This window comes from Phragmites australis, chromosome 13 (genome assembly GCF_958298935.1).
Source record: "Phragmites australis chromosome 13, lpPhrAust1.1, whole genome shotgun sequence".
NCBI classification, from domain to species: domain Eukaryota; kingdom Viridiplantae; phylum Streptophyta; class Magnoliopsida; order Poales; family Poaceae; genus Phragmites; species Phragmites australis.
This window is the reverse complement of record NC_084933.1, coordinates 20,882,551-21,023,374: the sequence shown is the minus strand read 5'-3', so window position 1 is coordinate 21,023,374 and position 140,824 is coordinate 20,882,551. Positions and strand designations below refer to the sequence as shown.

General features: G+C 43.1%; 12 protein-coding genes, 1 long non-coding RNA gene, 1 other non-coding gene and 3 pseudogenes across 21 annotated transcripts; 8 read left to right on the top strand and 9 right to left on the bottom strand.

Annotated features, from left to right (window-relative positions):
* Positions 1-910: 910 nt before the first annotated feature.
* Positions 911-4,258, top strand: LOC133889720 (uncharacterized). The gene is made up of 4 exons (XM_062330178.1): positions 911-1,044; positions 1,879-2,161; positions 2,651-2,893; positions 3,611-4,258. The coding sequence occupies exons 2-4, from the start codon at positions 1,919-1,921 to the stop codon at positions 3,884-3,886; spliced, it is 762 nt and encodes a 253-aa protein (XP_062186162.1). The 5' UTR covers positions 911-1,044; positions 1,879-1,918; the 3' UTR covers positions 3,887-4,258.
* A 3,039-nt stretch (positions 4,259-7,297) lies between these two features.
* LOC133888877 (transcription factor bHLH153-like) lies at positions 7,298-13,421 on the top strand. The gene is made up of 6 exons (XM_062329258.1): positions 7,298-7,524; positions 12,139-12,332; positions 12,412-12,477; positions 12,583-12,648; positions 12,738-12,791; positions 12,961-13,421. The coding sequence occupies exons 2-6, from the start codon at positions 12,174-12,176 to the stop codon at positions 13,084-13,086; spliced, it is 471 nt and encodes a 156-aa protein (XP_062185242.1). The 5' UTR covers positions 7,298-7,524; positions 12,139-12,173; the 3' UTR covers positions 13,087-13,421.
* Positions 13,422-17,407: 3,986 nt separating this feature from the next.
* LOC133888496 (B-box zinc finger protein 24-like) lies at positions 17,408-18,581 on the top strand. Its single transcript, XM_062328769.1, has 2 exons — positions 17,408-18,069; positions 18,200-18,581. Exons 1-2 carry the CDS (start codon positions 17,542-17,544, stop codon positions 18,428-18,430), a joined length of 759 nt encoding a protein of 252 aa, XP_062184753.1. The 5' UTR covers positions 17,408-17,541; the 3' UTR covers positions 18,431-18,581.
* An 863-nt stretch (positions 18,582-19,444) lies between these two features.
* Positions 19,445-25,622, bottom strand: LOC133889524 (uncharacterized CRM domain-containing protein At3g25440, chloroplastic-like; annotated as a pseudogene).
* A 1,434-nt stretch (positions 25,623-27,056) lies between these two features.
* On the bottom strand, positions 27,057-28,531 carry LOC133887710 (probable calcium-binding protein CML22). Its single transcript, XM_062327679.1, has one exon. The coding sequence runs from the start codon at positions 28,031-28,033 to the stop codon at positions 27,290-27,292; it is 744 nt and encodes a 247-aa protein (XP_062183663.1). The 5' UTR covers positions 28,034-28,531; the 3' UTR covers positions 27,057-27,289.
* Positions 28,532-32,422: 3,891 nt separating this feature from the next.
* On the bottom strand, positions 32,423-36,927 carry LOC133889130 (uncharacterized). Its single transcript, XM_062329594.1, has 8 exons — positions 36,521-36,927; positions 34,819-34,983; positions 34,596-34,658; positions 34,389-34,455; positions 34,197-34,297; positions 33,853-33,897; positions 33,232-33,693; positions 32,423-32,920 (listed from the first exon to the last, which is right to left on the bottom strand). The coding sequence occupies exons 2-8, from the start codon at positions 34,948-34,950 to the stop codon at positions 32,750-32,752; spliced, it is 1,041 nt and encodes a 346-aa protein (XP_062185578.1). The 5' UTR covers positions 34,951-34,983; positions 36,521-36,927; the 3' UTR covers positions 32,423-32,749.
* Positions 36,928-43,326: 6,399 nt separating this feature from the next.
* On the bottom strand, positions 43,327-57,843 carry LOC133889523 (DNA-directed RNA polymerase III subunit 1-like; annotated as a pseudogene).
* A 5,461-nt stretch (positions 57,844-63,304) lies between these two features.
* LOC133889522 (uncharacterized) lies at positions 63,305-64,318 on the bottom strand. Its single transcript, XM_062330014.1, has one exon. The coding sequence runs from the start codon at positions 64,316-64,318 to the stop codon at positions 63,305-63,307; it is 1,014 nt and encodes a 337-aa protein (XP_062185998.1).
* Positions 64,319-65,128: 810 nt separating this feature from the next.
* Positions 65,129-74,740, bottom strand: LOC133887820 (probable E3 ubiquitin-protein ligase ARI8). The gene is made up of 15 exons (XM_062327805.1): positions 74,314-74,740; positions 72,038-72,162; positions 70,387-70,486; positions 69,607-69,697; positions 68,665-68,837; positions 68,306-68,410; positions 68,146-68,234; positions 67,437-67,544; positions 67,266-67,356; positions 67,070-67,159; positions 66,657-66,704; positions 66,384-66,455; positions 66,194-66,293; positions 65,989-66,115; positions 65,129-65,774 (listed from the first exon to the last, which is right to left on the bottom strand). Exons 1-15 carry the CDS (start codon positions 74,476-74,478, stop codon positions 65,492-65,494), a joined length of 1,767 nt encoding a protein of 588 aa, XP_062183789.1. The 5' UTR covers positions 74,479-74,740; the 3' UTR covers positions 65,129-65,491.
* A 7,180-nt stretch (positions 74,741-81,920) lies between these two features.
* On the top strand, positions 81,921-86,067 carry LOC133888194 (inositol transporter 1-like). The gene is made up of 6 exons (XM_062328344.1): positions 81,921-82,442; positions 82,958-83,028; positions 83,125-83,460; positions 84,554-84,661; positions 84,738-84,923; positions 85,100-86,067. Exons 1-6 carry the CDS (start codon positions 82,298-82,300, stop codon positions 85,769-85,771), a joined length of 1,518 nt encoding a protein of 505 aa, XP_062184328.1. The 5' UTR covers positions 81,921-82,297; the 3' UTR covers positions 85,772-86,067.
* Positions 86,068-92,316: 6,249 nt separating this feature from the next.
* Positions 92,317-96,400, top strand: LOC133889209 (protein NRT1/ PTR FAMILY 4.3-like). Of its 4 annotated transcripts, none has more exons than XM_062329694.1 (5): positions 92,393-93,112; positions 93,190-93,471; positions 94,805-95,245; positions 95,341-95,459; positions 95,575-96,400. In XM_062329694.1, exons 1-5 carry the CDS (start codon positions 93,080-93,082, stop codon positions 96,383-96,385), a joined length of 1,686 nt encoding a protein of 561 aa, XP_062185678.1. In that variant the 5' UTR covers positions 92,393-93,079; the 3' UTR covers positions 96,386-96,400. The 4 variants fall into 4 exon arrangements, with proteins under 4 accessions (XP_062185681.1, XP_062185678.1, XP_062185680.1 ...); XM_062329696.1 differs by having other exon boundaries at positions 92,398-93,112; positions 93,182-93,471; XM_062329695.1 differs by having other exon boundaries at positions 92,412-93,112; positions 93,254-93,471.
* Positions 96,401-107,098: 10,698 nt separating this feature from the next.
* Positions 107,099-109,909, top strand: LOC133889007 (uncharacterized). Its single transcript, XR_009903852.1, has 6 exons — positions 107,099-107,520; positions 107,634-107,674; positions 107,841-107,933; positions 108,018-108,072; positions 109,084-109,154; positions 109,689-109,909. It is a non-coding gene; the product is annotated as an uncharacterized LOC133889007 (long non-coding RNA).
* Positions 109,910-111,561: 1,652 nt separating this feature from the next.
* Positions 111,562-117,510, top strand: LOC133887861 (CMP-sialic acid transporter 4). 5 transcript variants are annotated; one of them, XM_062327849.1, is made up of 16 exons: positions 111,562-111,798; positions 112,145-112,417; positions 112,811-112,927; positions 113,100-113,156; positions 113,454-113,531; positions 113,987-114,031; positions 114,191-114,250; positions 114,535-114,657; positions 114,761-114,838; positions 115,019-115,088; positions 115,430-115,537; positions 115,664-115,797; positions 115,869-115,945; positions 116,119-116,167; positions 116,261-116,324; positions 117,365-117,510. In XM_062327849.1, the coding sequence occupies exons 2-15, from the start codon at positions 112,247-112,249 to the stop codon at positions 116,309-116,311; spliced, it is 1,218 nt and encodes a 405-aa protein (XP_062183833.1). In that variant the 5' UTR covers positions 111,562-111,798; positions 112,145-112,246; the 3' UTR covers positions 116,312-116,324; positions 117,365-117,510. The 5 variants fall into 5 exon arrangements, with proteins under 5 accessions (XP_062183833.1, XP_062183836.1, XP_062183835.1 ...); XM_062327852.1 differs by having other exon boundaries at positions 111,562-111,881; XM_062327851.1 differs by lacking the exon at positions 117,365-117,510 and adding an exon at positions 116,689-117,355.
* A 168-nt stretch (positions 117,511-117,678) lies between these two features.
* LOC133887862 (PTI1-like tyrosine-protein kinase 3) lies at positions 117,679-120,727 on the bottom strand. Its single transcript, XM_062327854.1, has 6 exons — positions 120,250-120,727; positions 119,523-119,885; positions 119,120-119,411; positions 118,892-119,024; positions 118,141-118,227; positions 117,679-118,029 (listed from the first exon to the last, which is right to left on the bottom strand). Exons 1-6 carry the CDS (start codon positions 120,362-120,364, stop codon positions 117,913-117,915), a joined length of 1,107 nt encoding a protein of 368 aa, XP_062183838.1. The 5' UTR covers positions 120,365-120,727; the 3' UTR covers positions 117,679-117,912.
* A 5,452-nt stretch (positions 120,728-126,179) lies between these two features.
* On the top strand, positions 126,180-129,899 carry LOC133889268 (uncharacterized; annotated as a pseudogene).
* A 138-nt stretch (positions 129,900-130,037) lies between these two features.
* LOC133889267 (uncharacterized) lies at positions 130,038-139,652 on the bottom strand. The gene is made up of 4 exons (XM_062329778.1): positions 139,190-139,652; positions 132,671-132,946; positions 131,977-132,114; positions 130,038-131,884 (listed from the first exon to the last, which is right to left on the bottom strand). The coding sequence occupies exons 1-4, from the start codon at positions 139,532-139,534 to the stop codon at positions 130,334-130,336; spliced, it is 2,310 nt and encodes a 769-aa protein (XP_062185762.1). The 5' UTR covers positions 139,535-139,652; the 3' UTR covers positions 130,038-130,333.
* LOC133889884 (U6atac minor spliceosomal RNA) lies at positions 132,214-132,337 on the bottom strand. The gene has a single exon (XR_009903964.1). It is a non-coding gene; the product is annotated as a U6atac minor spliceosomal RNA (small nuclear RNA).
* Positions 139,653-140,824: the final 1,172 nt, after the last annotated feature.

Genomic DNA, 140,824 nt, shown 5'->3' with positions numbered 1-140,824 from the left:
AGTCTGGATAGGCTTTTCGAAGCCCTAAAGGTGAATCGTTAGACCTTAGAGAAAGATCAACTAAAGGGAGCCCACCAACTATCCTCTATCGGCAAAGAAGTGATCTACATTTAATGTAACACAAGTGGAGGCCATCCTGACATCCTCCGCGTAAGTGGAGATCGTCCTGACATCTTGGCAGTGCGGCGCCACAATAGGCCACCGGCTACGCACCATGTTCCGACCACTTGCACCACTGTATTGCTGTAATAAAAAGAATATCTTTTGATTAGAAGTAAGCATATCCCACCTAGACCCATGTTATATGATTTGATCGGTTCTAGACCCATAAGATATGATGATATTTGTATCATCGTCTCTGCAGGGGTATACTTATACATTTCACACCCTGGTGATAATATAAATACACCCCCATGTCCATCAGGTCAAGGATAGATCTTTTTACCATCAACATATTTTATGTTCCTCCCTCTTCACTTCTTCTCTAAACTTAAGCCATTCCTACAAGTGAGCTATCACCGTACTTATTCGTGCAAGATATCTTCTTGTATCAATAAAATAGATATTTAAATTATTTTATTTTAATCCACAGACTTCACATCTTTATGAATAGAGGTTTTTGCAAATTTGCCACTAATTTTTTATTTTTTCAAGAATATCACTCGAATGACAGTTCTGGTGATATTTCTATAATTTTTTAGTAGTAAATTTATAATTACGGTTCAAATTAATGACAAATTTACAATTGTCGCTTAATGAAATAACGGGCGCGCGGTGGCCCGTCCTTGTTTGCTCGAGCTCTAAATGATGGCAGGGGGAACGGCGGAGGGGCGTCGCACGAGGGAGACCAACAGGGCAGAACGACCGGGCCGCGCGAGGAGGAAGAATGGATTTGAAGGCCCATAACTGCTGCCTGGCTGAGAGGGCCCCAGCGCAACCCAATCCAACAATCCTTCTCCCTCCGTCCCCGCCCTCTTTCCCTTCCGCCGCCGCCTCCGTTTTCGCGTCCCCAATCCCCGCCACCGCCGCCGTTGGCCTCTCGAGGTAACAACACAACTAACGTCTCTCTCTCTCTCTCTCTCTCTCTCTCTCTCTCTCGTGTAATCTTGTGTGATAGGTACTTCTCCGTTTTGTAATCTTGCGGAGGAGGCACCGTTGAGCCACTGAATCCCATCTGCGCCCCCCCCCCTCTCTCTCTTCCCGAATGCCGCGGAATCTCTTCATTAAGATTTGAGCGCAAAACCCTTAACGTTATATCAAGGTGATACAGATTAAGGTGATGCAAAACACAAGTGCACTGGATGCGGTCGACTGATTTGGAACTGATGATGGGCTTTAAAATGTGCCGAATCAGTATCATATTTTCCAGCACGTTTAATGCGACCTACTTTTTAGGATCAATAAGGGCAAGCGATGCCAAGAAAAGAAGGTAGGGGGCTAGAGGGTTGCATTCTTGTGCGTCGTCGTTAGCTGCTATATTTGCGTTACTCAACTTTCAAGATAAAAATCAGCTTGACTGGTTGGGATCCTCTAGAGTTCCCCTCCCGTGGAGTTACCAGATTAAACATGGTATACACCATTTAGTCTTCACTACGCTTGCAATTTAACTCTTCTAAATGAGAAAAAAGTTTTCAACTTTTATTCACAACATCATTGCACAACTAAATAGGTTGGATCATATGCTAGCATTGTGGGATCAGATCTTTCTTTTTCCTTGTGGCAAATTTGTGATCTCTGATGAATTATCTTGACAGTGACTACTGACTACATTCTTATACCATAATATAGAAAATATTCCATTCTGTTCTATATCATAAGCAACACTCCTATCTCAAGTTTCTACATGCTTTGTGCTTATATCGTATTTTAAATCTACAGATTTGGTTAGGCAATTCAGGGATTCAAGAAGTACGAAAACATGAGCTACTTCCAAGCTACAACACACAAGCCTCATAGTGCGCTCACTGCATACAGACCAGTAGCAGGTCTTGGGAGGACCTGCGAGTTACTTCGTGAACATCCCCTATGCTCACATTCTTCTAGATCTTTCAAGCAGCATGAGCAAGTGTATCCGAAGCTTGTTCTTATTGCTGCTTGCCATAAAAGGCTTGGCCCTTTATATGCCTCGAGCGGGATGGAGAACCCTGAACTTGTCAATGACGTAAGCAGTTTTGTTGCCTCTCCCTGGAATATATCCTTAAAGCTTTCCTGTTTTAGGCTATTACTATGCAATTACTGTTTCCTTTTCTTTATATGGTCCATACCTCCCGGCCTATTCTTGTTATGTTCCCACATGATGAACAGTGTTGTAATGCTTGTCGGTGCTAATCGCCTGTCTTTTTCGCTTTTGTTTTCTTTTGCTTTGATATCCAAATTCCAGGGAGAGTTGTTTGGAAACTTCACTTCTGTCTAATGTAGCAAGCTTTTTCCATGTTTGATCTGGTTTGGTACTCAGTTTGAGTATTTTGATAGATGCTGATGGAAAAGTTTGTCTTCATATGATAACCGATAGGGATTTAGCATAAATATAGCTTTGTAAGTCTATTTGGTTGAATTTCATGCACCAGTCAATTTTGTGATATGAGACAAACATATTAGCATATGCAAAAGAACTGTATAAATCATGTGTTAATTTCGCCTTCTTTTACAGCCCTTCTCAATGGAATCTTTGAACAAAGCTATGGCTGGAGCAAAAAGACAAAGGTCCATACAAGACTTGCTGACAGAGCAAATTGCTAAGATTCGAGGACAAGGATCTGGTGGAAATGGAGGAAATAAAAACCGTTATGGAGGTAGCGGTGGTGGTTCAGATGGCCCAGAGGACGAATCTTTCAAGGAATCGTTATATGAAATGATCCAGATTATTTTAGCAACTCTCGCCTTCATACTTGTGGTAATTTCATTGCTTCATATTTCCTTCCACAGTGCTTTTTTCTGAAAATGATGTATTTTATAGATGGAGATCTGTGTTGGGCCACCACTTTCCAAACTATTGTATGTTCATAGGGGATGGTACAAATGCACCACTTCTGAATCACGTCCAGTTAGGTTATTTCTTGTTTGAAAGATGTTGTGTGTTCGTAAGGGATGGTACAAATGCACCACCACACTATTGTATTTTCATTATCTTGAGTATCATTTTCGACCTTACATAATTAGTTAATTCCGAAGGGATAATGAGGATCATAGGAGCTTCGAATAGTGAAATTTCCTTTCTATCAGTTAAATGATCTGCACATACATTAAAGCTTTTGCAACCATCCGTATGGTTTCACTTTTGTCAAAGAATCATCTCATGTTTGTCTGGATTGATCAACATGGACCGACTTATAGGTAGATACTAATACCTTGGCAGTTGCTTAACAGGGATGCAGAATTGCATATTGCAAATTAACATTTGTAACAGGGAAAATATTGTCTTGGTATTTTGATTGCTCGAACTGTTTGATATTCATGGGAAACTATTCTCTGTCTGCCAAAACAAGACTTATGCATAAATTCCATTTCCGCCATAAGACATGAGTATATTGACGTGCTTGTCTTGGTTGTAAATATTAGGGACTCCTGCTTATGCTTTCTAAATCACTCTTATGCTTCCTTTGTTTTGCAGTATATCCATATAATAAGAGGGGAGGAGTTGTATCGCCTTGCCAGGGACTACACCAGATATCTCGTCACTGGTAAGAGAACAGCTCGACTGAAACGTGCCATGCTAAATTGGCGTGACTTTTCTGAGAGCATCACCAAGAAGGATGGCCCAGAAGACGACTTGTACAGGAGACCAATTGCTTCTGAATCTACGTGGTGGCAGCAACCCCAAAAGTTTGTTCATAATTTGGAGGAACTTTGCAGAGGCTATTTGCGCCCGCATGCTCAGGAATCTTAGTTCTGGCGTCAGACCGTTTTGTTGGCCTCTGTAGTTTCTCGTTTGTTGATGTATATGTGAGTGCTAGTTGCATGGATGGCTCAGTGAGATACATGGACGCAGTCTGCTGCCGTTGGTCTATGGTCTATGTTAGCGGCAGAACAGAAAGGAGGGGAGAGACTTCTTTGTTCGATTTTGTAGTAGCTCTTGAGACCTGCCTGCCCTTGTCGTCTGCCGGTCAATGAGATGCAGGTGGCAACTTTAATGCTGCATCTGATGGATCGTAACTGCACAGGTAAGCAGTGATGCAATGTACCAGAAGAAACTGTGATCGATGTAAGCATTGTGAATTTGTGATGCTATGTTATCTGACTCCCTTTGTCAGTTTACTGATTTTTCCGGTTGCAGTTTTCTTCACATAGATTGGTTGGCCTATCTGAGTTGCCTACAGTGGTTTGCAAAAACAACCTTTTTTTCTTTTTCCCCAGTGGAAACACCCGTTGCTTGCCATTGAAGAGCTAATTGCCGATTGCGTAGCTATCTTTCCAATGGAGTAATTTGCCGGTTGCAAAATTAAGTACAGCGATTCTGATCTGGTTCCACTCTTGATTTTTGCCGACGCTATGGATGGTTCGTTGGGCTAATAGCTGTATCAATTTGATTATACGCGCTTGTGCCTCCGTGATGTATGAGCCATTTTAGCGGTTTCTGATGTTGTGATCGGCAAGGAATCCATGATTAATCCACCAGCTCACGTCATTCCATGATAAATTCGAAGTGGAAGCGAACAAACTGTGGTAGCCTCTATATATTAGCCCAATCAAACTGGTCATAAACAACAGGGTCAGAGTAGGTTTCCTTCCTGAAGCCGCGATTTCCGGAGGAATGAAATGATACGGCCGAAAGCCAGGAGGAGCCTCAGGACGCCGCCGCGTCGACCAGACGGGGCAGATTAGCAAGCGAAGCACATGCGATCGCCGAAACGAGCCAAACAAACCACCCCCGCGCGTCTGCGTGCGTAGCCACGTAGGCTTTGCGACTTAAGCCAGACATGATCGGCCACCTGCACGAGCGGTGCCCTGAACTGCCGCGCGTAATCAACGAGAGAGACAGAGATCGAGGCCCCAGCGTGGCACGATTCGCGGCACAGACGCAGAAATCAGTAGGTCGATGTCGTGACTCTTTCCATTCTTCTTTTTGTCTCTGATGATTACGTCATGGCCAGATGCTTCGTTCAAGCAACCAAACGGCCGTTGGTCATTGATCTGTACAAACAAACACATTCGGCTGCTACTGCGATTTGTTTATCGCCGTTCTGGAAACCGGCCACATATATTCGGCTCAGATTGAGGACCCGTTCATGTAAGACCGCCGCCTCGCCTAGTGAAAAAGAAATCCGGCACGCTGTGGACTCGGCTCACCTGCCTTGTCGACCATATTCACTGGCACACGCATACAGACCGAACGCAAGCAACGTACGTCGCAGAGAGTTTACCACGATACGATACTGCCCATAAAAAAAACTATTCTGACTCTGACAGAGTAGCGCAAAAGGAGGAGAAGTAAAGGCGAGCGACGCTGCAGGTAAAGAGATCTGTTTCGCTAATCGCTTCAGCCCGCGGATGACGAAAAGGCGGTGGAAGCGCGTGGGACCCCGTCCGCTCCAGGGGCGCGGCCGCGAAATCGTCGCCTCGTGTGGACTTATGCATGGCGGGTCGCCGTCGCGGTGGAGCCGCCAGGGGCGCGGACCGGGACAGGCGGACGGCGACCGGCTCATTCGCTCCCAAGAAATTCTTGCCCTCGCGCATGCAGCACTGCAGCAGCAGCAGCAAGATGATGGAGATTGGACAAGTCACAGGCAGGCAGGCGGAGGAAGCTGTGGGGCGTCACGATTGGGGTCACTGTTGGATCATGTGAGGTGATCCGAAGGAAGCCGCCCAAGGAGATGAAACGGAATCTCTCGTGCTGAAAACAGTAGTACGACCGGCTGCTCACCCAGAGGCGTCCCGTCGTTCTCGTATCAGGATAAGCGTGCTCCAGACCTCCAGTACAGTGAACCGACCAGTTCTAGATGTTCGGATTAAAAACGGGAAAGGTTGACTCGCTGGTGAACTACTGATGGCCGCCTAACAAATGCTTCCGCCTTGATTAGCATACAAGCTTGGTCCTCACTCACCATTAACAGGTGCGTAGGTCTATGCCTAAGAACAGAAAAGGCTTGTTAACATAAAGCCAAAGACTCCCGGGGAAAGGCGCATCTGATTCTGCACGCGTTATATCCTGGCAAGTACATCAGATCGTAATCCACAGCGTTCGCGACATGTCTGCTTTTCCGTGTCATACTGAGTTAGAAGAGCAGAAAAGACTAGAGCCTGCAGAGGCAAACACGTACAAGAGAGAACATGCAAGCATGCACTACATTCCCCGAACCGGTCCAGACTCCAGGCGGTGTGCGGACACACAGACAAAAGCTACACGCAACACCTACGTACCTCAGGCCTATCCTTGGTATCCTTGTCCACGCTCGGCGTAGGCGCGCATCGCTGTGCTGTACACAGTACGCTGCACACGCCCGTGTTCCCGTCCCGGCGCGGAAAAGTCGTCTCCGTGCCCGCGCGCAGAGCAGAGACGCAACCCTTTTCACGCGGCGCGGCACAAATGCCACATGAAACGGTGCCAAACGCGAGGAGATCACGATCAGTGCCGACCGAGCTGAGATGATCTCCAACGGGTTCTTTTCACTAGTCATATTCTATTTAAGAAAAAAATTATTTTTTAATACTCTAATGATTTTCTTTCACGATTTCTTCTATAAAAAGATTTATATGTTTATTCATTTCACTAAATATTATCCTTTCTCGAATACATTCAAAAGTAAGCTATTGAAGATAATAAAAAAATAAGAACAGAAAAAAGAATAGAAAAATAAAAGAACGGAACGGACCCAAAGCGCGGCCGGAACCGATCTAATTAACCCGTTTGTCCCTGTCTCGCTTTCTCGCTTTGGGTTGAGCATATGGCGTCACCTCCTCTCTCTCTCCTCTGGAAATTAGCTGTCATTGAAACCGACCGAAAAAATAAAAGGGAAGCGAAAAAAGGCTTACGAAACGCAAGGCACTACTACTCCTCCTAGCCTCCTAGGCATGAAAAGCGGAGCGAACTGCTAGGCGCACATACATGTTCGGCGAGGTGTTGGCACAGAAGACATGTCATGACATGCACTCCCTAAGTCCCTATCCTTGCCATGCCAGCACCAGTTGGTGTCCGCAGCATCGCCTTTTCTGTCGTCCCGTATAGTTTTTAGGAGGTGCACCTAACGATTTCATAAGGAATCCATTTCCAGTCGTCACTGCAGATAGAGTAGAGAGCTCGTTTTTTCTCTTAGAAAAACAGAAAATCTATCTACGACACCACCCACCCACGTAGCAACTCTTCCTCTGCGTATAAATGCGAGCTAAGGCCCTCTCCCTCCCTGCTGATCCCCAAATGTCTCCGGTCCTCTGCTTCCATCCTTATAAAACCCTCCATAAGCCTCTTCTACGCGCACTGCTATCTCCGCCACTGGAGTCGTTTCCCGGCCGGCGACAGATAGTTCGTGCCATCTCGATCCTGTGCTCGCTCTCCTTCCGATCCGGACGCAACGATTGTCATCCATCCTGGTAAGACATGGCCTTTCCGTCTTGTTTCTTCAGTCTCCTCGATCCCCAAGTATGAGTTCCTGGAGGGATATGGTTCTGTATACTCCTAGCTAGATTCTTTAAGAGTACGATGTTAATCACTTCTGCATCATTGTTCGGTAAGCTAAGTAGTGCCTAGCTAGCTGCACCAATTGACCATGGCGACCTTCTCTTTGCTCAACCATGGTGCCATGCATCGACCGGCCTGCCATGTTCGCGTTCAGTTCCTTCTCTTGTGTACACACACTGACACACGGAGAAGGAAGAGAGAGAGAGAGAGAGAGAGAGAACATGGCGTATGTATGTCGCGGCGTAATGCACGTACGTGTCAGTAGGCGCGGCGCAGCGCGCGAGCGGGTCTCGGTTGGCGCGCGTCCTTTCTCGACAGCTGGCGCTCGGGTGGACGGATATCTGGCTACGTCGGCGACCTGATTAATTAGGCGTGACCAAGCGCGATTAGTCTTCAGAAAGGATTTAATTAGTTTGCCGAGATCGATATTAGCGCTGGTAATTACGTCGAGACGAGGGTAGAGTGTCCTAGTGAAGTGGTTTGGATGAAGGTGCTAGTAATGGAGGAGCGATGAGAGAAGGGAGCCTGGATTTGGTGCTAGCTTGGAATTGGAAACAACCTAGTGCTACTTGACAAACTCGTCAATCAATCATGCATGGTTTCTGCTACCAACATGCATCATCGAAGGGGACAAGCGTTTTTGTCCTCTTTGCTTTCCTGATCTCCGTTAGTTCTTCCACACCTATCCTTGTTTCTCAAATAGAGGAAAGCAAATACTAGTATGATCGGTGAGGCTCAGAATTTCTTTTCAGACAACAAGGAAGGTTCAAAAGAGAAGAGATCGATTTGGAGAAAACCAAAAGGATGACACTGGAGTTTTACAGGGTGAGACCCAGCTACTAGCAACACAGTACAGTCCAAACCTGTTTGCTCTGCTAATACGTAGTCATTGGGCCTGTTTGTCTGAAACTCGCAATCATCAGAAATTCAGAATCCCTGGAAGAAGATAGGCAGGCAGGCAGGCACAGCGACGTCGCTGCGAGGTAGCCTGAGCAACAGCTGGCACCTGCTTGTTGTCTTCCAGACCAACAGATGGGACCCCTCCTGACTGGAATATGTGACGACACCGTGTTTGTTGATCATCAGTCATCACAAACCACAATACGTAACAACATCGACTTGTAATTGTAATGAATGAAAGATATAATATAGATTCGTATAACTGTGCTGCAAATGGTGGCTTTCGTTTATGTCCAGATAAGATTACGATTTAGGAGAGCCATCTGGTCAGTGGTTGGATATATACTAGTTTTATATACTATATATGGGCCAAAATTCAAAATTAGACAACATATCTGAGCGTATTACTAAAATATATAATATGTAGTTGTATTTATTAATTTAGCATTTGTATTTGGTACACCGTGTACCAAAAAATCATTTTCGGCACACTGTGTGCTGAATACGAGCAATAGTGCCGTATTTGGCACACCATGTGCCGAAAAACACTTTTTTGGTACACGGTCATATCGCGTCTGCTTTTTGGTACACGGTCAAGTCGGTACTGAAAAAATGTTTTTCGGCACACAGTATGCCGAATACGGTACTGTTGCCCGTATTCGACACACCGTGTGCCGAATAGTTTATTTTCGGCATACAGTGTGCCAAATACAGGTAACAGTGCCGTATTCAGCACACCGTGTGCCAAAAATAGTTTTTTTGGTACACGGAGTACTGAAAATCCATTTTTGGTACACCATGCGTCGAATACGGATGCTAAATTAATAAATACGACTACATGTTGTTTATTTCGGTAAATACGCTCATATATATTTTCTAATTTTGGATTTTTATATATGCTATGGACTCTATAAACATGGAGTGATTATCCTTTGTTTATTTAGGGCTTCGCTTAGCCCTAGTATAGATCTACTACTCTTTAGTTAGTCCTATAGATTCTATAAGTTTTTGAGCTTTGTCGTGAGACGGAGCGGAGATCTACTACTCTTTAGTTAGTCCTATAGGTTCTAGAAGTTTTTGAGCTCTGTCGTGAGACGGAGCGGGGATGGAATTGCTTGTGGGCAGCAGGCTGCTGTCTGTGCGGGAGGAGGTGCTCAGCCTCCTCGTTAGCTTCCCTGCCGGTATCGGGTATGACTCTGACCATGTGCTCTCTTTCTTCATCCTCGTCGTGGCTATGGTCAGGACGAGCGACCCGGACCCGTGTGTCACAGCACAACGGGAAGTTCACGAAGGCGCAGAGCTGTTGTCTAAGCGGCATGAGGCGTTCGTCTCCGTCATTGATCTCAGCGTCAGTTGCATCGTTAGTGCCATCTCCGTTCTGGTTTCGGTCTTCGCCATTCTGGTTGTTAGGGGAAATACACCAGCCCACAGATATTGCTAAAAGGTCACCACCAGTAGCTTCTCTGAAGCCCTTGGGCTTCGGATCCAAAGCAGGAAGCTTGGCTTCCGGAGGCCATAGGCCCCTCTGGCTACTGTCCCTAAGACAGGAGAACAAGCCATCCTCCGGTGAAGCTTGGGGTCGTCTTGTCGCACTTGTTCGTGCAAGATATCTTCTTACGTCAACACTGGTGCCAGCTCTCTACGTCGCCCCGACGCAGGATCTCTCCTCGGGCCTACAGCTGGAAGTTCGTCTTTTGCTGTTGAATGCTATGTCCGGTATTGCTGCCTTCGTCGATGATGTTCCCTGGAGCAGCTGTGGAACATACGTTCGTGTTCAGCTCTATAATGCGTATGCATTTATGTATGGGTATGTGTATGGAAGCAGTATGTGTTCCGCGGAGGGATTATGTGCCATCCCTTTGGCGGATTGTAGCTCCGGGCCGCATGCTTCTTTGCAGGTGGTCGCGGAAGTTCTGATTTCCCTGTGTTTGAGCGGCGATGCAACGACCAATTCGTGTTCAGTAGCTTAGATGTACTTCGGCCATGTTTTGGGGTACTAGATGTTGCGACAATTTCCAATATTTGTAGTTGGTCTATAGTCTCAGCACGAGTGGTTCGCTTCATTGTCTTAGCTCGTTTAGAGCGGCGGAGATCTTTAGAGCTGAAGAAATATTTCCTGGGATTTGGAGATGTAGTGTTACTTCAAATTAATATAAACCTTTTCTCTTCGGTAAAAAAACTATTGAGTTAAGAGGTTGCAATAATATTGCACTAGTATTTTAGATTTTCTTTTTACCACACCGTGCACTGCGTGCAATATACAAAGCACAGCACACAAGTATATCTGAAACCAATGGCTCCTGATGTCCTGCGAGTGCTTGGAACTCTGAACTCTCACGTTTCTAATGTTGATAAGCATTATCTTAGAATATTTGCTTTGACCAATCTGTTATGTAATTGTTTTTGCTCAACTGGGAACACAAGGTCTCGTGAGCCTTGACCTTTGGGCTAGGGTATCAATTTTTCAACTCTGCAGTATAAATCATTGCAGCGCCCTCTGAGACCTTGTCTTCTCAGTGTGATTATTACTTGCAACCAATTATACTATGTTGCCAAGTAGAACCTTCGGATAAGGCCCAAATGGCAGCATTGGAAACAAATAAAATCGTCAATTAACAACCGTACAGTGGAGTATTTAAAATTTTAAACTAATGAAAGTTAGCAGATCAATAGTACAATAATAGAGTACCCGCCAGAATCCTGTAATGCGATTGCTCCCTGCACTCGAGTCCAAAGGTTACAGGCTTTGGAGGAAACTAGAAGCAGCAGCCATTTCTTGCGCTGTTGGAACTTTAGATTATTTTTCTAGAACAAACTTTTCTGTAGAAAAATGGTTCAGACAGTAATTTAATGATACCTTTGACCTTGTCTTGTCATGTCGATCTATCATTGTTATCTGTGAAGTACTTCATCCGTTTTTTAATCCTTATCATCTTTTACTATTTTATTTTTTTTAAATATGTATCACTTCATATTTTTTAAGATATAGTTTTTAACTTTATTCTTACGAATAAGTATCTCTTATCATTCATTTAATAGATTCGAATATTTAGTTAGTTTTTAAAGATATTTTTGTTATTTTTTATTTAAAATTAGTACTATTTTAATATGCATATTTGATCAAAAGTAATAACAAGTATTAAAAAACTGAGTAGTTGGGTACTACTTCTTCTGATAAAAAATAGTAGATTTGTAGCCATATATAGCATTTGAAACAAGTAGTTGTATTTCTTTTTAAAGAATTAAATTTTCTTTATTTTAACTAATATTTAATTAGATTATAAAAATGTCTAATATATAAAAATAATACAATTAGATTCATAATTTAAAATAATTTCACATGTATAGATTTGTAGTGATAAATAGTATATTTTGTGAAAAAATCTGAATTAAAATCTAACTTCGAATATTGAATTAAAATAAATATGTTTACTATTTCTAAACTGAGCGAGTAGCTCGTAAAAAAACTAGGTTTCTTTCCTCGAGGTCAGGCCTTTGAATAGAATGGATGGTGAGTTTCCATGAAACCGACATCCGAACTAACAACTACAGCTGTAAAAGTCAGCTTTTACTCGACTAGGAGCAAGCAAAGCTCATCCTGCCTAAACTTTCCTCCTGAAATTCAGCAGGAAACACAGGGCAAGGCGATAGCGAGCAGAAGATGATGATGACTGAACTGGCCAATCATAGCAAAAGGAGCCACACCGACAGCTACTTCAGTGGAAAAGCCGTCACCACCAGCGGCTCAGAGGAGTTTGGAAGCATGACCTCCAAGAAGCCGAGGAATACAAGTCCAAGAACCGCTCCCGTATCCCCAAAGGTGATGCTGTTAGGATTGCATATCCCTTGCCTGTTGACAGTATGTTTTTCTGAAGTGTTTTTTGGTTGCAACTGAACAGGAGAAGAAGGACAAGATTGGCGAGAGAGTAGCAGCGCTTCAGCAGTTGGTGTCGCCATTCGGAAAGGTATTCAGTTCTGCAATTTTTCTCTGCATTTCTGCCTTACTTTACATCTTTCCAATGGCAACTCCGTCTTACAAGCCCTGCAATCGTCTTCGCTTCTTTTGGCAGACGGATACAGCTTCTGTTCTGGAGGAGGCCTCAGGGTACATCAAGTTCCTGCACCAGCAGCTCGAGGTCTTATTTTCCGTCATTCCACATGGCAGTATGATCTTCAGTTCTCTTGCCCTTCACTTCTGCTCATGGCAATGCACTAACGTTTGCAGGTCCTGAGCTCCCCTTACATGCGTGCTCCTCTGGTGGCCGGCCCTGTGCCTGAGGTGAGCTCACGCCATCACCCGCTTTCACTGGAATCTGAAAACAACTTGAAGGATATGCTAAGCAACTTTGGTCACATGGAAAACCAATTCTGCTACAAGCACACCATTTCTCCGTGCATGGGAAGTGTCATATGATGATAACTCGTCTCCCTCTTGCTATACAATTCAGGATCCCGACCACTACAGCCTGCGGAACCGTGGCCTGTGCCTGGTGCCGGTGGACCTTACGCTGCAGCTGACCCAGAGCAACGGGGCCGACCTGTGGGCGCCGGCGAACACGACCAGGCGCAGGTGAAGAAGAAATCCGCCTCACCAGGAGCCAAGAATCGGAGGCTGGTCTGGTCCGTCTGAACGAATTACTGCATGTGCGGGGTGTAGAACTCCTAGTGCCTGAGCCTGACCCAATTCAATCTCCTAACAGTAACCTAAGCAAGCGTCCCGTTCAGCTTGTATTATAGCAACTTGTCTGTCTAATCTCTCGTTATCGTCGGGCATATATGTATATGACTGCACATGGCGAGACACTGCGTCTGTGATATGTAACTATGTGTTTAGCAGCCTGTTGCTGTCAGCACCTAAAGCAGCACACTGCAGCAATTTAATGCTAGTTCATTAAGATGCTCAGTTTTATACTGTCTCTAATTACAAATGTATATCGTTTTAACATTTTCAACTATTCTCTAAATATAAATTATTTTTAAACTTTTATGTACTTTTTTATCTTTTATTGTATTTTACCATTGTTTGATAAATACTATTATTCTCATAAATAAATGAGTTATTTTTTCTAATACATAATAAATAAAAGGTAATAAGATTATTTGATCTACTTTCTTAATCCTTATGCATAAATTAAAACAATATATATTTGCAATTGGAGGGGTACTACACTAGATTAGCAGTGGCTGTGGGCAATTACCGATTTCGATTTACCATGCGTCTCTGTGCGTTAATTCCACTTGTGGTGCTCCTTTCAGTTGTACTGAAACTGAAACTGCACTGCACCTTCGGACAATGGAGCGACTTATCAGCGTCTCGTTTGGCAGCCCCGAAGCTGCCCGATGGCTGAGATCGAGGCGAGCGAAGAATTCCGAACACACCGAAAGAAATTTTGGAGATAGAATGATATTGTATTCCTCTGTCGCTCCATGTTTGAAGTGTTGGTTTCTGAATTTTGATCAAATAGCTATGAGAGCGTGGTGCCGAGATCCAAAACAGAAACGCTCATTCTAGCCTTTCTTTAAATAAAAGGGTTAATCCTCATTCTATGCTACTTCAATGAAGATTAAATTATTTTTTAAGTAAATTTTACAAAAACACAACTATTTACACATAACTATCACAAAACTACAACTTCTGTATCATGTTTCATAAAACTATAACTAATTACCAACAGTAACACAAAATTACAACTATTTGCATCTAACTATCACAAAACTACGACTTCTAAAATGAGTTTCACAAAACTACAACTATTTTTTACACAAAACTATATATTTTTATTTTAAAAAATACAAATAGTTATAGTTTTATGTAAAAATATAGTTTTTTTCTTACTAGTGACACACGTATTTTTAGTTTTGTTAAACTCACCCTATAAATTATAGTTTTATAATAATTATATGTAAATAGTTATAGTTTTGTAAAATCTACTCATCATTTTTTAATCCATGTTCAAACGCAAGGATTTCACGGGCACCGGCATAATTCCCGCGAGCATCTCACAAAATTCCCTTGGTTCTGACGGGCCTTACTCGTCGAACATTCGGTTGTGAGCCAAGCCCATCTCGATTGGGCTCACCGGGACTGCCCAATACGACACTTGTTTCAGTTGTCACTAGTCGTTCACTACTAGTCCGAAGCACGCCTCGTTAGTTGCGATGTTTAATCAAACCAAAAGTTACGTGATGACCGAGCCTCAGCTCGGTCGGTAGCGCTCGTCGCGGTCGAGCGGCCGGACGCGAGTTCTATCGGCCATACCGCGGTGAATCCGTTCTCGAGCTTTATACACAGTCCATCACACTAGAGGAGCATCCCTGAGATCGTTACTTGCGTGCCTGACGCACACACGTGCATGATTATTACTTGCGTGGACGTGTACGCGTGTGCGTGAGATGTTAGTGGTATAATTTTAAAATAAAGTTAGGTTTGCATTCATTAAAAATAGTTGCGTTTAATTTCTGTCCCGCGGACTAACCTAGCCGGGGCCCTGCATGTTATGGCCTCCTCGCCCTGCATCCACGGGATGAAGCAATCACAGGCCACAATTTTTATCGACGACAGGGCCCCAGCAGCGACTGTTCCCAAGTCGGAGTCACGAATTAATACTCCGGACGAACCGTACCGCTAAACGTCTCTCTCTTTCTTTTTTTCTCCCCGTTCTCAAGGAGTAATGCTTTATGATGGGCGGCAAATATTCAGGCTATATTTCCAACAGGGAGGCTCAGAAGCTGCATGTTCTAACGTTTCACAACGTGGATTCGATTTTTTTTAATGACGTTTATCCACTGGTAGAAGAAGCAGCAGCAGAAATGGCGAATCTTTTGCATGGTTCCGGTCGAGTCCTGGTAAATACGGCGTCTCCGGATCCGGATGGACACTCTTTGAGCTGGGAAAACCTGAACGAACCTGACTACAGCACACCACAGGATCAAACTGACCACAGTACACCACAGGATCCCCATAAAATCAGTTCGGCAAAAGAACCGAGACGGCCACAGAAACAAGCCTGCTCAGCAATCAATCCTGCTCCGTGTCACGGTGTGAAACCCTGCTCCATGCATGACGGGTGCACAGGGACTCGCCGGTCTGTGAAATTAATCCGGTTTTAGGGCGCGTTTGTTTCAGTTTCGGACTGTGACTTTTAACTTTTACAATCCGAAGTTGAAACAGACAGACAGTTTTTTTTATAGTATTTTAAAATCTGCTGGTTGGATTGTGGGAATATAAGAAATTGGTTTTTCTCAGTTTTTGACAGGTTGTGAAAGTCTATTTTATTAAACTGTCTATTAATAGAATCTACAATCTAAAATCTTTTTACAATACAGCTTTTTACAATTTAGCTTTTTACAATTCAGCTTCTATAAACTGCTTTTCAGAATCTCCAGCTGAAACAAACAGTCCCTTAAACGTGAACCTGTCGTCCTGTCCATTCGCATTCTAAGTCCAATGGCAATCCCGTCGTGGTTGTGTGGTTCTCGAGCTGTAAAAAACTCGGTTCATGTGATATGTACGCGCAGGGCGATAGGAACATAGGAAGAACATGGCGTCCAAAATATCGAGCTGCCGAGGCATGGCTGGAATTGAAGCGATCTCCGGCTGGAATGCAGCCTCTCCAGCACTGTAATGTAGACACGTGTGTTGGCCGCGACAGGTGCTGCGAACGGAACGGAATGGAATGGCTATCCATCAGAAAATATCTGCGCTCCGTCGCCACGAGTCCACAAACATCGAAGAGCTGAGACAGACAGCCCAGGCCACTGCACCATGATTCGTTCGCAGCGTCCAGATCTTTTTTCATCCATAAGAATCTCCCCATCGAAGCCGTTTTCTAAACTCTTTGACATCAACCATCGACGGGAGAGATCGTCATTGGAAGTGTCTTTTTGGAAGAAATTCAACTGCGGTTCAGGACGGCAGTTTCCAGCATCAGGGGTCAGACCGACTGCAGTTTTACTTTGCTCATCTTCTCGTTCTGAAGTGTTCGGCTGCAAGTGTCTTTTTGGAAGAAATTCAACTGCGGTTCAGGACGACAGTTCACGTCGACGCAATCTCACGTCATGAGGAAGCATGTGGGTGTGGCACGAATTTCCCTGTCTTTATAGAGCTGTGTTACGCGGACACGGATCCTCTGCATTAATGACGATTAATGTAGAAGATTACTGTTTGCACAGTAATATAAGTCTGTTGCTACAGTTCTCTGCATTAATTAATCACTGTTTACTGCGGATTACTGTATCTGCAGTGTTTGGTTCTACTGTAGTACGAATATGTACTATAGCACCAAATACTGTATCGTTACTGTAGCAATTGATCCAATCCATCCATCTCCAAATCAAGGGCTGTGAAGTGCTCCTAATGCACGCTACTGTAGCTCTCTGCAGTTGCCACTGGCAACTGCAGAGGATCTGTGTCCGTGTTACGCTCATGTCGACGCAATCTCACGTCATGAGGAAGCTGTGGGTGTGGCACGAATTTCCCTGTCTTTATAGAGCTGTGTTACGTTCATGTCGACGCAATCTCACGTCATGAGGAAGCATGTGGGTGTGGCGCGAATTTTCCTGTCGCGTACACTGGCGGACGATGCACGTAGACAAAAGCCCCGTCCGAAAAGGAAGAAATCGGCTCGCTGCTCTCGTGCAACTTGCAAGTGGTTTCGTCGTCTTCAATTCCGCAGAGAAAATCGGGCGGGCGCCCCCATCCCCGCGGGTGGCCCCGCTCGGCGTCAGGACGGACGTCACCGGATCAAAATCCTGGCCCGCGCGGCAGCGCCAGACCGGAGGAGATACTCATACCCCTCGCGTGCAGGGGAAGCCGCCAAGAAACTGGAGAGCGCCTCTCGTCCACACGACCCAACCCGTCCGGTAGCCCACGCCCACCGTCGCGCGATTTATACCCGCCTGCTGTTCGCTCCCGTGTCCCGCTTCCTCGAATCCTCGTGCAGATCTTAGTCGGCTGGTCTGGTTGTCTGTCTCGAGCTGCAGCCAGCGTACGCGGGGCCTGAGCCTGAGCTGAGGAGTGAGCGCGCGGCATGAGGATCCAGTGCGACGCGTGCGAGGGCGCGGCGGCCACGGTGGTGTGCTGCGCGGACGAGGCGGCGCTGTGCCCGCGGTGCGACGTCGACATCCACGCCGCCAACAAGCTCGCTAGCAAGCACCAGCGCCTCCCGCTCGACGCCGCGCCCCCCGCCGCCCTCCCGCGCTGCGACGTCTGCCAGGAGAAGGCGGCCTTCATCTTCTGCGTGGAGGACAGGGCGCTCTTCTGCCGCGACTGCGACGAGCCCATCCACGTGCCCGGGACGCTCTCCGGCAACCACCAGCGCTACCTCGCCACCGGCATCCGCGTCGGATTCAGCTCCGTCTGCAGCGCCAACGGCAGCACCCACGCCGACAGCCTCCTGCCCAAGAGCAGCTCCAAGTCTGCGAGCGTCGGCGCCGGCGGGGCCACCAAGACACCGGCCCCGGCCGCTCAGGAGGCGCCGTTGTCTTCGTTCTTGCCGCCGTCGGGATGGGCCGTCGAGGACCTCCTGCAACTGTCCGACTACGAATCCAGCGACAAGGCAACCAACATACAAAACAAAAAACCTTTCTTGATGAACGAAGCCTAGAATTCAATCAATAGGTGTCCAAATCTTTTAGTTTTGATGTCTCGATCTCACAGTTTCCATCCGTTTGTGTTTGCTGTTGCAGAAGGAGTCGCCTCTCGGGTTCAAGGAGCTGGAGTGGTTCGCGGACATCGACCTGTTCCACGGCCATGCGCCGGCCAACACGGCGGCAGAGGTCCCTGAGCTCTTCGCCTCGTCGCAGCCAGCGACCAACGCTGGGTTCTACAAGACGAGCACCGCGCGCCAGAGCAAGAAGCCACGTTTGGAGGTGCCCGATGACGACGAGGACTACTTCATCGTTCCTGATCTTGGCTGAAATCTTGCATGGTTGTCCCGTGAAATCTTGCATGGCTGAAATCTTGGCTGAGATCATGTGATGTAGTAATTGTGCTTACCTTGAACAAATGTAATTATAAGGCAATTTGGTGCCAATACTTTCATCCTGAGAATGAGGTGGTTTTGATGTATGCGACGGATTTACTTGTGCATATGTTCTTTTCACATATCATTCTATATAATCCTTACCAGTGATGACAAAGTTTGCATACCTTCGAATGGACAAATACATTGATCAGTGCTGAATCCACATAAACTGGGAATAACCAATGGAGTGAAAAATGCGATGTAAGAGATCAGTCAGGAGACCCAAAATCTGCAGAGCGAGTAATCTGTGCTTTTACACTTCGTGGCAGTTTATTTTACAAACAACCACCTATAAAGTTGCTCATCGTTGGTGAAAGAGAAAACTGAAATAGTATTAGGTTAACAACAATACAGTTGGGAGATCAACCAGTACGCACGCACGGTCCAGCTCAACGAAAAGCAACATTAATGAGCTTCAACAAGCGAACCAAATTGAGCACTAGCAGTTCGGGCTGAAATTTCGCAGCCACCGTTCCATTCCAATCGTGAGAAACAGGCACTTCACTCTGCCGTGCTGTGCACAGTGAAACAACCAGGGTTACTGACATTTCTAAAGGAGTGCTTCCACAAAAATTAGCACAGACATAGGAGGGTTGCAGCTAACACCGGGTGCCGAGGGTTTCCCACATTTTGGTTAATGCCATGGCGTTTAACAAAAACATGTACTCGTACATGATAATCTGATCTTTGATATTCAAGCTATCAATTTTCCGAATCCAAATGAGCTCACCGAATTCCAGTTATATTATGACCACCATAAAACAACGCGAGCATAAACAAGCTCCCAGGATTTGCCAGTCTGTTCCCAGTAGATCATAAATCCTTTTCGAAGATGCCATTAAACTCTACAACATACTTTTCACAGTGCATATAAATATCAAGAATATTGCATTCAAATTCCAAATTGTCACATTTTCTTCAGCAATGAAGTAGCTCTCAGAAAGATTTTATCAATCTCGTCAAGCTCGGACACGTTCAGTTCTTTTGAAGGTGAATCAGTCTTATCAGAAAGCGAAGCGATCTTCCGTAGATGCTCCTCAAAATCATCTGGTTCATCATCATTATTTTCCGAGGGAAACTTATCCAGTCTATCCAGATACAAGGGGCGTTCCTTGTAGCATTCTTCCTGCTCCTGTGTTTCTGTCTCAAAAATGTCAGAGTTCCTCGGACTCTGAAATTTAACCTTTTGCTACTCTTAAGAAGTGGCAATTCTAGCTCTCACTCACATGTGAGATAACCTGAGTCACCGATAGTATGCTAGGGTGGCAAATCTGTTCTCACTCAACTCATAAGAGTTGCAAATTGTTAAATACATAGATTCTGAAGCCGAATCATCCTCAACCTCAGAACTTTCATACTCTAAACTCTCAGATCCCTCTTTACATTCTGACAGAAGATCAGATACACTTCTATTGTGAACTGAGCTATAAGATTCTTTTCTCGCAGACATATTGTTTGCACTATCTGAAATTAAAGCAACGTCTTTCCCTGCGCTCTGTTCTTTATGCTCTCCAGCTAACTTCATCTGCGCATGAAGATCTTCAAGCTCCTGCTCAAGCCTTGGAATGTACCGCCTAAGAGCTCTGAGACGTTCCCTGTATTTGGATTTATCGAGTGCCTGATAGAAAATTTCAAAATATTACCAATGATGAATGAAACAATGAGGCAATTACGGTAACAAAAGGACAAAATCTTGTCTTCTCAACATTTATCTACGTTGGAGTATTTTCTAATTTACACCTCGAACACCCTTGCCTCTACCTAAATATACTGGATATGTCTCCTATTCTTTCATAAAACTATGTTGAGTGATAACTTTTTGAAACAGATTCCACAAATTAGGAAAAGGTTTATCTAATCCCGGCCAGCCATTGCTCGAAAATCATCAAACTCTCTGGTTACTAGAGTGTTTTCTGATGTTTTTTTCCAAGTTTCATTTATATCCTATGCTATAGATATCGATATCTTTCTCCTTGTACTATGATGGAAGAAGTCAACATACCTTTTTTTCTAGATAGTGTAACTTTTCGAGACATGATTTCAGGTGGTGGCTGCGCATAGTTTTTCCCTCTGTACAAAACAATTGTGTTCCTTTGCATCTTGAATATCGAGCACAATCCCGCCACTTAGTCTGGCTAACTCTGTGGCAATTTCCTTGACCTCCTCTGGTGAATGTCTTCACAATTATCTGTAGAGCTTGGTGCTTTTTCCAGTGCAAGTGCATGTTCAAATATCACTCCCTGGTAAATTCCACGTCTTCCAATAGGCACATAATTTTTACATTTTTGGCCCATCTTGAGGACATAGAAGTGCTCTTCAGGTGTAAGCACCACGGGGTCATGTGTATGTTCTGATGGGTCTTGTGGTTCAATTTTTTTCAGTGCTGCAACAAGTCGCTCTTCCTTCTTTCGAGCCTTTATGGGCAATCCAAATAGAAATAAAGAGGAACAAGAAAATATTATTTGTCTGTTTAAATTTAGGAGCGAATATTACACACCAGTGTGCAGAAAAATTAGGAAAACTACTATAATCACAATGTGAGTTTTAGAAGAGTGAACGGTAAGTTATGTTGAGGAAAACATGAAATTTTAATGTTTTGGGTCTTTTTTTTCCTAGGTGGACTGGCTGGCCCAGGCTCATGTGGTGGTGTTTTGTGACCGGGGGCTTGGTTCAGCTAGGGTTCATCACGGGAAAATGGAAAGAGAGCAGAGGGAGAGAGACCGCGGTGGTTGTTGTGCGGCAGCGGCGGCGTAACCACATTCCCGATCCCTTCAGGGGTCGGTGGATGCTGGAGGGCGTCGTTGCACATATATGTAGGCCAGCTCTCCCTTCTCTCTGTGCAGATTTGAAAATCTTCTCCATGCACTCTTGGTTTTTCTCATTGTTCTCTTTTCGGTGTTGGGAATTGCCTTTTGTGCTGGAGCCGAGTGGAGCTTGATCTTTAATTGGTGGTTCTGAGCTGCAAGAGATCGGGTGACGAGGCCCTTGTGTTGGTACTTGTCGATGTTGTGTGTGCTGAGGCCCTTGTGTTGAACACATATCCGAGAACCCTTGGTCGAAACTCAACTCGGAGGGACCAGATGAAACACCAGAACCCTGAACATTCGGGTCAACCTGGAATCTCCGGATAAAACATTTAGACCTTAACCAAGCATCCTTGCTCGAAGCAAAGTCTTGGAGTCTCTGGCAATCCAGAACATCTGGATCAACTCGAAGCATCCAGGTTGGCTTAAAAACCAAAATCGAGCACTCCTGCCGGAACTAAACTCGAAGACTCCGGCAACCCAGAGTATCCGGATTAGCCCGAAACATTCAGGTACAGACAAAAACTTAGAACTTTCCGTTATTCGTGGGATGATTTGTGTCTCTCATCTTTGATCTAAATGGATAATTTGAGCATTGAGACATCTTCAAGTCATTTTAAACGCATCCCTCTTATAGCACAGCACACATTTACTCAAATTCAAAGATAAAACAAATTTAAATCTATTGAGTAAATATATGCCACTTATGTTTTCTTTTTGAGGGACGCCAACGTCTTTCAGCATCTTCAATAAGACTAGTACATGTTTATATTCTCATTAAACTCATTAGTCTCTTAATTATTTATCATTAATTATTCAAAACTCACTTAGAGGACCTATATACACTTTCATACCCGACTGGGAGCTACTATATCGAGTGCGTCGAGGGCCCCATCGGGAGCCTTCACACAGGCACATCACATTAGGTGCTTGAACACGAGCTCAAAGCAGCGGGACAACATGTCGAACGCTCCAGGGTGGAATGGCCAGAGCGGAAAGGCAAGAGGCGGGGGAGAAAGGAAATTATAATAATATGGGACTGTTTATTTTAGATTGTATAATTTAATTTTTATATCGTGAGAATCAAATTCTAAATGATTAGAATCATAATAAAAAAATGAATAGGCTCTAAGCAAAGCTGATCTTAGGTTAGCTGCTACGACTTCGTGTTGACAATTAGACTGGCAAAGATCTCCGGTTGAGATCGATCCAAGACTCAGGGGGACGTACGGATTGGAACTTGACCTTGAACGGGTAAACCACGAAATTGAAATCCAATCAAGATCGTACCCCAGAAATATTCACTCCAAAGTTGAGTCAATCTAAAAATCCTTGTAAATCTACCTCACGCTGAGGGAACTCGTACCATTGACCACCGCTCAGAGTGACAGAGTCACAACCCAATCAAACAGTAACCCAGCGGCCTGGAAGAAAGACTCGTTTGCCTGACCCGCTGGTAGTCCAAGCCAAGGTTTCATTTACCGACCGGAGCTCGGTTACCGACCTCCGGTGGTAACCGAAAATGCGCGATAACCGCGGTTACCGGTCAAAAATTAAAAAAAATTCGGAGAAAATTCATTCGGCAAATTTTAAATTTTTGCGAAAAAATCATGTTTTTACCCTCTCGGTAACCGAGCGGTTTGGGTCGGTTACCGAGCGATTTTCTCGCATTTTTGATTCGGTCGGTTACCGAGCGGTTTGGGTCGGTAACCGCTCGGTTTTCTCGATTTATCGAGCGGTTTTATCAAATTTCAGCGCAGTTCAACAAAAAACCTAAAAAAGGGTTCAATCTTGTAAAATCAATAACTAATTCATCCGAGCTTCAAATCAAGTGAAACAAATTTTGTTGGCTTCCTTGTAACATGATCTACATGATAAAAGTATTTATACTCATAAAAAAGTTCAAAATTTTCTGTGAGAAATTTTATTTGTTAAACCAAGGTAAATGCATAGTTTACTCTTTGCTAATCCAAAAATCATGAAACTAATTTTGTTAGTCTTCTTACATGATCCTATATCTTTTAAAAATATATGAACTCATGAATTAGTTATTGTAACATGCATGATTGTGTAAATGTGTTGCGACTAGATTAATTCATAACTGACCCATCACACCTTAAAAATTAGTGAAACCACTTTCATTAGCTTATTTATATTATGATTTACGTAGAAAAAATAATAGTAGATATGAAAAAATTAATTACAGTGATGTTTCTTAACATATTCACTTTATGCTTGTGAACTTTGTAAAAATCATAGAGAATTTAATAAAACTCTAAATAAAGTGAAATCAATTTTAAAGATTCTCTTAAAATACGTTTTATACAAGAAAAATATGTGTTTGCATGTTACACTTTTCCTTAACATGAGTTAATAATTGAGCCGCGCGCTTCAATTTTTTTCATTTTTTTCAAACTTTCTCCCTATAGAATATGATGCAAACGACATTATTTTTGAAAAATGTTTTCACAGAAGTTCTTAGAATTATGTCTAGTTTTTTTAAGAGTTTTTTTTTATTTTTTTTTTATTTTTTTATTTTTTTAAATTTTTTGAATTCAAATTTCGGTTACCGAGCGGTTTTTGAAATCGGACCGGACCGGGAAGGTCGGTAACCGCGATTTTTGAGCGGTTACCGACGGTTTTTTAACCCTGGTCCAAGCCGTTGACAAACAAGCGGAGGGTAGCTTGCCTGACCAGGGGACGCCGGGACGGACCCTGCAGTTCGCGCTAGCACGACGCCGAAAGGCTACGGATGGGTAGAAGCACTAATGGACATAATTTTTTTTCATGAAAAATAATATATATTATTTAAAACCAAAAAATATAACATCATCGTCACGAATTAGACGAGTAATAATATTCTCCTCCTGCCCTATCTAAGTTCCGAAGGCATCATGGATACAAAAGTGATTTGCTAACTCGTGAGTATATTCTAGCTTCGTTAACTTTTTCAATATTTAGTATTCTTTATCCGATGAACAACAGTTTTACCTCACTTATCGTATAGGTAAGGGTTGAACCATCTTCTTCTCGAGTTATGGCTAAATAAATAATAGTGATACAATCATTTTCAATATTATTAGAGTTGATGTATATTAGAACAATAACTCAATACCTTCTTTGCATGCCACTAATTTAGCCTCAGAGCATCTGAACAATGCAGTATTGGTCTGTATGCAATGACTATTCCTTTCCGTAACTGTCCGTAACTACGGATCCAACCGACCCACGCCAGCCTCTGGCACCGAACGGCAGTCCCGCCGCACGGGCGGGATCACATGGCAATGGCATGATGGCAAGCCCAAGCATCACGCGCGCGGTTTCTTTCGAGTGGCCGGTTTACGGTCCCCCATCCCATGCACCCCCACCCCAGTGGGTGAGGTGTCGGCCAGCGCCGCGCGCGTGCGGGGCCCGGCTGATCGTCAGTGGCGTGCGCGTCGCCGCTTTGATGGCGCTGGGTCCGGACGGCTGCCGCGGCGTGTTCGTGACCTGCAGCTGTGGCGTGGAGCGGTGGGTTCGGGGAGAATCCTGTGCCTAAGGGTTTGTTTGGATACTCTAAATCTCCGTCTTTAAGGGTTTGTTTAGATACTCTACTTTTTTAAGATCTCGGTCTATTTTTTGGCTGATGTAGCTAGTGGGTTTGTTCCTTTGTTAAACCTCGGTGACAATTTGGGTGTTAGACGGGCCAAAAATTTCACAGCCTATTCCACAACGAAACTCGTGGAACAAAAGGGAAATAAAAAAAAAACATCACTTGACTCATGACAGAAGAACCCCATCGTTGTCGCCTCTTGCTCTGCTCTCGCGACACCTTGTTGCCGCCCCCATCGCTTGCTCCGATCTCTCGAGTCGCTACGCAGTCGCCGTCATCTTCGCCTCGACGCGTGGCCTCATCGCAAGTATCTCCTCCACAACCATGCGCATCTCTGCTCTGATTCAGTTGTGGCTGCGCATCTTTGCTCCGCTCGTATCCGATTCAGTTGTGGTTGCGCATCTCTGCTCCGTGCGGTCTCAACAAGATTGGCTTCGGAACTCGAGCGGCAAAAATCGAGGCCAAGGCAGTGGAGGTGGAGATCGACACCTAGCAGCAGAGTCAATGAACCTCCAATGCTTGCTCCCCTTTCGACGATGGACCTGCGCTGACTCCAGATCAACCTTCTCGCCTCGAACCTTTGCCAGATTGGACTGCTCCTCGCCCAGATTGATACCCCCACACCCAAATCGAGCTCTTCTCTGCTGGTTCCAAGCACGCCTTTTGTCTCCAATCTGAATTGGCCTCATTGCGTAAGACGACTGGAATCTAGACTTTTCTAGCCAATCCTACTCAACTGCAACTAATTCAAGTGATTCCTTGTGGTCTAGATAAGAGACAGGTGAAATTGCTAGTGCAACGCATCTTTCTTCTCTAAATTTTCTAGCTTGTTTATGTTTTCTGTATTTGTTTTTTATTTCTTGAATGGCAGGGTTTTTCACCCCTCGTTTTTTTCCAAAGACACACAGGTAATTTCTATAGGGTGCGATTTGTCCAAAAAGTCTATCTCGGCTTTTATTTCCATAGGGAATTATACCCTTAACACCCAAACAAGCCCTCTATATAACTCCGCATGTTCTAAGTATAGCTTATCTAGTATGTTCATTGTGTTTATCCGATTTTTTTTATATTCATTGATTTTTATATATCTTATAATTTTTTTCATATACCTAACATGAACTTTAACATAAATAAACAGTCCTAATAAGTAATATATCTGTATGTCCGTCAGTGTAATAGGTAAGAGGTGCCCTATCGGATAAGTCGCACGCTGTCAAATATAAACCGATAGTTGATATCCTTGAGACCACGGTTTCACCCTATCACCATGGTTTCACCTCTGGTCGAAGGAGAAGACCATACGACCAGCTTTTCGTCGCACGACAAGTACTCACATAACTAGACAAAATCGTATAAATGTTGTCCACTAAATTATTTTTTTCTTCCCTAGACAACTCTTTTCAACGAGCATAGTCGTAGACAGCGTAAAGTTAGAGTGACTCATCCTGTAATATTAAATGCTATAAGACGGCCTCACAGGCAAGCATGATAGCACTCAATGGACGTGACAGGACGTGCATGCATGCCCTCTGTAATGATGAGTTAGAAATAGTTGGTCTTATCAGAAGTAGAACTATTATAGAGTTTGACATAGTTTATTTGTATATACTTTATTTTCCCTGTTATATAAAGGGAAGGATCTGACTTGTAAAGGATGAAATTTTAAAACAAATTTATCTAATTCATAATAAAATATATATGTCGTATGACTAATATCTTACAGAAGATATAAACCTGAATAAATCATCATATTCTTATGTTCGTTCAATCTTAAAAAAACGCCGATAATATATCCTAAATTCATTAGGAGGGTTCATCCCCGAAAATGTCGAATTGGAATTTTCGTGTTCCGTCTTTTCTAGTCCAGATCCCTGTGAGCCCAATGTCATGCAGATGCTCAACGAACGAATTCTTGCTGTTTTTCTTTCAAGGGGAAACGGAGTTCATGTCACGCTGTTGATTCAGAACGAGCTCCTTCAGGACAAATCCGTTGCTCGTCGTGCCGTCCTGCATATCACGGGCTAACCAGAGCTCACGTTGCTGAAACAAAAGATTGATTGGGCAGGTCAACCCATGGCTAACAATGCCGCCAATCATGCAGTCTGCAGATGCTTCCCGTGATAGAAAAAAAAAACAGGAAAAACAGGGAAAACCTTTTTCCCTTGAGCAATATTTGCGAGCAACAACCAATACAATAGTCAATTAGCAAGCCCATCATTCTCTAGCGAACAAATAAAAAAAGAAGATAAAAAAAAGTTGAGAACTCCCCTCAAACCAATATCTACAAGTTCTAGCACGAATCAAGCATGCAGTGCACGGCACTTCGTATATCCGTACACACATCAGCTGGCGGCGATCAGCCGAGCGTGGCGAGCCCGCCGGCGCGCATCATCTGGAGGAACTCGCCGAAGTCGACCCTGCCGTCACCGTCGCGGTCGACGCGGCCGATCATGCGCCGGCACTCCTCCGCCGTGCGGCCCTGCTTCAGCCCCAGCGACGACAGCACCACGCCGAGCTCGTCCACCGTGATGTACCCGTCGCCGTTGGCGTCGAACACCCGGAACGCCTCCCTCATGTCCTCGTCCTCCTCGCCATCCTCCCCCTCCTCCTCCCCGCCGCGGCTGCCCTTGCCTTCAGCCTTGTCCCCGGCCATGATGGCGCGGTAGAGCTCCCCGAACTCCTCCACGTCCACGCACCCGTCGCCGTTGGCGTCGATGAGCGCGATCATGGACGCGACCTCGTCGCCGGGCACGGGTATGCCCAGCTTGCCCAGCGAGTCCTCCAGCTCCTCCCGCGTGATGCGGCCGTCGCCGTCGTGGTCGAACAGCTCGAACACGCGCGCCAGCTCCGCCGCGTCGGCCTTGCTCCCGCTCCCCGCTTGCTGCTGTCCCGACGACGACACCTCCTTGGGAGACGGCGGCGCGGGCTGCGGCGACGAGGCTGCGTTGGTGCTGGACATGGCACTACTCTCGCGGCCACTCGGGAGGATGGAGGAGAGGTTGGTGGGGAGGTAGGAGAGGAGGCCGCGCGGCAGGAGGGGGAGCTTGACGAGAGGGGCGGACGGTGGCATGGCGGACACTGTGTGGGCTTGGCAACTCATTTGCTGGCGGGGATGGCTTGGTGGTGGTGCTGTGCTACAACTACAAGCAAAGCTTTGCCATGGTTCTATTTATACCACACCTTCTTCTTTAACTCGTTTTTTTTTACAAAAGAGAATAACTGTATTTGTATGTCAGAAGAGGTGGTGAAAGTGGATCTCTTCTTGTTCCCACATCTAGAGTTGACTTTGGGATAAAGTATGAGTTTGTTTTATATGATATGGATGATGTATTCCAACAGAAAATATGTGCAGACGGACATGTTTGACTGAATTTCGGCCGGGATGGAGAGTATTGCAACCATTTCTGGAGGAAGAAGAGCAAATGTGTAATGTAAATTTGTGGGAAACAAAGAGAAAGAGGGTTTTCTTTTGACCTATTTGCGCGCTTTTTGTTTGACTTACAATGGATGTACTTTGCCGGAATTATGTTTTGCAACGAATGCACGGTCAATGTCAAAGTATATACTTTTGGAGAAAAGGTATGTGGTATGCCTGTTGCGCGCTCAAGTTTTATGACTTTCTATAAACAGAAAAAAAATCTTAACGACACCATGTTTACTGTGTATTGGTTTAAACAGTACTACCTCTCTGTGATTTGATCCTTAAAAACATTTGTTTTTTGAGAGGCGCATGAGAAATATTTTCTGTGATTCTGCCCTCAGAGGCTCAGACTTGTTGCCACGTTGAAACTCATTGGACGAAAGTATTAAAATGAAGAAATTCACAGCTATTTTGACTCTACCCCATTTTTCAAAGCAAAATCTGGAAGAACAAGTGAAAATGATAAGATAAATCCATAAGATACCAATGAAAAGCACTGGCCTTTTATCATGCTACGTGCGAACGCGTTTGCAGGGAGATGGTCTGCACTCTTTAAATCCAAGTTAAGACAGATGGGAAAAACAAAATGGCAAAGATAACTACTGGTCAACTGAAAGCGCGTCGAGCATCGACTATCAAACTGTCACGGGACCGTCGGATGCGGATCTCGGTCGCCGGTCGCTGCCACCTCGCCCGCCGTCGGATCCGGCATCAACGGCGTTCGGCGCGACAGGTGCGCGCGCAACCGCACGTGCCGACAGGCCGATGTGTTCCATAATGCTGGTACGCAGAGCAGAGGCAGCTGAGCCTGAGATGGCGGGTGATAAGACTACGAGAGAGCTTCACTGGATTGCAGCTCATTGTGGCATGGCGTTGTGGGGGACCTGCAATTGAAAAGGGTGTGATACACTGGTACTCGACTGGAGGTGAGCTGGTGCGTGCGTGCATGGCTGCATGGATTTCGTAGACTAATCCCCGTGCTAAGAATCTCTTGGACACCTTGGATTAGCTCAATGTAGGAGATGCTGGTAGATGATTCCCTCTTTGAAGTAGTTGCATGTGCCGCATGGAGTACTGGTGTGAATTTCTCGAGGGCAGGCGAGAGTGCACATCTGACGTGACTGAAGAGATTGTTCAGGCACGGGGACAACAGCCTACCTAAGTCAATGTGGTGTCAAGAAGTTTGACAAAATTGCTCAGCATCACCAGCCTTTTGACACTGGGTGGCTACAAGAATCAGATCAGATCACCGGGAAGTACAGTCCCGAAGACGCCTGTCACACGCAGAATCCAAGCGGCCGTGATGGTTACATGGGAAACAAGTGGCGACAGTCAGGCACGACTCATCTGATTTCTTACCATATGTAGCAAAGATACATGGCCTTGTTTCTCCAGCAAAATCGAGCATTTCCTATGAACCTCATGAATGTAATTTTTCCTGTACATGATGGATCGTACCAAGCCGAATTATGTACAAGATAGTCTTCTACAAAAACAAGCAAAAAAAGAAGAGCAAAACTAGGAACTGTTGCATAGCAGTTCTGCCACCAACAGGAAAACTGTGCACCTCTGCAGGAGGAACTCTCCACGTATTCTAACCCAAAACTACAGAATTGCACCAACTACCCGCCATCTTGTATTCGAAGCAACCTTGCAAAGTATTGGTCCCCAAGAGGACAACCAAGATTACACCAGTCGATCAATCACCGCGCTATCTTGAATTGAAGCCACAGGGACCTTGGCCCTCGGCCACAGAAGGGCAGCCAAGAGCCCAAGACTGCAGAAAGCCATCGACCGTCTTGCTATTTTGCACAGAAGCCATCATGCGTGATTTTGGCGTGTGTTCACATGTTTGAACAGAAAACACTGCTTCCACCTGAAAGTCCAAGAGAGATACTAGTAACCACAAATTTGGCACATTCATAAAAGAATAAATTTCAAATATGATGGAAATTAATACATGATATAAAAAAGATTCTACAGAGATAAAGTAGATAAAAAAAATTGGCGTTTCTTGATCCTCTGCTAGAACAAACCTGAACACAAAATGTTTAAGGAGGGCTGCTAATCAGCTCCAGATTGTAGGATTTTTGAACTGTTAACATATTGCATCAGATAGGAACTGTACAAGTTTCTCTCTTTCAACTTCCTTCTCTCTTTTAGTATCAAGATGTAGAACCTGAGCCAAATATGGAAAAAAGGGAGAACTAATAAAAACCTTCTCTGTATTGAGAGTAAAGTATTGAAAATTCCTAGAAATCAGCAGATTTCCTTCATTTTAAATATCTGAACGATCATTTTTTTATGTATCTTGGAGAGTTTCGCTATTCACTAGATACTTTATGCCTACTATCTTTAGATACGAATAGAAGCAATAAACGTGAACTTGTGATACATTTTTCAGATGCCCCAAACAGAGTTCCTGTGACCATGTGATACAACCAATTCAGTGCTGTTGACATTGGTCACAAACTCAAAATACTTGAGAAGTCTTCTTAGCAAGAAAGTACGGTTGAGATATAGGCAGATTTGAAATGCTTTTAAAGTTCATACTCACAGCAGGAACATACATCACAAACGCAAATAAATGCATAGCACTTCTCCTAGCATGTTTTTGTGAGGATACTTTGCAGGTTCTAGACACCGCAAAAACATGATACAATAACATGACTTAAATGTATTTACCTTTACAAAAACGATGCCATACGCTTCCAGAAAATCCCAAAACAGCTGCTTAGTGGATGACCAGTTGACGTGACTGCTATTGAATGAATTTTCCCAGAACGCACTACAGTGTCAAACCCCTTAGAAAGCGAACTAGGAAATGCGATCACACAAAATGCAAATTCAAAATTACTACATCATCATCTGGAATAAATCATAACATCGATATGTCTAAACTGTAAGGTTTCCTCCTATTTGTGCTTCATGGGCACAAAGAACAATCAATTAACACCTGAATATGAACAAATACTGCACAGAAATATGTCTTCAATTACATTTTAAATAAATTTTGCTCATATTTCCTCAAAATGCTAGCATAACACTTAAAGAAGACATCGAAGTCAAAGTGCTAAAAGTTATCATCTAAGATAATTAAGTATAAGATTAAAGAGTGATTAGTATTAATAGACTTAGAGAGAGTTGTTACTAAATATTGCTATCTAGAGAAGAGATCAAGAAGTGATCCTACCGTGTACCAAGTGTTACGTCTGTAACTTGAAGTCTTGTTGACTTGTTGGCACCATGAGTCTCATACTTGCTGACTATCCGATTTGGTATAAAGCGGCGTCGAGAAGCTTGTATAGGGACATGAAGACCCTTGATTTTGTGGCTCAAGTTTCTAAGTGAAGACGATGATAAGTGATCAGAAGAAAGACTTATAGTGAGATCTTATTTTGGTGATTTGATGGCTCAACCTACTTGAGCCTTATGTAGCTTAAGGGTCATGATCGGGTGCCGTCTGGGAGTAATAGTTTACGTAGCTGCTTCAATATAAATTAATGGTTATATTTATACCATCAATATCATAGGATAAAAAATTCTTTATATCGAGTTTACTCTTTTTACCTTATTTATATTTCCTCATTTACATACTTACAATCTACTTTTCCTTATTTATTTTTCTAAGTAGTTTGTTATGATTGCTATAAGTTGCAAATCTTTTTTAATAGTACAATAGACACACTAAATGAATCTAAATCATATTTAAATAAAAAATTAATATAGATTTATCTTATAAATTTTTTAAAACCGATTAAATTTAAATATCCTAATTCATCCACTCTTATAAAATCACTGATTCCACAGTTCATATCAGAACAGATATTCACATCCCTACAGTTAGTATTAGAACATATTCTCACGTACCTACACTATCTCAACTCTGAATTTGCATGCTAATACTTGACGATGGAAGCACTTAGAAAGCTCAAATGGTGTGAACATAATTTCACACGATATATTGAGCATTGGACCAACAAAGCTAGATTGTCAACTCCACCAAAGTGTACATCATCCAAGGAAGATGCACAAGCGCATAAAAAATTGTGAACATATCTTTCCGTCAAAAAAATTTGTGAAACATATCCGATATCATGCTCTGACTAAATTGCCATCATCATATATTCTGTATACAAAAGGTGAATGCAACTGCTTTCTATACTTAACATCAGCACGACATACGGACATAGCAGATCTCAAGGATAAAATTTCCAACATTTTTGCCATTTGATACTCGTGCAAGCTCAGCCACACAATTCTCAAATCTCAGCTTACTACCAAAGAATTAATGGAACTACGCTTTGCGGTATGTACAGCACTGCCGGCAGAAACCAAAAAAATGAGTTTTGAGGCCAGGACTTATTTCCTCGTCCTCTCAGTTCCTGGATTTGCTCATTTGAAGAAGAACTTCCATATCTCCCTGTCAGAAATCTCAGTTAAAATGTGACCACCAAGGACACCTTCCTCTTCCATCAAAGCTCGAAGCTGCCTCGCACCACCATTGGAACCGACCAAGTTCTTCTTTGAAGCCACATACAGGACTCCATATGGAGGACGTAGGCACTGCAAGAGTAACGTGCACAGTTAGACACTGGACCAAAAGTAATAAATAATAGCAGTAAAATGACACTCTTACTGCAAAAAATAAAAAAGCTTCGTGCCACCACTTATGGAGTTCAAAAAAATATCAGCATTTATAAGTGTTTAATTACACTGTTCATTCAAATGAACCAAGGAGAACACTCCATCTACGGTCCAGATCAACGAAAGAACCTAAGAAGCTTAAACTTTTGTGTTCTATCACAATTTCAGCTAGATGCATGGGGAACAAATATGCAGATCCAATAAGGTGATAAGGAGTTTGAGGAACTGACCTTTGAGATAAGGGCATAGAGCTTCTTCAGAGAGTTCAATGCATAGGGAATGTCAGAAATCAAAATTACATCGTAGCCACCATCTGCTTGGTCGGTCTCACTAGCCCTCTCCCATGCACGGCTGCCAGAAAGCTTCCTGGATCGCCTGGGCAAGTAGTCATGACCAACTATACTGCTCCCGTCATGGCTACTACAGCCATCCATAAAATCATCCTCAGAAAAGCTGAGGTTTGTTGGCACTGTGGGTGGCTGCACAACTGAGAGAATCGTCGGGAGCTCATCCCACTCCCCAGCGTAGAAATGTACATTAGGATCCAAGAGCTGCCTAGATGGTGTAACAGGGCTCTCTGATGGCCTGTTCTGCCTGTCCCGAGCCTGCTCAAGATTTGCAAGAACATTGGGTATTGTTCTGCATCGTATGGTTTCTGCATTTATGTCCTGAAAATGAACTGTGGATGCACCCTGCAGGTAGCATTTAAGCAAGAAGTCAGACCATTGCTAGTCATGTGACAATGAAAGAAAATACATATAGTTCCCAGAATGAGGAGAAACATAAATCTATTTAAAATAAGCATTCTTTTTATTACACAATTATCATAAGCATTGGAAAGACAAACATACCTTCAAGCAGGCAAAAATCCCAGACAGACCAGATCCACATCCGAGCTGCATCAATTGTAAAAGAAAATTCACGAAGCGGTTATAGAATAGAAAAAAAATGGCCATGCTGAAGCCTGAAAGTATAAGACTGAGTTTTGACTTTTGAAAAAAATATAAGAAACTATACTACTGCAGGTGAGTTGACAACTAACTTAACAGCTTCTTTTGGTAGATAAAAATCAAGATCAAAATAACCAAAGAACCTAACACTATCAAAAGCAGGGCTTGACACGTAGCAAGTCTATAAAGGGCACCAACTAGATGAAAGTACTAGCTGAAGAGGCAAGTTATCTCGAAGGAGTTACCTCTAGAACCCGCTTGCCCCTGAAGCTCAACTGTCCATCACGGATCTCATTTTTAAGAATGTTGACAAGAGTAATGGAACTCTCCCAATATTTCAGAGTTCCTGAGGAGAAGTGGAAAAACAATATGTTTCTACATTTAGAATATAGTAATATAGGAAAGAAGTCTTGCAAGCTTATTTACTAGACAGTTACCATCATATTTTGATGATGCTACTTCAGAAGGTGAAAAGGCTATCATATCCGCTACAATGACCTTTCCCTGAAGAACAAGAAACATATTGAAGCATTGAAGATTATAATTAATAGCTTGATTCTTTGAGCAGTTACTAGCAGAATCAAACAAAATTTACTGCCAACCAGAAAACTAAGCAAACAGTGCAATTTGTATTCACATCTAACCTTGAAAATATCAAGACCTTGCACGTCGACCTTCTCTCCAGCATATTTGTAAGGGTGAGCACTCTGAAAAAAGTTCAAAACATACAAATTTTGTTTATCCATGGAAAAGAATTTAAGAAAATTACCGATCAACAGTTCAACACAAAATCTTCAAAAAGCAGAAAATATCTCCATTTGGAGTCCTATATATGAATGGCAACCAAAACAGATCAAATAGGTGTACCTTTGAGGGGATTATTTCAACAGCCGGTGATGGCAGATGCAGATCCCTCTCAGATACAATCGGCACACAACTAGTGGCCTTGCTGGGAAGCAAGCCAGGGAAACACTGAACTAGTAGTGATGGTGCCTTCATTGCGCTACCTGTTAATTTCTGCTATTCAGGAACCTGAAAGGAAAAAAATGATATTTTTTTTTTCCTGGAAACAAAATACTGACAGCTAACTGCAATAAAATGAAATCACATAAAGAATCACAATTCTGCAACATGCAAAAAAGATACTTCTGAGGAAGCTGGCATTCCATGACCCTTAATTTGATTTACATTTATCAAATCTGAAGAAGACTTTATCTACATTGTTTACTTCAGTAACTTTTCTGAATTTAAGCAATATAATTTCACTAACAATAAAAGGTACACAAGACAAAATTACAAGGAGTGACCAAGCAGGCAATCTCTAGAAGATGGCTGAGTTTTGATGAACGATTTACCATATTAAACCAACCCATTGTCTGACAAATAATGACTGTAAACCGATTCTACAATCTCACTATTAAAATCAAAGTAACGCATGATGCAAAATAGGGTTATACTCCTTACTCAAATTGACAGACAGTCGTGCCGTTACAACAATAATGGCAGACAAACAGGAAATTCTATGTTCTGTGCTAACTCATGGTCAGATCAGATATTCTCAAGGACTACTGTGATCGCTAATACTCAGAATAGGCACACCAACAAAAACCATGCTTCCCAATTCGACAACCAAATAGACTGCCTTTCTAAAGGAGTACCTTAAAACACAATGCTAGGTTGCTAGTGTTGGAAGCTAATGTTTAATTGAATAGCCATCTGGTGACCACTATGTAACCTCCGTATCTCCAAAAGTGGATCCAGACAAGTACCCAATTAATAAGCTAATATATCGCCTTTCCTACCAATAGAATCTGAATACCATGCATTCATAGGACTTTCCGCGTGAACCTGTCACCTTCTATAGACTCCAGTGAGGACCATGGCAGAAATTGCAGGTACAAAATCACTAAAACATCGACCAAAGCTACCTCTTTTCACCATTTCTTGTCCAAACCTTGAAATTCTAAACACTCAAATTAAAACCACCCAAAATTTAGGTTATCAATACAGCTAGCACAATTCTGATAGCTAAACCCCCCAATTGAAAAGCTGGATTCCACATGATACTGTAACAAATTTGCTTCTCCTCCGAGTCAACGTCAACTCTACAAATTACATCTCTCACGCCACCTGAACCATACAGATCAAACCTGCACAAAACGTTTTACCCACAGTACTACACAGCTACCTCCCAGCTAGAGCAAACGAAGATAGACATCAGAGACCATTAAGAAGGGGGCAAAAAGCTTCCTAAAACCCAAATCCGCACCCCCCTCCCCCCCCCCCCAAACAACTCGCCAAATTCTCAATTAATCCAGACAGCTTCGTTCAGAGATCAACCTCGTAAAACAAACAAAAATCAACCACGCACGAGAAGGAATCAAACCAAACGACCGAAACCTCGAACCATAACCTCCGAGAAAAATCCCTCCTTTTCCCCTCAAACCTTGAACCGTAACCTGACACCACCAGATTCTACTGCTCCCCGAGCTGTCCTAGCCTAATCTCCCCCAAATCGAAGCACCAAGAAAACGAGCCGCCCACCGACGAGAAGAACGGAGAGTTTTACCTCCTCGACCGGAGCCCGAGCAAAATCCCCCAAACAAAACGGCGCCTCCTTCTCCTCAGCAAAGCAGCGCCCCTCCTTCCTTCAGTTGTCCAGGAATCGCGACCAATCGGCCAACGCGCTCCAAATTCCCCAGCGAAGATCTCCCCGGTTTCCTCAAACGCTTCCAATTCCCGAGTCAGGAAGTCAAACCGCCACGCCTGGACTGGATCAGCTCGGGCTAGGGACGGTGGGCGAGGGGTATGTATATATACAGCGGGGGGAGGTGGGGAAGAAGCTTCGCAGCTTCTGCCATGGGTTGCCTGCTCGTGTACAGAAGTAAAAATTCTTTTTTTTGGGAGATGAGAAGTGAACGATTCTTCTCCTGTGACAAGTGTCGATTTTTTTTGCGCACCCCCGCCCCCCCCCCCCCCCTCTCGGCGTGTAATTGACTAATTGCGGAACTTCCCTCGTGGTGGAATATACCGCGCCGTGCGGGAGCCGTGTGAATCCCGAGGGTCGCTTCCAGAAATGCGCGGCTTTTGTTTTCTTGGCCTTCTTCGTTGTCTGCTTTGACTGGCAACTTCATGGCGAGCCGGCCGCGAGCTGCACGGGTCAACTGTTGGTTCACGTCGTGGCAGGTCCAGACAGCCAGGAGTCCAGGGCACAATCAAACCCGAGGATACAGTAGCCAACGCTGCATTTCAGCTGCAGCTGGCGTTTGTTATGGTATAGAAAAGTAGAGTTGAATTAACCTATCTTTTCGTACTCATATCCTCTGTTTTAATATATCAGAATTGCTAATTTTTTGTCGACGGAATTATGTTTTAATATATTTGTCTGTAGCTTCTACACCCACACGAGAAAAAAAAACTAGTGTAGGAAGTATGGCAGAAGCATAGCGAATAACTGCAATACTCTTTGAAACGATGGATCTCTACAAAGGAAAAAGAGAAATTGTGATATTGGTCTCTCTCTTTTTTTACTTTTGTTCCTTTACATGGTTTCCACAAAATACATTGAAAAGTACCTTCTATGGATATTGTAACCATGCGGAAGTATTATTTGACGTTAAATCTGCTACTTATCATTTCTCATGACAATTATAGAAACTTTTAAGTGGTCAAAGTGTTTTGGAATTTGGTGAACATTCTTCGATCTGTGAATCCGCGTTCCACGTTTATTTGTAGACGGGAGAAAAATTTTCACCTACTACTGCGGTTCGATCCGATCAGAAAGCTTCATGAGCTTGTTGTTGAAGCAACTTTCCGTGATTGGTGAATCATGTGAAACTTATTTAGACTTGTGAATCATGTGAGACGTATTTAGACTTACTGGTGCAATCACGTGACAGGGTTATATATGAGGCGGCATCGAGTAGACGAGTACACACACCTGTTCATCGTGTACCGAAGTTAGTTTCACGGACGAGGCGTGAAAGAAATCACCACTGCATCTGCGTGTGTCAGTCGCTGGACCAACTGTGGATGGTTCTCACTCGCGCAAATGTAGCGAGTGCAAAGCACTCATAGAGAGCAAGCGCTCAGTAGTTTTTAATAAATACATTTAACTCGAATTAATAAATGAGCTGCATGTTTTTCTTTTTTTTTCAAACTTACTCTCCATAAAATATGTTAGAATTGCCTCTAGTTTTTTAAGAATTTTATTTTTATTTTTTTTAATTTTTGGGATGTTTTTGCAATAAAGTCAAACCTTGGGGGGTTTTTGCAACAAAACAATTTTTGGGGAGGAAAGTCAAAATCTAAGTGATTTTTAGGAGATTTTTGTATTTTTCTTTCAAGATACACTGTAAATATAAGTAGATTGGAATGGGGTCATGTAAGACCAAAGATTGTTCAAGGACAAGATTTGATTAAATATGCCGAGAGACGCTGGCCACGTACTTAAAGGTGCAGGAGAAGAGAAATGAGAAGAAAGAGAAGGAGAAATGAGAGGAGGAAAAAGAGGAAATCTCTTACCTACCGAATTTGTATCCGTCACTACATGTGCGTGAAGGTCCGCGCAACACGTACGCCGGAGATGAGCCGGCCGTTACGTGCCGAGCGTGCGACCCTCGGCGAAGATCGATCCGGTCTCTTTGTTGACTTTGCCCTGCCCTTTTGATCATGTCCTCCATCTTTTGTCTTATGGCGCGTAATTAAGGAGGGATCAAGAGATCGAACGTCAAAGCTAAACTACTTTACTCGTACTGTATGATTAGTACAAACAGGCAAAGAGGTTAGTGCAAGAGATTCATAGATACCGCACGGCCGAGAAGACTAGCATACAGGAGGATTGGAGTAATAGTTTAGTTGAGCCAACGAACCAACCGAAGGGAATAATACAGGTTGTGCCATGAGCTCGCTAGGCCTTCCTTCGCATCTGGATCTGGTCCCCGGCCTGCATATCCATCCATACATCGCGCCCGATCGATGAACCCGACCGTCGAGATTAGAGATGCAAATTATTCCCGAGCGCTGAGATTAGGGATGCAATATATATATATATATATATATATATATATATATATATATATATATATATATATATATATATATATATATAACTAGCCATTAAGTAGTTAATTACCTCTTAGCCGAGACCGATCGAATACTCTAAATTTATCTCTTGATTAATTAGTAACAACACCACTAGACCAGCCGTGCGTGCTGCCGCGATAGTTTGATGCGTGTGGTTCGCGCAAGATGCATGCGTGTAAACAAAGGCAGCGCGCACGTACGTATGCTCTGCGTATGGGCTCTAAACGTGAAATTGGTTGTCTACATGCGATCAATTTAGCCTATTAGATGTCTATAATCTTAAAGAGAAATATATTTAATTATTGGTGTATATTGTTTTAGTTTGGTTTGGTGATATAAATATATGTTCGTAATCTGGTTTGGGAGGGTCCACAGTCTCGTCTAGCGGATGCAGGTTCCAACATCCACTCATACAAGTAAGCCTATTTATTAGTGTCACAAAATTATTTTCATGCGACTAACTAATCACAATCTCAACTCTTGTATTCGCTCATATGATTTTAGATTCAATAAATCAAATATAAACTCAGCTTAGTCTGTCTAAACAGATGTAACTAATCAAATACTATTTTTTCAACAAATATAACTCTGCTCAGTATGCTTCCTCTGGCCTGCATATACGGCCCTAAGGGTATGATTGGTTATCTGTATGGGAGCAACCTGACTCGCATGGATGCGTATAATCTCAGAGAAAAGCGTGTTTAGTTGCCTGCATGCACCGTTCCAACCTGGTCCGACGGATGCAAATATACGCTTGCAGCTTGGCTCGGCAGATGTAGACTCCTGCATCCGCTTATGCAAGCAGATTCACTTATCAGTGTCACAAAATCATTTTTATACCATCAACCAATCACAATCTTAAATTTTGCATTCGCTCATGCGGCCTCATAATCGGTCAACCAAACAGATACTCAACTCAGCCTGTTCAGACAAATACAACCAACAAAGTACTTCTTTTTCCAACAAATATAACTCTGCTTAACATGCTTTCCCTCAGCCTATAAGACCATCTCCAATCATATTCTCTTTAGTTTGTTTTCATACTAATTCCCCTCATCGTTCCCATATTCTTTATTTTTCCTCATTTCCAACAACTTTTCTTTGAAGGGTTCTATAAAGGGAAATGAGAGAATCTCGGGGTGAAATGAAATGTGAGAGAGAATTTGTCAGAGTATTGAGTAAGAGGGCATCCTAACTAACGGTCCACACGAGGGGTATGACGACCGACAGGAGATATTTCATGAACCCTAGCCCATCACCTGATCAGGTCCAAGCTCGCACGACCAGCGCAAGGCTTATGCAACTAGCCTCCTTACTATATTATGAGATCTCGCGGCCAATCCTTGCTGGTCGCGGGCCAATCCGTACCTAACTCATCTAATCGCATTTATTGCTATTTACTCAAGTGTTTTCCTCTCTATTCCCCATGCACCCCATCTAGCGAACAAAGACATAATCAGCGCGGTTGGTCATTGCCCCTTCCCGTAGCATTAAATGTTACGGATAGAGCCTTGCGGGCCAGTGTAGCACTGCACAGCTGACGAGACAGGGTCTGTGGAATGACCAAATAAGTATATGATTTTGCAGGTAGACTCACGGGATGCAGGGACAGGACAGCTTGATAGACTATCTTACGGTGCACGGCGATGGGATGGGTCAGGTGGACAGGAAAGGTAGGTGTGGAGACGTTCCACGGTTGGGACAGACATTCAAAGCTCTCACGAAAAGTTGGGCTCATCCGGTTCTCAGGATATGATCTAAGAGTTGAATATCTAGCTAGGTATAGATCTGCTAATCATGCCCACTTGTAAGTTCTACCTCTCTCTGGTATATAAGAGAGGAGGACTCGGTTAGAAAAGGAGGATGGGTAATCGATTCACAAGCACTTATAATAAAATACATAGGATGTAAGACTGTTATCTTTCGGGAGGTCTGAACCTAGATAACCCCGGTGTACTTGAGTTCAACACACACACACACACCGATGAACGCATACCTTCAGCATTGTTCATGCGCACTTCGATTGGCATACCCCAGAATCATTATCAGTATTAACCCTCGACAGTTGGCGCGCCATGTAGGGGACGTGTTTCTGCATTTCGGTAGGTACTAGATATCAGATTGGGCTACCCATGGCCAGATCCATGGCAACCATTGAGTCTCTTCTAAGGACCTTGGTCACTGTGAGGTATTTGTCATAGGGTACGACCTAACTTATCTAATCGTATTTATTGCTATCTACTCAAGTGTTTTCCTTTCTCAGACATCCCATCCAGTGAACAAAGTCATGGCCGGCACGAATGAGGCCTTGTGGGCTGGTGCAACACCGCACGGTTGATGAGACAGGATCTGCAGAACGATCAGATAAGTGGATGGTTTTGTAGGTAGACTCACGTGGCGCAGGGATAGGACAGCTTGACGGACTATCTTACAAAGCGATGGGACAGTTTTGGACAGGAAAGATAGGTATGGAGGCGTTTCATGGTTGGGACATGTACTCAAAGCTCTCAAGAGAAGTTGGGCTTATCCGGTTCTCTAGGATATGATTCAAGAGTTGAATATCTAGCTAGACATAGGTCTGCTAATCGGAGCCCACTTTTAAGTTCTCTCTAGAATATAAATAGAGGAGTACCCAATTTGAAAAGAAGGATGGGTAATCGATTCACAAGCACTCATAACAAAATACACAGGACATAGAGTTGTTATCTTTCGAGATGTCTGAACCTAGATAACTCCAGTATTCTTGAGTTCAACACACACCTATGAACGCACACCTTCATCGTTGTTCACGCGCTATTCGACCGATACATCCCGAAATCACTGTCAGGGTTTAACCCTCGACATAATTTCTTCGTGATGGGAAGCCGTTGGAGCACTGAAGGAAATAATAATCTCTTCACGAAGGGAAGTAGACTCACGAAGGGAAGTCATTGGAGATGATCTAAGGGTGTGATTGGTTGTCCGTATGGATCGTATGTGCAAATTAAGTGGAAGCAGATTGAGTGGAGTCATATTTGTTGAAAAGAAATATTTGGTTAGTTATATTTATCTGGACAAGCTGAGTCGAATTTCAATTTGGTTGATCGAATCTAAGACCGTATAAGCAAATACAAGAGTTGAGACTGTGATTGGTTGTTCGTATGAAAATAATTTTGTAACACTGACAAGTAGTCCCGCCTGCATGAAACAGGCTATGAGGGTTTCCCTCTCAGACCAAGCTGCGATCGTATATTTACACCACTGAACCAGACTGAAAATATACATACAAACAACTAAACATATTTTTCTTTAAGATTATACGCATCCAAACCGGATTGCTTCCATACCAGACAACCAATCCGACCCTAAACTAGGTGGTGGTTGCACGCGCCGTCCGCTCTGACTGGCAGCTGGGGCAGCTTGTCACGGCCGGAGAAAGAGCTGTCAGCTATATAACTTCTCATAAAACAGTTCAATTACGAAAATTCTTGTTCTCCAAATGAAGTCTAGGCTCATAGTACTTGTGGCATGAGGCGCATTTCCATTTCGTCAACCGTTCTGCTTTTCTGCTTCAGTGCGCAAGGAATGTAAGCACCAGTCCAAGCATATTTGCAACTCGTCCTGCTCTCAAAATTCCAAACTCGACAGCTGACATCAACCGTAGGAAAAGACGCATCAAAATGCGCATGTGTTTTCCCTTTTCTCCTCTTCTTTCTGGGATCATGTCGAGACTGTTTTAGATGCCCCTCTGACGACGTCTGAACAAAAATAAAAACGTATCCAAAATGCACCAAACGACTCTTATCTGACCGTTTCACGCACGGTCCCTTGTCAACCAAGGAAAGAAGATCGAAGTCGCGGTCGCGTCTTGACAACCAGGGAGAGGGGAGTAGGTGAGGATGCAACTTCCCTCACACGGCTGGTGGAGCAAGCCTGAACAAAAGGTGGCTCCCTCCCTTCTAGAAGCATGAGGGCAGCACGATTGTGTGGTTGACAAGAACAAAAGCCAAGCAAGGCTGCATGAGGATATAAAAAAATGGGGACGCCTACATTACTAGGATTTGCATCCGGCAAAAATCGAGCCCTAGTGTCGGCTCGTAGCATTACAGTGTTATGTTTGCCACAAATTACTCTCTGCACCTGCCAATACATCCGGAAAACAACGATGGCACCAATGTTCGCCTCAAAATTACAGCCGCCGCGGTTGCCCTATGCTATGCAAGCATGCTCCAATAATATATGTACATGAGTTCCAGCTTCAGATCCACACGTACGTATCATGAGAGTATTGGGTCAGGCTGGTACTTGAATTCAGGCAGATGGTCCAGCCTGCAAGGGAAACGGCACCTCATGAACAAACCAATGAGGTTGTTTAAGAATTTCACACAACCCTCAGAAAAGTTTTAGAACAAAAAGATTGCAAACTTTACAACAAGTCAGATGAAGGAGTTAGTGCAAAGAAGTGTGCTGCATCGTCTTGAAATAGCACAAAATCATACATTCATGCCATTTTTGCTATGTTTTATTATACACGCAAATACTGAAATTTGTTTTACAAAAAGTAATAGCAACTCACCTAATTTACCATGTTCAAATAATATCATCTATTATAACTTCTAAGTATAGACATTAGTAGAAGCAGATTTAACGTAACTTTTTAGAACCGCTTTGTTGTTGCAAATTGACTCAAGAAAATGCCCGTATAAAAACCGCACTTGATACAAAAATCTTACTTTAATCAAGGCTGGTATTGGCAAATCAATGTCCTCCATTGCATCACCAAGATATGAGCACAGAAGGGTAAAGGAAGATCTATCATTGAAAGTATGTTTTCTTGTAACCAGAAAAGATGAGGTCAAGAAGTCTTGCGTGGAAGCAACCAGTATTTCCCCATTCTTAGGAGTACAGAAATTATTCTGAACCTGAAAAGGCAATGAACGATAAATATCAGCTATCAAAGTTGTGCTAGCGCATACAATAAAATTTTTCTCAACTATAAATTTATAATATAGAAAATTCGAAAGTGCTACCCCCATGAGCATGAGCGCTTCAGTGCGAGCTCCTCTGTCTGCGGGACATGCAAATTCATTTCATCTCCATCAAAATGAGCATTATAGGGATTGCAAACAGACTCATTAATGTTGGTTTTGATCTTGGTCCCATTCTCCCTAACATTTCCTAACTAACAACCGAATTTCAAAGGGGAGCCATTTTCTCACGCACGCACCGTAATTGGGGGTGTAGCCAACGCATTGGTTGTGGTCCCACCTCGTGCAGCATCATATAAACAGATGTGAGGGGGTTCGGCTGTGATCACGATCTAACTCACGAAGTCAGCCGCCTCTCCTCATATCTTAACCCTAATCCAATCCTTAAGGGTGCTGTCAACGAGGTGAAGACCGCCGCCTCTTCATCAACTACAAGCCGAAGCCTCTTCATCACGCCGGCGACCACTTCACCCCCATTTGATGGCGTCACAGAACGCAGGTAAACACCTCATGCTTCCGCACTTAGGGTGTTTGATCTTAGGGCTAGCAATTATGTTGATTAAGTGAAGAATTGAGGTCTAATATTTGGCATCAGAGCCATCCTAGTCCCTAATCAAACCCAATTAGTCTTAATCATGTTGAGTTATGATCGGTTGACGCCAATTAGCGGTCAATTGGTCCCATTTTTTATCGGTTTAAGTACATTGATGATAAATTATGCGATTTAAGTTCAATTTTAGGCTCGGATTAATGTACAAGTTCATGTTTATGTCTCGGATTAATGAAATTAGGATGAATTCTTGTATACACTTTCATAAATTAATCAATTCGGCTCAGTTATGATATTTTGAGCCTTAATTGGACATTAGTTAGCACTGTTGGTATGAGATTAAGGCCAATTAGTTTAGGTTTAACGTGTTTTAGCTCTAATCAACCTCGGGTCAATTCAATCAGGCGGCTCTTATGCTTATGTATTCATGAACTAAGCTTCTATATTGTGTTTATGTGTTCATGGGGCTCGGGTTCGGTCAATTAGGCTCGGATTATGCGGGATTAAGCAATTAGAAGGAGGGGAATTGGGAGATTAAGAAAAACCCTAAGAAATCCCCAATCCCCCCCCCCCCAAATCCGAACCCTAAACCCCAAATTTCCCCACAATCCCGAACCCTAAGCCCATTTTTCAGAAATTCTAGAGCAATAGAAGTGGGGAGGGGGAGGACTTACGGCTCCGGCGCTTTCCGTCGCTGTTCATGCCCGTCGGAGTTCTCCTCCGGCGGGATCTTCCTCGTTTGCGCGCGCGGTTCATCTGGCTCTTCTCGCCTCCACCGCGGGACGGGGCACCTCCCTTGCCCTCTTCTCTTTCGGGCGGCCGTGGTCGCCGCTGTCTCTTTCTCTCTCTCTCTCTCTCTCTCTCTCTCTCTCTCTCTCTCTCTCTCGGCCGGCGGCTTCCATCGCTGGCGAACTCTCGAGCCGCCGCTCTCTCTCTCGAGTCGGGCGGAGTTTTCGGGGAGAGAGAGGGAAATGGATTAGGGTTAGGGTTTTCGGGCGAAGGCCTTTTATCTCGCGCGTTTTCGTCGGGCAGCCGTCGGATTGCGATGAACGGCTGAAAAGGTACGGGCCGGCGCGCGCGCGAACACAAAAAAAAGGGCCGGGCGCGGTGGCTGGGCCGCGCCCTCGGTCGGGCCGGCACACGCGCGAAAACAGATTGGGCTAGGCGCGGTGGCTGGGCCGCGCCCTCGGCCGAGCCGGTGCGCGCGCAAAAAGCAAATTGGGCCGCGCACTGGTTTCTGGGCCAAGCTAGACCGAAAGGCCTTTTTGGGCTGTTTTCCATAAAGCTTTGGCCTTTTCATTTTTGGGAATTTTTCAGTGATTTCTAACGTTCTATCCATTTATGCACTGGAATATCTAATGCAAATAGCCCAAAGTTAACGATGATTAATGCATAAAATATCATTAATTCTCTGGTTGAATTGGATCCAACGGGAAGATTTTTCCGGAGAATTTTACGATCAATTCATATAGGTTCATAATTACTTTCTGACCAAAGTTGACTGTAATTATGTGCTATTTTTCTGTATTTATTTAAATTCTTTTTAATTTCTGCCCAACGGTGATGCGGAATGGAGTTTTATTTTTGCATGATTTTAATCAGACCAACGTAGGGTTATTTTCGTGCAAATTATTTCCTTATGATAAATTTACTAATTTGGCCCAATTCTTCTCTCCAGCTCTTAACACTTCCTCTATTGCCGCCACTATTGACGGTATAGAGCAACTCACGGGCAATAATTTTCCTGCTTGGAAAGCTAAGGTGACTGTTGTCCTTGGTGTTTTAGACCTGGACTATGCACTCAGAGTTGACGCTCCCACAGCTCCCGCCATTGGCGTAGAAAATTATGATGAATTAAAGAAAACTTATGATGCACTTTCTGAGAAGTAGGAGCGGCCCAACCGTATGTCTCTTATGATAATGAGAAACTCAATATCAGATGCTATATGGGGAGCAATTCCAAACTCAGAAAAAGCTAAGACATACTTGGCATCTGTGGAGGGGCAATTTAAAGGCACCTCCAAGGTTTATGCCAGTACACTGATTCAAAAGCTCCTCAACACTAATTATAATTATGGATCCGATGGTATAAGAGAACACATCATGATGATGACAGACATGGCTGCCAAACTCAAGGGCATGGATATGGAAATCTCTGAGGGTTTCCTTGTCCATTTTGTTTATGACTTCTCTCCCTCCTGAGTTTACTCCTTTTAAGATAAATTACAACACTCAGAAAGAGAAGTGGAGCATGAGCGACTTGATCGCAATGTGTGTCCAAGAGGAAGAGAGGATGAGGGTTGAAAATAAAGATTTTGTGAATCAAATAAGCAGCCCAAGAATATAAAAAAATTCCAAGGGGATTTCAAGTCTAAGAAGAAGTTGTATTTCGTCGCTAAACACAACAAGGTAGCACAGAGGGCGCCCAAGGCATTTGCTCCTTCTACTCCTGCCTATCAAGAATCTAAAGATGACGGATGCCACTTCTGCCACAAGAAGGACCACTACCAAAAGGATTGTGTTGGTTTTCTGAAGTGGCTTGCAAAGAAGGGTAATGATTTCATAACATTCATTGATGAATCACTTTATGCTGATTTTTTTCCTTAATTCATGGTGGATTGACTCAGGTGCCACTGTGCACATTACCAACTCCTTACAGGGATTCCTTACCGCGAAAACATTAAGAAAGGGGGAGCGAAGTCTTAGAGTGGCCAATGGGAAGGAAGCTCAAGTTGATGCTATCGGATCCCTTCTATTAGTTCTTAATAGTGGCTTCACTCTTAGATTAAATAATGTAGTTTATGTTCCTTCTATGAGGAGGAATCTCAATTCAGTTTCGATGTTAGATGATGATGGTTTTCATTGTAATTTCGGAGACAATAAATGCATTCTTAAATTTAATTCAGATGTTATTGGTCTTGCCATCCGACAAGACAAACTTTATATGCTTCCTCTTAATGAATCCTATATGACGATGAATGTCTATGATGTAAGCTATAAGAGAAAGATAAGTACAATTAATAAGACTTCTTCGAAACTGTGGCATTGTCGTTTAGGCCACATTTCGAGGGGGAGAATGGAGCGTCTCATTAAGGAAGAGATTCTCCAACCCTTAGACTTCTCCGACTCTGACCACTGCATAGATTGCATTAAAAGAAAATACGTTAAGCAAATAAAGAAAGGGGCAACTCGAAGCACAGGATTATTAGAATTAATTCACACGGACATATGTGGTCCTTTTCCTGTGACATCAGTTGACGGTTTTGATTCTTTCATTACCTTCACTGATGACTTCTCCCGTTACGGCTATATCTACCCCATTAAAGATCGATCTGAATCTCTCGATAAATTTAAGATATTTAAGGCTGAAGTAGAAAATAAGCACAACCTGAAGATTAAAGTAGTGAGATCGGATCGCGGGAGAGAATATTATGGGAGGCATGCCACATATGGGCAAATCCCTGGTCCTTTTGCCAGATTCCTTCAAGAAAATGACATAGTAGCCCAATATTCTACACCTGATGAACCTCAGTAAAACGGGGTAACTGAGCGACGCAACCGCACGCTTATGGATATGGTGCGAAGTATGCTCAGTTATTCTAGTTTACCAGTTAGACTGTGGATGGAGGCACTTAAGACAGCCACACACATTCTTAACCGGGTTCCCAGTAAATCAGTTCCAAAAACACCTTATGAATTATGGAGTGGAAGAAAATCCTCTTTAAAGTATTTACGCGTGTGGGACTGTGCAGCTGAAGCTAAAGTCTTTAATCCACATATTGGGAAATTAGATCCTAAGACAGTTAGTTGTCACTTTATCGGGTATCCAGAAAGATCAAAGGGGTATCGCTTTTACTGTTCATATAGGATCACCAAGTTCGTGGAAACAAGACATGCTGTGTTTCTTGAGAACAGGGATATGGAGCCGAGGGAAGTTGATCTTGAAGAAAAACGGGTTTATGTTCCTACTCCACTGATACAAGAGTCATTCATCCCTGTGCCTCAGGTGGTTGCACCTTCAGTAGAAACTAACGTCAGTACACCCCCTGTTGAGGTCTCTGAAATTCCTAACAATATACCTAACGATGAGCCTCAGCAGTCCCCTGTAGTACCCAGTCCTTATCCTGCAGTGCATAATGAACCGATCAGGAGATCACAGCGTGACAGGAGACCTGCCATATCGAACGATTATGTTGTTTATATGAATGAGGATGTTAATGACATAGGAAAGACAGAAGATCCCAACTCATATAAAGAGGCCATGATGAGTAAGCATTCGTCTGAGTGGCTTAATGCCATGAATGAAGAATTAAAATCTATGAGCGATAATGATGTATGGGACCTAGTAGAAATTCCTGACAGAGCCAAAACAGTAGGCTGTAAATGGATCTACAGAACTAAACATGACTCTAATGGGAACATCGAAAGGTTCAAAGCAAGGCTCGTAGCTAAAGGCTTCTCGCAAAGAGAAGGAATTGATTATAATGAAACTTTCTCTCCTGTATCAAGTAAAGATTCTTTCAGAATAATTATAGCGCTCACAGCGCATTATGATTTAGAGCTGCATCAGATGGATGTAAAAACAGCATTCCTTAATGGTGACTTGGAAGAAAATGTTTACATGGCTCAGCCAGAAGGTTTTGTCACGAAAGACAACGGACATTTGGGATGTCGCCTTAAGAAATCAATTTATGGTCTAAAACAAGCGTCTAGACAGTGGTATCTCAAGTTTGACAAAGTCATCAGAAATTTTGGCTTTAAAGAAAATGAAGTTGATAACTGCATTTATATAAAGTTTCAAGGGGGAAAATTCACCATCTTAGTTCTTTATATGGATGATATCTTATTGGCCAGCAGTGATAAGGATATGCTGTTTGAGACCAAGAGTTTTCTTTCCTCTAATTTCGATATGAAGAATCTCGGTGAAGCCTCTTATGTTCTTGGCATTGAAATTCATCGAGATCGGTCCAAAGGAGCATTAGGTTTGTCTCAAAAAGCATATATTAACAGAGTACTAAAGAAATACAATATGCATAAGTGCTCTGCCACGCTTGCTCCTATTGTTAAGGGCGATAAGTTTGGGACATATCAATGTCCAAGGAACCAATATGAAATTGATCAAATGAAGACGGTTCCTTATGCTTCAGCTGTCGGAAGCATTATGCATGCTCAAGTTTGTACACGCCCTGACTTAGCTTTCGTGACTGGGATGCTTGGCAGATATCAATCAAATCCAGGACCGGACCAGTGGAAAGCCGTTAAGAAAGTCCTTCGCTATTTGCAAGGCACTAAGAACTACATGCTCATATTTAGAGAATCCGATAACCTTGAAGTCATTGGTTATTCGGATGCAGACTTTGCGGGGTGTGTAGACACTAAGAAATCCACATCAGGTTATATCTTCACCCTCGTTGGAGGAGCTATCTCGTGGAAAAGCTCCAAGCAGACACTTACAGTATCTTCAACGATGCAAGCTGAGTTTGTGGCATGTTATGAGGCTACCGAGCAGGCTGTATGGCTAAAGAACTTTATCCCCGGACTAAGAGTGGTTGACAGCATTGCAAAACCACTTACATTATACTGCGACAATCAACCCGTAATTTTCTATACGAGTAACAACAAGTCGAGTGGTGCTGCCAAACACATCGACATTAAGTATCACGTTGTGAAAGATAGAATCCAGGATCAAACAATAAGTGTCAAACATATAAGCACTAAGTCAATGCTTACGGATCCGCTCACTAAAGGCTTACCACCTCATATTTTTCGTGATCATGTTGCCAGCATGGGGATATTAGAAAGTCCATGATTCTGGATTAAGAGGATCATTAAACAAACCAACTCCCATTAAGTATAACGAATTTCCATTTTGAGATGGAATGGTACACTATAGGTATTTGGGTTTCAGTGGCATTTTATTGATCGTTGTAATAATTTGCCTTGGTATACTGTTTTATTGAGAGTAGGCTTATGATGTTAGCCTTACGATCAAGGGGGGAATGTTGGTTTTGATCTCGGCCCCCACTCTGCCTAACGTTTCCTAACTAACAACCGAATCCCAAGGGGGAGCCGTTTTCTCACGCACGCACCGTGATTGGGGGTGTAGCCAACGCATTAGTTGTGGTCCCACCTCGTGCAGCACCATATAAACAGACGTGAGGGGGTTCGTCTGTGATCACAATCTAACTCACGAAGTCAGCCGGCTCTCCTCATATCTTAACCCTAATCCAATCCTTAAGGGTGCTGTCAACGAGGTGAAGATCGCCGCCTCTTCATCAACTACAGGCCGAAGCCTCTTCATCACGCCGGCGACCACTTCACCCCCATCTGATGGCGTCACCGAACGCAGGTAAACACCTCACGCTTTCGCACTTAGGGTGTTTGATCTTAGGGCTAGCAATTATGTTGATTAAGTGAAGAATTGAGGTCTAATAATTAAATCTCAGTGTTCTCCAGGACATTATCCTTGCCTGTGAATACAAAAGCAAGCACCAAAGGTGAGGCAAAACGTTTTGAGTATAGAAAGCACAATAAAGTATGGAGATGTTCATACCCTGTGAGACATAATTGACATTATATGCAGACTCGGTTGTCGATTGAAGAGGACAATCCTTCTATCACAGTACTTTAAGTGCCTGAAAATGCAGAAGAGAACAACAGATGAAGGCTGGGCTAATTAACAATTCAGAAGTTCATCAACTTACAACTTACAGCTTTGTGCAATCAGGTTGTATGATAAAATTTGCCCCTGCATGTTCGTAAGGGCCAAGAGGACAATCCTTCTATCACAGTACTTTAAGTGCCTGAAAATGCAGAAGAGAACAACAGATGAAGGCTGGGCTAATTAACAATTCAGAAGTTCATCAACTTACAACTTACAGCTTTGTGCAATCAGGTTGTATGATAAAATTTGCCCCTGCATGTTCGTAAGGGCCATTCCGTATACATTGACGTAGCTTCTTAATGTTAGACTATTTTTAATAGATACTTTAAAAATTCATCCCTTATAATACTATTACAGTATCTTTTATTTTTTTTATTTTCAATAGCTACTCTATTTTCTATTTTTTATTATTCTCCTTCTTCTTTCAAATCCACACACATACGCTAGCTACAGTGATACGAGAGCCGGTTTTCTTCCCTAAATTTACCGACTTCCGTTTGCTTCCCGTATCTCTGTAGAGATAGATACGGGGGCTGTTGAAGTCGTTTGCTGCCGCTCGCGATAGGTGAAAAAAAAATTCACTACAGTGATGTACGGAAAGAAAACCGATTAAGAAGGCCTTATAGTACGAGACTCAAGTAATCAACACAGAATAGCCACCTGCAGCATCAATTAATGATGAAAACGACTGGAAAGTGGAAATTAAAGACATCAATCGAACATGAACAAGTACCTCTGTTATTCTCAAATTTGGAACAGGAGATATGACAGTCCTTCCTGTGTACTCAGTACGTTTTCGAGACAAGTTGCCACCAAAACGGCCCGTCTTCCCTTTGAGTTGTTGAACAAGGACACGATGTTGTGAGTAAAGCTGGTCAAGTGGATCGGGTCCAATAGGCCGCCACAACGCACGATGATTTTGGCCCGGCCTGAGCAGGGCACGTCACAAAGTTAAATGGGCACGGCATGATGTTGTGAGTAAAGCTGATCAAGATGCTCTCTTTGTTTCTTCCATTCTTTGTAACGTTATTATTTCTCTTTTCTAATTTCGAATATTTGATTTTTTTTATGTCATTCAACATTAATTATGGATGGTGATCATCATGATACATCCATCGATCATGATTTTGTTTCTTCAACGACTCTCAAGGGACTACAACCCTTTTGATAACAGTGTTACAGATGTAGAAGAACCCGACGATGAACCTCAAGCTGCTTCACTTGCACCACCATCATCAGGCTTTACAAGTTAACTCGTCAACAAACACCGGCTCCAAAAGATCTAATAGCCACTATGTCCGAAGTTTGGCAAGGCTTCGAAAAAGATCTACAGAGAGGAAGGCGGGGTAAGTGTGAGGTATGCTACATGTTATATTTGCATTATATTTGCAAAGGTGAATTATCGCAAAGTTCTCATGTGGAACAGAACACTTGAAGAGGCACGTCGTAACTTGCAAGCAAAGGAGTGAAGTAGCCATGAAGCAGGTGGTGCTGCAATACAACCCTGGTGGCTTTGTTCGTTATTAGGAGCATGACTCTGTCAATGCTCGAAAGGAGCTATGCCGCTTTATTGCAAGAGCGGATCTGCCACTCAACATCGGTGAGTCTGTTACATTTGAAGATTACATTAAACAAGCTCATAATTCTAGGTTCACGCATATTTCTAAACAAACAACTACTAGGAATATAGTAAAATTCTATAATGTGTGTCATAGCAAGCTTAAAGAAATATTAAAAATATGTATATTTTCAATAACTTTAACCTCATACATATGGACAAGTAGTTCTAGAGAGGATAATTTTAGTGTGGTTGCTTATTTTGTTAATGATGATTGGAAAGTAGAAAAGAGAATAATAGATTCACAGTTGATTGACAATGCACATACTGGTAAAAATATTGTTGAAAAAATATCTCAAGTAGTTAAAAGACTTTAGGCTCACAAATAAAATATTTTCTATCACTTTAGATAATGCCGGTGTAAACTCTAGAGTAATGGATATTCTTACTATGTTGTTTAGTACATATGTTGAATCTTTCTTATTAAATCAATGTTATGCTTGCCATTAGGGGTGAAAACGGATCGGATACGGACGATAATGGTCGTTTTGTATCCTTATCCGTATTTTTAACCGAAAACTGGAAACGAATATGGAAATCTCGGATAGATAGTATCAAAAACAAATGCAATGTGAATACAAATCAAATACAAATACGGATTAGGATATCTATCAAATGATAAAGACCCCTTAAATTGTGCGTATAAAAATAACAAAAATAATAATGTAGTATAACTTCACACATAAGGGAATAAATTATACGTAACAACAAAAATAACAATGTAGTATAACTTTACACAAAAGGAAAATAAATTATGCATATAAAAATGAAAAATAACAATTTTCGTATCCTTATCTGGCCCAAATATCGTTTCCGTTTCCTTATCCGTATCTGGATAAAAATATATGTATCTGTATCCGTTTCGGAATTATCCATATCCGGGAAAGACTATCCGTATCTATTTTTCCGGTTACAGAGCAGAAAATATCCGCTTTGTTTTCAACCCTACTTGTCATATTATCCATCTTATAGTAAAATACAGTTTAAAGAGGTTGACGCCATACCTAGAGGATTTTTGTACTGCAATGATTTTTGTGAACACCTCTAACCAACGAATTGCAGTATATAAGCAGTACTACGTTGCAATGGATGTGCGTCCATATACGTTTGTTGTGGACATACCGGTAAGATATTGTGTAGTTCCTATGAAATATAAATTTTTAAAATATTAGAAAGGAACTCCTTTGATCAATGTTGAATGGCACTAAAAAATTCAAATATTTGGAGTTAGAAAAGAGAAATAATAACATTACAAAGAATAGAAGAAACAAGAAAAACATTGATGAGAAAATCACTAAGATTTCTTCAAAACAACATGATGACAGTGTTGATTTTTTTTTTTTGATTTTTGGCAACAATTTAAACTAATTTTATCAAATTATCGTAATTTCTCAAGAACTTTGATAGAAGAATGAGAGGAGGAAACATGAGAACAAATATTATTGCTGGTGTGGAATAGGAGGGAAGGATGAGGCTCCATTTATAGGTGAAAAATGGTGAATTTTATAAAAAAATCAATTTTTTTGAGCTCAAACGGTAAAAAATGGTTGGTAATTTTGAATTTTTCGGGTAAATAGGTTAAACAGGCCAGGACCCGTTTAACATGTTAATGGGTCGTGCCTCCGTGTGCCCAGCCGTGCCCTCACGTATCCAGACGTGCCTCCATGGGTCTAAACATGCTAACGGCTTTAACTAAGCCAATCATGTCGGGCCGGGCTAGGCCTTACCGTGCCTAATCGGGCTAACGGCTATAAATGGATCAGCCATGCATAATCGTGCCTGTCGTGCCAGGCCTAATCATATCGGCCCCCTATGTCGTGCTAAGGCCTCGGCCCAGGCACGACATGGTTTATTTTACCGTGCCATGCTGAGGCCGGACCAAAAATCATCGTGTCTCGTGTCGGCCCACTTGGCTAGTTTTATTGCCAGCAATTCTAGAAAGAAAGAAATGACAAGTAAGCTAATGATCTCAATAAAAGTTACAGTCTGATCCAATTAAGTTAATAGATTGGAAATGACAGCAGTACAAACTGTGCAATCTGAAAATATGACTCCCACCATTTTAAAGAATCAAAATTACAAACAAAATTTTATGCATGCAGAAAAAAGTCAGAAGTTCCAAGGCTCTAAATTTAGCACGTTAAGTAATTAATATATCTAGAAGATCTGACTTGAATGTCAGATTTTTAGATTACAACACTTTGGATTGTGATGTTGTTAATGCAGCAGTCCACATGTAAAAATCATGGATGTCATAATTGGACCTACTGGTTCAAATAGTTGACTATTTCAGCTTAAATTTCTTCTTTGTAAAATATATTCTTTGTATAACCATCATATTTCCTGAAATAGCACTTCCATATAGCCAACTAAATTCTGAATTACATATTGAACTAGTTTGTGGGTTACAAGGAACACAAAGAGGAGCCACTAGTTTGTACAAACGATCCAAAAAAGAATAAAATATGAAAGTAGACCTCTACAAAAGAGAACACAGGAATGGAAAATTTCAGGAAACATGTAAACAGACACAAGTGAGGAGCTCTGAGTAATCTTACAAAGCACTTGGAGACCACCAGTTTGAAGGGTCTCCTTAAGGGTGGAATTTGTATTAACAATACTCTTCAATATAACAGTAGTGCTATCTTCATTGCTGCAGTAAGCAAGACAATTCATGACATTACAACTCACCTGGCTGTGCTGAATCACCAGTGAATATGAGGATAAGTAAGCAAAGCAATTTTAAGAAACTGAACAACAAACCTTGTTCTACTACTACCAACAACAACAGAAGGCCGGATTGGTACAGGTGGCACTGCAATCTCCGTCACTCCGTCACAATAAGCTTCTCTGGTCTATCACCAAGGTTTAGCAATTCACAATCCTGCGGAATATTGAAACGTCACAAAAAAAAAAAGTAAAATTAGCTCAATGAAATTGCGAAGGTGTTCAGATTGGAGAATATCATCTAATGTGAAGCCAACAATGGGGCTTGGGGCAACTTGTTAAATAGGCCTAATGCTATTCTGCAGCTCACGTGACTGTCTTGAGTGCCAAAAGACTGAGTAGCACAACACATCAAATAACCCTATATCCCATACATTGTGGTACTCTCTACACGTATACTCTTCAAAGATGAAAAATGGCATATACCTCGTCAGTCATTCAAGATGAAAAATGGCATATACCTCGTCAGTCATTCTTCTGAATAGAGAGAGAACAGTTGCAGGGTCTAACATGCGAACTGAATTAGTGGACACTTTGTTCTTTCTTGTGTTGTAATGCATTCTTCAGTTCTTCTGTATGTCCATCCAAAATTTTGCTACAATCATGAAGAACTATCAAGCCTGCTCTGACCTTTTTAACTACACCTGTACTTCCAACAAAAACAAGAAAGAATTGAGAGATGTTTTTAAAATGTTAGCATCCAAAGAATAGCCAGGTGTTCACTAACAGGCATTCCTAAGAAGAAGAAAAAAAGTGATGAGAACAATATAGGATAGCTTACCGTTTCTGTACTCACACCTGGGGCAGCAGGATAGTTTGCACTTGTCCCTCACTTTTCTCATGATAGTACTTTTCTGTAGAGCATCTGCTCTGGCATTTCTCATTTTCATCAAAAACTCTCGACGGCCTTTCTCCACAAGAAGAACCCTACTGCAGCTCTGGGAAGGCACGAGAGGACAAGTATCACGACGGAGTTCAACACACCCAAGGTGTAAGCTTCTTTGAGGCAGTACCTTGCAGACACACTTCAATATATCCAGAATACAGTTAAAGAGGCCGACATTAAAAACTGGAAGCGCGAGCTTCAGGTAACCGAAATGACCAGGACATTCAGCAAATGAACCAGGGCAAGTACTGCACTCCCCAAGCTTGTTCGCAGCTCCCTGAAATTCAACACAATGTAAGAAATTATGCAAACCATTTTTTTTCGAACACGCATGAGATCTATGCGCCTTTGTATTAAGATAGAAGAAGAAACCGGTCCCCATACAAAACCTCAAGAGGCCAAAAGAGAGAAAGAAAGAAAAGAGAGGGAAAAAAAAGAACAAACCAAACCCAAAACAAAGAGCTAGGACTAAGGGGGCAAGAGCTCACACGACCAGCATCGTCTATGTAACAACCTAGCACTCTAACCATGCCACAAAGCATCAAACATCATTGCTCCTGCTGTGACCCATAGCTGCACCTCTGCCGAGATTTCTTGCAAGACGATCTCCACCCTCGGAGCGGCCCCATTAAAGACACAGTTGTTGCGATGCTTCCATAACAACCAAGTTCCCAAAATTATCAAGGAATTGAGACCCTTATTGTTAGACGAACTTTTGTTGTATCATCCGTCTGCACCATACATGTTGGCGTAGCACTCACGCCTCAGGGCCGTGCAGGTGAGGCAATCACGTCCGGGATCGCCTTCATCATCAACACAGCAACGCCAATAGTAGCCAGCTGGGCTTGTATCTATAGCTGCAACAGATATGCATCAAATATGCTTGTAATCTTTATTTCTATTTTTTTGCTTTGCCATGTACATCTCATATAAGCTGATTCCCGGCCAATCAACATTATTCATTGCGATTACCTTCGCTATCATGGTATCACGAGACCGCTTCGCTCTTGTGACTTCTTCTGCCCTCCCTCAAGCCCTAATGCACCACCACCAATTCCCACGCGTAGTCGATCATCGCTACATGCTCCCATGGCTGACATCGCGCTACAAGCTGTCGTGGCCGAGCGTCTACGCTAGGCTACTGATCGTGCTCGCTAAGAGGAGGAGGCGTGCCGCTCCTATACAGTAGTGCAGGCCTAGGCCGCAACCGCCGCCATTTATGCATAGGCCGTCGACGTCCTCAACATCAAGGCGCTCATTCCCATCGTCCTCGACCTTGCATCTCCGAACTACAGCAAGTGGCGTAGTCTCTTCCTCAACACGCTCGGCCGGTACGATCTCTCCGATCACATCCTCGTCGATGTTGAGGTTGACACCAAGAATGCCCACTGGCATCGGATGGCCTACACCGTGCGATCATGACTCTACGGCACCATCTACACTGAGCTGCTCGAGGTCATCATGACGCCCGTCTCCATCGCCCGTGCCGTCTGAACGGGCCTTGAAGATCAGTTCATTGACAACAAGGAGACGCTTGCTCTCCACCTCGACGCTCAGTTCCACACGTTCATCCAAGGTGATTTGTCGGTTTCAGATTATTACCGCAAGCTTAAAGGAATTGCAAATGCCCTGAGTGATCTCGTTGAGCCGGTTCAAGACCGCACGCTCGTCTTGTCCGTTCTCTGTGGCCTCAACGACAAGTTTGCCTATATGGCCGTCCTCCTCAAGCGCCAAAAGTCATTTCCATCCTTCATCGATGTTCGCTCCAACCTATTGCTAGAGGAACTTACCATGGCATCTAAGCTAGGCTCTTCGTCGACCGCCCTCGTTGCCACCGTGCCCTCTGCTTCACGCGCCCCCGCCACCGACTGTAGCGACACCAGTCAAGGCCCTAGCGCTGGCCACAGTGGTCTGGCGCCCCCTCCTGGCAACAACAACCATGTTCACTCTAACACTAGCGGCATGCCCAATGGCATGTCCACTCCACGTGGCAATGGTCGAAATCGATATCGTGTCCATCATAATGATGGCACCTCAGCAAACTTCAGCTGGCCCTCCATGTACATTCCATGGACCGGGACATTTCAGGTGTGGCCCGGTTCCATGGATCCTCGTCAACGCCCAACCAGCCCTCAGTCTGGGCAGCAACAGCTTCCCGTCCCCCAGCCTCATACACTGGTTGCAGGCGGCACGCCAAGTGCACCAGCGTCGTTCGGTGCAACCCTCGGACTGCCAGCCATGCCACCAGCACCTTTCAGCGCACCGATTGTCCTAGGTCTACCCTTGTATCCTTGTTCGGCGCCTCAGTGGCCACAACAGACATGGGTGCCCACGCCACCGGTCATGTCATGGGATCAAAAGCACCTACAATAGAATGGTACATGGATTCGGGTGCCACTTCTCACGTGACGTCGAACTTCAGTAATCTCCTTATTTCCCATCTACCCACTCCATCTTGTTCGTCTAACATAATTGTCAGCAACAAGTCTTTGCTCACTATCACCTCACCTCTACAGGGTTGATGACCTTTCCCACCGCCCATGGTCCCTTGCACCTGCATAATGTTCTTATCTCCCCACATATCATTAAAAATTTGATTTCTGTTCGGTGGTTTACTACTGACAATAATTGTTCCATCGAATTTGACCCTTATGGCCTCTTTGTGAAGGACCTCAACTCCAAGAACGTGATCGTCAGGTGCAAATGTTCCAGGGAGCTCTACCCTTTCTACGCGCCGGTGCCCCAGTAGAACGTCCACCTCATTTTGGCATCACCGCAGATCATCTTGGTCGTCCATATTGCCAACCTTCCACAGGGACCTCCGAGACCTACAAGGACGAAGAAGAAGCACCTATAGACTTGTGGGTGAAAGTGAGTCACATCGTCTTTGGGATTTTGCACGGATTGGGGGTTCATGCCCATAGGCTGATGGAGCTGGTATCTCAAGGATGCAATGTCGGTGGAGATATGCTCTAGAGCACAGGAGTGGATGATGATGTGCACGACAATCTTCAGTGACTAGGTGTGAATCGGTACTCTTTCCAGGCACAAACAGACCTGATAGAAGAGGGCAGCGCCGAAAGCCTAACTGAGACTCCTCCAAGGTATGAGATACACCTCGACCCCATTGCGCTTGATCTTCTTCTTCTTGGTTGCCGCTTCATAATGCTTCTGTTCTTGAACTTCATAAGGAATGGTTCTGGCGTGTGCTTGGAGATGATCACTTCACCTCTGTGGAGACAAAACTTGTCTAGAATTGCATCCTCAATATGCCTCGCCCCACCACTCGAGGGCAAGCTAACCGCTTAGGGCACAAGGGCCAGCCCCTCTCATTTCTTAAGTTCACTAGCACACCTGATGGACATGGGGATGAGGCAGGAGTCCTCATCGGGCCTTGTGGCTGGGGTGCCGAGTGAAGCCATGTCAGAGGCTAGGGATTGTAGAGCCTAGAGCTAGCGAATTTGGCGGATTGGGGCAAGGAGCTGGGTCATTTGCAGTGAGTGAAGGGCGATACAGGCGCGAGGAGACAGTCAGTCGGGTGCAAGGAGACAACCGGTTGGCTTCAAGGCGTGACTGGAGCGTTGGTGCTTGAGGAGCCAAACATCGGTGAGAGCGGGAGTCTAGTTAGGAGCAGAGTTTGCAGTCATGCGCTCTGTGACCGAAGCGGTGACAGCTGAGACAATAGATTGGGTCTCGACATGAGGCAGCCTAGTGATCATACGCGAGGCAAACAACACAACGACCGCGAAGAAGAGCTCTGCAGTTGGTTGAAGTAGCAGCAAAGGGGTGGCGGGAGGGACGGCCATTTGAAGCAGGGCCATGCCACCTTGAATGTCCTTCATGGCACCACCAGAAATGCTTGTGGATCGTATTCTAGCTCAAATCTTTCTCGGGATACTCCAGGGGTCGAGTGCCTAGTGATGAGCTACCCAAGGCAGAGGAATGGCGATGTGATGTGAGTGCTGCGCAGCAGGTTGCCGACCTAGGGTGAGGAGGCATCGGGATAGGGGCATGATGAGGTCGATGGGCTTTGGAGAGGCCGCTGTTGTTAAGGCTCGATGCAGGAGGAGGAGTAATTGTCCTAGGGCGGTGCCGTGAAACACCATGGTCAAAATTAAAGACGATAGATGAGCCCTTGACTATTGCGGCGTAAGTGCGTTGTGGGGATTCAGCTGTAGATAGGGTCTATGGAACCACAAACTCGCTGCAAAGCCTGGATCTGGGGTACAGAGGAGGTGGAGGGGGTATTGACAAGGTAAAGGTAGGAAATTGTGTCACAGGGAGGGGGAATGAGCTGAGCAAATTTCGGTGGAGCTGGATTCAAGCTGGTGGAGGGTAGAGGAGCGTCTCAGGATGGTTGGGATGAGGCATGGGTGGTCGGGGGTGGTGAGGGCAGGTTGGACGCTGACGGAGGAGGGGCGAAGGGGGGAGCTCTCTCATCTCTCTTTACCGAGTGGGTCTTTAATCGAAGTCAGTGTGATCATTGAACTATGATGCTACGGTGATGGACACGCGAGAAATGGGAAGGGAGCACGTGTGCATGCTTACATCCTCCGGGTGCCGACATCATCGATGAAGGGCTCCTTCGTGCACCACATGTTATCCTCTGGCTGCGCCATCTCGCGACGCTAATGCTGCTATGCAGGTTAGGGTATGGTTTCTTGCTAGTGAGGGCACCCACGGCGGAGGGACGAGTACCGCCACGTTGCCTCGAGACTGCCACCCGATGTCGTGTGTGCGGCCCCCTGGGGTCTTCTCCGGCGAGGAGCTCCCCGTGCAGAAAGGGGGTGATGGTAGTGGCGGAGGTGGTGGCGCGGGAGACCCTAGATCATTTTCCCTTTCAGAGGGCTTAAATAGGTATGGTATATCCATTTAGTTTAACAAAATATAATTCCCTATTTGCTATACGAAGGAATGTAGAGCACGTGGACAATGTTTGTTTATGTACAATATGTTTCTCAACGTGACAATCCATTACTGTTCAGCTCAGCCGTCCTACCGTAATATCATTGCGCGTGGTTAGTTGGTTGTATTTCCTTGATCAGGCTCTGCACATGTAGAATCTTTTTGAGACAGCAGTATTTGGTTGCCTGTTTGCTTTTTGGGGGCTAGCTGAGCTCATGCAAAATCGATCGTTTCCAGCGAGCCAGGCTCGCGCGGCGCAAGGCAGTTCAAATTATATGCTCATACGAGCATTTAAACTACTTCCCTGTTCAGCCAAAATACATACATATAGGCAACCAAATAATATGTATTGCATGTACACAATCTGACTCACTGGTGCTAGGCTAGGTATACGGGTAACTAAACGCACCCTTATCGCTCTCTCTGCACACCCTCCATACATGTCTTCCCAAATGAGGGGGCCAACTGCCTGTGGCTATAAGCTTTACCCAAACACATCCATGGATGCAATAGGCAAGAGTGGGAGCGCGGAGGTAGCAGTGTGGACAACTTACAAGTTGGTTCTCCAACACACACTCCCCCCCCCCCCCCCCACTGCCTTCAATTTAGCTGAAGTCCATATGTTTGAAACTTGATTTTTCGTCAAATCTGGTACCTCTATTTTATTTGTTAAAGCTCAATGTTTCGTCCTTTTTACTCCTTGAACACTTGCAAAGCTTGAGTCAAACTTGAAATTCATCTTTGAAACTTGAAACACCTTTAAGATGTTGAAACTTGCGAGACAATTTTTTGTTTGCTTGAAATAACTCCGAATTTTCAACTGAAAACTAGAAATCTTATCATTTTCTGAAAACTTCACACCTCTGAAGTTTGAAGTTCCATATTTATAACCTGGGACACCTGGTCGATTTTGAGAAAACTGGGAATTTTGGGTTTACCGGAAACTCATTTTGTCTATCCTCAAAGGGTAGTTAGAGGAAACAAACAAAACTTTATGAAAACACCGTATTTTCACAAAATTGAAGATTCAAACAACTCTTTACTTAAAACTTCCTTGTCTATCACTATAAATTATTACAATGATTGTTACATTCTGATTAGATTGAACAAATTTAGCTATAGTCGTCCCAATTGCAAATTATTTCATAACGCGACAGAATCTGTCCTAAACTGTTTGATGAGATGAACGCAAGAGTAAGTTCACTCGTGTAGTCGTGTACGAATGAACGGCAAAATATGTATAATTACCTCGGAAAATAGTAATGGGACACTGCTCGAGAAGTATGGCCTTTGCTATAGAACAATCAATAATTCGCTAATGGACAACCTAAAAATAGGTTTGGTTGCTAGAATACAATGCGATCATTAAAACATATATATACTCCTATAAAATGCATGAGTTATAATAGACCTAAACGATCTTTATCGTCCATCCGAGTTGATCAAATGACCACCGACTAAAGATTTTTCTCGCTCCTCCTTCCAAAAATATATTTAATCTCATATTAATTACTTTCTATACCTAGATATCCAATATTTACTTTTCATACATTATATATTAAATTAATTTTAAAATATATGTGCAGTTGCTAGTTATAATTTAAAATTCAGGAGACCAGAAGGTCCAAGTAATTTTGCCGTCCATACAGATACATAACAGTTAATTTCTCTCATGTTCCTTTATTAAAAAAAAAAAGCTTGTGCTACCATGCAAACATGCACGTTTCGTCCAAGAAGGTCACAAACACATACATGCATGATCAACAAAACAAAATCTACTTTCTCAAGAACAAAAAAAGAAACCAAAGAGTTTTGCATTGCACCATTCCTGCTAGTACGCAAATCGCAACAGCTTCAGTTTTTTAGGCCTGCACTCGGTGTGCATATATCTCGATACAACCATGCATGCACACGAACTGATTAAACAGCGGGCTGATTCCCCAGAGCTGAACTAAAGAAGCAGCACCGCCGCGCATACGGCGACCGCGCCGAGCAGCCCGGCCGATCGACCGACGACTTCGACGGGAGCAGCAGAACTTTCCGGCGCTGGTGCTGGAGCTGGTGCGGACGTGGGGTAGTAGTGGCGAGAATCAGCAGCCGGCGGACGGGCGTAACTCGGTGGGGGAGCCTCTTTGCCGGCGCGAGCAGGGGACGAGGCCGGCGCTGTCGCTTGATCATGTCCGTCGCTCTTGTGGCCGTCGAGACTCGGAGCAGGAGCGGACGGTAGGATCGCCGACGGTGCGTCGGGCGCGTGGCGACCGTGGTGCTGCTGAGATCCCGGAGCGAGGTCGTGGCCGTGGTGATGCGGGGTTGGCGCATGGGCCGGCTGGTTGCCATGAACCGGTGCCGGCGACGGAGCATGGTGACCGTAGTGATGCGGGCTCGTAGCACTGGCCGGCTGGTTGCCATGAACCGGTGCCGGCGATGGAGCGTGGTGGCCGTCATGGTGGTGGGGACATGGACGGTGGGCCGGCTGGTTGACATGAACCGGCGCCGGCGCTGACGCGTGGTAGCCGCCCTCGTGGTGGGGACCTGGGGCGTGGACCGGCTGGTTGACATGAATCGGCGCCGGCGCTGACGCGTGGTGGTCGCCATGGTAGTGCGGACCTGGAGCGTGGACCGGCTGGTTGGCATGAACAGGCGCCGGCGCTGACGCGTGATGGCGATGACGATGACGAGGGTGATGCGGTCTTGTAGCGTGCGCCGGCGCCGTTGCTGGAGCATGACGGCTGTGAGGACCTGGTGCCAGCGCATGGCCGGCGCCACCGTGGTAGGGCCCCCCTGGTGAGCGGGCAGGCGCCGGCGCCAGCACCGGAGCGTGATGGCCATGGTGGCGATGAGGGCTCGGCGCATCAGCATGGTGGTGGGGAAGAGGGCCAGGCGCATGATAACCTTCGTGCGCTGTGGACGGCGCAACCAGCAGCAGCGCCATCACCACGGCCAATTCGACGATCAGCGCGGCCATGGCGAGATGCTTTGGAATCACAGGCACCTCGTGTCTTGTAACCGGGAGTGACGCGTATATATGGAGACGCTAATCGAACGAACATGGAAACATCGTGTGTATTTGGAAAGAAAAATCTTTGCCGGCCCAATCATGGAATGTTACTGATCTTCGTGTACGTGCTGAAGCTAAATGGAGACCAGATTGATTGTTTGTCAATCGCTAATTAGTTGCATATCGCATAATTACTTTCCTTAAGACGAAATAGACAGATTCCCCTGACAAATTGCCAACAATTAGTTAGTTGCCATATCACATAATTACTTTCCATCTTCGGTCGTAGGAACAGAAACCGTCACAGCTTACCACAACCACGTAAAGCAAAAGCAGAAGAGGACATTTGTGCAGGATAGGACCGACGGAAATCATCGCTTGTATTGAGGGTGTCAAAGCAGCCATGGAGCTGGGCATAATGCGAATTGTTGTGGAAACGATCTGTATCCGTCTGGTGGTCACATGCAATGGTGCACCTCAGTCTTCAATCTGTATCCGTCTGGTGGTCTCATCTGTGAACTCAACGATCTGGTGCAGCTAAACCTCATAGATTGGTCTATCTTTAATCCTAGATATTGTAATAAAGTTGTGCACACCATGGCGGCTCTAGGGTCTGTGTCCTGCGGAAGCTGATCTTTTGGTGATTACTCTGTCAGCTTGTATTCAGGACTCGGTCGCCAACGTTTTAGCGGCACCTTCTGTTTAATCGAACTCTTATTCCATTTCAACAAATACATTAGCACCAATGTCACCCTGTATCCAAGAGTTCTCTTGGAATTTTAGAACAGAGACTAAATTTCCTTAAAACTCGTCAATGCATTATTACATTACAACGGCACTACAACCGGTTCATTTGGAGGCGGGGAACTGGTGCACCTCTACTTCCATTAAAAAACATTGTTTACAGAACTGGATGAGTAGGCTTCAAGGGTGCTGTCAGTCGACCAACAATCGGGGGATACACGAACATCTACTTCATTTGCATAGCTGCATGCATCAATCCTCCTACCAATACCTCATCGCTATCCCCAAAGATCAGTTAACACAACACTTCAATTTCATGTATGGTGTGTATCACGGGGTAACACCAGAGGATTCTCGACGAATGGAGTCCAGACTGCAAACGAAGACTGACTAGCCCTATCGATGTTGGTGGTCACAAGCCTGGCAGGCTCTGGCAGATCTGGGGTTTGCATATGTGCACTGATCGCAGGTCCAAATGTTGCTATCATCCACACCACGGCTTGAGCCGCCAGATTTAGAGCTGGTACTCGATGCCCTGTTCTTGCCACTCTTACTCTTACCACCAAGGCTCTTGGAAGTTTTGCTTTTGTTGCATGTGCCATGGCTAGTGGACGGACCTACATCATTTAATCCAGTTTCCAAAGCCCGGACAAGATTTTCAAAATAGTTGCGAGTCACACTGTAAAATAAACCAAGATGTCAAATGAAGATACAGTAAGAATTTCCCTAAAATAGAATATAGTAAGGACATGAAAAGGCTAAGTGATCATCTGTTTTGAGTTAGGGTTGGCCAAGTCCTCAAAAGAAAATGGTGAAGCCAAAAACCTTTAATGGGATACAACACAGGATCAGAGCAAAGATAGATGGCATGAAAGAATAAGCGATATATATACCTAGTTAATCCAGCCAACTTTGTACGGAAGTCATTGAAATCTTTTGAGGGGGATTCTGCTTCAAGGTACACTTGAAGTTCTTTCTCTGCACATTGATGTAACCGCTCCAAACCCGATTCCGCCTCACCTAGATAAATATAGACCAAGAATAAATCGGCTCAGTTTATACTTTATACATGTTATTGATGAAAACTAAACTGCAAACCTTGCAGATATTCAAAGAACTGTCTTTTGGCATGCTCATGCTCTGGCAGGTAAAATCCATAGGCATAAGTCCACTTCAATACCCTTCTACATTCGACAATCTGCACATAGATATTAAACCGGTCAAGCGAAAGCAACAAAACTTGTGATAAAAACTGACCTAGTCGATGTGTACACTAATGAAGTAATACCTGTAGCCATGCTTCTATGATGAACTTCAGCTGCGACTCAGGTTGACTTTGTACGTCACTTAACTTTTCAAGCTGAAGAAAGATTTGGACAAGTCGTTACTAGAAGTTCTGGATAGGTGAACAGAGGTAGCTACATTATAAGGTTGTGAAAAAGAAAAATATTAAGGTGGTTAATATCAAACCGTAAATGGTTTCATCGGATTCATGTGAATAGGGAAATTAGGGAAGAAGAAAAGAATGGCAAGTGCCATACACTCATCAGTCATCATATACCTTGTCGTTCTGCAGACTTCGAAGATCCCCCAATGCCTTAGACCTCGACTGCACCATGAAGAAAAAAGATGTTAAATAACCAGAAAGTGTGTTCTAACAGTAATAAGTGATGTGAAAACTGCAATGCCAACCAATATCATGTTTTGTCATCTGTAAGGATTAAGCAGACAAGAAGCAATATCTCAACAACTATCTGCAAGCACAACACAGCTGCTTTTTTTTCTTGGGAAATTATTGTGTGTATGCCTTTTCTTTATTTGTCACCAACAAAGATGGATGTCTGCCAAAAATCAGGGCCAGTAGTATTTGTAGCCAACAGAACACTTGGCATGCATCAATTGTCAGACCGAACCCCCTGCTAATGTAAGATCTAATGTTTGTTCAGGCCACTTTTTTCACACTCAATTACTTACTGATTGATTGGCTGCCCATCGCTCATAGTAATGTGTGTATCTCTCAAGGGAGTTCTTTGCCATTTCTCTTCTCCTTTCAGATTCATCGTACTGTAGCCAAAACAAAGCAACACAAAAAACTGAGAAAAATTATTGCATAACATAAACTTGCAGGTAATGAAGGAAACATCTTAGATCCGAAGCTCAGAACCAGTACCGCTCCTTCTTGTCTTGCTGCCTCATAGCGGTTACAAGCATAAAATCCACCAGTCCTCTCTCCATGATCCGACCATGGACCAAGACACAGCCTGTATTATGAGGGCACAAGTATCATTTTGGCTTTGCAAATACTACGAATAGAATGTACAAAGGAAGTAAGATTGCGTACCAGCAGAACTCAAATTTACATGGAGGAGTGCATGTAATGTGCATGCATCCCTGATTTTTTTCAATAGGCCGCTTGCACTTGGGACAAGGCTTTGAATTAGCCAGTATCCTGAAACCATAACCAACAGTTTGGAAGTAGACAACACAGTTCACATTTGAAATAACTGAGGTTAACAGAAAATAAATTATACTTCTTAAGACACATCATGCAACCCTATTTTTTACAACTCCAAATATTGGTGGACTGGTTCTAGAGCATCATTATGCCAGTAAAAGGATGTCAACTAAGCTGAATATTTTATACATGGTCCGCCATACGCCTAAATGTAAAACATGAAATAGAACAAAATCAATAGGAGAAAGAACATGTATAATCGAAGAAGCCAAAGTCTGTGATGTATGACACGCTCAATATTGTACAGAAACCAGTTGTCCGCATGGGCTATGGGCTTGTTTTGGGGCCACACCTGCAAGCTAGCAGGTGCTCAGGGGGCGTGCAAGGTTAAGAAGGTTGCAAGCAGCAGCAACACTTTATTTAGGATCCCTTTTATTTCATGTGTGTGTGTGTTGGGTTTTTTTGGGGGGTGGGGGTTAGGATCAGATATTTAATATTTCCAGGACAATATAAGGGAGAAAAATCAGCTCCAAATTGAGAATAACCAAAAGTTCAGTATTAGTAATAACAACACTGTGCTTTATCCCTGCTATACCAGTTCATATTCTCTGACTCCGCACTGTTCTTGAGAATCCACTTTGAAACGGTGGCACAGTCTACTGGACGATGAGCTTCCTCCGTGCACTGCAAGAAAAGTTCAAATATTTCATGGTCTGCTGATTACAGTACAAGTAAACTAATTAATCGCTACTCACATTCCAACAAAACCCATACGAACAGTTGCAATTGATGTCATAGCTGCCACTGCCCATGACGAATTCTACTGCATATTCACATCCAGGAGCAGGACACCATTTTGTCTGTTCCACACATAAGCCACTTTAATCACTTTCTCCTCTTTTTCTTCCCACAATTTATTCAAAATTCATGGAAAATTCAACTCCCTTCTTTTGAAGAAAAGGGGAATACAAAGATAACATGTATAATTATTCAAATTATCCAACAAAATTATGTTCTATAGAAGTGAGTAAACTAAATATCAGCCGCACAGCTTTTCATTGTTCATGTATGATGGTCAATACCAACATCTCTATGCCGAGTTATATTAGCTGACCTTTCTATTATCTTCAATGTAAGATCTGCGAAGATATCGCCCATACTTTTCCTTATCTTCGTCATCAGCCAGTGAATTTATCATACCTTGTCCAACAGCAGCAGCACAGGATGGATCAGGACAGCGCAACATCAAACATCCTGGACCATCATTTATAGCAGTGCTAATGTAACCTGTCAATATAATAGCAAAATGGTAATAAGTGAGGTAACAGGAATCGAAGCTAGAGTTCTTTACAGCATGTTGCTTTCAAGAAATGTTGGAATGACACCACAAAGGTGTCCAAAAGTGCAAAACATAAAAACAACCAACCACGGAACGGAGTAACGCCACTAGCCAACCATGCTGAGACTGTATAATAAATCAGTGCATCCAATACTCAACTAATCCATTTTTTCAAATAGGATCACATCCAAATGCAGTGTGGGCATGTCAGGGTAAATGCAGCACAGCAAGAGGCAAATGAAATAAATCTCCCAATATGGTCAAATAGCAATCTAAGGGATTAGCCTTTCACCGACTACAAACATACAAGTTACAGCAAATAGAATGATAAAGTACTGGAATCTAGAGAACTCAACAAATGTATTGAAACAACTGGTAATAACTTTGGATGGTGTAACAAAGATGTAACTGAACACAATCACTTCAAAGTTAAACCTGTGAGTTATCTTGTTTAAGCAAGCTTTATAGGTAACCATGACATCAGTAAAAAAGGTATTTGCAAAAGTGAAGCAGAAATGACGTGCTAGCAACAAATATGGTAGCAGAACAAAAGGTATCATTAACCATCACCAGTCCGTACCCAAGTATAAGGCTGGAAAAAGAGCAGATGCCATGGACCCATGGTTTGATTCAATATGAAGAGGTTGTGTTGATTCCATGCAAATTAGAATCCAAGATTCATATATAGATAAATATTTCAAGCCCAAATTGACAAACCTCTCCAACATGTAGCGCAGAAAGGATGGCCACATGCAGCAGCACTAATCGACGCACGAGGGCAACTTTCAAAACATATTCCACATGTCACCTGTTATGAGATGAACAAATGTGTAAGTAATAAGGAATTAAGCATCGAACTATTCAGGTATATCAAGTGTCCTAATCAAGGATCGGTTGAAGCCTGTGCGTACAGGCAAAAAAATAAAAGGGCGGATGCACATGCTGCTCAGAATGTATAACATATACGAAATTGTGTGCTAATGCATGTGCACTGAAAAACTGCAACCATGCAAGCATAGTGCCAACCTTTTCTTTCCAACAATGAGCTGGTAGTTATGCATACTGATATTGACATAAATAATTTATAATATAATGACCAGCAATAAAAATAGAAGCATGGATCAAAAAAAATGAGTGACTACAATACACGTGTTTGTATTTTATGCACTTTACATACCCTTTTTCCATCACCCAATACTCATCCTACGAGTGCGAATGGGGAATATAGAAAGAAATTGTACAAATTTGGGGAGAATAATTGTGTACCCTTTATTTATAGTGCTAGCATTACAGTAGATTCAAATTACCGGCTCCATTTCTAAGACTTTATCTCTAACGAACTTGATCTATACCTAACAACAGAAATACAAGAGGAGCGAAAAATTGAGCAGCATTCCATAGCTAAAAAGTAAAAAGCAACTGTAACAACTATCCCCAATAACTAATATATTATTGAGAACTGAAAGAACAAGTGGAACTAACGAGGCATGGGCGTACTTCTCTGTCTGACATTTCAATGTGCTTCTCCGGTAAACCAACAACCTTACGGACACGTTCTTCATCAGCAAACCATTCGTCATGCACCTTACTAACACTCCTGTAGGGTGAACATTAAAATGAGATAGTGAAATCAACACACAGAATCACAGATCAGAACCTCGTGCTATGAATCCAGACAGAACGAACAATGCAATAATTGATTTTGCATGACTCCAGAGTGTAATGTTGTATATGGGCTAAAGCACTACCGCGTAATGTATGCAAATGAACATGAGACTTTAAGGCATAAGCTATAGATAAAACACAACCCCATAAGCCTGACTTGCAAAAACTTGAAGCTTGATTGCCTATTGTATAAAAATGAATGAAACACAATTATGCCAATACATAAATGTCACTTGGATACACGGTTCAAAAATTCATCGGTAACCGACAAAAATTCGCAATAACCGGGCATCTCGGTCCGGCTCGGTTTCAGAAACCTAACGGTAACCGAATTTGAATTTGAAAATTCGAAAAAAAAAATCAAAAAAATCCTAAAAAAAACTAGACACAATTCTAAGACCTTCTGTAAAAAAAATTCAAAAATAATGTCGTTTGCATCATATTCTATAAGGAGGAAGTTTGAAAAAAATGAAAAAAGTTGAAGCGTGCGGCTCAATTATTAACTCATGTTAAGGAAAAGCTTAACATGCAAACACATATTTTTCTTGTGTAGAACGTATCTTATGAGGATCTTTAAAATTGATTTCGCTTTATTTAGAGTTTTATTAATTTCTCTATGATTTTTACAAAGTTCACAAGCATAAAGTGAATATGTTAAGAAACAACACTGTAATTAACCTTTTCATGTCTACTATTATTTTTCCTACGTAAATCATAGTATAAATAAACTAATAAAAGTGGATTCACTAATTTTTTAGGTGTGATGGGTCAGTTATGAATTAATCTAGTCGCAACACATTTACACAATCCTGCATGTTACAATAACTAATTCATGAGTTCATGTATTTTTAAAAGACATAGGATCATGTAAGAAGACTAACAAATTAGTTTCATGATTTAACTTGGTTTAATAAATACATTTTCTCACAGAAAATTTTGAAATTTTTTATGAGTATAAATACTTTTATCATGTAGATCATGTTACAAGGAAAACAACAAAATTTGTTTCACTTGATTTGAAGCTCAGATGAATTAGTTATTGATTTTACAAGATTGAGATAATTTTTGGGTTTTTTATTGAACTTCACTGAAAATCGAGAAAACCGCTCGATAAATCGAGAAAACCAAGCGGTTACCGACAATGCGGAAAATTCGAGAAAACCGCTCGATAAATTGAGAAAATCGCTCGGTAACCAGTCCAATTCGACCAGTTACCGAGAGGCTAAATTCACGAATTTTTTCCCAAAATTTAAATTTTTTCAAACGAATTTTGTCCGAAATTTATTCAAAATTCGAGCGGTTATCGCAGTTACCACGGTTTTTCGGTTACCGAGCTTCGGTCGGTAATGTGAACCCTGCTTGGATAACGATAATAAATTATTTTAAGTATGTTAATCTACAAGCCAAGAATTTTTTTGCACAATACCAGAAGGAGCAAATTACAAGAGTGAGGTTACACTCTTATGGCGGGTGAGGACTATACCAGTTATAGTTGCGAAGAAGAACACATGCTTCTGACTTGGAAATTGAAAGAACAGTTGAAACCCTATTTATGTCATCCTCTTGGCGATGCTTTATATCAGCTTCACTCAATATACTGTAATTTTGCTGGGGCACAAACAAGCAAATGACGGTAAGAATTGCAGTTCATGAGGGATCTAATAAGCACAAAGGAACATGTAAAGTTTAATGTCGGTAGCTGATCACTTGGTCTAGCGTAAAATCAGTAGATTATTATACAGAGAATCAGATGTTGATTACCAAAAAAACAAATGAAATTCTTCAGCAGCAAATTCTGGCTAAACAAATCAAATCTACATGATTACTAGAGAAATCTAACAAATCACTTGGACAGAGACACTGTTACGAGGCTGGCAAACACTATATTAATTCCATTGTTATGTTTAAAGCAATTCCATAAACCGTTAGTCTTGTCTTATATATAGGTCAAGTTTGGACTTGCAGTAGCTTCCCTAAGAAGACATGTTTTCAGCTTGTTTTGGACAGCGCCAGCTTCTACGAAAATCCTAAAACCAAAACATGCTTAGCAGTATATTTGTCTTCCAGCCTTCCAGGGTATATGGTTGTTTCAGTATGTTTTCATATTTGGAAAGCCAGAAGCATAAAACATTAATACACTTGAAGAATGAATTGTAACTTCTTAAATTATATTGTTATATTCCCCAAAGCACTCCCCCAATCAATAGTTCAATACAGATTGATAAAAAAAAAGGAGGTTGTTGGGAAGGAGATGCAGACAGAAACAGTTAGAAGCTACTCAAGTTTGGAAGTATGTCAATTAAAAAATCTTCTAGACAATATACCAACACTGCACAAAAAAAAAAATTATCAACAAGTAATGACAACAGTGGTTCACCATCAGCGTCGAGCACCTATGAAATATCCTATCTATCAAGTTTTTTGTTCATCTTTGGCCGGTTACAATTGAAATTCAGTGCAAGCCATGAAATAAGCAAGACACAAGAATAACATACATCTAGGTAAAAACAATAAAAACCTAGCTGTTGTGTCCATCAGGTTTACTTTGTAATTTACCATAAACAATCAAGGTACCATCAAACTGAAGTTGTACAGAATTAGCATACTCGAACAGTGCTACTTGGAACAGGAGAAGGGTGTCGGAATCGGCAAATAATTTTTGGACACAAGAATGCTACTCAGACACGGACACGGGTATCAGAATACAACTTGGATCCGATTGTCCAACTTGTCAAAAAAAAATCTGGGATACGAACCTCCAAGTAACATCAGACTGGACTCCCCTATCCCCAAATGCTATTCCCTCAACGGACCCCAAACCAAACTGATTGACAATGTGCCAGCATACTAGAAATACTAGTTGTACATTAGGCAGAACAAAGATGTGAAGCCAGAAAAAGAAAAGAAAAACAAAGAAACAGATGACATAAGATTTACTGTGCCATCATCTCTATTGTATGTCCATCACAAATTTTCTTCAGAACTAGAACGAACTGCACCCAATTCTGCTATTGAGGTACAGCAGGTGACTAAAATTTACTGCATTCTCCAAATCAAAGTGTGATACTTCAATAAGCTTGGGCTTGGAAATACAGTATTTTTTTTTTCTCTTTGGCTGTTCGTAGGGCATCCAAAAGTATACATTTTGCAGCTCATATACTCTATGTAATTTGGCAATTAACAAGCAGGATGAACCTTACCTTCTTTTAGTGTGTCATGACTTGCCACATGCCAGCAGATAAAATTTAGCACTACTACTCTCTCCCAATTCTGATCAAGGAATCACAAATATTCTATTTCTTGTCATTCATCATACATAATTTTAAGAGAGTATTTAGTTGTGTGTCAGTTGTCACTATGTAGCTGCCTAGTGCCCGATGTGTATCTATGCGTCGACAGCATTTCTCACTCCAGATTTAACCAAAACTCCTGAATCCAACACTTCTCCTATTCATTCAACAACAACAAAAAGGGCAAGTCGATTCAGGGAGGAGGCCCTAGCTTGGATCAGCACCGCAGATTTGTATAAGGGTAACAACCAATGCAAGACACTCACGCGCGCCAGTAAGTCGCATCCCAGGCTATCCTAATAAACGACGAAGGATGTATCCTACAAGTGCAACGCCGGAAGAAACGTCTTGTCAAGACGTCAACAACCGCCTAGATTCACAACCGTCCAATTCCGGCATTTCCGGAAGGAAGCAGATCCGCTCCCACGCACGCCACGCATCCCCCACCCGGGCGGGAGCCCGAGATCACCTGCTGCCGGTGGGAGAGGAGCTCCGCAGAGTCGTCGGAGTCGTGGTCGGCGAAGTCGTAGTCGGCGTCCCCGTCGTCGCTGGCGGCGAGCCCGGCCTCCCCGCCGCTGTAGAAGTCGTCGTCGGCAGAGTCGTTCGCGTCGTGCATGTCGTCCTCGGAGTCCATGGCCCCCGCACCCGCGCCGCTCGCCCCCGCGCGCCGGAGCCCCAGGAGCAGCGCGGATCGGGCGGATCGGAGCGGCGCCCACCACGAGGAGGTACCAATCGGGTAGGGTTGCGAGGCGCCCGTGCGGATTCGTGGGTTGCGGATACGGAGGTGGAGGGGAGGGAGGATTGGAAGGAGCGGGGGGTTGTGCGAATGGGAAGGGAGGGCTGATGGGGTTGGGTGGATTCTCTCTGGCTTGCTCGCTCGCTCGGTCGTCGAGGAAGCTGGGAATGAGAGCTTCTAGGATAAAAAAAATCGGACGCTCGATATTGAATGTAACGGAAAAATAACTATGGTGATAAATTTTTATAACGTCTCAAATATTATATTTAAATATATAAAAGATTAGAGACACAAAAATAATAGATAATTTTTTCGGATTTAGATCTGTGTGTTATTTTGATACATGAATTGAGTGTAACAAACGAAAATAACTTCTGTAATAAATTTTCATTATATCTAAAATATTAAATTTGAACATATAGAACATTAGAGATACGAAATATAAGAATTAATTTAATTAAATAATTTTTTAGTCCAATGCTATTTTGGTGTATTTTTTGATGTTGCAAGCATTGATTTCAGATATTACAGACATCAGTTTTCGATATTGCAACGGGTAGTTTAAGCATCCGATCTATCAAACGTCCGGACGCTAAAATCTCCTTTTTAGAAAATTAATTATATATTTAAAATTAATCATCTTTAGATTATATATCTCGTATGAATTAGTTTATACAATTTTGTTAGATAAAAAAGTAAAAAATAAACATGGTTATAAACTAGTTCACGTAGGATATATAATAAAGGATGATCAACGGTAGATATATTGTTAAAATTTAATCATTAATCAAATTTCCCTTGTTTTTAGTTGTGTCCATTTTCTGTCTCTACTTGTTTTTTTTTTCTTTTTCTTACTTTCTTACAGTTTCCTCCGTGCTTTTTTGGCTGACTTTCGTCTTGTTTTGCTAATTCATTTAACTTCAAGTTAGCACTTTCATACATTTTCTCTGTGATCAAACAACAGAGCGGCTATTATGCCATAACGTTTGCCAAAACATCCTTATTTTAGCCATGCGAGATACAATTTTCGAACCGTAATAAATCACAAGCTTTAGGCTGGAAATTTTTCAGTTTTGATGCAAATTTTTGAGTTGGAAAAAAAAGGTCAAACCTCAATGGAAAGGGGAGTGTATATTTAATTAACACTTCAAACTTTTTGGTCAGTCAAAACTTGTTGCATATCTCTTCAATGAGCAGTTAACACCACGGTGCTGCAGAAGCCAGAGAGAATTTTGTAGTGTCAGGTTTTAGAGTGGCACGGACAACATATTTGTCAACTATGAAGACAAGTAGATGGATCCAGAGTCAAATTTTAGGAGATGTTTAATTTCTTCTCTTTCCTCCTTCATCTCCTCTTTTTTCTCTCCTACTCACTCCTCCTTTTGTTGTTCTCTTTTTCCTCTTTTATGCCCAAAAATTATAAGGGATTTGGAGAGCTCTCAAGTGTTTTTAGCTAAGGGGGCTCAATCCGCGCTTTCGAGGGTAGAGCTGATAATAAGAGGCAATGATAAAGGGAGATGAATATTGGCAAATTGTATCATCATATCATGTTATTTCTTTTGAGAGGAAGCCTTGAATTTTGGGGATTTTTATCATTTCAGTTTTTTATATTTTTCTTATCCCATAAAAGGTATTCATGTTGTCCTCGGCTATATATTTATACCATTTTGCGAGTTAATTGATGAATTTTTAGTGTGCAACCGGTTCTTCTTTCTTTTTGCAAATTCTAAGTTCTAAAATGTTCTTCTTTCTTTTTTGCAATTTTCTTATAAGAAAGGGAGAATTGTAAGATTACCACTCCTGTGATCCCTAATTGATGAATTTTTAGTGTGCAACCGGTTATTCTTTCTTTTTGCAAATTCTAAGCTCTAAAATGTTTTTCTTTCTTTTTTGCAATTTTCTTATAAGAAAGGGAGAATTGTAAGATTGCCACTCATGTGATCCCTTAATTCATTGTTGCCACTAAAAAAAATCAGAGGTCACATATACACCACCGGAACTCAAGTTCAAGACCGCCGCCTACCACTTGTTAGGCATTCCATTAGTTGTTGTTAGCTTCAGGTAATATAAGAAAAAAAAACTGCAGCTAAAATGAGCGAGGTGAGGAAAAGACATTATTTCCCTTATAGGCCTCACCTCCTTCCCCTGACTTAGTTGCTCCTCTCCCCATCTTGTATCTTTCTCGTACATGCTTAAATCCCTAATCCCCTCCTATCGGCGAGCTGCGAGCGAGTGGAGGTGAACATGCGGGAGGCAAGATGGTAGTAGTGGGCGCACAAGATTGCGCATGAGCAAGCACACAAGAGGAGATCCACGAGCAAAATGGAGCCAATTCCCGTATGGTAGTAGTGGCAAAATGGAGCCAATTCCCTCCTCTGGGTATGATTTTTGAGCTCTCCTTACCCAAGTAGCATGGATTGCAATGGGATGTGGTTCGATTCGGATGAAACTCGCCCCTAGATTTTTCCCGTGTTCGATTTTGTCTTTGTTGTGGTGTGTAGGCTAGTTTACTTTACTAACCTGATTGTGTGTTGTTCTATTTTTGTTGTGTGTAGGCTGCTTCGCAGGGATTTCAAACTCATGGTTAGAGTTTGCACCTCTTTTATCTTACCATGTGGTGGTACAAAAGTCATATTGCAAAGGTAGGTCACTGGCTCCTAATGTCGACATAGACAGCTACAAATTAATGAATTTATTGGACAATGTAGCTGAGCATTACCTTTGGGGCTCAAAGCGGTACATTAGTTTCTAGCGTTCGAGTGTGGATGCTTCTATGGAGATCACCAATGATGACCTGTTGTTAGAATGGTTTAACATGAATTGTGAAATAGGTGTCATATGCATTTATGCCTAGGTGAACGATTTATATGGTCCATTGCAGTTTTCATCAACTAGGAGAAGGTTTCACCCTTCTTGAAGAAACAAGCTAGCTAAACCCCTTGTTGAAGATGGTCCTCCTGTAACTCCAGCTATAAACTTGGACCCTTCTGTTGAGATAACACAACCCACACAACCCAATGGGAAGGAGGGGCAGAACATATTTTCGATATGTTAAGGACGTAGTTGTAGTCAATGAAGAGATAAATAACTCTAACTGTGATTCACTAGAGGTGTCTAGTGACAGTAGCTATGACTCTGATGCTGCTGCATCATTTGACTCGGAAGATGACCCTGACATTTAAATCCTTCATGATGCTGGGGATGACTCTCACCCTGTGTATTGTTATGATCCTGATAATCCTTGTATTGATGAAGATGAAGTGTTCGCAGATGTGGACTTGTGCAAGGCAATAATTACTCACCATGCAGTCATCAATGACTATGCTTTCCACACTGAGAAGAATGACACCACTAGATTCAGAGCTAATTGCAAGAGGGATGACCAGGACTGAGTGAAAATTCTATGCACCTACTAGCAAGTACTTTGGTTGTAAGATAAATTTCTGCTGCTATGTTTATTTGTGTTTACCTCAATTGTGCAGGTACTAAAATTACTATTGTTTATATGCAAGTGAAGGTAAATAGGCCAACCCATACGTGCAACTGAGTGAATAAGTGTGGTGCTATCATGACCACAAATAATTAGGTAGCAGAAAAGGTCACTGAGTGATTGAAGGAAACACATACATTAGGACCAAAGGACCTCCAGGAAAAGATTGAAAAAAAAATACAAACTCAAGATTGGGTATCACAAGGTGCTCCAGGGCAAGGAGAAGGCCCTAGAGAAGATATTTGGCAAGTGGGATAGTAGTTATGCTCTGTTGCCCACCTTTAGAGAAGAGCTTTTGATGTTTCAACTTAGAAGCATAGTTGAGATAGACACTGAGATGCATAACGGGAATGTATGCTTTAGGAGACTCTTCATAGCATTGAAACCATACATCGATGGTTTTTGCAAGGATGCAGACCATACATTGTCATTGACTCAACACACTTTACATGAAGGGCTAGAGGTCAATTGGCTATTGCTGTTGCAATAGATGGTAATTATTGGCTATTTCCAGTTGCTTATGGAGTCTTAGAGGTTGAGTCCAAAAAGAGTTGATTATGGTTTATTCAGAATCTGAAGAAGGCTATTGGCACTTGTGAAGGCTTGATCATTAGTACAAATGCAAGGAAATGACTAGAGAGTTCTATTGGAGATGTATACCCAAATTTTGAGCATAGAAAATGTATGTGACACCTATGGAATAGCTTCAAGAAAAAGTATGTTGGCCCTTTATTTGGTCAAAATTTGTGGCCAGCTACCAAGGCCTACATAATTGAGAAGTTTAACTACCACATGAGGAAGATTAAAGACAACAACCCTGACGCAATTGCATATTTGGATGAGTTTCACCTACTTTTATGGAGTAGAAGCAAATTAGCTTTCTAAGGTTGACTACATCAACAACAATTTATCTGAATCATTCGATAATTAGATTGCAAAGTACAAGGAGATGCAGCTTGTGGACATGACAGACAAGGTTAGGCAGATGATCATGGTAAAGTTTGGAGTTAGAGAGAGGCTTGCCAGGAACATGGAGGGCAAGATAATCCCTAATATTATAAAAAAATTGCATGCATTGACAAAGAATATCAAAGGTCATGAGGTGCTTAGAGGTAATGGAGATGACACGGTTGAAGTTTTTGTGATAGCCAAAACTGGAGTGGTGATAAGGCATGCCATGAACCTAAAGGAGAAGGCTTGTAGCTGTAGAGCTTAGCAAATTAGTGGCAAGCCATACACACATGCACTAGCTTTCATAGGTACACTTAGGCAAGTAGATATGAATGACTATGTGCATGAGTATTACTATGTGGATAGGTTCAAAAAGACATATGTTGTAGTATTGAACTCTTTGACATCCAAGCACCAATGGATATATGTTGATCCTGACTACAAGATCAAAAAGCCAATGTTGGGAAGGAAACCTGGGAGACCAATACAAAGGATTAAGGGTTTTGAAGAGGCCGGTACCAGCAAGAGAAAAGTGATATATTCTGAATGCAATGACATAGACATTTTGCCAAGAATTGTTAAGGAGGTCCTATAGCTAAACAAAGGTACACTTCTTAGCTGTCTTTATATTGTTCCTAATACAAACTAACTTCAACTTATTTATGTAGGAGAGTTACTTCAACATCAGAGCAAACACAAGTTGTGGGGAGCAATAAGCCGAGGACTGCAGAGACTACAACCCGTGGTGAGAGGGGCACGTCAATAGCTACTGATTCCAACAAGTAAACATTTTGAATCATCTACAATTATATAATGTCTTATAACTCTCATATAATTTGGATACTGGTATAGCCTCCATGCAGTACAAGCACAAGCGCAATTTATAGTTTGTTGTTTGGAAAAAGGTAGAGGCAGAGGTGGAGAGAAAGAGGTGGAGGAAGAGGTGGAAATACAAGGAGGAGATCTTATTTTGATGCCCCAATTTTCTGATGTGTAGTACTTATGTTGTGCTTTTGATGACCTATTTTGATATCACTGAACCATGTGATCTCTAAGTATTTTGTCAAACCATGTGATCTCTTAGTACTTGTCAAAATAGTATTTCTCATCGATGTTGATGTCATGTTCAATTTCTGGGTGATGATTGTGTGATGCTTTTATTATATCATTTCAAAATCTGATTTCTGCATTATATCTAATAATTTTAGGCACATCTGATTTTGGTATGAGCTTGATGGAGGGAAAAATATTGTTTTTCATGCATTTTAGTTCAAAATCCAGTGTCAAATGTGCAATAAACAACCAAGGGCACAAAGGTCTTCGGGGTGCTCAAAATTAGGGCTTTAACATCGTCGATCCTCTGTTACAAATTAATGGCATGTCTAGATATTATGTCAGCAAATGAGTGGCAAATATGTAACCAGTGTTTTTTTAATGGCAAACGTGCAATTGAGTAACAAAGTAGTGGCAAATATGCAATATACTATCTTTCTCTCCTAGAATTGCTGTTTTTAATTTTTAAGAAGAATTGCTATTACCAAGATACTATTTAAGACACAAGGACCTCCGACAACTAAAAGAAGAACATAATTATTTCGCAGAAATATCATTTTAAATAGTTCATTTAGGATTTTAGGCATACTCATATTTAGGGCATGTTTTTTTCAGATTGCTTCAGACTTCTGCTTCTGTCAGAAGCCCATAAGCTCAAACAAACGGGTTTGTTGAGAAGTAGCTTCTGAAGAAGCTAGAAGCCTACTTCTGAGGAAATAAAATAGAAGCTGAGAAGCTAGCTGAAAGTAGCTTTTTTGAGAAATAGTGTGCGGAGAAGCCAAAAAATATTGTAAAATCTAACAGCTAAAATTCAAAAACAGTTTTTCAGAAAATCAAAAACACAATTTTTCAGAGAAACAAAAATAAAAATCCAAACAAATAGACCATTAACTATATATTGACCTTCTGCGGTGAACATAGAACATCTTACTTGGACTCGAATATGACAGAATAGACAGCGAGCGGGCAATGATTGCTAGTCTGCAGGAGACACACAACAGATCACTGAATTACTCAAAAGAAAAAGAAAAAAAAGCATCAGATCGCACATGGGGCACAAATCAGCAAGAGCTCGGATCGAGATCACGTCCCAGTCAGGAGGCCCACCGACGAGCCTTGGGCCATGAATTTCGTTTCCCACGACGACGTACAGCTCCAGCACAGCCACAAGACCACCGTCTCCGGCGTAGAGGTGGCGCGGACGTGGGTTGGACGGGGGCGGTCGGCTCGACGGCGTGACACCTCGCCGTGCAAAGGGGGGGATCACGCGAGGCAAAAGAACCGAGGAGAGTGCGGCGTCGAACGGCTCGATCAAGGCGTTCGTGCAATCGCGCTGTAGCGTGCGGTCTCGTCAGATCGGAGGGGCCATGGCATCGAACGGCTCACGTTTCTACGGCACTTTCAGGCAGCCGTACCCGCCCGTGGCTGCATCCATGCATGGCGAAGCTTCTAGCAGGTGTTTATACTATTTTTTGCATAGAGGTTTCTTGATGGACACATGAAAAAAATCAGTATGATACGAGGCAACGAATCCATGAATGTTCTTAAAACGGTGTGGCCACACCAGTTTTCATGGCATCGACTAGTATCGTCTGTTCAGTTTGTATTTGCGTGTGTTTTCTTAGCAATCGAGCAGTATTTGTGCGTGAAAAAGGAGTAGATAAGGAGTTGATTTAGTGGGCTCGTGTGCTATTTTTACTGAGCACGAGCCTTAACAGCGAAGCGAAAACTTGACGACGAGAGCTGTCCTCTTCCGATTTCAACGGTGCCTCAAAAGGCATAGATAACCACCATCATTTCTTGGAAGTCCAAGTTGTTTGAGCAAAGCCAAAAATAAATAAATAAATTTCCAAACTTACAAGCTTCGCTCTCCTCCGAACATATCCACCCAACAACCCGACGCCAGCTGGCCAGCCATATGAACAAAATCCTCCATATTTAAGACCGGCGTTGTTGGCTTCAATTGTTGGTCTTTCCTTGGTCCATTTGCCTCAATCCCCTCCCGGCTCCGGACTGGTTCCAGAAACCTCTCTCTGGTTCCAGAAATTCCCGGCTTATCTTTCTTCCCGGTTGGTGGTTCCACCGCTCCGAGGTTTGATTTTGGAGTCGGATAAAGATTGGATTTTGAGCGAATTTGGGGGCGGTTTCTCGGGGGTCCTGCCTGATTCGTGGCCTGTCTGAGCGAAAGGTCCGATTTTGGGAGGCGTTTTGGTGGGAGCGAAGATGACGATCGACATGTCCATGCCCGGGAGCTCCGGGCTCCTGAACGCCGTGGGGAAGAGGGACATGAAGTTCTTCGGCAACAGCTACGTGCTCGTGCTCACCGGCGCCGCGGGAATCGGCGGATTCCTCTTTGGCTACGACACAGGTATAGGTGGATGCGTACGCCATTGCCTTTGCATCTTTTGTGTGAGCAATCGATGCTATTAGCGGCTGTTGCGGGGCTGACCATGCTAGGAGTTAATTTCCTCCTTATGATGAATGATATTGGTTGCTTGGAGTTGGGACTTGATTTTGGGCAATTTCACATGGGAAAAAAATCGCATGGAGTTTGGTTGAACCTGATGTTCTGAATCGTGTCTCTAGTTAGATATGATGGGAATACACGAACTTTGCAGCGAAATGGACCATATGAATACGTAGTAGTGGACATGGTTCAGAATGAGCTGTTAGTCTGAACCTGCACTGTGAACGATTGAATGAGAAAAGAAGGTCGCATTTTTTTGTAGTAGAGCTGAAGCAATGTTGGCCTGATGATTTTGAGTTTCTAGTACCAAGTCTCAGACGAAGTATAATTGGAATTTTGAAAGCATTAGAGCTTGCAAAGCTTGACTGAAACAATAGTGTAATATGCATTCGTAGCTAAGAAATTTCTGTTGTCAGGTGTCATATCTGGAGCCCTTTTGTATATTCGTGATGACTTTCCAGCGGTCAGGGACAATTACTTCTTACAGGTTAAATACTTAAGTCTAGTCTACCAATTACTGGTTATTGACTATATGGTATTCGCCCTTTAGCCACCGACTGTCTTGATTTGGTTTCTTCCTCAGGAGACAATTGTTAGCATGGCATTAGTCGGAGCCATGCTTGGAGCTGCTGCTGGTGGTTGGATAAATGATGCATATGGCCGTAAGAAGTCTACTCTTCTTGCTGACATGCTGTTCGCATTTGGTTCGCTTGTCATGTGTGCTGCTGGCGGACCTTACATTCTGATTCTTGGAAGGCTCCTTGTCGGTTTGGGTGTCGGTATAGCATCGGTCACTGCACCCGTTTACATTGCTGAAGCTGCTCCTTCAGAAATTAGGGGAGGTTTGGTGTCAACGAATGTCCTCATGATTACCGGTGGCCAATTCTTCTCCTACCTTATCAATCTTGGCTTCACTGAGGTAATATTAACCTCCAGCCAGCATCGTCCCTCTATTCAATTATTCTCATGAAACAGTTTTCAGCCGAAGCCTCTTTCACATAGAAACAACTGGAAATAGTTTCATTTCAAGCTAGATGATACTGCACAAATTAAGTCTTGGAGTACAATTCTGAAGGAACACAATTGCAACTATATTTATGAGCTTGCATCTTATATTTAAAATCAGCAAGATAAAACATCTTTTATATCAAACTTTCAGCTGCATTGCAAGCTCTTGTTATCATGATGTATATGCCTATTATCAAATGTGAATTTACCTTGTACATCACTAACAAGTTAAGACACTCTCCTTACACGGACTGATACTTTAGTGTGATGCTCTCGCCCAAGAACCATGACAAAAGGCTGCATCTGTTATGCTGTATTTGAGATGAACTCTCTTGAGAAATCTTTGCAAAATCCGTGGCAAATTCATCCTGATTTTTTCCTTTTTATAATTATATTTTTGCATGGCGTTAACATTCTTGTTGGTGCTAGTTGACCGTGTAACACTCTTTATGTCAATGAACAAGAGTCGGCCTTCCCCTGCCAGCAGCAATGAATGTATTACCAACGAGATGTTCGGTGCGTACCAACTTTGGTGTTGGTGACATGCTCCATCTCTCTACTTTGGAAGTTCACTAAACGAGCTAGATCATCACCGTGTATTCTTGCTCAATGCATGTTTTAACACTGCTTGGCTCTCCTCCTCAACTGTTCTTGTAAAAAAGAAGAAGCTGCAACATGGTATTACTTGTCGACATACCCAGTGGACGAAAATTGATGAGACATTTGAATTGCATGGTATCTACTTGTGCTGGGTAATAAATGACAAATATTAGCGATGGTCAATAGGATTGGAATTGTCATTTTGTGACTGTTGTTGCAATTTGCAGCTTGGGATTTCATAAAATGTCTTTTGTCTCTAGAGTTAAGTAAAAAATGCTTGCATTATAGAGACGAAATTGGAATATCAGCCTTTGTCAAGAGAGTTCCATTGAATGCACTCATAAGCTGTCCTATTATTAGTACTTCGTTGCAATGATATGCATGCTAATGCTACGTGGAAACAGGTTCCTGGAACATGGCGCTGGATGCTTGGAGTTGCTGCTGTTCCAGCAATTATACAGTTTGTGCTGATGCTTTTCCTGCCAGAATCTCCCCGTTGGCTTTACTGGAAGGTTATTGTCTTTGGGTTCAGTTATGAACTATCTCCTCTGATGTGGTATTGTGTTCTTATGTTAGTTTTTCTTACAGGATGAGAAGGCAAAAGCTATTGCTGTCCTAGAGAAGATCTATGACTCTGATCGTTTAGAGGAAGAGGTGGAGCTGCTTGCTTCGTCTTCCATGCATGAATTCCAGTCTCACAATACTGCAAGATATTCGGACATCTTCAAGTTGAAGGACCTAAGGCTAGCGTTTTTCGCTGGAGCTGGTCTTCAGGTATGTTAAGCCTTTGCCTTACCTTTTTACTCATGTTGTGTTGCTTTCTGTTGCCAGTGAAGCAGGTATCCTACTTCGCTGCTTTGAGCTCTGCATCTGCATATAGGTTTCAACCCATGCATCAAGTGGGCAATTGCATGGCTTTTCTGCTAACACGTGATATTCAAATTATGCAGGCCTTCCAGCAATTTACTGGGATCAACACCGTCATGTACTACAGCCCCACAATTGTCCAGATGGCTGGTTTCACTTCCAACAAGTTGGCCTTGCTCCTTTCCCTCATCGTCGCTGCCATGAACGCTGCTGGAACCATTGTTGGAATCTACCTCATCGACCGTTGTGGTCGCCGCCGCCTGGCCCTTACAAGCTTGGCTGGCGTTGTGATCTCCCTTGTCATTCTCGCCATGGCCTTCATACTACAGTCATCATCCAGCCTGTGTATGAGTGCATTCAGTGGCTCTTGCCAAGGCGCACTAGGCTGGTTCGCTGTGGCAGGCCTCGCCCTGTATATCGCCTTTTTCTCTCCAGGCATGGGGCCAGTCCCATGGGCTGTGAACTCCGAGATCTACCCCGAGGCCTACCGCGGAATGTGCGGGGGCATGTCAGCCACCGTCAACTGGATCTCCAACCTCATCGTGGCGCAGACGTTCCTCTCGATCGTGGGGTTAGTCGGGACGGGCCTGACCTTCCTGATCATTGCCGGAATCGCGGTGCTCGCCTTCATCTTCGTGGCCATTTACGTGCCGGAGACGAAGGGCTTGAGCTTCGAGCAGGTCGAGCAATTGTGGAAGGAGAAAGCGTGGGGGAGCCATGGAAACTACCAGAGCCTTCTGGGTGCTGCGGCGTAGGCCATCTGTCAGCTCCCATCATGCAGGGCAGTGACGGCGGCGACACTTTTAAGACAGCCGCGTCGTGCCCGGTGATCTAGCTAGGGAGAAAGTTTTAAAAGGAGTTGATTCCAGATCCAAACTGCATTAGGTTGTCGTGCATGTATTGCTATTGTGCTGCCTGATTGCACATGTTATCGTCGTGAAAAATGTTCAGTGTTGAGTGAAAACTCAGGTCTGGCCTTGATGCCGAATCTTGTAATATGCCGAAAGGCCTGTATGACCCAGATGTGAGAAATGGGAAAAAGTTTGCACCATTGCATTTTCTAGTCCAATCAGCTGATCGCATGGGCAATAGTAATACAGTAGTCTGCCCTCGATGGCACCGTTTTCTGCGACCTAGACTGTTTCCGGCACGGCAACGTAGCATTCAGAGACAGATCTGTTGCACTGCTAGTCTAACTACACCAAAACTGTATCGTCCCGCTGTATCTTTCTGTTTTCCTTGCGCCCTTCAGAGTCGCCAAGTGTCGATATGTGTCCTGGACCAAGTGTTTCAACACATCACAAAACATGGCTACACTGAGCTGAGGATCATGTGTCAAGGATCCCTTTACACTATACAAATCTTCTGCTTGATACTCAACAGTACGTACTAGCATGTACAGAATGTGTTGTCCTCATCTATTTACACGTGTTGTAGTGATTTTGCAAAGATTTCTCAAGAGAGTTCATCTCAAATACAGCATAATAACAGATGCAGCCTTTTGTCATGGTTCTTGGGCGAGAGCACCACACCGAAGTAACAGTCCGTGTGTTTCGCAAAAAAAAAAAAAAAAAAAGAAGTATCAGTCCGTGTAAGGAGAGTGTCTTAACTTTTAGTAATGTACAAGGTAAATTCACATTTGATAATAGGCACATATATTAAAAAATCAAGTTAAAATATGTCTTAGTTTATAAGTGATAGGTGATCGATAAGGTTATCGATTTGGTTTAGCAAAGTTTAGATTGCTTGAGTTAGGTTTGAGTATTTTGATTATAGATTAACTGAAGTTGGAATTAGAGAAATATGTTTGTTTGTCTTATGATGTGTAGGTGACGGATGTAACTTAACGGTCGATGGTGGGTGATCGGAGCTAAACGGGTGCTTAGTGCTAGACGATCAAGAAGGCCGGGCGAAATCAAAGTTGATCCTAGCTATACACGTGGATGTCAAGTAAAGTATGAAACGGAGGATGAAGACGGCGTGTTACGGGATGCCAGTGCAAGTGACGAGTTGGACCAAGGGATCAGGAGCGGGAGAGACTTTTCGGCGGTCAGGATCGCAAAACGGAGTACACGTGTCGACATCAGAGCACTTGCTTAAGGTGTAAGCAAATGACGAGTCACACTTTGAGAGCATGCAGAGAGTTTCACGGTTAGATCTCAAAACCGTAGGAGGATTGGAGGAGTATGTGGCACCATCGTGAAGCTTGTGTCAAGGCGGACCTAAGTCGTGAAGGCACCGCGGTCGTTTGATGAATGAAGCAATAAATAGATCAAAATATCATCGATAGTAGGTAGGAGTGTATTACAAGATAGACGTATTTTGATAACAAACTAATAAACTTAGGAGAAGTTTCCTAGACTTATAAATAGAGAGGTATGGCTATGAGAGTGTTTGAACCAGCTACTTAAGCCCCTTATGCCACTTATTTGAGAGTCTAGTGCTGGGGTTTTAGAGGAGAGAAATATGAGTGCTTAGTCTATGTAATAGGTGAGAATTTTTTAAGAAAAAATCTTGTAATTTACCTAAAATAGGGCTGACATCTTTAAGTAATGAAGTATATGCTTTTGCATATGTTTGAATTCTCCTCCTTCTAGTTTATCTCTATTGGTTCCCTTGCAAGTTTTCAAATTTTGCTTTTTCGGTTGTGATTTTCTTGTCGATTTTCGTTTTTGCATTTGAGTTGAGATTTTTCAATCTTAGAAAGTTGTTCTTCTTGTTGCTAGAGGTATAAACGTTTATATATTCATGCATTCGAGAGGATCTTGAATTTCATTGTCTCTGGACCATCAACTTGGAGAGTTGCTTTTTTTAGTGATTGACTTTTTGCTTTGTTCTTCGTTCAAGTTTCAAGCTTTTGTGCTCAAAGACATATAAAATGATCTTGAATAAAATATATGGTTTATATTCCATTCGTGGAATCATGTTGTCTTGGAACTTTCTCGTTTTGTCTCTTTAAAGATTATGCTTTTATTTGTGCGTTTTTAAGAAGTATTGGATGAACAAGGAGTAGACCATCTATCTCATAAGAAATTTATAAGATGTCTATTCATCCCCTCTCCCTCTAGTCACCATTTTTAATCCTGCAGAGGGTTTCATAGTTGGACCTTAAAATCGTGAGAGGATTGGAGAAGTATGTGGCACAATTGCGAAGCTTACGTCTAGGCAAAGCCAAGTCGTGAAGGCGCGACCGTTTGATGGATGGAGCAATAAATGGACTAAAATACCCTCGATAGTAGGTAGGAGTGTACTACAAGAGAGTGCATTTTAATAATAAACTAGAAAATTTAGGAGTCAAAATTTCTAGACCTATATATAGAGGGATGGAGCCACATTTGAGAGTCTAGTGCTAGGATTTTAGAGGAGAGAAAAATGAATGCTTAGCCTATGTAATAAGTGAGAGTTTTTGAGAGAAAAATCATTATAATCTGCCTATATAATGAACTTTATATTTTTACATATGTTTCAATTCTCCTCCTTCTAGTCTTTCTATTTGTTCCTTTACAAGTTTGTAAGTTTTTCTTTTTCGGTTGTAATTTTTTTTATTTCCGCTTTTACCTTTGAGCTGATTTTTCAACCTTGTAAGTTGTTCTTCTTGATGCTTGAGGCATATACGTTCATATACTTATGTATTTGAGAGAATATTGAATCATCTTGTCTCTAGATCGTCAACTTGGAGAGTTGTTTCTTTCGGTGATTGACTTCTTACTTTGTTTTTCATTCGAGTTTTAAGCTTTTGTGCTCAAAGATACATAAAATGATCCTGAATAGACCCTATGGTTCACATTTTATCCGTGGTGTCATGTTGTTTTAGAACTTTATTTTTAGTTTTGTCCCTCTATAGTTTATGCTTCTGTTTATATGTTTTCAAAAGAGCGTTAGGTGAATAATAAGTAGATCATCTATTTTATAAAAAATTTATAAAATATCTATTTATCCTCTTTAATCATCGTTCCCGGTCGTACAAGATGCAAAGAAGAAAACTATATTTGGTAATAAGATGTGAATACAGTAACGTATCAGTAACCAAGATAAGCACCTATGCATCTCTCGAGATCTTCACTTGGATATCAGCAGCATATATCACGTGACACGTTTTCTTTCAAGGGTCTACAACAGGGGAGATCCCTGCTGTCAGTAAATCAGTACAGTCAGAGCCAATCACATGGCACTTAGCTGGAGATGCGTGCACGGTGACTCCAAATCCAAATTAAGTCCATAACTAATCCGGAAGATCTTCAACGCCGGCGACGAGGGCTCCATGCATCTCGACTGGAACCAGAGGAAAGTCCACGCATACGTCACAAGGTAAGTGACGGATCTAGAAAATTTCTTATAGGTGTGTCCATTTCACACCGGTTGCATATAATTGCTAGTCTTCCACGACTCTTTCTTCATGTGATTTCTCTCTCGGTCCTTCACATATACGAAGGCTTGCCCATGGTGTCGGTGTTGAAGAAGAGGAATTTTTCTTTTGTGCTTTTCCGAAGAACGACAAAATGTCCCCTTGGTTCACATTACTCTTCATATTCATATCTACAACCATAAATAATTTGCTTTTCATTGCTCCTGTACTCCAATTCTTAAATGGCTAAATGCTAATCTCCAAATAAACAGAGCAAATAGGCCAAAAGGAACTGAGGAAGAGGGTCGGACGGAATACCTGCGTTGGCCAGCGGCATCCTTGCATGTCGCCCCGTCGGCTGCTAGTAGCTTACGCCTTTTCCTGCAGTCGACCTGCCATGCGTTCATCCTGAGTTCCTGACGCTAGGGCTAGCACTGCAAGCCTTGCCGTGCCGCTCTCGCTAGCTTGCTGCATGCGTGTGTCGGGCCGAGAAAGGAGGATCGAGGAAGCAGGACAACACGAAGCTTCAAGCGATGCAGATAGCCACCCACTTGGGTTGCTGTGCGGCTGGGGCATGGGCGCATGGCCTCATGGGCCTGGTTGGTGCGTGTGGCAGCCAGCAGAAGTTGCAGCCCACAAATATATCTGTGCCCCTTCGTAATGTTTGCTGTTTTTTACTTTAAACTATGACTACACCTAAACTAATTTTCGTTTTTTTGGCGTGCCTGGGCACACATGGGGACCCGCTGCATCTGCCCATCTCAGGTATGACAAGCCGTAAATATGACAAGCCGTAAACTAACCGGCCTCCACGTCCCGACCGTGCGGGCGATACGTGGCGTCACCCTAAGCTATCCAAGTGCACGGGCATGGGACCAGACGCCAATTCCAGAGTCTCTTCTTTATGTATAACTAGCTAAATACACGTAAATACACGTGTATTGTAATAAAAATATAAATATTAGAATATTTGATCCAGTAATATTAATTATAATTATAAAGTAGAAATATGTGAATGTGTTATGGGAGCATCGTCGAACAAATACGTCAAAAATGATGTCGTAGTTTTATTTCAGATGTGATAAAAAAGGAGATTATCTACTAATTTTTCTCTAATTTATTTATTTATTTTTATTAGTAAAAATAGCCACATATCCGTATACGATAATAAACAGAGAGGGTGTAGGATGAGGGTACATGATAAAATGAATAAATTATTTGAATTTTAGAGAGATTTTTATTAGATATGAGAAGAGTAATGAGAAGATGTGATACCGAAATCAACTTATATTTTATACAATAGAAAAGATATATTTGTGCACGTTAGGATTTTACCATTTCCTTTTTTTAAAAAAAATAAAGGGAGCCAATTAGACTACCCAAGAACATTGTTCATATCGGAGTTTTTGTATGCATATATACATCGGAGGGTTCACTTTTTTACAATAAATTAAACAGTGCACCAAATAATGTAATACTAACATTTGCCGATGGCGGTATGTCGTACTACATTGGAGACCGTGTCCAACCGCGTACATATTATAATATCACGCGTAAGAAAAATAGTTGGTTAAATTCCAAGTAGTCTTGCGCATAATCATTCCTAAAGTACGCTACGCTTATGTTGCTCCTGATGCTCTCCAGCCTCGCTAACCTCGCCGTACCCGCCGTGAACTTCAGGCGCCTAGCCGCCGATCAGTCGATGCCGCGCACCGTGTTTCATGGCGCTATGCGACCACCTCGCCGCCGCCTCCAACTGTAGCAGCCCTCGCGGCGACGCTGTCCGCTTCCACCTCAAGTTGCTACTCCATCTGGGCATGTGCGTGGTTCTGTACAGAAGCCATACCAGATGACCGCCAGGGCCGTGCTTGCCCACAGCCGACCGATACGCTGCTACCCGCTTCGGTTTCTCCGTCACGAACGGCGGGTGGTTGGCGGGTGGCCGGCGGGTGGCCACCACCGCCGGAGATGCTGCTCCCGGCCATTCCTTTCACCCCTGCCTGCCTGCGCAGAGAATGGAAGTACTCACACTGCCCAATATGCACTGTATTTCTCAATCTCTAGCTCAATTCCATTTGATTTTTGGTACAATGTTTGCAGTGACTTCAGAGGACAAATTTTTTTAGATGCCGCAGTGGATAATGGACACACCTGATGTCCCTGAAAAGGACACATCCTTGTTTCTGTGGTGTTGGGGAATAATGGTTGATGATTTGTCGCTGTAACACAACTACCCAAGCCGAGGCTACTAGAATTCTTCGGATGCTTGAAATCCCCATCACCCCTTGGCATCTCAATGCAAAGAAAAATCGTACTACAAATAGAAGATTGGGGGAAAATGCAGATACTATGTGCATGTCTTATTATGGGCAGTGTAATCAACAGTGAATGCTTCTCTCTACTATTTGTATTCTGACTTATGAGCACTAACTATTTCAACTATCTCATCAGTATGGACTTATGGTAAGGAGGTGATAGTGCCAGCATCAGCTGTAACGAAACCCACTTCGGTATCTTCAGTTGGATAATATCTGCTTATGGATCTTTAAACTACTTATACTGGCAAGTAGGTAATACCTGTAATAATCCTGCTTACCATCTCCATACTGATGCCCTGAAGTCTTGTGGTAATAGCAAAGGTAATTGCACTTCTTGCTGTACTGGTATCAAACTGAATAAGATCTACATAACTGTAAGCATTTCTGCTTAGCCGTCAGCTCACGTCACTGTCATATGCTGGTTCGTTGGAATAGGACATCAGCAGAACATCACTTACAAGAAAGCTATATTTGAACAGCTTCCATGCATTGATTATGAAGTAAAGTGGCACTACCAAAAACCTAATTTACACCCTCTGTGTGTGTGTTGGAAAGTGATCTGATGTAGTTTATTTTCTTCTGGCAGGATTTTTTATCGAACGCAAGAGAACTGTGTGTAACGCAAAAAACAGAAACGAAAACACAGAACAAATCTAACAATGATCTTGATTTCAAGACTTATCTGCTCAGATATGGTGATGGTTGCATTTGAACATTATTTTCTTATTACCGCTATTGTGCCATTCTACCACATCTAACAATGTGCTGGTCCATGATTAATTATCTGCTAGGCTTTTGTCCTCTAAAACGACATGTTTTGGGACCGATTGATAATTTCTTTTTATACTAATGTATACAGAAGTGATAATGTCGCTTTCAAGTGTAATCATTTCCTGTTCACAAGTTAAGCTGCACTACTCTCCAGAGGAAGTTAGCTTTTCAAAAGTCCGTTGCTCAAAACAATTAATCAATTTACATTTAAGTCACAAAATATCACACTTGGAATGATGGCTTGCTGAAAACGATACCTGATATATTTTATTACTTGCTAACCTCTCTAATTGTACGTTCCCTTGATTTCTTTTCTTTTAATGTTATTCAATACTTGTGGTAGACTTGTACTTTCCAATTTTCACTATTTCAGACAGCAGGAAATAGGGACATTAGAAGTCAACTGTAGTTGGTACTAGTGGGCTTTGTGATAGCAATGGCATAAAATAGGCAAGAAGCTTTGATTGATCATGTTATTGCTATCACCTCTTTGATATTTATACTCCTCCCGTTTGCAAGGGACGCAATGGGCAGGCAGTAATCAAGACGAAGAAGGAAAACTTTCAGAAGTACCATGACAATTAGAGGCTTTGTCGACTGGAGGGGAACCCCCATCAATAGAGAGGTGCATGGAGGAGTCAGAGCAGCATGGTTTATATATTGTAAGTGTCTATACAATAAGTTCCTTGTTTCTTCCATCTTTCCTGAATTACCTGTGTAGTTATTTGCAGAATTGCAGACATGGTTCCGGATGAAACGTGTTCTTACTTTGAAACTTCTTCTCCACCTTTCCCCCCTTACAGTCTTGACAGTTGTAACAAACATGGTGAATATCCCCATTATTCTGAATTTGGTTACCTATCTCCACGGAACAATGCATATGGGGGTGTCGGGCTCTGCAACTACAGTCACTAATTTTGTTGGTGCCACATGTGGGTTTGCTTTGATAGGAGCTTTTCTCTCAGACTCTTACATCACTCGTTCTAGAACTATACTTCTCTTTGGTCCATTGGAATTTCTGGTAATTTTCCTCTTGATCTACTCAATCATTCACATGCTACAGTATATTTTACATTTTCCGTTGCTATTACTAAATGTAAACCAACCAATAGTACATAATGCGGTGATACTTTTCATAGTTCTGTCCTTCTTTGTTGGGAGGACATAACTATGTTAATTATATAAGTGGATGAAAAACCTTAGTATCCTAAGATTAGTGCTAAAGATTGACTACCAAAATCACTTCACGTTTGCATGAAGTTGCTTTTATTTTAGTATAAATATACATTTATACTTGTTGGGATCTGATCTAACCAATATAAAACAAACTGTTGTATGTTTGTGCTGTCGAAGCTGAAATTGCTGAAGTAATTTCCAAAAGCTCACATGATGTTGGGTATACACATAAAGTGATTTTGGTTTACATAATTTCATGGGGGTTCTGGTTAGGTAGGAACGGCCTTTGGATTTAACAAACTAGAACAGTGATAGGCCTCAAATATATTTGAGAAACAGCTGAAACTTAAAACACTGACTTACAGCATATCTTGTTTTACTACAGATCAATCCATGAAAAGAATACCTGCTCTGGCATAATCTGGACTGTGAAGTCCTCTTAATTTAGATATGAAAGAAAAGACGTTCTGTTTGGGTGTAGAAGGCTGTTAGCATTTCCTTCTTTGCCTGTAGCTAATTAAGACTTACGACCTACAATAACAATTCAACACCTCCTGATAATTTACTTATATAAAATGAGTGCGGATTTTGTATCCAAGGGCTCCAGCGTCCCCATTAGCTAATAATTCGCCCAGCATGTTGCCATGTTTCAAAAAATCATATATGTAGTACACTTCAAGTTAAGTAAACCTGCAAAAAATTCAATTTCAAATTCACCCTAGATGTCAAGAAACAAAATAAACAAGCAGTCAATCCGGCATTGTTCATAACGTGCTAATAGTACCCCTTGTGCTTTTATAATCTTGATGTCAAAGATGAATCTGAAATTGAATTTTTACAGGTTATGTGTACTGCATACACGATTTTAATAGAATTTTTTAACATTGCAACATGTTGGATTAATCATATTTTTGCTAAAGGGGACGCTGGGTCCTCTAGTCACCAACCAATTTCCCAGATAAAATCTTTACTGGTTTATGCTGTAAATTCTGCTACGCATATTTCTTGTCAGCTTCTGAAAGCCATTAAAAGAGTGGCCCTTGAATTCAAACAGGTTCCAGTCATAACGTTGGATTACTTCTTAAGCAAATGTGCACCACCTGATAGCTATTGTATGCACCCTCTCTTAGTGACTATGTACAGTATTTGTTATTCGTGATAAACATGCACTTCTGCAGGGCTACGGATTGCTTGCACTGCAAGCCCACCTTCCGTCACTCCATCCACTGCCATGCAATATTGAGGGTGAACTCACTAACTGCAAAGAGGTCCATGGTTGGAACGCTACCCTATTATATGCAGCATTGTATATCAGTGCACTTGGTGAAGGTTGTGTGCGTGCTTGCTTGCCATCCCTCGGAGCGGACCAGTTTGACCATGAAGATCCCTCCGAGTCCCGTCAACAGTCCAGCTTTTTTAACTGGTTCACCTTCGGAATCTCCTTTGGAGGTTTAGTAGGGCTAATTCTCATTGTGTGGATCCAGAACTACAAGGGGTGGGACATTGGACTTGGCTTGGGTGCCATCCTAATTCTGCTTGGGTTGCTTGTGGTTGCGATCGGCCTCCCTTTCTACCGCAACCAAGTACCAGAAGGAAGTCCTCTAACTCGAATACTGCAGGTTGTGCTCCTTACTGGTCTAAAACATAAAATCTCATCTCAACTATCGACAGATGTGTTGTGAATATTAATTTAGCTGCAGTCTTGCCTCTCCAGGTTCTTGTGGTTGCATTCAGAAACAGGAAGCTCGAGCTTCCTGAGCAGCTGGAAGAAGCACACGAAAACGGTGCTGGGCCATGCACTGTTGAAGTGCTCTCCCGTACAAATAACCTGAAGTAAGATTAAGAGAAGTACATACCATTTCTGTGCAGAATACTATGCATAGAGAGTAGAGGGCATTGCCCTTTTAGTAGTATTGCCTATTATAAACTATTTTGTGCATCTTGTCAGATTCCTCGACAAAGCTTGCATTAACCGTGGGAAAGATGGAGCCTGGTATCATTGTAGTGTCGCGAAGGTGGAGGAGACGAAGATTGTGCTCCGTATGCTTCCTCTGTTTGTCAGCTCCATGGTCGGATATGTATCGAACCCTATCCTCTTAACGTTCACTGTGCAGCAAGGTGGCATGACAAACACAAAGCTCGGAAAGATCCATATTTCCCCTGCAACACTCTTCATCATCCCCATCACATTCCAGACGGTAATGCTCGCCATCTACGACCGGTTTATTGTGCCATTCATGCGCAGGCGCACGGGCTATGCCAGTGGCATCACTCATTTGCAGCGCATTAGCTTAGGCTTCGCCTCCATGATACTCGCACCAGTTATCGCGGCAGTGGTTGAGAGAAAGAGAAAGGAAGCTGCAGTGCAGATGTCCCTGTTCTGGCTCACACCTCAGTTCTTCCTGCTGGGCTTGTCTGATGTGACATCATTTCCCGGGCTCCTCGAGTTCTTCAACAGTGAGGCGCCACGGGGCATGAAGTCGATCGCCACAGCGTTGTTCTGGTGTGAGATAGGGATGTCCTCGTTGCTGGCCACTTTCATGGTGCAAGTTGTGAACAGGGCCACGAGGCATGGGAGCCTGGGAGGGTGGCTAGAGGGTACGAGTTTAAACAACAGCCATCTTGACCTGTTCTACTGGGTTGTGACTATTGTCGGATTGCTCGCCTTCTTGAACTACCTGTACTGGGCGAAAAAGTATGTCTACCGGCACAACCCACGCATTGTTGACGAGCCATCAGTGGATCAAGAATCACCTTGAACTGTCGCACTCGCATCGTTGTTTACTTGAGAAAGTGAAGTATTTGTTGTATTCAGCTCATCTGGTTGGATCCCAGTCTGTGATGCTTCCCGGTAATTTACATTTGTGAAATCGTCTTTAACAAAGACAATATCCGTGGCAAAGTAACCTCCATAGACAAATATAGCGGTAAATCGTCGTCCCCTGATGTCATGTGGTTCTTCAGGCCTTGGACAAGCCTGGCCTATGCGACCGGCGGTGCTCTGGCCTACCGTGTTGTCATCTCCTTCTGCGGCGTACCGCCTTATACTTGGTCCATTTTAACGGCTCAACTCCTACTCAGCCACCATTGTTGGGTCGAGTGTCTCGAGGATCAGTCCGTCCTAGCGGATCAAGCGAACCTCTTTGAGTTTCGTGTTGTTGCTTGGACCGATCTTCCAGTGGGCATCCCTAGTCACATTGTTATGGAGGTGGCAGAACCAGCCCTTGCCATTCACTACGACGATCCTGATATGTAGAAGCTTTTTAGTAACATTTCACCACTCATCATGGAGTCAAGGACGTTGCGCTACAACGTCTTTGTCCGCCTTTCCTCATTGGCGGAGTACCGAATTCCTTCTTCATCTGACAGCGATGACGCTGCCTCCTCCGGTGATGGGGGCGGTGGTCTGGACGGGGATCTGCCCAATGGCATGGGCCATTCCGGCCTCTCTGAGGGCGGAGTCCGTCGTTCTTACCCCTGCCAGCCACGATGCCTAGGTTTGCGGTGTCTCAGTCCGCATCAGATTGGCCTGCGGTGTCTAGAACCGCGACACTCCGGTCAGTGGCTTCTCGAACTGTGGCGTTTGGAACCACGGTGACTCCAGTCGTGGCATCTGGGGCCACGGCGACTCGGGTCACGGCCAGGGCCACCTCGCCGGCTCAGGCATCCTCATCAGGGCGCTGTTGTGTTCACGACATCCGTTGGGCACCTGGGATCCTGCCTTCATCCTCAGTTATGGTGCACATTAATTTTGGCTCCTGTCCTGTCGCGCCATCCGAGGCAACGCTCCTTCACATGTCCCCGCAGCTGGGTGTAGAGGGCGTGCCTTCACCTTTCGGCGTGTTTTAGACAGGGGTGCAAGATCCAATTGTTGTCTTTCTCCCTGCCCGTGACACCGTAGGCCTGAGATCCTTTAACCCTATGTCCTTGTGTGAGGAACAGTACCGTCTTGAGAGGGGGTGAATTAGAACACTTAGAAACCTAAATCAAATTAGTTCCAAAAACTTCACAAGATAAACCTATCTCAAATTTTATCTAAATGTGCTCTAGATTTATCTAGTGTGTCTACTCTAACGTTGAAGAGGGTTGTAACCTACTCTAGCAAGTTAAATTAGAGTATATAATTGCGGAAATGTAAATAGGATAGAAAGACAAACTCGAGACAAGGGATTTTTATCCCGTGGTATCAATAACATGAATGCCACCTCTAGTTCACGTTGGAGCTCTATAAAGGATATGCACCCAGTCATCAAGTCTCTTCAGGTCATAGCTCTTGAGATATCAAGTACCAAGGCAAGGTCTCAAGCATCATGAGTCACCAAGCCACCAAGAAAAGGTCTCACCACTAGCCTCTCGTCCGGTCACTTACCGCCGTAATCACTTCGGAGTTTGAGCCACCAAGGGAAGAGTCTTCGTGTCCCTGTACACGTATCTTGTCGTCGCTGCACACCAAGTCGGAGGGTCAACAAGCTTGAGCCACCGAGGCCAAGATGTCGACAAGTCATCAACACTCCAAGGCGATGGCGTACCACTTGGTACAAGCTAGGTTCATTCCTTGATCCCTTCTTCAAGCTGCAACACTGTAAGACCCCAACCTGAGATCTCATGTGCCACCCGTATCAGTCTTTGAATCAAGTAGCTGATACACATAGTACACCAATTGTAGTATCACAGATAAACTTCGTACATAAGTATTAATATTACAGAGTATAAAAGGTTATAACTCATACTATATATTACAAACCTGGTCGAATGGCCAACAAAAACATAGCGGAAACCAAGGACCCAAGCCACAGGCAGCTATGTTGCGAACGCGACTTCTATGACTACTCTTCATCCTCGCCTTCGCCTCCGGCGTTGGCGACGGCTGCTTCCTCATCTGAATGACAATAAGAGTGAGTACGAAAGGTACTCAGCAAGCCCTATATTACTTCAGGGTGTTGATAGATGCATAAAGAGGTAATTTAAGGATAAGACTTTATGATTTAGTTTTAAACATAAGTGGATTGTGCAGGTATTCGATTGCATCATTTATTATTGACTTTAAAACAGTTTAAATGGTTTAAAATTAGGTAACAAGCTTTATCTATGGGTTTTCGGTCCTGTGAGAGGCTATACCTCGCTACATAGTCTCTATCGTCACATTTGGTGTACCTCTAGTACCACACAGTTTCTGACGGATTGGACCAAGAACATCATCATATGGATATTTAGTCCACACACTTACTCATGAAGACACACGCATCTGAAGTCTAGTCAAATGGGGTCATGTTTCGCATATGCATGACCGTGGACATGATTATTCGAATAGATTTATACTCTGTAGAGGTTGTACATTGTACCCACACGATATGCTCAGCCTCCAACCATTACAAGCGGAGGAGAGAATCATATCGAGACACTTCAATCACCTTTCCTGCCAGGCTTTTATACGAGATTTACCTCCAAGCGCCAAAATCCATACACTGAAGGCTAGCCCCCTTTTTAAGCCTAGGCCGGTTCTAGAAACCTCCAAACAGAGGGACGGATGGTCACTTGACTGTTCACCGCTCTCAGCCTCCTAGTATGGTGCCCAACTCAGTCTGGTGAAAGAAAAGTCAAGTCCTGCCCATTCAGGACATATGGTTGCACAGGGGTGACTAAGCATGCCGAGGCAATTAACTCGGTCATTAAACGACCGAGGTAGGTATCTTCTGGCAATGAACACCACAGAGGTGATTCAAGCCCTCAAAAGCATTCTCATCCAGTATACTACTCCACCTACCGCCGCTAAAATAGTTTTCACATATTTTTACACATCACCCTCCGCATCAAACATGACATCAAGGATTTCACAACCATCATGGAATTCACAACCATCAAGGATATCCTATGCCAAAGCCTAGCACAAGTGACTATCTTACCGAGTTTTAAATAAATCAGAGAAAAATATACATTTTTTCTAGCAGCGCTTCATCACACAATTTCTCCCTCTCCCCTTCCCTCCCCTCTCCTTCCCTCCTCTCGTCTCCTCTCAGCTCAGTGAGAAACAAATTAGGTGTGTGACGTTGGCGGAGCCAATCACGCCAGTTTAAATACTCAAAAGGTCTCATCCCCTCAACTAGCGAGATCTTTTGGATGGGCCTATGTGACGGAGACACCACAAATGTCTCGCCCGTTCAACGGACAAGAATTTAATCTTGTTCGATGAATGAATGAGATCTTACTCTCTCCGATTATTTAATTTGCTAACCGTCAGGACCCATAAGATCTTATCCGTTGAATGGACGATAATAAGTTAGACTTGTGATTTTTTAAAATGATTATGTATTTTGAAAATATTAATAAAATAAAATTATATATATATATATATATATATATATATATATATATATATATATATATATATATATATATATATATATATATATATATATATATATATATATATAATCCTATGCCATCAGCTTTGCGGCTGACACGAGCCCGAATTCTGAAGGTCTACAGAGTCATGCCGCTATCGCCGACAAGGATGTGAGGGCAAAGATGGGTTTTTTTTTTTAACCACAAGCTAAAAATAAAAGTTTGCAGTTCGAAGGTAAAGTCCTTACCAACTATACCTCATATAAACAGCCTTTAATGAGACCTGCAATCTAAAACTTTGCTGAAGTTTATATTTCCACATCCCGGAAGTATTTTGCTCCTTTAGCTCTTGAATACAACCATTTTCTATAGTTGTTACGTGGGGTAAAAAAAAGTACAAAGTAAACAGTCCACTTAAAAACCGAAATCAACTATCATAATACAATTTAAAATTAACCTACGTATCAATTGCTCTTTTTAAAAGGAGTAAAATATACGAGAGGTACAACAATTTGCACGGTAGGTGCAAGTAGATTATAGTTCTTGCAAAATGCTCAAATTGGTCACAGATATTGTTTAGGATGTGCATTAAATGACGTGGACAGACGATTGTAGGAAGGGCGGCCATGCGGTGCCATTTTGGCATCCACGTTGGCACTCTTGGCACAGGTAGGGCAGATCATTGGCATAATTTTGCAAACTTACCCTCGCTGATACTCGTTTTGATTCTTGTTTATTTTAGTTGCCGCTGTTGTTCCCATTGCCCAGCACCCAAATTCAGTTGTCGTGCCCGGTCAGCATGATGCCATCACCGCTTTGCCGCCGCCATGGCCCCCATGGGCACTTCTTCACTGTGCAAGACTGCAAGCACCCACGTCTTCCTGTATCCACGTGGACCGTGGACGCCAGCACTCACTGAATGACGCCTCTATCTTTAGGATTTCATATTTGTATTCGGTCAAATATAAATATGATAAAAAATCATATTTAATTAACAGACAGATACAAATATGAATATATCTAAAAATATTTTTTATATATTGATATGGATATATCCGAATCTGTTTTTTCAGAAATAGATATGGCTACTAAAAATATCCGTACCTGAATATGTAGAAATACTTATATAAAATATAAATAAAAGTAACATAAAATTCTATTATTCCGTTTTGTTCTCTTACTTAATTATGTCAATCTTACCTATTATGTTATTGTTTGATATTGTACCACGTATACTGTACAAATAAATCTAACCCTTTCTTCTCACGTCCAACAGTCCAAAATCATCTAAAGTCATATTACTGTATTAAATGTTAAGGTAGAGGATCTATCCACTAAAAATAAAGTTTCTTATGTCGAATTTTTATTATGCTCGTGTCAAATAAAGTTATTATTTCATAATTTGTCATTAAAAATGTGGGATATCCGCATGCAATTGAATCTAATACGTATTCGGATGCGGATTCATATTCGAATAATCCGATTCGTATTCGTATTCAAGTATATTTGAATTTACATTTATATTCATATTAAAATATGAATAATAATATAAAAAATAGACTATTCAATTCGTATATGCTCTGTTTCCACTCTTATCCATACCCATCTCACCAAGTACACTACCACAGCAACTTACATGACCCATTTGAATAGTTTGCAAGAACTTTGACTTACTTGCACCCACCTTGTAGGCAGTGACGGAGCTTTACCAAAAATTCAAGGGGGGCTAACAAAAACAAAGCAAATTCAAAAATATTTAAGTGCTAAATCATTAAACTAATATATGGCATAATTTATAGTCATCATTTTTCATACTTGGCTCAAAAAATATATTTGAGTGAGATTATATCTTGGTAGCTATATTTATCTACAATTTGACTCTCAATCCGTACTGGCGAGCTATCGACAAGAAAGATATTTTCCATCTTATGCCATAGCTACCGTCGCTTGTTCATAGACAATTGGAGTAAGTGAACTCTAACCTAAACAAAATTAGGCCACATGGGTTGCATACCCGATGTTAATTTTTATTTTTGGCAAAAAGGTTGGGAAGGTCACGATGTCGAATATCTAACTATGAGGTATATACGCATAAGGAGTATACCATATATGGATATGGTATGTCATGTGCATACTTAACAACTCCTAAAATTATGGAACCGAATTTGTGGTACCTGATACGCCTGAAATATAGAATGTGTATGCTAGGAAGGCCTCAATTGCTAGCCCAACTTGAGAAGACTAGTATCCAGAATAGATCTATCTACTTGGACTATAAGGAAAAAAGATTCCCTTCCCTACTGACTACGGCTATATATGAAGCGGTACATCACCCTTATATAAGGAGGAGACCCAGACCCCCACGGGTGGCTCTTTTTTCTCTTGGCTACTGGAGGCAGACATTAGGACCTTAGCTCAGGAGGACCTCTACGACTTTAGCTATATGTTAGACTAGATTCGATCTACTCTTTGTAATAGGTTAGCCACATTGCATGTACTCGACTAAATACATACAATCATACACACATGATATAGGGTATTACTCCAACCGGAGGCCTGAACCTGTATACATCGCGTGTGCCTCGATTCATGCTCCATATTTGATCCACGAAGATAACCTCGTTATTTTTGGACACATTGTTATGAACAAATCATTGACAGTTGGCGCACCAGGTAGGTGTCTTCTGCTTTTCAGGATTGACTATGTCTCGAGTGCACATCAGCACCGGATTCTTCGATGTTGGCTTCTACGTCCACTTCGGGTTAACAACGATCACCCTCAAATCGCCCCTAGTCGGATCGGAGATCGCATTCGGAACTATGATCTTTTGTTGGGACCATCAAGGTGAACTGATCCGCATCGCTATTATCGAGTCCAAGCCATTGGATGCATATCACGAGGTAGGATATCTCAAGTGGGATCCCAAGGAGCCTAATGTTCTCTAGTGCATGGGCATCGACAGGGACGAGGATGGCGACGACGACATCGCCAGCCAGAGTAGCCAAACAGATCGATTCATGTTCATGGCTAGAGGAGCTGATATCCCACCTGTTGACCCAATGGTTTTAGATCCAAACGCCGTGGTAAACAATAGCACGGAAATTCCTGAGGATCCAGTAGTGGTAAATGCTGCTCATGGTACTGGTGTTGTCGGCGGAATACCACTAGAGACATCTTCAACGGGTGCTTTACGTATCCCTGACACAACTCTCCATCAATGGACCATGGGAGGTCAAGCACCTTTTGGTCTTCGACGACCACTTCCGGTGGGCACACCTCCACCGCCAGCGTTTAATCATCGAGGAACGAGCTCCCTCAGGATAGCAACCCCTGAGCAGTGTCATCTCAACCACAACCAAATATGGGTAGAAATGTTTTCAGAACTCTAGATGCTAATATCCAGGGAGCCCATATGATTCTAAGATCCCTTCCGGAGTTGGATCCAACAAATCCCTTAGCCCATATGGTTAATTAGGTCATGACCCTATTTGATGTGGTCCAGATCTAAGCTGCTCGAGTAAATAATCCTAGCAACTCTAGGCGCCCAAGTCGGTAAGGCGCCAACTCGAGGAGCCATGGATGCAAGCATCCCCAAGTCAAGGGATCCCAGGTAGGAAGCTCGGGTGATCGAGCCTGAGCACCACTTTGCGGGACAAACTGTAACTATCCTACCCATAGACGCAGGAACCAGGAAGATCTGAGGAATCATATTCCTCACTATCGGCATGATCTACGTACAGTGATAGACAACTGTCGTGAGGAACGTCGCGAGGACAACTGCCATTATTACAACCGTGGATCTCTAGGATAAGATGGTCGACGTAACTCCCCTACTCGAAGGAACATACATGATAGTCCTCCCTCACCTCATCCTGAAGAACTCAATGGAGGCTATGAAGCTTTCATACATGAGCTTCGATCGATACAGTGGCCTGAGAAGTTCAAGGCAGGCTCGATCCAGAAGTATGATGGGAAGATCAACCCCATTGAGTGGTTACATATCTATACCACGGTTATTCGAGTAGCAAGCTACGATAACAAGGTAATGGCCAATTATTTGCTGACTGCACTTGATGGACATGCCAAGTCCTGGTTATTTAACCTACCTCCTAACTTGATCCGATCGTGGGCCGAGTTGAAGGCTCAGTTCGTAGCCAACTTTCAAGGCACATTTAAGCGCCCAAGAACCAGAGAACGATCTCCATCAGCTGAACCAGGGTGAGGACGAGTTACTCCGAGATTTCATTCGCCGATTTAGCAAAAGGCATAATACGATCCCGGACATCTCCGACGAGTCAGTCATCATCGTATTCAAGTGAGGCTTCCGAGACACAGATCTGCTCAGAAAAATGGCTACTCGAAAAATCCACACGATCAAAGAGTTCTTCGAGTTGGTCGACAAGTGTGCAAAGCGAGCAGAAGCCCAGGTATACGCCAAGAACCCTTAATTTGGAAAGGACAAGTCCAAGTCCTAGAAGAACATGGGGAAAAGAATAAACCCGTCAACAATTGCAAGGGTCTAGATACGACCATAGTCATGGTCGACAGGTGTAAGTCGTGCAACACTGGGGACAACAGAGGCATGAGACGAGGTGGAGGGAAGTGGTGTCCCGTTCATCAGACTAGCTAACACGACTTCGACGAATTCCATGTCATCAAAAAGAAGGTTGATGAAAAGCTCAATGCCGCTGTTGTTGAGCATAACAACAAACAGGCCAAACCAAACGTTAACAGTGACAAGCCTGAATTCCACGAGGCCGACCAAAGTCTAGCACACATCTTCGGAGGATCCACCTCTTATGAATCTAAGAGGTAGTACAAGGCGATGGAATGAGAGGTCAATTTGGTTCTAACTGGGCCTACTCGATACCTCAAGTGGTCAGAGGTTCCAATCACTTTCAATCAAGTTGATCATCCGACTGCAGTTCCGCACCCTGGTCGATACCCGGTTGCGGTCTAGCTGACTATACTCAACATCAAAGTTTCTCGAACCTTGGTCGACGGGGGTAGTTCGCTTAACCTCATCTTCGCCAAGACCATAAACAAGATGGGGGTTCAGAGGTCGGAGCTTAAGGCGAGAGTCAAGCATTTCCATCGCATAACCCCCAACTCATTGAGCGTGCCCATAGGCCAAATTGAGTCGCCAATTACATTTGGCTTGCCTGATAATATCTGTACAGAGAAGCTTACCTTCGATGTCACGGAATTCAAGATGGTGGACAACGTGATCCTAAGCCGTCCAATGCTAGGTAAGTTTATGGCAGTGGTGCACTATACGTACCAAATGCTCAAGATCCTAGGTCCCAAAGGGATCATAACTGTCAGGGGAGATCAGTGTGCAGCAGTCAAATGTGACAAGCAGAGTCTAGACATGGTCGAACACCTCAGTCGAGCGGCAACCACTTCTAAGGGTGTGGATTCCAAGCATCATAATCATCAAGCCACCATTGAGATCAAGGACTCCAACCTTGTAAGTCTTGCTGATTCTTGCAGGTACAATGATGCCGCTAAGGGTGAGACCACCTCAGTCAAGGCAATACCCATCGACCTGTCTGTTGAGAGTTTATTCATGACAATGATTACAGGGTGTATTGGTCAATAGGTGTGTGAACAACGCGGTGTGCGCATGTTTGTGATGAACTCAAGAACGTAGGGATTATCCAAGTTCATGCCTTTCTAAGGATAACAGCTCTATGTCCTATGTATTTTATTATCAGTATTTATGAACTGGTTACAGATAAGATTTCTTGACTCCTCCCTTTCCCCCTTCTACAAATCAAATCATCCTCTCTTTATATACTAAAGAAAAAGAGAACTTACAAGTGAGCCCTTTTCCGTTGTTCCATACCTTAGCCAACCCTTCCACCCCTAGGCTCCTTTAAAATAGGCAACACACGTACCCCTTTTTATTTTGATGAAGCTGACAAGCCCATCCCATCCGCTGGACACCTCCACACATACATCACCCCAGTCAGCTACCCCGTCCCATCACCGATCACGCACGTGCACCTATGAACCAGTCTGACACGCCTGCGAGCCCGACCCATAACGTTTAATGCTACAGGACGGGGCATAGCACCACTGCACGGCCAAGATCTGTCCGCTAGGTAGGAGTACCTGGGGAAGAAAAACGCTTGAGTGGAATGCATTTAATGAGAATATACTGGTTTGATGAATACATATTCCACGACCAGTGTAGGTTGGTTGCGGGAATCCCTTATGTGATAAGGATCCTGATCGTAAAGATGCAGACTGGTCATGTGGTGGGATTCTGGTCTAGCAAATAATCTTTTGTCAACTGGTATTGACTGGTGTGAGCTCTCAGAATAGGGACCCCCCTATTCATATCCACAGCAGCCCCCAAGCTCCCTCACGGAGGTGATGGTCTAAGTGGTCGTCGTGTGGTCGCGGATGGACCTGGTCGTACCACTTGGGGCCCAGGTCAACATGAGTTCACCCTGAGAGTGGCCATCGACGCAATCCACTTTCCAGGCAGGCCCATAAAACCACATCCCGATGGGAGATTTTAAACTTCATGAGAGAGAGAGAGAGAGAGAGAGAGAGAGAGAGAGAGAGAGAGAGAGAGAGAGAGAGAGAAATATCGTGGGAGAGAGAGACATTAACTTCTGTCGAACCTGAGGGAATTTTGGCCCCCAAAGTGTGGTCTTCTGAATTTCAAGACGGCTGAGTTTTGCACGACGGTTGGGATATCGCGCTGGCCCTATAAATTAGAAAACCTTGCCCATGACTCCTTTCACCATCCCCTACAACCTCTAAGTCATCGCGCTCAGGGCTCATCGTCTCTATCTCTTGTCGTGTTCCCGCATCCACCCCTGCCGCTCCCAATGGCACCGTGCACCGGTAAAGAACCAAGTTTTTTCAAGTCCAAGTACATTGCGGTTTGAAGGAAGAAGCCCGCCCCCTCTCAATGGTCTTGAGCGCTTTGAAGGAAGAAGCTCTACTGAACCGTTCTTGTTCTGATGTGTGTTGATGTTAGGATATTCTGTAGATTTAGTGGCTCATGTAGACTAAAGCAGTGAAAAATATGGATTTTGTAGATTGGAGGATGGAGTGTGTCTTGTGTTGATTTAGGATTTTAGCTGCTCTGCTCCTCCTTTCGTGGCGTGAGCTGGTTCCAAAGGTTAGGTTTGCGATTTTGTTGGTTTGTGAAGGAAAGTTTGGATCTTTCGTGAAGGAAAGTTTGGGATTCTAGGTGCTCTGCACCTCCTGTTTTGCAAGTCCCATTTTGGCAGGCCGGATGCCACCGGAACGCTGCAGCCAGGCGAGCAGAGGCTTGGCTTGGGGACCACAGGGCGGGCTCTCCAGCGACCTTTGGTCAAAAGTTTGGTCGACCAACACGGGATACGAGCCTCCATTGATGAACTTCTCACTTCTTGGTTGTGATTTTCAGATTCGGTGTGCTCACAATCACCTATCCTCTCTAGCAAACACACATGCGTGCCCTCTCCTTCTCGTTGGCTCCTCTGCGTGCATGCATGTGGAATGTCGAAGGTGTTAACTTTTGCAGCAAGAGATGTTAGGGCTGGGTTTGTATGTTTGAGCAAAGACTAATCTGGGCTCTGTTGTTAATAATGTTTCACTATTTGTAGTGTTCTGATGCTGCTATATTTCTCATTATTTTTCTTCTCTTTTCTTCTTTGAAGCTGTTGTCGGCTCATGTCCATGTGATCAGCTTCTGTCGTGGGTAAGTTAGCAACATTTTGCATCCAGATCTCTACTTTTGCAACTGCACTTCCCTGTTGGAAGTAGCAGTAGAAGGAACCTAATTGAACCATGGATGGATGGATTAAATTTGATTGATTCATCTCATATAAATGAATTTAGGCTGACATGCATCTATTTGTTTGCAGGGATTTATAATCAGCTGATTGTAAAGAGCAAAAGGCACCGGTTTCTTATTCGAGAGCAAATTTCAGGAGAAATCCTACAAGGTTGTTACCAAGGTAAATCACATCCCTTTTGAGCTCATTATTTTGCCATTTTCCCCTGGAGCATTGAACTGCTTAAGTGATTACTTGCTTTTTCAGTTGATCAAATCAACAGCTCTGGCTACTTCGCATGTTGGTGTGACTATCATGAACCGTATGCACTCAATTCCCCACCCCCCCCCCTACCGGTTTCACATTCCATGAATATAATAAGAGCTTATGTAAGTGGTTATCCTTAATTGTTTTGTGTCATTACTCTTAACTCGTATGAAGTGGTAAGCAATAGTCCCAGTATTTTATGTTTTGCAACAGGTCTAGATCATAGGAGAACATACACTACTTCATCTAAATTTTAAGAATTATCCCTCTTTCCATTTTATACCCTTTAAATTCTGAAATATGCCCTTGCAATGATTGCATGGGCAGATCTCATAGTCACCATGCAAGGTATGTTGAATATTGTGCACTAAATAAAAAGATTGTGTATAAAAAGTTCTCTTTTGAGTGCTAAGGTTGGATCCGATTTCCCGTGTTTCTCCAAATAAAAAGGAAAAGGGTTTGTAAATGAAGTTATTCTATTATCAGACCAAGCAGATGAGAGTTAACTAAAAAAATGGAAATTTAAGCAAGTTGTTTTTCAATCAAAAACCATGCTGGTAGAGAATATATAAATTTCAGCCATTATTTTTTGCAAAGGAACATTAGACCATAAAAATGTTTTATTTTGTAACAGAGGCACATCTTGCTGTATATTTTTCTTATTTAGATGCGGGATGTTTTATTTTTTTAGCTATCAGTTATCTGTTCATTGTTCATGTCTGGAAATTATATAATTGGGTGAAGCTAGAGATCATGCAAAGATGTTCAAATAACATCCAAGACTGGATCTGCGGTGACCGATCTGTCAAATATGTAATACCACTTGGATATGTACATTTCTTTTTTCATTTTGATCAAATTGCTCGGTTTAATATTGATTGTCTGAAATCATTGGCATTTTTAGCTTGAGGAGTTAGCATCCTTTCTCCGTTGTGGACCAATCTTTACTCTTTCTTTCTTTTAAACATTCTGAGATTGACTTGCTGCTTCTTTTGTGTCGTGAGTTTAGATTGATCTTGCAGAGAAGCCAAGTTCAGAGTGACTTATAAAACCTTTTGCTCCTTAGATTGAATTTGCATTCTTCAACTTCTCGGAAGGGCTTTATAGAAGTTTTGGAACTCAGAAAACAAATGGCAGGTAATCTGAATTCCATTTTTTCAGTATCCTCTCTCTCATAGTGTTTCGGATTATAACTGGAAATGTGCGCAGTACGAATAACAAGTTGTAACTCACAGTGTTAGTTTTTCGTGTTGCAATTATGTATTTATGGACGTGAAGTTGTAACTGGTCTACCTAACAAGTTGTAACTGGGGATGTGCGCAATGCGAATAACAAGTTGTAACTTACAGTGTTTCGGGTTGTAACTGGGAATTTGCGCAGTGCGAATAACAAGTTGTAACTCACAGTGTTAGCTTCTCATGTTACAAGTATGTATTTCTGAACGTGAAGTTATAACTGGTCTACCTAATAAAATCTAAACTCATAGTGTTTCGGATTGTAACTAGGAGATGTACACAATACGAATAGGTGAATAGTAACTACGTATAGACGCAGAATAGTCTCACTATATATATATATACTTCCCCGTGTTGTCATGTTTAGGTTGCAGCTACCCAAATCCTGTGTGATTAGAAGCTAGGCATGCTAATTGAGTTTCTCGTAGGTACACAGTATTGCCATGTTATTGGGTTGGGTTAGAGCAGTCGAGGCCCTAAATGTGCACGACTAACTCCCCTTGCCTTCGCAAGCTCGGGAGAGTGGGAATGGAGGTGCACTTGAGGCAGGAGGGGAAGTTGTGCTACTACTGGAGATATGGTCTAGCGGTCCAGAAAAGAAGATGCGATGAGGCTGTGTAATTGAATCAAGTATATTAGTAGCTATGGATTAGGTATTGTTGGATATTTGTGTATTGTGAACTAATACATTGCTCCAATTATGTGTTTTGTTCACTTAATGTGAGAAACAAGATAGATATTGAGCGTAAAAATTCTAAACCGTTGCAACGCATAGACAAAATTGACTAGTATAAGTGAAAGATCTAACTATACAACAATGCACTTATAACTGTTGTCAGATGAAACCTGACAAGGTAACCATTTTTTTTTTAAAAAAAAGAAACGGCAAACCAAACCAATGAATTGTTAAATTCAAACGAAACAATTAAGGTATTCATTCGTGCAATAATTCATCATTATGTAGAACCATTTACGTAGTGCTTAGCTGGCCACGTTCATATAGGGCAACAAATATTCTGTTACATAAAATTGATTAGTATCTTAATTGCTTTCCTTCCTATGTCACATCATGCATGCAATCGGAGCTTCTACTTTCCTTTCCGTGTCACAGCAGCACAGTACATCCTGTTTTATATGCAGCACCCACACACCAAAAGGAATTACAAACAAGGACAACTAGGGTCGTCGTTGCAAACTTCCTCACACGCCTTCCGTCAGAGCTCACATGGCCACACCAAGGCGAAGCAACATGTCAATGAAGGCAAGATCTAGCTGGCATGCCAGAGTTGGCGAGGAGGCCCAGAAGAGAACTGCAAGAGCCAACAACTCTGACTTCCCTCGAAGCCGTATCTTTGATGATGAAGGAGCATTGGTAGCGTCCTCTCCAAATCTGGAACAAAAAGTTGGGAGCTAGCGCCACCACCCTCGACGTGAAAGATGGAGACCCACACGAACACTCTGCCATCGCCGGCAGCAAGCTCAACAACACAACAACACAAGAGTCCATCGAACTAACAAAAAAGGGATAAAAAACATCTCATCTAATCGCAACACATGTACTAAAGCATACCTCGGGAGCCGCCTGTCATGATCATCGCCGAATTTGACGCAAAAGCCAGCCACCAAACAAAAGCACCAAATCTGCAGCCATATAAACTACTAGGACCTAACTAAGCACACCACAACATCGATGAACCCGATCCCCTCACTCTCTGTCAACAGAAAGCCCGTCAGAGGAGGGGAAACAAGTGAATCAACGCCGGGATCGAAGTATCGCCGTGGTGTCACCTTTTGCTAATGTAGCAGGGGACTAGAGAGGGGATCCTTTTGCTACTGATGGTAGGTTTTAGCTCTCAGCTCTACATTATATCTTAAGTTTATAAGCTAAGATAAAATAATTCAATTCTATATTTTTAGATTAAAAATGAAAGTAAAATGATTCACATAAACACCTTTGATATACCCACAAATCTAACTCTACAAAAAATTTAAATTAGAAATACACAACTTAAAAATTCTTAGAGCTAGAGTTATAAAAAAGACTCTTAAAAGAGACATTAGGTTTATCTCAAATGTGAGTGTACATCTTATACTCACGTTGGAGTCCTCTTCTGTTCGAATTTATGTGTCGCTTATCTTTCTAATTTGTTCCAAATTACTCGGGGAATACTCACTTCTTTCTTAAAAAAGTTAAAAATATTTTCTTCGGTCAACTACTCTATAAAAGCGTGAAACGCAGGGAGCTTTTAGCATTTTCCTGGAGCTCAAAAGAGGAAACATAAATAAAAGCGAGAAGCACCCACCATCTTTCCGCTCCTCTCCCACCACCTCCCCCGCCACCGCCCCGCGGTCACGCTTCCCTCCGCTCCCGCCCGAACGCGAGATCTCCGCGGCGGCGAGGCTCCCACCCCATCCACCCTCCGCCCGGTCCACGCGACGCGCGCAGAAGCGTGCCGGGATCGGATTCGGGAATCGCCGCGCGCGCGCGCGCTGACTAGGCCGGGTTAGATCTGCGACATCCCGGCCCCGATCCTGCCTCCCACGTGGTACAGTAGCGGATGCGAGCTCCTTAGATCTCTTCGCCGTTCGGCTTGTTTCTGCGATTTTTGGAGTCTTTTTTGGTAGGCAGGTTAGGTGTAGAGGCAGTACTACCTACTACGCGGTTGCTACATTTGATCGTGATTTGGTGCTGTTGGTTTTTGGTGATATGGTCTACCTTAGCTAGTTGCTGATGACAGATTAGGTTGAATTTTGTAGGATTACTTTGTGTTTTTTAAGTTCATGGTATTGAACTAATGATTTTCCGATACATGAATTAACGAAATGCTGTGAAATTTAGAGGAAAACACCAGTCGTTACTCAATTTGCTTACTTCAAGTTTTTTGGCTGCAGGTACGCGCAGGTAAGATTTACTCAGAGGCCACGGTTATAGAGTGGTATCTTTCTGGTGACCCTCTGTGGTTCGGGGGGCTCCTGTTCCCTGCTGGGGAGGAGATGCAGAGGAATGGCGTGCTGGAATGCAGTGTCTGCCACTCCACGGTGGCGGTGCCGAGCCCCAGGAGTGTGTCAAGGGCATACGACAAGCACCACAGCAAGATATCCTCCAAGTACCGGGCGCTCAACGTCCTGCTCGTGTCTGGAGATTGCATCTTGGTCGGCCTCCAGGTACTTCACTCTCTTTAATGATATTTGACTTCCAATCAATAACCCATTGTATGGGTTTGAATTTGACAAAATTCACCTGGGAGAAAATGTATCTGATATGCTTGTTTGGATATAGTAGGGTTAGGGTCCTTTTAGCTCCTTAGGAAGAACTAAGCCAGGAGGATGGGTTAAAAATAGATATTAGAAGGTCTTTCTTGTGCTTCTACTTGTTTGGTTGTGCTCACAATTTATTTGTATTTATGAGTTTACCTTTCTGAGTAACCTTGTTCCGTGAGTAAAGAATTCTCTAGCTACCTGTATGTTTTTAATCTGATTAATCATGTACCAAATTGTAATATGTATCTGATTACCGCACTGTTGTAACTTTGCTAAAAAAATTACTTTGTTCTGCAGCCTATCCTAGTATTTATGTCAAAGGTTGATGGGAAGTTTCAGTTCAGTCCTATTAGTGTGAACTTTTTGACGGAGGTTGCAAAAGTTATTTTTGCTATCATAATGCTAATAATCCAGGTTAGTTTATGATCACTCATGCTTTCCTCAAGAGTATGTACTTTGATTCTTGCGGAAGTTCTTTACTTTTAATAGACCAGTGGCACATCAATCAATCACTTTTTGCGACTTCCGTGTAGCTTTTATTGTGTTAGAGTGCTTCCCTTAAAGTTATTAGTATCCTATTTTGCAGTCTAGAAAACAAAAGGTGGGGGAGAAGCCGCTTCTGTCATTTTCAACCTTTGCACAGGTGATTTATCTTTTCAAACGATAGCACAACATGCACTCGTTCTCATATAAGATACTTGACTTCCAGTTCTCATTTTAGACCACAAGTATGACTTTTTCTTCTTCTATTTGCTTGAATGTCCTTAGGAGAAGTGTTACTTGTCTTTTTAGTTATCTTTGTGTCCTAGTGCCTTGTTTCAGTTTTCATGTATTATTTTGATGTATTGATTTATCAATGGAACTGTAAATCATAGTTCTGTATTTGCGTTTTTTAGTCATGGCAGCTGATCATTTGGTTCGTCAATCTTTTCTTGTGTAGGCAGCTCGTAATAATGTACTCTTAGCTGTTCCCGCTCTCCTTTATGCCATCAACAACTACCTAAAGTTTATCATGCAGGTAAAGTTCATTGAACTGGCTGAGATGTCATTCACTTGTGCAGTGTACCTGTATTTTTTGGAGCAAACACTTCTGCATGCTAGAAATTTAGAACACAACATACTGTGCATTTTTTTCTATTTCATTTTTTTGGTTAAAAATAATGCACTTTCGGGAACGAGTTCTGTTACATTTCCTGATTGATACTGAGTCATCTTATTGTACTTTAGTGACTTATCTTTAGAAGGGTTTTTTCATGGTTCTTTTAGATATGTCTTTTTTCTCTTTCTGTTTGACAACAGATGAATATATTATTTTATTTACTAGTTTTCCACAGTTTGTTTGTCTTCAGAATATCCGGCCTAACATGTCCTGTTATATATTAATTTATAGACAGTCACCGAGTGTTGTCTTGAGTAGCGTTGGTCTTTCTATATGATGTTGTTTTGGTTAACATATTGATACTTCCCACACAGTTATACTTCAACCCGGCAACTGTGAAGATGCTAAGCAATCTGAAGGTACTTGTTAGTGTACTGCCATGTTCACATGCTTTTGTCGTTTACCATGTGTGAGAGTACATGTGCATCTGTGCACACTCTGGCGAGTGTACACATCTGATTCCCTGTGCATGGAAAAAACACGATTACTAATATCACACTCTTTGATTCCTAATCCAGGTACTGGTCATAGCCGTTCTTCTAAAAATTATAATGAGAAGGAAGTTCTCTATAATTCAGGTAAAACTGAGGTCAGCATTTTTGTTATTACTTCATCTTTGTTGAGTAGTGAAGACCCATATTACTCTAATGGTAATATCATACACAGATGAAAATTCTCTCATTTATGTGTCTTTTAAGTAGAACTATCAACTGTTTCTTTTGGCTAATATACTAGACCCATTTTTTGTTAGGGTTTGGTGTTCCTCCCTTTTGCTGACTTATTTTCATGACCTCTGTACCATTTCTGTAAAAGAAAGTTCTCTCAACAATGTCTGACCCTGTTTCTGTCCAATGACTATCAGTGGGAAGCCCTTGCCCTATTGCTTATTGGAATCAGTGTCAATCAATTGCGCTCTGTACCTGAGGGAACCAATGCTTTTGGTCTTCCAGTCACCACTATTGCATACATATATACACTAATTTTTGTAAGTTTTTACATATTGGTTTAATCTTTATCACTTATCTTCTTCAGATGCCTGTAAAATTGGAAACAGAACCTCATATATACATATTCCTGTAAAATTGTAGGTTACTGTCCCATCGTTTGCCTCTGTATTCAATGAGTATGCCCTAAAAAGCCAGTTCGATACAAGCATCTATCTTCAGGTGATTTCCACTGAAACCTTGCTTCCAGCTCTTCTAAATCACTGCAGTGGGCTTGCCTAATTTTTGAATCAAGTTCCCTATCTTGTGGGCTTTTATGCTTAACAGTTCACACTGATATGTTTTCTCAATTTCTTGACTCTGTTATCTCTTTCTTCCACTAATTCTTTACATATTTTGCAGAATTTGTTCTTATATGGTTATGGTGCAATTTTCAACTTCCTTGGTATCTTAGGAACTGTCATATTTCAGGGTAAGCATCTTAGGTGAAAACTTGTTTTTATCTGGTGATAAGTAGTGCTACTGCATGTTGCGACTGTCGTATCACAGTCTATATAGGGGACCAAGGGTAAACTAGGATCGTCCCCATAGTAAGCAGTGGTACCAAAGTTGGGTTATCAGTGGTGCTTTTGAGGCTAGAATAGGGTGGCTGTTTAGAGCTTGATATATTGATCAATATGTTGTGTAGTGTCAATGTGTCATGCACAAATGCTGTAATGTCAAACTGAGAATCATGTGTCTTACGTTTTGTTTGTGACGATTGTTTATTGCAGTATAAGATATATGATAGTACTATGTCCCGTTTGTTTGCAGGTCCAGAGAGTTTTGATATTCTTCGAGGGCATTCGAGGGCTACAATGTTTCTCATTTGTAACAATGCTGCACAAGGAATTCTCTCTTCATTTTTCTTTAAGTATGCAGGTAACAGATGATATACCTACCTATCTCACTGATACAATACTAGTTTCCCAATACTTGGACTTCTTTGTCTATTGTAAGCTCTTAATTTCTCATATTTCTGAACGATTGACTGAAATAATATTGCAGATACTATTTTGAAGAAGTACTCATCAACTGTTGCCACGATTTTTACTGGTCTAGCTTCGGCTGCATTTTTGGGACAACCCTTGACCGTTAACTTTCTCCTAGGCATCTCAATAGTTTTTATTTCAATGCACCAGGTACTTGTTGTTATATATTCTTTAGCTTGTTTACTGACAACCGATCTTATGTATGTGCTATTTCTGTTCAGTTTTTCTCTCCGCTAGCCAAAGTCAAAGATGAAAAACCGGCTGGAGCAGTGGCACTGGGAGATACACAAAATCATAGGTAAAGATGACTGAGGACATGTTGCTCTTCTCATACACTGTTTCATTGGTTCTCTCAGATAGCTCGGATGCTACAAAATATGCAGAGCATAACAACTAATGTTAGCATGAGTGGTTGATGTCCGTTAAATATTTCCAAACATCTAGTCTAATAAGACGATTTCTGTTTGGCAGGTCCTCTGAGTCTTCTTTTGTAAATATGACTGCTGGTGCTGCTGCTGATGTAAGTGCCTAATCGCTTGACTAAATAAAACCAAGAATTGACATTTTTTTTAATGGAGATATTTGTTAACTTCTAAGTTGACAATGGTTTCAGGCAAGCCATCTTAGCGCAACTGATGAGAAAAGGCCACTACTGCCAATTTAACATTATATTTAAGGTGTGTTTCATACTTGTAGCTTTTTTCCATATGAGACACTTTCCGTTTTACCGGTAAATGATGCATTTGATCACAATGATAATTATAAACTAAATAGAGTAGTTTGTAATTGTTCATACATGGTACAACAATTCATTTGCTGAATAACTGGTAGGGTGCATCAGACCAATTTAGGGCCTGTTTGGTTAGACTGAGGCTTTTCCAAAAGCTGTTTATAGAAAAGCTGCTTTTGAATTGGCTTTTGATGCAGATGAAATATATAATATGTGTAATACCTCTCAGAACATCATCTCTCAGAAGTTACAAAAAGCTCTTCCAGAGCAGCTTCTGGCTTCTAGTAATAATGAAAGATTTTGCTTCTCAGAAGTCATTTTCAGAAGCGGGTTGTTTGGTTCAACTTTCTGCTTCTGAATAGCAAAAGCCAGCAGAAGCTGAACCAAACAGGCCCTTGAAGGTGTTTGGGGGAAGCTGTTGTAGATTACTTAGACTCTGCCAGGCAATTGGTGGTCATAGTTCAGAGTTGGTTGGTGCTGTGCTGCCATCAGTGACAGTGTGACAAAGGCAGGTGATGGTGTGCTCTGGGAAGAGGTGGTCAGTTTGTCTATGATGGTAATGAGGGCTACCTGTGTAGTAATGAAGTATCGTGAGAAGCATCCCTGCTGCTAAAAGTGGATCTGTGTATGTGGATGCAATGCAGGACTTGGGAGGCAGGAGTGGAGAATCAGTTGCAAAAATAATAAAGGAGTTGGTGTTAGGCTGTTACGTCCTAGTTATATGTTAGCGTGGCAGGTATCTGAACCAAACGAAATCTAAAGTGAAACGACATACCTACAGCAAACTGATAATTTATACCGTTATTTATTTATCGATAAAAGTGAACATTCTATTTATCGATAAAAGCAAACATTCTTCGTTCTGTTAACTAGTGTCATATTTAGCACGTTCAAACTACGGTTTTTTAGCAGTGAACTTTTAAAACTTACATATGAGCATCTCATTCATAAGGATTTTAATGACCTCGTTTTTATTTGGTCCTGTAGGTAGGTATAGAAGAAATTCTTTTTGCCATGAGTAGAATAAAACTCTTGTAAACTTTTAAAGCAAAAGAAACATCAATATACATCCAAGGTTCATTTGAGGCCATCTTATGTAATACCGTAATACTTTCACCTCTTGTTTGGGGCAACATATACCAGAAGGACATTGTTACACAAGTTCACTAATGTAATGTTATAGTTCTTCCCCCTCTTTTTGGGGGCAAAATTTCTGTACTTGTATCGAAAATTTTGGACTATCACAAACTTGCGGCTGATTCACTGACTAGCTCAATCAGCATTCGTCCATATTTTGTTCACACACAATTATTTTCATTAAAAAAATGAGCGTGAAACGCATGTACATGCTTAGATGGCCGTATTAGCGTTCTGGGCTGCTTCCATAGATTGCCAGATGGTAGGCCTTTACATCTATCCGGGAGATATCTTGCTCAAACACTGCTAGCATACATAGCACAAGGCATGCACGAGTGGATTCACAGCTGCAGGAGTCGACAGACAACGGCGAAACTTCGCATCTTCACACGGCTACCTCAGACCACGCCCTGCTGGTCTCGAAGGACGGCGTAGTTGATCACGCGGGCGACGGTGCCCATGGACGGCCGGAAGGCGGGGTCGTACTGCAGGCACTGCACTGCGATTCTGCTGAGCTGCAAGCAGGACACAACCAGATTGACGGTTAGGTTCAGCTACTTTGCCAAGGGCTTACAAAGCCTATACGGAGACAACTTTAGGTGTAGCAATTTAACGATGTGAGAGACCTTGAGTGCTCCGGCAGGAGGATACTCATCGCCAAGGCTCGGGTCGATGCATTCCTGAACTCTGTCTTCCGTCAGTATTGGCGTTGCCTGATGCATCAACAAGAGCGGGAGATCATCAGATGTTCTTTTCGTCATTTGGTGCCTTTTGGATTCTTTCAGAATGTTTTGGATTCCAGAAGAACTATTAAATGCACAGTATGTGATGTATAGCATCAGTTTTTATAAGGTAGTACCAGATTCTGTTCCTAATGCCGCTGTTTTCGTGTACTAGTTTTGAAGCAAACAAAGAAATATAATTCAGTTGCCACATCATTGCTAACTGCCTTGAACTACAATATTATTGCTTGTCACTGTTGGAAGGTCAGTTCCATAAAATTTTAATCTAGGGGCTAGAAGTTTCTTTCAGGTCTTGAACTAAACTGAGGTCTGATAAAACAAACTGCATTTTGATTAATGTTGTTGAGTATCAGCTAAATCTTCCACTGGGGTCTAAGGTATTATCCCCTGATTTCTTCTAGCTAGTTAGGTACGAAAATGCAGAGTGTGAGATTGTTGACCAGGAGTAAGGAAGATGAACTGATCGATGACACTATTCCGATTTTGGTCAGCATTTCAGTTAGCCATCATAAACCATTATTACCCGCATGTTCTCTGGGGTGGGTGACCATACGAACCAAAAAAATCATTCCTTTCTCTTGGTAATTTGGGAATGGAGCGATGTATACAAGCAGAGCAGGAACGCCATTCTTACCCAGTTCACCAGGCTTCGCTGGCCCTGCGGCAACGTCCGGTCCAACGGCTTCCTCCCCGTCAAGAGCTCCAGGAGAACAATTCCGAAGCTGTACACGTCGCTCTTGTCGGTCATCTGGCCCATCATGGCGTACCTGAACCAAAACCATCAATCCATCAGAAACCAACCGACCCCAGGCAGCGCATGCAGTAGCAGCTAGAACTGTCACACAAAGGCCAGGGCACGTACTCGGGCGCCTGGTAGCCGAAGGAGCCGAGCGTGTGCGTGGACCGGTTGAGACGCGCCATGTCCGCGGCCTGGCTGAACATGTTGTAGTCGGCGATCTTGGCCCTGAACCCCTCGAAGATCAGCACGTTGGTGGACCGCACGTCCTTGTGCGTCACCGCCGGGCGCACCATCTCGTGCAGGTACTCCAGGCCCCGCGCCGCGTCCAGCGCGATCTGCACGCGGTGCGCCCAGCTCAGCACCGGCCTGCCGATGCTGGGCTGCTCCGGCTCCCGCACCAGCACCCCCCTGTCTCCTGCGTGGTTGAGGGGCATGGGCATGCACGGCGCGTCAGTGCAAAACTAGCTAGTTGCTAGTGGAGGATGGCTGAATGGGTGTGGCTTGTCCAGCAGGAGTTTCCTGTTACCGTGCAGGACGTCGTGGAGGGTGCCCATGGTGGCGAACTCGTAGACGAGCACACGGAGGTCGCCGCTGATGGTGTACCCGAGCAGCCGGACGAAGTTTTCGTGCTTCAGCCTCGACGCCGCCGACAGCTGCTTGAGGAAGACGACGTTGGTCGCGCGCTTGGAGGGCTTCTCGAGCCTCTTGACGACGGCGGGCCTGCCGCTCCGCAGCGTGACCCGGTACACCTTGGCGTAGGACCCCTGCCCGATCAGCTTCTCGCCCGAGAAGGAGCCGGTTATCTCGTTCAGCTCCCGCAACGGCACCTCCGGCACCTCCACGGTCACCACTTCCTCCGCGGCGGGGCCGCCCGGTTCACTCCGTTTTTCTGGAGTATGAAAAGGAAACGCTTTTACCCAGAGGCAACGATAAACAGTAGAGTAATGGAGGTGCTAAATTGAATAGCGATTGGATGGAACGTGCATAGAGGATGTTCTCAAATTCGTTCCAGGAGTTACTAACTGTCCTATCAGTTATCAGCATTCAGAGCAAAGCAAAGAACACAAAGAGCAAAATCAACGCCGCGTTTTTCTGTGTTGACTGACATAGCAAAGAAAATCACAGAAGCAAAGAGATCAGAGTAAAGAAGAACACAAGAGAGAAGCAAAAAAAACTTGTCGAATTCACAACTATACTGAACATACACCGTCCAATCGACCCCAAAATGGAACGAAACGGGACAGGAAACGTACCAGGATCCGCCGGGTAAGCGTACGAGTTCTTGGACTGCTTCCTCCCAATCCGAGGGAAGCAGCCGAGGTTGCCGCTGTCCCCGAACATGGCCTTCGCGCTCTCCCACCACCCCATCGCCGGCGCAAACAGCACGAAGTCGCAAAGCCGCTCCTACTCTTTCCTGACCTTGGTTGCAAAAGTTAATCTTGCGTTCTGAACAAGATGCAACTACCAGTAGTTATCCGCTTATGTTACGCACGGAATCTACTAATGGCTTTGCTGAAATTTCCCTGCCTGCTTGTGGACGGTAACGCTGCAAGAAAGCTCTGGGGCGAGAGCGAGGGGAAGTAGACAAAGCTCCGAGACTTGGAAACGGGCGGGCCAGCGATGTGAAGTCCGGTCGTGACATCTCGGCGCGGACTTCTCGCTCACGGGGCCCGGGGCGCAGCGCCGTTGGACCAAGTCCGCACTGCACACCCGCCAAGTCGCAACGCCCGATGGCTCATGGCTCATGCCATTCATCCTGGCCCCCCCGGGGATGTTAGTTCAGCGGTTCAGAGTACAAGGTGAGGTGGCAAACGTGTTGCGGGCGTCTCTGTTGTTGGTCCACTTTGCCCTTTTGGGGTTACACAGACTTTCATGAGTGCTTCGACGCGTTGCGATCTCGCAATGAAACACGAAAGCATTGATTTGGTGGTCCTCGCGGCACGGCACGGCACGGCAAGAGTGGGTCGTGTCTCGGTAGCGACCCCGCGGACTGCTGATTTGGCGATACAAACTCCTCTACGATCCCTTCGGCCACGTCTGCCGCTTGCCACATCGCGTGGCGTCGGTCCGCGCAGGGCAGGTCGCAGGCACTTGCTGTGCATTCGGCCGGGGCTGTCCCAAATCCGTGCGGCTGTCCCACCGAGCTCGAGCGCGCGCCCGCGTCGCCCACCAGCAGTCCAACTCGCAGGAGCCGCGGCTGCCGTTCGAGAGCGAGTGCTATCTCCTGGCACATGCTGCACGGTCTCCCGAACCGGGCGCTGGTGTTGCGTGCGATCCCGCTGCGCCAGCGGCGGGTCTCGGTTATCTCCGTTGTACTTCGGACCGAATGCTGACGGGAGGCAGCGCCGATGCCGGTTCGACTGCACCGAGTGGGTGCGGTTGCAGCCTTGAGGGCATGGAGCTGGTTACGTCCGACGAGCTCGGTGGGTGAATATTTCACGTGTTGGTTGGGGCGTGCAGCTACGGGATCAGGATCCGGACGGGTAGGATCAGCACGGATGAGAAATTCCACGAGCTACAATGAACTGAAAAGCCCTGAAGTGAAGACTTTTCACAGTGAAGTCTTTCGTGCATAGTCCACACTGATCCAACTCTTGTCCACAACTTGCACACGTATTGATCCGGATATGTGGTCAGAATGTCAGATGTCGTTGCCCCTCCTTGTACTAGTAGTACTTTAGGCCTCTTTGAATGGATCTGATATTGACAATGGGATCAGAATTTTCTTTATTTTTATATTATAATATTTATAAAATACACTACTATTTAAAAAATTTGCACATCTAAACTACAGTCGCCCGTTGGATGGATGACACCAAGATATCGCACTTCCAACATAGACAATTTTTTAAAAAATAAAGGTCAGCCATTCAACAGGTGACACCTTTAAAAAATTAAAAAATACCGTGTTTCATTGCTCTCAAAATTCAAAACAATATCAAAATTATCATAAAAATTCTGAAAAAAGTATGTTGCAGAGGATTTTATAATCTATCTTAAAAAAATTCTGTCAGACTGCGTACAATAAAATCTATCCTTTTCGTTTCTCATTATACAAATCATAGTTTGTCTAAATTTTTTTTAGAGTTAGATTATAGTATCCCATACGACATACATTTTTCAGAATTTTTTTATAGCTATTTCGATACTGTTTTGAATTTTGAGAGTAATAGAACATAGTGTTTTTTGATTTTTTTAAAGATGTCGTCTGTTGAATGAGCAGCATCTTTATTTTTTTTAAAGTGTCACCATTGAAAGGGTGGCATGTTAGTGTTGTCCATACAATAGGCGGTAATAATCTAGATGTGCAATATTTTTAAATAACTATATCCATACGACATACATTTTTCAGAATTTTTTTATAGCTATTTCGATACTGTTTTGAATTTTGAGAGTAATAGAACATAGTGTTTTTTGATTTTTTTAAAGGTGTCGTCTGTTGAATGAGCAGCATCTTTATTTTTTTTAAAGTGTCACCATTGAAAGGGTGGCATGTTAGTGTTGTCCATACAATAGGCGGTAATAATCTAGATGTGCAATATTTTTAAATAACTATATATTTTTACAAATATAAAAAAAAATTCCCATGCCATCGAAACTTTGCACTTTGCACTTTGAAGCCCAGTCTGCTAGGCTGCAACCCACAGGCTAGAGCCCAGAGGCTGCAACCCAGCCGCTCCCTCTCTCATCTTCGCCTGCTGCACGGGCCACCTCCACGTGCGTCACCCTCCTGAGAGTGTCGGCGCCAAGGCGGCGCAGGACGAGGCGACGACGGGCGACGCGCAGCACGGCGACGGGATCCTCCGCCTGTTCTCGCCACCTCAGCCCTCCGCGCACTCCAGGTGCCGCCGTCTGCCATCTGGCCCAGGTCGAACCCCGAGCAGCACGGGGGGCTCTACTGCCCGAACGAGACAAAGGCCTACGAGATCCACCTCACCGGCAGGCAGCCAGCCCGGTCGTACCCGCCGCTGCTGATAGCGGGTGACCAGGACGGCACGCCAGCATGGAGCGTGCTGGCCGGCGGCGGCAAGGCGACGAACAAGACGACGGTGGCGACCGCGGTGGAGTACACCTATACATGTCCCGCTCCCCTGCTGGTGACGAGGAGGAAAGGGAGGAGGGAGAAGACAGCATATTAGAGACTTTTTTTATTTTAGCTTTTTTTAAAATTAATATTTTAATAATAGCCCGTCGAGACCTAAATTTTCAGAAACTAGCCGCTTTTGTCACGTAAAAGTGTCTGACGTGTCTCCCCAACTTAGTCACACTATATTTATTGGCGTGACCAAAGTGACCACGTTAGCCAAAACCTCGGCGCATTTACACGTGGGTTTGACGTGGCAGCCTGGGTCAAGCTGGCGTGACTACGGTAAACAGTATTTTCGCGGATGAACAGTGTTTTCTGCAGTTTCAATTCTTCTCTTTCCGCTTTCTCTATTTGAACAGTGGGGTTACCGTACTCTAAAATTTATGAAACTTTTTCTGTATGTCCTATAATTCATGATGAATTCATTTTAAAAGGATTCACCTCAATACCCAATCTAGGTTTTAAAATAAAAAAACTCCAAAAATGGTTACTTTTAGAAATTCTAGTATTTTTTAAGGACTCAAATAAATTCTCAAAAATCTGAGAAAATTCACTATTATTCCTATCATGTGGTGTAATAATTTCTAAAATTATTTCCAACTCTAGGTTACTTGGTGAAAAGTGAGTTCCTTTGCAATGCTCCATTTAAATGCATTTTTATCATTTCATACTATTTAGCCTTGTAAACGCCCTCTAAATAATTAGCAATTATGTTCAATTTTCCTCAAAATTTTGCCAGCGCTTAATGCAACATGTACAGGTCCTATTTGCAAACATGCACATCCAATAGAGTCGTAGAATTTGAATTATTCAATTTCGAATGTTGGTATATGTTACAATTTGTTCTATAACAATAATACTTAGGTGACTTGTGGAGCCAAAAACAATTGCCATTTGCGGTCTAAACCATACCAAATTTATTGTATGGATAGTTCTGAATATGTTTTAGCCGGAACACACACATGATTTTTAGGAAGACTAATAAACTTTAAATTGTGCATGTTCAAATATGGCTAAGTGCTATGGCTACCCACAGCCTTTGAGACTACAGGGTGAATTAAGCATTTTGAAACGTACATTTAAATTAGGAAATAATTTCCAATTTTGTTGAAAGTAGGCAATTAATAACATTAATGTTCTTAGGTTTAAGCCATGAGATATGTTCATCAAGAATCTATACACAATTTAGGTTACATTGAATAAAACAGTGGTAACCATTATCCATGAGTAGTTTAATTGTGGATTGGAATGAGCCATCCGATGGTGATTACATGATAGAGCTTTTAGCATGAAATGACAACATATCTGTCGTGACAAGATTATCCGAATATATTCTGGATGACAAACCAGAAAAGATCCATAGACTTAATTTTGTACTATTAGATCAAGAGGTATCCATAAACATTAGGTACTTTAGAAAAAATAAAACAATATACATCATTTACAATAATTTTCTATGCAAATGTATAGGAAAATGCAATGGAAGCTCAAGTGCCACAACACCATGTAGATCAATTCAAGCCACACCTTAGAGAAGCAGTTGTATATTTCATAAAGTTTTTCCAAGTGTTCCAGCTAAGAATAATTATCGAGCAACTGACCACATATACATGATAAAATTCACAGGTCACACTGAGGTAATTGAATTCCCTAGTGCTTCTCCAACGTTCCCCAAGTATGCATATACTCTAGCATCATTTGATACATTAAAGACCAGAATTGATTACACTAGAGACATGTCAGGTAACTATATATTCATTTATATATTACATCTACCATTCCTAATATACATTTTATCTATTGTAATAACATCATATAACTTTAATAAAATAACATATAATCTAACATTATACAGACACAATAGGACAAGGGGTCTCTATTAAACCTGCTACAACAACTTATGTCAAAGGTATTAAGAAGACAATACGACACCTCTACATTTCGGATGGCAGGTATAACTACATAAAATAACTTATTGTAATTTACATACCAATCTTTACTCTTTTTCATTTATTCTTTCTCTTTAGTCTACTTATTTAAAGTTTATTAGTCTTCCTAAAAATCATGTGTGTGTTTCGGCTAAAACATATTCTGAACTATCCATACAATAAATTTGGTATGATTTAGACAGCAAATGGTAATTCTTTTTGGCTCCACAAGTCACCTAAGTATTATTGTTATAGAACAAATTGTAACATATACCAACATTCGAAATTGAATAATTAAAATTCTACGACTCTATTGGATGTGCATGTTTGTAAATAGGACCTGTACATGTTGCATTAAGCGCTGGCAAAATTTTGAGGAAATCAAACATAATTGCTAATTATTTAAAGGACGTTTACAAGGCTAAATAGTATGAAATGATAAAAATGCATATAAATAGAGCATTGCAAAGGAACTCACTTTTTCACCAAGTAACCTAGGGTTGGAAATAATTTTAGAAATTATTACGCCACATGATAGGAATATTAGTGAATTTTCTCAGATTTTTGGGAATTTATTTGAGGCCTTAAAAAATACTAGAATTTCTAAAAGTAACCATTTTTGGAGTTTTTTATTTTAAAATCTAGATGGGGTATTGAGGTGAATCCTTTTAAAATGGATTCATCATGAATTATAGGACATAAAAAAAATTTCATAAATTTTAGAGTACGACAACCCCACTACTCAAATAGAGAAAGCGGAAAGAGAACAATTAAAACCGCAGGAAATACTGTTCATCCGCGAAAATACTGTTTACCGTAGTCACGCCGAACCAATTTAACGTGACTCAGCTGCCGCATCGAATCTACTGTAAAGACGCCAGCTGCCGCATCGAATCTACTGTAAAGACGCTGGGGTTTTCACTAACGTGGTTATTTTGATCACGCTAATAAATATAACGTGACTAAGTTAGAAAGTCACGTCAGATATTTTAGCGTGATAAAAAGAGCTAATTTATGAAAATTTATGTTTTAACGGATTATTATTAAAATATTAGTTTTAAAAAGCTAAAAATTTTATGTTAGAGGCTGACATGTGGATCTCATTTGAGGAAGAAAAAACAGACTTTCGTGATATTCTAGGGAGTACATACCAAAAACTAGTAAAAACCCACGGAACCAAACAATTACAAAACCTCTCCTCCCGTTTCCCCTCGCCGCCGCCGCCGCCGCGCGTCGGCGAAGCCGATAGAAAACCTGAGCCTTCTATAGACCATCCTCATCGGAACCCCAACCCCCACCCTCATGGCCCTCCTCCTTCGTCAAGGCGCCGCGCTCGCCGCCCGCTCCATCCGCGCTGCGGCCGCCTCCCTGCCGTCGGATTCCTTGCCGGCGCCGGCGAGCTCTCCCCCGCGCAGCTATTCGTCCTCGAGGCTCGAAGGGGCTTCGCGAAGGGGAAGAAATCGAGTAAGTTGTGGACCCGCCCCTCCTCGAGTCACGTCCTTCCTAGATGCTGTTACAAGGCAGCTCAGCTCTGTTTGCGTGTTGCTTGTTAGATCATTAGGTTAGAGATAACTAACAGCTAAATTAGGCTATCGCGATTGTTTATGGGAGAAGACGGATGATAATTTAAGGATTGTCAATGACGAACCATTCACATTTGTTTTTTTCTGTGGCTGTCTAGAGGATGATGGCCGAGGTGATACAGTTCAAGCCGCTCCTGACATTGGACCAACCGTCAAATCAGCCACCACTAATCAAATGGAGGCTGCAGTGGTTGCGTTGTCGCGAGAGCTGAGTAAACTACGGACCGGAAGAGCTTCTGCTGGTATCATTGTGACTCCTGTCTTTGTTTTTTTTTTAGAACGCGGGGATACCCCATTTCCATTAAGAGTTTAACGGAAACCAACTAGTATGAGGTTTTACAAGTTCAGAAGTAGACAGATAGCTTAAATCGAATTCAAAAGCATAGACCAAAGTTGACAGATAGGATGTGACGAAACACAGTACACAGGTTTAACCAGCAGGGACGTAATTCTACTTTTGACTTCCCAGCAGAACAAAAGGCAGATAGTAACTTTGCAGTGAGAGCACATCTTGTCAGTTGTCGACATCCTCAGCAGGCATGGACAGTGCTGTTTCTCCCACTGATAATGAAACAAATACGTTGTGCAGGCATGCTTGACCATATCATGGTGGAGACTGCAGATGTTAAAGTTGCATTGAATCGCATTGCTGTTGTTTCTGTCCTGGATGCACATACCCTATCGGTGATGCCTTATGATCCTAGTGTAAGAACCTCGCTTGACTGACAAGCTGAAGCTGGTACATTTTGTTGTCACATAGATGCTTTTTCGTGTCAATAACTTGTTTCGCGGAGTCAAGGCAAAATTCCTGAAATTGTGATATATGTTCTTTGCTATTTACGTGCAAGTTGTTTTGTGCAGGCCCTGAACGCCATGATTTCATGTTAATATATTTGTGTCTTTTTGCCCTGAACTCGTAGCAGTATAATGTAAATTGTGTTTGGGCTTCTGCTTTCAAGCTCCCTTTGGCTAATTTTAATATATTGTTGTACAGTCCATGAAGTCCATTGAGCATGCTATTGTCTCATCTCCATTGGGCATTAATCCAACACCTGACGGCAATAGGATTATTGCAGCTATACCTCCGTAAGTGTTGCCTGTAATGTTTGTACTTATTGTTTATCGTCGCTCTCTACTTGATATGTATTGCTATATCATAACACTGGCAGTTTATTTTATACTTTGTGTGTATTGTTATGTTGCACCATTAGCTTATACTGGGTACCAATGATCTTGTGATCACTAAGCAGTAGGTTTTTGGATACCAGCATGCGAGGGCGAAATTGATTTCTATACTGGCTTTATACTCATATAAGTGATTCAAGAGTTACTTGGTCAACTATTGTCCACAAACTTCCATGCAGTATTTATTGAGAGATAGCTGGAATAACTTACTTTACATTATTTAGTATCTACAGTTTTAAATTTGCTTCCTTCAGCTAATTTAGTTTTTGTGCTTGCCCAGATTGACGAAGGAGAATATACAGGTAAGATTTGCTAACTTATACCATTTCTTTTGTATTCATGAAACAACTAACATTTTTTTCCCGCTGCCCGGGTATAGGCGCTGTGTAAGGTTGTTACTAAATCTGCCGAGGATTTTAAACAAAGTATTAGAAGAGCACGCCAAAAGGTAATGGAGCCTTATTCTAATTTCATCTTTTGATCTATTGTAGCGATTGCAGCATTTACATGTGTACACAGCATATCTGGACTACCATATACTTCATTCTTCAATTGAAGTTGATTAACGTTTTCAACCAAACATTAGTTGGAATTTCTGTGTGTGCTGTACATTCCATTAATTTTAACTAAGTATCTTTTTCCATATGGAACCCACATTTAAGATACAACTATGTTCTACCATGGCTATTAGCATTTTATGTGATAGTAGATTACCTCCAGTTATCTTTAAATTGTTATCCATTGATAGGGATTGCACTTGCAGCAAGTTTGACAATTTATTCTCTGGTCTTTTAGTTGAATCATGATTAAGGAAACCATGTCACTAGTACTATGCTCTCATGAATGTTTATCTGATCTTACATTCCACTATAGTTGTGGTTGAGTTCTGTGAAAATGGAAATAAAGACTATTAAATTGGTCTTTAACAGTTTTTTTGGAGAACAGGTGAGGGCCCCACTAGTGGTCACTAGAGTAGACAAGAACAGTATTGTTGATCTATATTAGCGAGGAACCCTTTTCTATTGTGGATAATGTTCATTGTTGTAACTGAAGTATTTTGCGAATTTGGCTTGGCCCAACATCTTACTCTCAGCCCTAGCGTAGGATCTGAATCTCGAAGCTAATGTTTGGTTGTTCAAATTTTTACATTAAACTAGAATGAATACTTAATCTTGCTCAGACTGCGAGTACCAGAGTTCAATTTCAATCGATTTCAATGCTCAATGCTGGTGTTGGCGTTATGTATCTAAGTAAATTTTTCCTTGTGCGTCCAGGCGTTCGATACAATAAAGAAATCTGCATCTGGTATGCCCAAGGATGATGTAAAGCGGCTTGAGAAGGAAGTAAGTAACTGAAGCGATGTTCTCTAAGTAAAAGGAGTGTTTTTGGTGCCAGCAAATATTTGACCTTTTATGTTTCCTCCAGGTTGAAGAATTGACCAAGAAGTTCATCAAGTCGGCAGATGATATGTGCAAGGCTAAGGAGAAGGAAATCAGTGGAAACTGAACTTAGCCATCTTGAAGAAATTATGTTTTGCATACCTCTACAGTCTACGAGTTCAATTGCAATGATGTTGAGCGACTGCAAGCAACCATACTGAAGATTTTTTTTTTCTTGTGCCATTTAGCACTTCAGAACAGTGAGATGATCAGGTCAAGCTGGCAGGTGGTGAAATTTTATTTCTGTTTTAATTTTCAGTCACTTGGTTACGAATCGATACTTGCAGAACCAAAATGAGCTTACTTTGGTCTGTGGGTGACTCTGTTTATTTATTAGAATTCGCCATGACTTCTTTTCCAGCGAGAAGCTGACCTGACCTAACGCCCTTCTGCTGATTGATTGTGCATACTTGTGTATTCCCTCCACTCCTCCAGTGTCTCGTGAACTGTAATTTTAAGTCCATTGAGGAATTGAAGAGCGCAGTATTTACAATATTTCCGTCCCGTGTCCTATGTTGCTTTAATGTTGTAAAAGATGAATAATTTGGGGGGCATTCTTCAGGGAAAATTAAGGATTTTCCATTACAGTGAAGTGTAATAGAGGATTGCAGATTGAATTTCGTGCATGGTAGGCTTACATTATGTCCACAAGATCACAATACAGAGGAAGTAATTTGGATGCGCGGATTGAATTTGTTATGAGTTAAGACAGTACTTTACCTTCATTTGGTTATCTTCTATAATCTCTCTGAGCCCACATCCCATACAAAGGGGGCATGTAAGCTTGGATCATTTCTGCTTTTGAAAAAAACGTTTGGGTAGATCAAATGGCGAGCTTTCGAACTTAGAAGAGAGACTGATAATTCTTAAGGAAACTCACTACAAGCCAGTTAGCTAAAGAACCTTAGCCAACAAAACACCTAGGCTATACAAACCCCATGCAACTGAACCAAAAACCATCATGGCAAGCCAAACCCAGCAGCCAAGCCTTCGAGCTGAAGACCAGCACGGCTGAACCAACCACACGCGCCACCAAATTCTACGCCCGCCCGCTATTCTTTACACGTACACGCTTGCTGCAAAGTACAGAGCCTAACAGAGAGCAAAACCACGCGTCACTCTTTGCGTCTCTTGCCGAACGCCGCCCTGGTCACCGCCCTGATGCCCCTCACCCACAGCTCCGCCGCCTCCTCGCCGCCCGGGCACACGAAGTGCACCTCCCTCCCCGTCGCCGTCACCACGCGGAACAGCCCGGGCTCGTACGCGTCGCCCTTCCTCTGCCGGTGCCGCTGGAACGCCGAGCTGCCGCCGACCTCGGCCTCCCGGCAGACCACGTTGCGCCGGTTCGAACCGCCCCAACGGAGCACGCCCCCCGCGGCGACCATGCACAGCGACTTGCCGTGGGGCCTCCCCCGCCCGCCCTTGGTGTGCTTCTTCACGTGCGCGCCCTGGAGGACGGCCTGACAGCCCAGCTCGTCCATGATCACGTCCTCCGCCTTGTTGAACGGCGCTGTCTCCAGCGCCGCCCTCGCCAGGGAGAGCGCCGTCTCGCCGCGCGGCGTCTGGATGTCGCACCGGGCACCGTAGGAGATCAGGAGCTCACACACACCCGCGTGGCCTTCCCTGGCGGCGAGCATGAGCGGGGTGTAGCCGTCGCCGTCGGGCAGGTTGACGTCGCAGCCCGAGCTCGCCAGGTGGCGCACGGCCGCGCTGTCGCCGCGCCGCGAAGCGCAGTGCAGCGCGTAGAAGCCCCCGGGCATGCCCTTCTCCAGCGCGAACTCGAGCATGACCTGCTCGAAGAGATCCCTCTTCTTGCTCTGCTGCGCGAGCCCAATGCCTGTCTCGCCACGCTTGTTGCTCAGCTTCACGTTGGCGCCGGCAAAGACGAGGGCGCGGAAGGCCTCGACGTTGCCCACCTTGGCGGCGGCCATTATGGGCGAACACCCATCCATGTCCTGCTCGTCGACGTCCATGTCTGGCTGAGCGAGCAGAACTTCCATCGCGGCCGCGTCGCCACACCGCGCCGCGAACATCAGCGACGAGAACACGTTCCGGTCGCTCGAACGTAGGATGGTCCCGGACCGAATCACGCCAAGAACAGCCCGTTCGAAGCCGGTCTTCCATCCCCCGGAAGAAGCAACTGATGCAGCGGACTCGCCGGCCGAGTTCAGCAGCGCGACGTCTGCCCCGGCGGACAAGAGGACTCCCAGGCAATCCTCGCGCTTGTGGCGCGAACAGAGGATGGCAGCAGTATCACCCGCCTCCGCCATGGCGTTCACGTCGCAGCCCCTGTCAATCAACAACTGTAGTATCTCCGGGTGGCCGAGGCGCGCGGCCATGTGAACCGACCTCGACTTGGCGCTCCGCGACGTCTTCACTGGAGCTTCGGAGTCCGCACCAGACGCCAGCAAAGTCTGGACGGCGCCGGCGCTCCCGCAGAGGATGGCGTGGTGGAGGAGCGTCCGGCCAAGGTGCGTGGCGCTCGACGTGTACCCGCTCTGGAGGAGCAGACGCAGGATGGAGCCAGTGGACTCGAAGTACTCTACGGCGCACCAGACTGCGTCGTAGGGCTCGGCGAGGCCCGCGCCGACGCGCAGCTCCTCGCCGGTGGTCGTGTCCCACGACCAAGCACCTATCCTCACTTTGGTGTCCCTCTTCACACCAGCCTGGACATGAGTACGAGATGGTGTTCAGCGTCTGTTGTTGAAGGCTGAAGAGTGATGAGTGTACGTGCGGCTGCTGTACAAATGATGCGCACCTGAAGTAGATGACGGACCACAGCGACCTGCCGGCTCACGACTGCGGCGAAGAGCGCCGTGCAGTCGACATTGGCGTGCAGGGACGGCTTCAGCGAGCGCAGGAGCACCCTGGCGGTCGCGTTCGGATCAGCTCCACACTGCAACAGAGGGAATCAGGCGAAAACTTTCTAGATTGATACTGTTAGCAAAAGTTTCTGAACAACTGCAAACTGACTTTCATGTAGTTGCGCAAGTGCAAAAAAATTTGGGTAAGATCCGCCGAAGCGGGTAGCCTTAACCGCAATGTGCTAGAGGAAAGTCCGAAGACCGTTCCCGTCCCTGTCAGGGGAGATGCCAACCGTCTCTCCTTTCTACGAACACGGTAAGTGAGCATCACTTTCCATTATAAATCGGTCGAATGCAACGTAAAGTAGCGAGGTGGGACTAAACAACCGCCTCGACTATCTCTCTGTGTTGTTCCCCGTGTGACTTGGTGGTACCCTGGACTCTGAAGCAATATCTACATGATGCGATAGCCCATATAGGAGCCCAACTTCTTAGGCCCAGGATACTTGCAGCCCAAAATACATGAATCGTGATCAATCCGCGCCAGAAATGCAATATCTGATACGAGCACTCATGCTTCTGCCGTTCTAAAGCAGGAGACGCCTACATAGAACGCTGTACCAACCAAGTAAGCAAGCAGCAGAGTACCTTGATAAGCGTGTCCACCACGTCGACGAAGCCGCGCGCGGCGGCGGAAACGAGGGCGTGGACGGCGACGCGTGGGCGGACGAGGTCGGAGCGCATGAAGATGGCCGCCAGGGCGGCCTGGCCCTGCAGCGCCGCCTCGACCACGGCCTCCTCGCAGGCCGGCTGCGACGCCCCCGCGCGCACCAGCAGCTCCGCCACCTCCGCGCGCCCCTCCCGGGCCGCGGCCGTCGCCGGGTAGCCGCGGCACACCTTCCCGTTCACGTCCGCACCTTTCGCCTGCATGGGTAGCAGTGTAGCACCCATGAACCATCAGAAAACTTGACAGAGAGGTTTAGAGCAAAAAGGTAGTTGGTGGTACTAATTTATTTCTTGTAGAACCTGATTTCTTGTAGAACCTGATAAACAAAACTGCAACGTCGGATGAACATCAAACAAACTACTCCTACATTTTTAATTCTCATTCTTAACTCAGTACAGGACAGAACAGAAAAGAGCTCTTAAAAACATTACCAGAACTCTTGAAATAACTAATCCCTCTGTCCTAAAATAGATAATGTTTTAAAGTTGAAAATTACTCTTAAAAACATTACCAGAGCTCTTAAAATAGATGATATTTTAAAGTTAAGTAAATTAAAATGAAAACAAATAATCATCTTACTCACTATTAATATCATTCATTACATAGAAAATAAGATTTGTATTAGAAATAAAATTACTTAATGGATGAATAAGACTGAAAAACTTAAACTATAGACGTCATCTATTTTAAATATTTTAGTATAGATTAAAACATCATCTATTTTAAGACAAAGAAAGTACTACATCCATTTTTAAATAATATCATCCTAAATTACAATCATACTTTATAAACTTTAACCACTAATATACACAAAATTATTAAAATTTAACACATAACAATAATAGTATTAAATTTATCATGGAAAATATTTAAGATCATCTAATTTTTATCAACTTTTAATAAAAATAGTTATCAAAATAATATTTAAACATGGTTCTTAGGCACCGTGCGAATATCCTAAATAAAAGAGAACACGAACAGTGTTTACTGATGACTACAGTTTCCTTTGCTTTTACCATCTCTTTCACCTACACGGATTACCACTCCTACAGTTTCTTTTCTCTGCTCTCTTTGACCTACACAGAAGATAAGCTAAGCAACACGAACAGGGAATGACAATGACCATCGGGACTTGCACAACAGCTGTCCGTGTAACAAATGTCGCTGTTACTACTATGTCTGGTCACTGGTCAGGTCGGTGCTGTGCCGACTACTGATGGAGTGGCCGCGGCAGGTCGCCGGAATACTGGAGCAGCAGTACCTGGCTTTAAAGATTGCCGCAACAACTGCAAAACATAGTGCGCCGGCCACTGTAGGCTTCATAACTCTGAGGTCATGTCTGCCTCGTACATTTGGCCTAGTGAATGAATTCTCACCCACAAGCAAAACAATTCGTTGCCGCTTTGCCAGGAACATCGTCCGATTTGTAAATCGGACGACCAAAGAGTTGTACCATTAATCTCATGATCAAACAATCATTCCATCAAGGGTTCAAGTCACATGGAATCCTAGGGACGCTCTTGCTGAACCAGGCATCCCAGCGTTCGCATCACACAGTAAAAACGACAAAACGTCACTCCACACTGAACCGAGGTGATGTTCTTCACAGCGTCCTCGATCCCCATCGTGCCATCATCAATATTCCACTGGGGCGCGCTACAGTGGATACTTCGCCAGGAAACACGAGCGGACGCAGAGGTCCGCGAAGCCCCACGGGCACCCCGGGGCCGCACTGCGCCAGGTGCGTTGTCGTCTTGAATAGGCTTGGCCCCTGCCGAGGAGAAGGATCGCCTACTGGCCCTACTACCTGGCTCGGGGCCGGGAGGGGGGAGGTGGGTTTCATGGCGTGACGAAATACAGCTGGTGCGGTTTCGATGTATTAGATGGAGGAGAGGGAGCACCAGACAGTCAGCCACAGGCTTCAGACGCAGATGCAGATCATGTGAGCCTACTGACGTTGATGACATTAATCGATCAGGTGCTATTTCGCCACCGACGAGTGATCAGGACCGGAACGAGGTATGATTCAGACGGTAAATTGACCCGGTGGGGTTTGATTCCGTGACTGGTTTCAGCGTTTGATGATTGGTTTCTAGCCAAAGAAATATCATCCCAAAGAAATATCATCCCAGTATCCCACCACAAACTAGATCATGCAAGTTCAGCAATGATTGTCCAGTCGAATATGGGATTGGCAGCACACCACACTCTTCCATGCTAGCCAAAGGAACCAGAGCTCCGAAGCAAACAAAAGAGATGGATAAGGGCCACGGCGATCTGGCCATGGGGGCGGCTGTTCTGGGCAGTGGCATTCATTAGCCTTTGGCAGAGATCAGGGGAAGTGCCGGTACAGGCGCCGTGCGAGGCAAAAGTACATGGCGGACGCATGCTACGCTCCGTGCCGCGCAGCGCAACCACTCCCCTGCCACTCCCATTCAATGGCGGGGGCGGGCGCCCATGACGCCGGCGGATCAGTCGGACTGCGCGCCGGACACCGTCTCACGCGCCACGGCCCAAAAGAGAAGTCTCACCTCACCACGCCCTTAACCATGTTTCACTTACACAATGATCCTGATTCTTGCATGGCGATGATTACTATACTGGTAACACAAAATAAGAGCATGTATTATAAGGTGTTTAGAAGGTATGTTTTTCCTCAACTGTAATAACACATATGCTTAGCAGGAGGGCTAGATAATTACTTAAATACCACAATTTATATTAGTGCTAATAATAAAATAATTAATTATATTTAAGTATATGTAGTTTTTGTTTGTATTAAAAATTATATTTTTATATAAATGTTTAATACTCTCTTTTTTAAGCAATTAGCATTGTTAATACCTAAGAGGAGGCGACATGTGGGCGAAGGGGAGGTTTGATTCTTCATCACAGATCCGAGGTGAAAGTCCAGACAGGTGGGTCCTCACTAATTAATTAGGCTTCACGCGCAGGTGGCGAAGGCGCGAGTAGCCGAGTACCATAGGATCCACCAACGCTCAAGACACAAGTTGACACCAACGCTGCGCACACGAGCAAGACGTGGAACGTGGAGCGAGGCCGGAGGCCGGAGCGGAGAGCGGAGACCGGCCGGCCCTGGGCAGGGCAGGTCACGTGATCCCACCCCCGACCGCGCTCACGAAGGGAATATATTGGTCTCTACCAAAGCATTGAGTTGGTAGTACTTGCCAGCACTAGTTAACAAAAACGCTGGTCAACTTTGCCTTCTACCGATCATGTTACTTTTAGCAGTAAGCAAAAGCAGGGCTCGTTCAGGGCTCAGGTCATGAAGTCAAGCCCATCTACCGCTGTCTCCCACTCCTCCCACTATAATACTTAGGGCCTGTTTGATTCACATCACACTAAGTTAAGTACTTGTTTATTTCGCTGCTACAGTAATGACTTGCTATAATTTTTTATCACCAAGTCTCACATACATAGACTTATTCTTTTATCAAACTTTACATAAAATGTAGTCATCAATTTATTGGTCATATTAAATAATGTTTAGCAAGGAGATGTGGCATTTTTAATAGTAAACTAAACATCCCCTTACTCTCGCCTCCGCAGTTTACAGTTATGGATCTCCAGGCCTGCTTGTTTCTTGTTGACGCGACAAACACGGTGGTGCGCACAAGGGAGAAGTTACTCGGACACAGGATTCACTGTTATTGTACTGCTCCTTTACTGGTAGTAGGAACAAAGAAACTAGGTGTACTGCTACAGTAGTGATATTACAGACCTATAGCGATATATGTGATGGTTATATAGGAACGATATAAGTGATGGTTGTATAGGAATTGTTACTGGATATGTATTAGTATCGGTTAACTTTCTGTGTCTGAGCAATGATAGAGTCGTAAAAACCGATACTGATACAGCTTTTAACCTCCCGCGCTCGAATAATATTGGAGCCACCAAAAACCGGCACTGATATAAACTATCAGTGTCGATTCTGGTCACAACCAACACTGATAGTTCACTGGATCCGAAAATTTTGATCCATTTTAATTTTAACTTGACCAAACATCCGGCTTCAACTATCAGTGTCAGTTATATTGACGACTAACATTGATAGTCTATATAGACTCAAAATTTTATTCCATTCTAATTTTGGCTCGATCAAGTTCGACTCCAGACTCAAGATATTTTTCTCGATCTTCTCTCTTGCAGTCGCTCAAACTCTCCTCTCTCTCATTCCCCACCGCCCCTCTCTCTCTCGTACTTGGACGGAGTTGAAGCAGGCGAGGTGGCCACTCTACGGGAGGTTCTGCGGCAGCAGACACTAACCGTGGAGGAGCTGAGGGCCAAGCTAGAGGATGAGAGGCGTGCGGCGTCGTTGGGCACAGACAAGGCGTTGGCCATGATCCGCAAATAAGCTCCCTTAACCACAGGCTGCTGGTCGTCCACGCTGCCGATAGCGATCCATTTTCTTTCGCTCATGTTATGCTAGCGATAAAGACGTCTCCTTTTCTCGTTACTTGATTCACGGGTTGCAAGCTTATTCATACAATTTCTAGTTTTTCCATCCGCAAACATTGCATTTTAATTTCTTCCTTTTTCTGTTCTTGTGATATGCAACCATCACACTTTTTTCAGCTAGACTTATTAATCTGGATACTATTGCATATACGTGTTCTGTGTAGGAAATATAGTTAGCACATTCTCTTGCATTGTTGTATAGACGAGATAAATCGATTCTTATGTTGTTATATTGAATTTGATTGTGAGATGTGTTGTATAGATGAGATGTGTTTGATTTGAGCATGCGGCGGCAGCGCAACTGAGTCGGCTCTTTTTTTGCTGTTGGAACCTTTTTCACTTCCGGTTAGAACTACCAACCGACAGTTAAAAGAATTTTTAGTGTCTATTTCAGACTCAGCACTGATAGTTATGAACTATAAATGCTAAATGCTAAGTAATATGTCAATTCAAAAACTAACACCGAAGGTATTTTTAAACTGACACTAATTTATCTTTATGTAGTAGTGCTACTACAATACCATACCGGTACATGCTTAAACTGTATAATAATTTATTGGTATATATATAAATATATGTACACCCCGATGCATACACGTATACCGAGGGTATTGAAATGTGCACAGGAAGCTTCCCTGCTTAAATTGCATGTCCCATTTGACGATTTCCATCGTGGCTAGAGAAGAGAAACCAGCCTGTCCGTACGACATTAGAGTGGAGCTGCAACGACTATGGTCTGATTGCAGCCTTGAGAATTGGTAGCCCGTGCTACGCAACTAATTACAGGTAAACGGTCCCAGATGGTCTACATTAGTCATGAAACGCATAATTTGGTCCGAACTATTTGCAAAATGTCTCATAGTGAGCAACTTTTTTTTCCCCAATGTTTTTTTTTATAGTTTTTCCCCCCCTACGGTTTCTAATATGTTTTTGAGAAAGTAGCAAGCAGGAAGTGAATTATATATATATATATATATATATATATAATAGATCTAAATAATCTTTATTGTATATCTTAAATGATAAGTGATTAAAATTGATCCTCTTAGTATTAATAAGGCCTATCAATATTAAAAAAATATTGATAAACTATTATTTTATTCTATTTATAAAGATGCATCGTCAGTTTTTTAAATTTTATTTTTTTCTGTGATATTTTTTCTTCTATTATAATATTATTATTTCATGTGGATAACACCCGTGGTTGCTATGTAATGCAAAGGGCCCAGGCAATTGAGAGGGAAGAGGAGGACGAATATCATGTATTCTACCTTTTCCCTCTTCCAACAAACGTCCTATTCATAATTTTCAGTTATAAAAAGGGCAAAAGATTTCGAGTGGGACCAGTAAAATCTCCAGGTTCTTACTTGCATTGATGTACTCACATAAAAGATGGGATTCGTCTAGCGCGTGCATTTATACGGTACATTGCGCTATAATGGGGGCAGAGAAGAAACTGAGTTGGTGCTTTGGTGGTTGGTACAAGTGGATAAAGATCCTTTTTTCTAGCACGCAGAAACGAGGATTACGAGATGAACACGTACTAGCACTAGGCAGCGTCCCGCTAAAACCATTCGAAAATGTCATGCAAGCTTTTCACCAACCAGGTGAAGGAAAAGAGGAATAGAAATGGAGCTATGGCCAACCTATGACGCTGCAAAGTTGGTGAAGCACACGCCCTTCGGTGTTCGAATTTTTTTAAAACAAACTCGCACCAAAATCGCCCACAAATTTAAGGGGTAAAGGCTAGGGACGTACGCAAAAAACAGCGAAATGCGGCTTGCGCAGCAAGCCAAATCTGAGCTCGATTTCCTCCCTAGAAGCATAAATGCTATCCAAAACGCAGCAAACAAAAGCATCAACAATGCAAAACGGAATGCAGATAGTAAAAAATTCTGACGCGAGAATACAGAGGAGAGAGGGAATGCGGGGGAGCGGGGAGGAGCAGGATCACTCACGAGCAGGGCGCGGACGAGCGCGACGTCCCCGTTGCCGGCGGCGAGGAAGAGCGGCGGGACGTCGGCGCGGATCTCCTCGTTCACGGCACGGAGCTCGGCGGCGGCGCCCTCCCGTGGCTCGGACTCCGCGACCCGCCGCGCCTTGAGCCACACCACCCCGGCGTAGTTCACGTCCGCGCGCCCCGCGGCGAGCAGCTCGCCGGCCTCCCTCGCATCGCCCCGCGCCACCGCCTCCACGAGCCGCTGCGACGCCGCCTCCGCCTCGCGCGCTCCCTCGTCCTCCTCCGCCACCGGCCACACCTGCCGGCCGCCGGTGATCGCCGCCGGGCGCAGCAGCACCGCCATTGCTGGGAAGCTTATCGAAGGGCGGGCTCTCCTCCTGTCGCGACCCTCCCCTCTGCTTCGACCTCCCACTGTGCGTGAATCGGGAAACTTGAAAGGTCCAGGCGCGACGGGACTGGGCAATATATGGGTGGGGACTCGGGAGGCGATGCGAGGAAGGGGAAGAAGGGCGGTGAAGTTACCGCTCGGTCGCTCCTCCCGCAGCTTGGCTCAGGCTCAGCTTTCGACGAGGGACGGCTATGAAGCTTGGCTAGGCTTGCTTCTTTGCACTGTTTGTTTATTATAGGGGTGAGGTTTTTTAATTGAATCTTATAAAATTTGTTTTTCTGAATTAAGTTGTTTTCTTTAAAACAAGAAGATTTGGTCTAACCTTTGTTTCTTCAACTAGCTGACTATCCACTGCCTCAAATAATCTTGGATGTTGTCTTGTCTGAAATTAGCACCGGTAATCGTAGTTCGGGAGAGAACCCTACAAATGATGTGTATATACGGGCTATCTAAACTATCCATTCATTTTATTTATTGATTGATTCACTCTTCAACTTTTTTTAAATTTTTTTTCACCTCTCTTCATGTTGCAAATCTCAATAGAAATATATAGTCTTTACAAAATACTCAGAATTTTTCTCTCCTTTGTAGTTCTAATAACTTTGATGTTGTTGGACCTAGCTCCAACGCCGGGTTCCTATGTTAAAAAAATGATCAAACATCCAAGTTTGTCACGTAGTCCCTGTAAATGGAACTTAACTCTCCTGCTATGCCTTAATTGACCCCTCAAACTGGTGTATCTCTCCTTTCCAAAGCTCCATAAGGCATGCAGGTCTATATTTCCATGAATCTAGGGACCTTTGTTTGAATTTTATTACGCCAGGTTGTCTCTTGCCTGCGCATCGCATGAATTCAACAGCAATAATGTAGTTTGGTTCAGCCATTTGCACATATAATCGAGGAGGACAGACAGAGCAAATGTCTAGACCCACCGGTTTAAAACTCCTGCTCATACTTAATTGAATCGAGGATTTCATGTCGTTTCATTTAAGGAAAAACACAGATCCACCACCAATAATGCACTCTCAGTCTGAGCCATCGATTCCCAATAGAAAGTTGTACATTCATACCATTCTATCATCCACATATGGATCGAAAGACTTTAAGGCTACAAAATAAGTGCTACAACTTCTTGAAAAATTCAAGGTTTTGCATGCACTTCATCAATTTTTCATATCTTCCACATAAGGCGAGTACCCACAAACAAACCTCCCGCGCTATGAAATGATTTAGGATATGTCCATT

Bases quoted from the DNA above. Each gene is read 5' to 3' on its own strand.
- LOC133887861 (XM_062327849.1), top strand. From the start codon at position 112,247: ATGCAGAGGAATGGCGTGCTGGAATGCAGTGTCTGCCACTCCACGGTG. The intron at 113,157-113,453 runs GTGATTTATCTT...TTTCTTGTGTAG, and splicing joins CATTTTCAACCTTTGCACAG to GCAGCTCGTAATAATGTACT. The intron at 114,251-114,534 runs GTAAAACTGAGG...AATGACTATCAG, and splicing joins GGAAGTTCTCTATAATTCAG to TGGGAAGCCCTTGCCCTATT.
- LOC133888194 (XM_062328344.1), top strand. From the start codon at position 82,298: ATGACGATCGACATGTCCATGCCCGGGAGCTCCGGGCTCCTGAACGCC. The intron at 82,443-82,957 runs GTATAGGTGGAT...TTCTGTTGTCAG, and splicing joins CCTCTTTGGCTACGACACAG to GTGTCATATCTGGAGCCCTT. The intron at 83,029-83,124 runs GTTAAATACTTA...TTTCTTCCTCAG, and splicing joins GGGACAATTACTTCTTACAG to GAGACAATTGTTAGCATGGC.
- LOC133888496 (XM_062328769.1), top strand. From the start codon at position 17,542: ATGAGGATCCAGTGCGACGCGTGCGAGGGCGCGGCGGCCACGGTGGTG. The intron at 18,070-18,199 runs GCAACCAACATA...TTGCTGTTGCAG, and splicing joins ACTACGAATCCAGCGACAAG to AAGGAGTCGCCTCTCGGGTT.
- LOC133889130 (XM_062329594.1), bottom strand. From the start codon at position 34,950: ATGAAGGCACCATCACTACTAGTTCAGTGTTTCCCTGGCTTGCTTCCC. The intron at 34,456-34,595 runs GTTAGATGTGAA...CTTGTTCTTCAG, and splicing joins AAGGTCTTGATATTTTCAAG to GGAAAGGTCATTGTAGCGGA. The intron at 34,298-34,388 runs GTAACTGTCTAG...ACTTCTCCTCAG, and splicing joins AGCATCATCAAAATATGATG to GAACTCTGAAATATTGGGAG.
- LOC133889720 (XM_062330178.1), top strand. From the start codon at position 1,919: ATGAGCTACTTCCAAGCTACAACACACAAGCCTCATAGTGCGCTCACT. The intron at 2,162-2,650 runs GTAAGCAGTTTT...CTTCTTTTACAG, and splicing joins ACCCTGAACTTGTCAATGAC to CCCTTCTCAATGGAATCTTT. The intron at 2,894-3,610 runs GTAATTTCATTG...TTTGTTTTGCAG, and splicing joins CTCTCGCCTTCATACTTGTG to TATATCCATATAATAAGAGG.
- LOC133889267 (XM_062329778.1), bottom strand. From the start codon at position 139,534: ATGGCGGTGCTGCTGCGCCCGGCGGCGATCACCGGCGGCCGGCAGGTG. The intron at 132,115-132,670 runs GTACTCTGCTGC...CCTCTGTTGCAG, and splicing joins TGGTGGACACGCTTATCAAG to TGTGGAGCTGATCCGAACGC. The intron at 131,885-131,976 runs GTGCGCATCATT...ACTCATGTCCAG, and splicing joins TGGTCCGTCATCTACTTCAG to GCTGGTGTGAAGAGGGACAC.
- LOC133887862 (XM_062327854.1), bottom strand. From the start codon at position 120,364: ATGGGGTGGTGGGAGAGCGCGAAGGCCATGTTCGGGGACAGCGGCAAC. The intron at 119,025-119,119 runs GTACGTGCCCTG...GTTTTGGTTCAG, and splicing joins TTCGGCTACCAGGCGCCCGA to GTACGCCATGATGGGCCAGA. The intron at 118,228-118,891 runs GTAAGAATGGCG...TTGATGCATCAG, and splicing joins AGCGAAGCCTGGTGAACTGG to GCAACGCCAATACTGACGGA.
- LOC133887710 (XM_062327679.1), bottom strand. From the start codon at position 28,033: ATGAGTTGCCAAGCCCACACAGTGTCCGCCATGCCACCGTCCGCCCCT.
- LOC133887820 (XM_062327805.1), bottom strand. From the start codon at position 74,478: ATGGACTCCGAGGACGACATGCACGACGCGAACGACTCTGCCGACGAC. The intron at 68,235-68,305 runs GTGAGTAGCGAT...CTTTTCTTGCAG, and splicing joins CGTATGGGTTTTGTTGGAAT to TGCACGGAGGAAGCTCATCG. The intron at 66,116-66,193 runs GTTTGCAGTTTA...ATATTTATCTAG, and splicing joins GTTCTTTGAATATCTGCAAG to GTGAGGCGGAATCGGGTTTG.
- LOC133889522 (XM_062330014.1), bottom strand. From the start codon at position 64,318: ATGGCCGCGCTGATCGTCGAATTGGCCGTGGTGATGGCGCTGCTGCTG.
- LOC133888877 (XM_062329258.1), top strand. From the start codon at position 12,174: ATGATGATGACTGAACTGGCCAATCATAGCAAAAGGAGCCACACCGAC. The intron at 12,649-12,737 runs GTCTTATTTTCC...TAACGTTTGCAG, and splicing joins TCCTGCACCAGCAGCTCGAG to GTCCTGAGCTCCCCTTACAT. The intron at 12,792-12,960 runs GTGAGCTCACGC...TATACAATTCAG, and splicing joins TGGCCGGCCCTGTGCCTGAG to GATCCCGACCACTACAGCCT.
- LOC133889209 (XM_062329694.1), top strand. From the start codon at position 93,080: ATGGAGGAGTCAGAGCAGCATGGTTTATATATT. The intron at 93,113-93,189 runs GTAAGTGTCTAT...GCAGAATTGCAG, and splicing joins AGCAGCATGGTTTATATATT to ACATGGTTCCGGATGAAACG. The intron at 95,460-95,574 runs GTAAGATTAAGA...GCATCTTGTCAG, and splicing joins TCCCGTACAAATAACCTGAA to ATTCCTCGACAAAGCTTGCA.